The 140,947-nt window shown below is 33.2% G+C and overlaps 17 protein-coding genes, 1 non-coding gene and 5 pseudogenes across 29 annotated transcripts in view; 11 read left to right on the top strand and 12 right to left on the bottom strand.

Moving 5' to 3' along the window:
* Positions 1-1,523, top strand: part of LOC114377382 (transcription initiation factor IIA large subunit-like) — a 5,543-nt gene extending 4,020 nt beyond the window's left edge. For both annotated transcript variants that reach the window (XM_028335859.1, XM_028335860.1), the window contains exons 8-11: positions 537-600; positions 710-882; positions 1,004-1,087; positions 1,184-1,523. In XM_028335859.1, the coding sequence (XP_028191660.1) occupies positions 537-600; positions 710-882; positions 1,004-1,087; positions 1,184-1,207 (345 nt within the window). In that variant the 3' untranslated portion in view covers positions 1,208-1,523. The remainder of the gene's footprint in view (positions 1-536; positions 601-709; positions 883-1,003; positions 1,088-1,183) is intronic.
* Positions 1,524-5,402: 3,879 nt separating this feature from the next.
* LOC114374161 lies at positions 5,403-7,442 on the bottom strand. The gene is made up of 4 exons (XM_028331768.1): positions 7,345-7,442; positions 6,769-7,047; positions 5,700-6,467; positions 5,403-5,586 (listed from the first exon to the last, which is right to left on the bottom strand). Exons 1-4 carry the CDS (start codon positions 7,430-7,432, stop codon positions 5,543-5,545), a joined length of 1,179 nt encoding a protein of 392 aa, XP_028187569.1. The 5' UTR covers positions 7,433-7,442; the 3' UTR covers positions 5,403-5,542.
* A 1,387-nt stretch (positions 7,443-8,829) lies between these two features.
* On the top strand, positions 8,830-13,305 carry LOC114375918 (protein TOC75-3, chloroplastic-like). The gene is made up of 7 exons (XM_028333784.1): positions 8,830-10,103; positions 10,332-10,553; positions 10,654-10,761; positions 10,876-11,067; positions 11,175-11,423; positions 12,381-12,635; positions 12,727-13,305. The coding sequence occupies exons 1-7, from the start codon at positions 8,955-8,957 to the stop codon at positions 12,964-12,966; spliced, it is 2,415 nt and encodes an 804-aa protein (XP_028189585.1). The 5' UTR covers positions 8,830-8,954; the 3' UTR covers positions 12,967-13,305.
* A 1,689-nt stretch (positions 13,306-14,994) lies between these two features.
* Positions 14,995-18,572, bottom strand: LOC114373741 (curved DNA-binding protein-like). The gene is made up of 4 exons (XM_028331263.1): positions 18,124-18,572; positions 17,252-17,411; positions 15,770-15,864; positions 14,995-15,620 (listed from the first exon to the last, which is right to left on the bottom strand). Exons 1-4 carry the CDS (start codon positions 18,481-18,483, stop codon positions 15,393-15,395), a joined length of 843 nt encoding a protein of 280 aa, XP_028187064.1. The 5' UTR covers positions 18,484-18,572; the 3' UTR covers positions 14,995-15,392.
* A 685-nt stretch (positions 18,573-19,257) lies between these two features.
* Positions 19,258-20,279, top strand: LOC114376312. 2 transcript variants are annotated; one of them, XM_028334389.1, is made up of 3 exons: positions 19,267-19,685; positions 19,767-19,952; positions 20,128-20,279. In XM_028334389.1, the coding sequence occupies exons 1-2, from the start codon at positions 19,356-19,358 to the stop codon at positions 19,935-19,937; spliced, it is 501 nt and encodes a 166-aa protein (XP_028190190.1). In that variant the 5' UTR covers positions 19,267-19,355; the 3' UTR covers positions 19,938-19,952; positions 20,128-20,279. The 2 variants fall into 2 exon arrangements, with proteins under 2 accessions (XP_028190189.1, XP_028190190.1); XM_028334388.1 differs by having other exon boundaries at positions 19,258-19,685; positions 19,767-20,259.
* Positions 20,280-24,564: 4,285 nt separating this feature from the next.
* Positions 24,565-25,998, top strand: LOC114376311 (E3 ubiquitin-protein ligase RDUF1-like). The gene has a single exon (XM_028334387.1). The coding sequence runs from the start codon at positions 24,702-24,704 to the stop codon at positions 25,644-25,646; it is 945 nt and encodes a 314-aa protein (XP_028190188.1). The 5' UTR covers positions 24,565-24,701; the 3' UTR covers positions 25,647-25,998.
* Positions 25,999-31,379: 5,381 nt separating this feature from the next.
* Positions 31,380-33,135, top strand: LOC114374615 (zinc transporter 1-like). The gene is made up of 2 exons (XM_028332281.1): positions 31,380-32,069; positions 32,585-33,135. Exons 1-2 carry the CDS (start codon positions 31,409-31,411, stop codon positions 32,974-32,976), a joined length of 1,053 nt encoding a protein of 350 aa, XP_028188082.1. The 5' UTR covers positions 31,380-31,408; the 3' UTR covers positions 32,977-33,135.
* Positions 33,136-34,535: 1,400 nt separating this feature from the next.
* On the top strand, positions 34,536-36,739 carry LOC114373397 (annotated as a pseudogene).
* Positions 36,740-40,300: 3,561 nt separating this feature from the next.
* On the top strand, positions 40,301-41,886 carry LOC114375844 (annotated as a pseudogene).
* Positions 41,887-44,541: 2,655 nt separating this feature from the next.
* Positions 44,542-45,338, bottom strand: LOC114372879. Its single transcript, XM_028330435.1, has one exon. The coding sequence runs from the start codon at positions 45,131-45,133 to the stop codon at positions 44,837-44,839; it is 297 nt and encodes a 98-aa protein (XP_028186236.1). The 5' UTR covers positions 45,134-45,338; the 3' UTR covers positions 44,542-44,836.
* A 14,078-nt stretch (positions 45,339-59,416) lies between these two features.
* On the top strand, positions 59,417-61,907 carry LOC114377033 (uncharacterized protein C24B11.05-like). The gene is made up of 9 exons (XM_028335414.1): positions 59,417-59,583; positions 59,694-59,775; positions 59,874-59,939; positions 60,052-60,149; positions 60,268-60,305; positions 60,420-60,507; positions 60,603-60,881; positions 61,065-61,130; positions 61,530-61,907. The coding sequence occupies exons 2-9, from the start codon at positions 59,715-59,717 to the stop codon at positions 61,683-61,685; spliced, it is 852 nt and encodes a 283-aa protein (XP_028191215.1). The 5' UTR covers positions 59,417-59,583; positions 59,694-59,714; the 3' UTR covers positions 61,686-61,907.
* Positions 61,908-62,432: 525 nt separating this feature from the next.
* On the bottom strand, positions 62,433-65,316 carry LOC114377036 (annotated as a pseudogene).
* A 230-nt stretch (positions 65,317-65,546) lies between these two features.
* Positions 65,547-68,382, top strand: LOC114377034. Its single transcript, XM_028335415.1, has 5 exons — positions 65,547-65,720; positions 65,880-65,980; positions 67,325-67,406; positions 67,519-67,604; positions 67,810-68,382. Exons 1-5 carry the CDS (start codon positions 65,679-65,681, stop codon positions 68,054-68,056), a joined length of 558 nt encoding a protein of 185 aa, XP_028191216.1. The 5' UTR covers positions 65,547-65,678; the 3' UTR covers positions 68,057-68,382.
* A 775-nt stretch (positions 68,383-69,157) lies between these two features.
* LOC114377035 lies at positions 69,158-85,892 on the bottom strand (annotated as a pseudogene). Its single transcript, XR_003659033.1, has 6 exons — positions 83,407-85,892; positions 76,965-76,973; positions 76,848-76,872; positions 74,477-76,446; positions 69,664-71,656; positions 69,158-69,523 (listed from the first exon to the last, which is right to left on the bottom strand). The product of XR_003659033.1 is annotated as an uncharacterized LOC114377035 (transcript).
* A 7,292-nt stretch (positions 85,893-93,184) lies between these two features.
* LOC114374874 lies at positions 93,185-95,662 on the bottom strand (annotated as a pseudogene).
* A 1,012-nt stretch (positions 95,663-96,674) lies between these two features.
* LOC114375194 (scarecrow-like protein 14) lies at positions 96,675-99,267 on the bottom strand. Its single transcript, XM_028332961.1, has 2 exons — positions 98,920-99,267; positions 96,675-98,822 (listed from the first exon to the last, which is right to left on the bottom strand). Exon 2 carries the CDS (start codon positions 98,815-98,817, stop codon positions 96,883-96,885), a length of 1,935 nt encoding a protein of 644 aa, XP_028188762.1. The 5' UTR covers positions 98,818-98,822; positions 98,920-99,267; the 3' UTR covers positions 96,675-96,882.
* Positions 99,268-100,009: 742 nt separating this feature from the next.
* LOC114374220 (telomere repeat-binding protein 1-like) lies at positions 100,010-106,804 on the bottom strand. Of its 7 annotated transcripts, XM_028331837.1 has the most exons (12): positions 106,491-106,804; positions 105,332-105,528; positions 104,313-105,231; positions 103,993-104,208; positions 102,584-102,637; positions 102,407-102,486; positions 102,002-102,246; positions 101,553-101,635; positions 101,309-101,480; positions 101,024-101,087; positions 100,408-100,580; positions 100,010-100,295 (listed from the first exon to the last, which is right to left on the bottom strand). In XM_028331837.1, the coding sequence occupies exons 2-12, from the start codon at positions 105,410-105,412 to the stop codon at positions 100,250-100,252; spliced, it is 2,133 nt and encodes a 710-aa protein (XP_028187638.1). In that variant the 5' UTR covers positions 105,413-105,528; positions 106,491-106,804; the 3' UTR covers positions 100,010-100,249. The 7 variants fall into 7 exon arrangements, 6 of the variants coding, with proteins under 6 accessions (XP_028187638.1, XP_028187636.1, XP_028187635.1 ...); XR_003658531.1 differs by having other exon boundaries at positions 100,408-100,585; positions 101,309-101,635; XM_028331835.1 differs by having other exon boundaries at positions 101,309-101,635; positions 104,005-104,208.
* A 2,947-nt stretch (positions 106,805-109,751) lies between these two features.
* LOC114375198 (oxysterol-binding protein-related protein 3C-like) lies at positions 109,752-111,893 on the bottom strand. 2 transcript variants are annotated; one of them, XM_028332963.1, is made up of 3 exons: positions 111,404-111,893; positions 110,495-110,588; positions 109,752-110,145 (listed from the first exon to the last, which is right to left on the bottom strand). In XM_028332963.1, the coding sequence occupies exons 1-3, from the start codon at positions 111,499-111,501 to the stop codon at positions 110,005-110,007; spliced, it is 333 nt and encodes a 110-aa protein (XP_028188764.1). In that variant the 5' UTR covers positions 111,502-111,893; the 3' UTR covers positions 109,752-110,004. The 2 variants fall into 2 exon arrangements, with proteins under 2 accessions (XP_028188764.1, XP_028188766.1); XM_028332965.1 differs by having other exon boundaries at positions 109,752-110,136; positions 111,404-111,883.
* Positions 111,894-112,769: 876 nt separating this feature from the next.
* Positions 112,770-116,078, bottom strand: LOC114377415 (PGR5-like protein 1B, chloroplastic). Of its 2 annotated transcripts, XM_028335904.1 has the most exons (7): positions 115,859-116,078; positions 115,713-115,775; positions 115,549-115,635; positions 115,091-115,331; positions 113,684-113,757; positions 113,418-113,516; positions 112,770-113,249 (listed from the first exon to the last, which is right to left on the bottom strand). In XM_028335904.1, the coding sequence occupies exons 1-7, from the start codon at positions 116,054-116,056 to the stop codon at positions 113,166-113,168; spliced, it is 846 nt and encodes a 281-aa protein (XP_028191705.1). In that variant the 5' UTR covers positions 116,057-116,078; the 3' UTR covers positions 112,770-113,165. The 2 variants fall into 2 exon arrangements, with proteins under 2 accessions (XP_028191705.1, XP_028191706.1); XM_028335905.1 differs by lacking the exon at positions 115,549-115,635.
* A 122-nt stretch (positions 116,079-116,200) lies between these two features.
* Positions 116,201-116,272, bottom strand: TRNAG-UCC. The gene has a single exon. It is a non-coding gene; the product is annotated as a tRNA-Gly (tRNA).
* A 3,158-nt stretch (positions 116,273-119,430) lies between these two features.
* LOC114376516 (RHOMBOID-like protein 1) lies at positions 119,431-123,281 on the top strand. The gene is made up of 6 exons (XM_028334679.1): positions 119,431-119,969; positions 120,093-120,256; positions 120,433-120,596; positions 120,717-120,982; positions 122,594-122,720; positions 122,886-123,281. The coding sequence occupies exons 1-6, from the start codon at positions 119,638-119,640 to the stop codon at positions 123,009-123,011; spliced, it is 1,179 nt and encodes a 392-aa protein (XP_028190480.1). The 5' UTR covers positions 119,431-119,637; the 3' UTR covers positions 123,012-123,281.
* Positions 123,282-131,212: 7,931 nt separating this feature from the next.
* On the top strand, positions 131,213-132,539 carry LOC114376517 (expansin-A4-like). The gene is made up of 2 exons (XM_028334680.1): positions 131,213-131,380; positions 131,454-132,539. The coding sequence occupies exons 1-2, from the start codon at positions 131,236-131,238 to the stop codon at positions 132,080-132,082; spliced, it is 774 nt and encodes a 257-aa protein (XP_028190481.1). The 5' UTR covers positions 131,213-131,235; the 3' UTR covers positions 132,083-132,539.
* Positions 132,540-134,494: 1,955 nt separating this feature from the next.
* On the bottom strand, positions 134,495-140,231 carry LOC114374739 (factor of DNA methylation 4-like). Its single transcript, XM_028332408.1, has 8 exons — positions 140,042-140,231; positions 139,817-139,872; positions 137,251-138,307; positions 136,853-137,034; positions 136,651-136,719; positions 136,278-136,562; positions 135,396-135,611; positions 134,495-135,095 (listed from the first exon to the last, which is right to left on the bottom strand). Exons 3-8 carry the CDS (start codon positions 138,305-138,307, stop codon positions 134,865-134,867), a joined length of 2,040 nt encoding a protein of 679 aa, XP_028188209.1. The 5' UTR covers positions 139,817-139,872; positions 140,042-140,231; the 3' UTR covers positions 134,495-134,864.
* Between the last annotated feature and the right edge of the window lie 716 nt (positions 140,232-140,947).

Raw genomic sequence — 140,947 nt, 5'->3', positions numbered from 1 at the left:
ATAATTAGATATATCTGTTCAGAAGTAGATCTTTTTGGTAAGTTCTAAGTATTGAGAAAAATCAGTTTTAAGTATTCCCATTTACATATGGGTATCTGTTTAGTTTAGTGTAAGTATGAGGTCCATCTTCCCTGGTTTATCATTGATAAAACAGAATGACGTAACTGTAAAAGGAACTATATAACTCTAAAAAGAATTTAAGGGATTGAAACAAGTTTTCAAATTCTTCAAGTGGTTGCATTTTGAATTCAAGATGGATACTGTAACATACTAACATTTATATAATTTGGAACCTGAATAAGTTGCGTGTTTAATAATAGGATAGCTTTGTTATATCCAAACTTTATGATACTCCTTAATTCCAATTGACTAGATGGACTAACATTTCGCCAAAAAGAGAAGAATATTGGACTGTAAAATTCCAGTTAACTCTTCGGTTGCTAGTTTTAGTGTTTTAATTGCATTATGCTCCATTTGACACTTCCCCCACCATGTTTTGTGTTCCATCATCTTACTGGGTTTATTTCATGTGGCAGATATACAACTATGGAGAAGTGTTCAGTGAAGACTACAACATTTCTAATACACCAGCTCCTCCTGGTAAATTGAGAATGTGAATATATTAATTATATTTTTGAAGATTTTTGTGGCTTATTATATATTTTATCCATCACAATTTGCTGATTCTTTTTCCTTTATTAATTATTAGAAGTACCAGCAAGCACCCCTGCTCTCTTGGTTCAGAATGAAGTGGGTAATGATTTTGATGATGATGATGATGATGAACCTCCATTAAATGAAGAGGATGATGATGATTTAGATGACATGGAACAAGGAGAGGATCAAAATACACATCATCTTGTTTTGGCCCAGTTTGATAAGGTAACAACCTTCCTCCACTTTCTGTGAACTAGATGTCAAGTGATATAATAATATGTAGGTAGTGGTTCAGGGTTGGATAAATATTGTGGCTCTAATAGGGTTTCTCTTGCTACAAATTCAGGTGACACGTACCAAGAGCAGGTGGAAATGCACATTAAAGGATGGCATCATGCACATAAATAATAAGGACATTCTCTTCAATAAGGTTTGTTACTCTTGAAGGACAACAACTATGAATTTTTCTCTTTTTTAATTCATTGTATCAAATTGTCATGATGGATGATGTTATACATCTCTGCAGGCGACAGGAGAGTTTGAATTCTGATTTTGTTGGGGCTGGCGCTTTCGTGAAATATGATTCGGAGGTGTCATTGTGTGTTTCATGATCCCTTTCTTTGATTATAATTATTAAGTGAAAGATTGATGAAGATAGGAATATTTTTACCCTTTCGAGACTATTGTGATGTTGGCCTCTTGTACATAGAGAATGAGCAATTTTTTGCCTTTAACTGATGGTTAGAGACTCGGGCATTTCCTTTAAGCCCACCATTTGTCAAGTATGTGGTTTCTTTAGTTCTGTATACTTGAACATTTTAGTGAATTTAAGAATCCCTTGTATGATAATAATGATAGATAGGCTTGTTAGGCCTCGCGTAACTTTTTGACATTAAAAAACAGGATGATGTTTTTTTTTTCTTATTAAATTAAAAGAAACAGTTTGATAACGTTTGCGTGCTGAACTCTTGAAGTTCGGGATATTCAAAAATATGTTTTCGACAACGTTGTCATATATATGCTCTTCCGCATTAATAACTGATCTTAAGTGGTTTTCTATGTATAAGAAGGATGTTATGTGCTTGATACCGTACATCATGTCGGCTTCTGAGTTGAGGATGAGAACCCTATTGTCTATCGACTGCCATTAATTTGACCATTGCCCTTTGGGATAAGCAAGTTCGCCCTACTAAAATATATATTTTTATTTTGATTCACTAGCTCATCTTATTATAAAAGTAATTGCAATATTTTTAATGATTTGTTGATAAATGGTAGTAATGGATTTTCTGTTGCTCTTTTTTATGGGTTGAATTTTTCCCAAGTTTTACTAAACTGTTAGTTTATCCTTTGATACCCATTTTTGATAAATTTCTTGATAACTGTTTTCGATTTCTACAAATAAAATTGTTAGTTTATCCTTTATTTTGAAATAAGTTCCACATAAATTTATTTAATAAATAAGAATGTATTAGACAATGTCCTATTAGCATTTCTCTTGACTTTTTTTACATATTTTTTCCTAAAAAATTAACAACATCCTTAACCGTAGCAGAATGTATTTTTTCAAGTCTAGTTATTGTTTGTTACTATTTCAATACTTGATAAATCCGTTTTATTTTATCTCTTTCTAGTTGCAGTTGGCAGTGACTATGTTAAATGGACAGGATTTGTTTAAAACATGATTTGCAGGATTCTTCGTATCTAATTTAGTGATGCCATTTTGAAATATTGGAACAGACTATTTATTCTTCTAAAAAAAATAAAAAATAGCCACTGTCTTATTGTGTAGTCAATCAAACTTGTACAGTCAAGATTCACATAATTTATACGGCAGTGGATTTAAAAGAACAAAAACACATAAATCAACAATTTTCCAATGTTTTTGCTTAGGCCAGCTCATGGAGATGCTTACACTACTATATAATGGAAACCAACAAGAGTACAAAAAAAAAAAAAAGGTTTAATATTGCAAGGATTATAAAACAGTAATTTTTATATAAACTTTTCGCAATAGTTTTTATGATAAGAGAAACCGGAAAAAAGAAAAACGAGTAATATTATATAGGAAGAGAAAAAGAAGTCTTGTGAAAATTAATAGAAAAACACGTTGACATTGCAAATACATGTAGTTTTGGTTTTTCTTTACAGCAACAAATTAAATTACAAAATAAGAAAACACTTGAATTGAAAGATTACTGTATTGGAATTAAATGGAGTTCACTGTATAAACATTTGAATAGAAAGATTACATCTGTAATCGAACCTTTTAACATTTCTAAACAACGTTGTAATTAGTTCCCTAAAGGCGAAGGACGGGGAAGTGCACTGCAGGCGTTACCCTTCCTCCTTTTGAAACCCCCACACCGCAACACAAGACGTTTTTATTAATAACAGTGAGGTGATCGAATTTGTTTCACCGGGCATGGTTCAGAAATACGCATTGCTTTTGGAAGAAACTACACAAAGTAGATGATGGCTCGGGAAATGAAATGATAGCTGGATGTTCCCAGCCTGTGGTTGGACTCGGAGTGGAGGATGATGCACATGCAGCACTCTCATTCTTCTCTGATGTTCCAACTTGAATAGTAATGTCTGCATAAGTTGGCTGTGGAGAAAGAACGAGTGGAGATAACAATGGTATTGCCCTTGAAGCCTCCCCAAAAGGGTTTGAAGGACGATCAACAAGAACCTTATCAGTGTCAAGAGAAGCCGGTGCATGCTTCTGTAGCCTTGTAGGGCATCCTCTCCCTCTACTACTCCTCTTTATGATCATCATGTTCGCTTTGTCTTCCATTTCCATCAATAATTAATTAAACTCTATATATGTGTTCTTCCCTCTTAATCAGCTTGTTGGGTAGATAGATAATAATCATGTTTTGCAGAGATCGATTTTAAAAGGAATGGGGGAGAAGAGAAGACAGAGAAGGTGGTGAACTAATTGACTTTCCTTCCTTAGCGGTCATCGCCCGCAACGTAACTTAACAACTAAATGAGACTACGTTTGGATGGCTTGTAGCTTTTGTAGAACCACATTTCCCTTTATTCCCGCGTTCAAACCTTTTGTTTTTTAGTTTCTCGTTCAATGTTTTCTCATCTCCCGGGAAATATGGGAACTCGTGCGTGTGCATGCGTGTGTGTCATGCATATTCACGTCTCTCTCTCTCTACTCTTTCAGTCGTAGATAAGCTCCTTGTTCTGGACGATCCATATTTAGAAACATCACAGTAATTGTTAAATAGTTGTAAACGTTTTCGGGTAACTACTGCTGCTAATAATTTAGCTGTCTTATTAAGCTAAATCAAGACATTTTCGCCTATGTGTACGTACATGCATTGTCAACATGTATAATTAAGTTGCTAAAAGATATTAAACTTATTTCTTTTAGATTTACCTTGGACTTCATATGATATACATAGAAATCAAAATTTAGATATAAACTATATAAACATTATTGTATGAAAAACTTATCTTTAAATTGTTCACCCTAAATTTAAAGGGATGCTGTATTCTTTCTTATAGTAACTCTTTTACCTTTTCTTACATATAAATTTACTTACCTTAAAAAAAGCTATAATAACATCTTATAGAAATAATCAATGACTTGAAATACTGGATTGGATTATCTTATACAGGCGATCATTATACTTACGCTTGAATGGAGAAACTTATAACGAACACCGTAGGTTCTGCTTAGTGCTTACAGAAAAGATGGGAGCAGAAGCTCTGTTACTTAGAAAAGTCTTCTGATTTAGTATTGAACTACTGTCTAGTAGCAATTATACTTATTATTATAAAAAATAAAAAAACCAATTATACTTAGTGACTTGGATTCAAATGCTATTAATTGCCATTTTATTCTCATTATCAAAGTTTTGGATTCTTGATTTTCGTATATTCTTTTATATATAATTTTAGGCAACTTCCTTTGAGATTATAGACGGCACTGACTTGACTTAATTTTTGGGGAGCTTTTTGCATCAGATAATCCTCCTTTAGTTCCTTTTGTGGCTAATGACTATTTGCTTCACTATAAGTTCAAGTGGCAACTTCAACTATATATATTTACCCTGCGATCCTGTTGTACTATAATAGCCTTCGGTGAGTCTTGTCACCTTGTGTATATCTCAGAGTGGCATTTAAACAATTAGTGATGAACTGATGATTCAATTATAAGTTATTCATTAACAAAGTATTACAGACTGGTTATCGAACACGTAAACTATTACCAATGAAAAATGTTTGTTTCACATCCTTTTGGGGTTATATACTATTTGCAAACATGTGAACAAATTATATTAAAAAAAGGAAACGAGACATATAATATGTGGAATAGAAAATCGGGATTTGTTGCAAATAATTTGGGAACAAATTGCTAGTTCAACAGCTGATATACGCATAACCAATAACAAAGTGAGATATATTTTCAAAACATGAAGACATGATTTGTTTCATTTATTTGCATAACTACGCCAAAATTCAAAATGAAATTGAAGAGAGTTATCCTGTTTTGTTTAAATTGAAGTTAAATCCCAATGATTATAATATTTCACACAAGTTATAAACACAACTACATAACAGTAAATAATATATCTATTGTGTAAGTTTTTTACACTGCCATTTAAGAATAACCTATTATATGGCGACAATAATGTCTTTTCTAACGAAATCCTTCTGTATTAATTATCGAAAATGCAAACTGCACACATTTTTTGGGGATAATCATGGTACACAGTTTATTCCATACAAATTGAATTTTACAAAACATTGGAAATGATTTCCAGTCTAATTATTGGATACATACACCAAATGGCAAAAAAGAAAGTACATATTCGATACATGTAGTCATATACAAAAGTTTATAAAGGACATCTCTGGAGGATTTTCAATTTTCCTGTAGAATTCTCCTACGGTTCTCTTCCTGATCAACTGCAAAATGTGGAACGATCACATGAATTAAGTTTATTCTGTAGCACAAAATAGTTTACATGAAAAAAAAAAGATGATAGTACCAAACAGATATCATAATGAGAGTGCTTTACCTTGTTGAGTTTGCTGTGACGAAGTGCGTGTAGTAGGAGTTTTGACTCCATATTGTTGTGATGGTTCCTCATTCCCCAGCAATGAATTCACAGCTCCTCTCACCTTGTCCATCACACCTGCATTACTAGAAGTTCTCTTAGGACTCGTTGCTTCAGATATCATCACCTGAGGCTGAGACACAGTTTTTGCATCATCCCTTGGCTCAGACTTGTTCATTGAATAATCTTTAACTGAAGCACTCATTAGGCTTGTAATATTCTTATTCTCAGTCATCGAAGCAGATAAGGATGATGATTTTTGCATTGTAGGCACATTTCGGGCTCTATCACCTTGTTCACACTGGTTCATCAAATTATCTCTGAGAGAAGCACTCTTTTGGCAAGATGTATTCTTCCCACTCAGGGAAGCGGATGATGAATTTTGCATTGAAGATGATGGAAGTGATGAGGTATGTGAGGACATGTCGTTGGCTGCAGGAGCAGTTGTGGAACTAGAAACAGCTTGAATTTTGGAGGATATAGCATTAGCTGCATTTGACACTCCAACATAGACAGGTGTCAGTTTCTGAGCTGTGGTTTCAGATGTCATGTTTGGAGTTGTTGTCGTGAACCTGGCACTGACAGCACCACGTGACTTCTGTTGATCCTGCTCCGCTCCTAATTTGACAGCGTTGTGCAAAACATGCTTCTCAGAGATTACTGGATTTGCTCTTGGATGTTGCCTTGCATATTCTTTGTATTCCTCAGGTGCCAGCTCTGATTCATACACTGAAATGTAATAATGTCCACACAAGAGTTGTTATGTACATAAAAAGATGAAAAAGTAGAGAAGAAAGAACAAGTTCTAATGAATAATATAAACTAAGGGTCAAGGAGAAATTGTTCTATATATATATGTTCTGAACTATTATATGTTATGGCCAATCTGCATGTGACACCTTATTAACTCTTTTGGGTAGATTAAAAATTGTAGTAACATGTCATGTGGACATTAGATAGGACCATTATGACCATATAATAATTTCCCAAGGCAAAGGCCTTGAATGATATATGTGTATTAATTAATTACTTGGAGCTCCAAGGTATTCAGGGTCTTCTTCCTCATCCTCTTCTAAGCTAACACCCCAAGAGGGTGTGACGTTGTCGTCATCCATTCTTCTCTTGCTGAGGCTGTAGCGGAATTTCCTGGCCCTCTCCTTTACTTTGGTGAGGACTGATTTCTTCTGATAGAGGCCATGGTCTTCTTCTGGGTCTTGGTTCTTCAACTTCTCAAAGTAAGGAGAGGAAGGGGAAGACGAGGTGGGAGAGTAGGTTGGTGACTTCCTACAAGACTCCCCTCCTGGTGTAGCTGCAAACAGGAACATAGAATATGATTTTGGAAAACAATCCTTAATTAGACACCTGGGTGCTAATTGACATCTAGAGAGAAAACAATAATAAGTATTTGAGGGAGTATATGATATGTAAAAGTGTCCAATATCATCACTCAATGATTTTCCTCTGCACATTCATACCATATAATCAAACATCTGCATCTTTCCCTTAAGTTTTTTCTTTTTTGGATATCTCATTTTTCCTTGACATAGTTAAGCTTTGTCTAAAGTCTTGATATACTATTATTGTTGAGTGTTGACAAATAATTTACCTCGAAGGAATTGTTCCACGCTAATGATGGCGGTAGGACTTCTTGAAGTGTCAACATATCTGTACGTGCGTTCTGCAGGCAGAGGCATTTTCAATGACTAGTTCCCTTCCCTGTATTGCAATTTGCCTCTGCTTTTTAAAATGACTCTGGTTTTATATTTCTTCTCTCTGTGGTTAGTAAATAATAGGCAGAGTTTAACCCAAAATGAACCGTTGTAAAGCAATTGGTTCCGGAGTTCTTGCACTGTGAAATATTCTAGAGGCTAACATACTATGGAAACATACTTGAGGGCTCATTTTTTACACGTGCAGACTAACAACTTTTCTTATTACTGAACCTCACAAATAAGCACTTACCTGATATAGTAAGTTGACCAGGCCAGCATGAGAAAATTGAAACACCTTAAAATATACTAGTAACAATTAAAAAACTAAATAAGTATAATTATTTATGTATGAGGGGGAAAAAAAAAAAGAGCACGCTTTAAAGTCTCCATGAAAATGTAATACTTTTTCTATGGTTGAGGAGACAATGATAATTTCATCTATATGCATGTTATGTTGTTTGAAGTTGTCCAAAATATGTTCAATAATTTAAAGTATTTGTTCCATGATAGATTTTTCATCAACAGTTACTTTTTACTTGTGCCATTCTTGCATGTATCTTGCCTTTATTTCTCTCATTGTTCCTTTCCAGAAGTTGAGTCTTGATGAAAATAAAAAGTGCATCATTAAGTCCACTAAGAATGTGTCCAACACATATGCAGTCATTATTCTCCCATTTTCACCTTTTTGTTATTTTAGTCTTTTTTTTTTCTCTCTCTTAAGGCTTCATGGTGGTGAGAACATAAACTACCTTTCGTAAGTTGTCTCCTTCAAACCTTTGCAAAATTAATGAAGTAGTAGTACATGGTGTGAAGAACTGTAGAAATATAAATATTTAAAAATTAGGAAGAAAATAATTAAAAATATTTATACCCCATAGCCATGAAAATTATGCATTAATGAACCTTAGATTGGAAAAAGGGATTTAGCTCCTCATGGGAACATCAAAACACAGAAAAAAGTAGAAGAAAACTTAAGGTAGAATAACTTGCCATTAGAAAAATAAAAGTGACAAGAGTTTTATTATTTTTTATTCTTTTAGGATTTAGAAACTGGGTCTAATCTACTAAAATAAAAAGGTCTTTTCTGAAGCCCCAAAATACAAAAAAATAAAGTAAGGAATTGACTCCTTTCAACACATATTTTTTTATAAGGGCAAGAACAATAAATTAAATTCATGATGACATGTTAATAATCTATATATATAGTTTTAAAAAAATTGAGACACTTATTTGATTTTTTTTAGGTTTAGGAATATTTTTGTTTTGACAGAAGGTTTAGGAACTTACTAGTGTAAGGAGATATAATTTGAGAGAGTAAATTGATGATTTATTATTCTTAAAAGAGGAATAGATGTATCCTGTAGTAACTTGGGTTTTTCAGGTCGAGCTTTGTGATTGATGGGCATTAGTATTTATATTATTCTGATTTCTGAATCCATCAAAAACCAAACCCACCAAAAACCCTCCTCACTCACTCTTATCCATCAATCTGGCTCCGTCAACCATGGCATCCTTCGCTGCCCCCAACAACATTGGCAGCGCCGTGCTACCCTCTCGCCAGAGAAAACCCTCTCGACCCCCTCCCCTCAAATGCTCCCTTCTCCCTTCTTCCAACAACAACGATTCACTCTCAAACCCTTCTTCCTCTCACACTCCGCCGCTCTTCAAAGCCATCGCCATCTCCTCCGCCGCCTCCATCCTCTTGCAATGCACCCCTCTCTCCCCCTTCTTCCCTAACCCCCTCACCAAACTCGGCGGAGGCGGTAACACCGGTGGCGGCGGCGGCGGCGGAGGAGGAGATGATGGGTGGTTCGGCGGCCATGGAGGAGGCGGCGGCGGCGGAAATGGAGGGTTCTGGTCCAGAATGTTCGCCGCGGTCGCCGACGAAAACCAGCCTCAGGAGTGGGATTCACACGGTCTACCCGCCAACATCGTTGTCCAGTTGAACAAAATGAGTGGCTTCAAGAAGTACAAGGTTTCGGACATCTCCTTCTTCGATCGGAACAGGAAGACAAAAGTTGGCACCGAGGATTCGTTCTTCGAGATGGTTTCTCTTCGGCCGGGCGGGGTTTACACCAAAGCCCAGCTCCAGAAGGAGTTGGAGACTCTTGCGACTTCTGGAATGTTCGAGAAGGTTGATTTGGAAGGAAAAACAAACCCAGACGGCTCAATTGGGGTTACCATTTCCTTCAGCGAGAGCACGTGGCAATCTGCTGATGGATTTCGTTGCATCAATGTAGGGTTGATGCAACAAACAAAACCCGTTGAAATGGATGCTGATATGACCGATAAGGAGAGGCTGGAGTACTATTTGAGTCAGGAGAGGGAGTACAAGAGGAGAATCGAGAGGGCGAGACCCTGCCTCTTGCCGCGCTACGTGCACAATGAGATCCTGGACATGCTCAAGAGACATGGCATGGTCAGTGCTAGGCTGTTGCAGAGGATTCGGGACCGAGTGCAGAAATGGTATCATGATGAAGGCTATGCCTGCGCTCAGGTCGTTAATTTCGGGAACCTCAACACCAAGGAGGTTGTTTGTGAGGTTGTTGAAGGGGATATCACACAATTGGATATTCAGTTCCAGGATAAGCTTGGTAATGTTGTTGAAGGGAACACCCAAGTCCCTGTCATTCAAAGAGAGCTTCCCCGGCAGGTATATATATAGATATATATACATTTTTTGGGTTGGTTATGAATGTTTGTTATATGTGCAATTGATGTGTTTAGTATGATTAGGAGCTAGTTTACATTATTACATTTTGTGTTGGATATTGGGGTTTGTTTTCCGTGATTATACTTTCTGTTTTTTTTTTTTTAATGTGTTTTACTTGTTCATTGGTTTGTGATACTAACTTGATGGATGTTTGTATTGGATTAACAGCTGCGCTCAGGTTACACTTTCAATATTGAAGCAGGGAAGCAAGCTTTAAGAAATGTGAACTCCCTTGCTTTGTTTTCAAATATTGAGGTCAATCCGCGCCCTGATGAGACTAATGAAGGAGGTATAATTGTTGAAATTAAGCTAAAGGAGTTAGAACAGAAGTCGGCTGAAGTCAGTACTGAGTGGAGTATTGTCCCTGGACGTGGAGGGCATCCCACTCTGGTATTTATTTCTGTCAAATTGAATATCAATTCTCTTTAACAACCGAGGAATTTTTGGCCCACCCAATTAATTTGTTTACTTTCTATTTGACTTTTTGTAGGCTTCGCTCCAGCCTGGTGGCACTGTTAGTTTTGAACATCGGAATCTGCAAGGGCTGAATAGATCTATTAATGGTTCTATTACAACTAGCAACTTCTTGAATCCTCAGGTAGGTACCCTTGAGCTAGTTCCTGGAGTTCCTTCATTTGATTCTACAAATAGTTTTATGTCTTGTAATTTTGGCATTGGTATCACAACATGTCTCCCTTTGGTTCTGCCTCAGGATGATCTTGCATTTAAGCTAGAGTATGTACACCCATATCTGGATGGGGTGTACTATTCACGCAACCGTACTCTCCGTGTAAGCTGCTTCAATAGCCGAAAACTGAGTCCAGTATTCACTGGGGGGCCAGGCGTGGATGAAGTGCCTCCAATATGGGTTGATCGTACTGGTGTTAAAGCTAATATTACAGAGGTAGTTTCACAGTTCTTTTTAAGTTAAATATATGAACCTTGAGTTGGCCATTGGGCTAGTGGTATTTTTTCAATTAATTTTTTTTTTTTGCCTTGAGTGCCATGCAGAATTTCACACGTCAGAGTAAATTCACATATGGACTTGTAATGGAAGAGATAACAACGCGTGATGAAAGTAGTCATATCTGTGCAAATGGTCAAAGAGTATTACCTAGTGGAGGAATTAGTGCTGATGGACCTCCAACCACCCTCAGTGGTACTGGCATTGATCACATGGCATTTTTACAGGCAAATATTACACGAGATAACACCCGTTTTGTGAATGGAACTGTTGTTGGAGACAGAAATATGTTCCAGGTGACTCTCATTCTACACTCAGTGCCTTTGAAGTTGTACATGTGGAAGCATTACACCTTCCTATCAGTTTTGTGATTTTTGGAAACACTGAAAAAATGATTCTCATATATATTATTGGGAAGGGATCAACTTATACCACTAAAATGACACCAATTCTTACATCTTCAATGAGTTTGTTTGGAACATGATTTTTATTGATCCAACTATTAAATTATTACTATATATTACTTTGATGGTTTTTATGTTTTTCTTTGATTGATTTCACTAAATTTAGTGAGGGCGAGCCCTGGTGCAGCGGTAAAGTTGTGCCTTGGTGACTTGTTGGTCATGGGTTCGAATCCGGAAACAGCCTCTTTGCATATGCAAGGGTAAGGCTGCGTACAACATCCCTCCCCCATACCTTCGCATAGCGAAGAGCCTCTGGGCAATGGGGTACGAAGTGGATTTCACTAAATTTAGTATTTGTAATGTGTCTGGTAGTATTGTTTTCCATTGACCCTCAAGAAAATTTGTCTTGCTGGGAATGACTGAACTTATGTTATGATTCTTCATGGAGGTGGCATATAAAAGCCTTGCAATTAAGATAGCAGGGATGGGTGAAGGACGTTCCAATTTTTATTTTAAGTGTAGCTAATCTTTTGATGATAATTAATGCAATCCTTTTTAGAGGATGATACCATGGCTAGAGTTATCAGGGTATCATTCTTCTTCTGCTGTGAAAACATTCATTTTAACCAACAACCAATCCTTATCTCCTCATATATGGTATTGGATACATTGATAAATCAAATACCATTTAGTTCCATCCATAACACATTTTCAGCCACACCTCTTAGGGCAAGCCTGCAAGGTCTAACTTGCAGTGCCACCAAGATATTGGTGTTTTCTGAATTTCTGTTCTTAGAATATGCTATGTCTTTTTTCTGATAATGCATTGTTAACATATGCAAACTGCAGGTAGACCAAGGCCTTGGCATTGGCAGCCAGTTCCCGATCTTTAACCGCCACCAACTAACTCTGACACGATTTATTCAGCTGATGGCAGTGGAGGAAGGGGCTGGTAAACCACCTCCACCGGTGCTTGTCCTCCATGGCCACTATGGTGGTTGTGTAGGTGATCTCCCCAGCTATGATGCTTTTACTCTTGGGGGTCCCTATTCTGTAAGGGGCTACAACATGGGTGAGATAGGAGCAGCCAGAAATATCCTTGAGGTAGGAATGAGATTTTAGTTTAGTTAATTCTTATAATCTATATCTGTCCATTACGTGGGGATTAAGTTTAACCGTCGATTTCTTTCTACAGCTTGCAGCTGAGTTAAGGATACCTGTTAAAGGTACGCATGTGTATGCATTTGCTGAACATGGCAATGATCTAGGGAGTTCAAAGGGTGTCAAAGGTAATCCTACAGAAGTCTACAGACGAATGGGTCATGGTTCATCCTACGGTCTTGGTGTCAAGCTCGGTTTAGTGAGAGCAGAATACGCTGTTGATCACAACTCAGGAACTGGTGCATTGTTTTTCCGTTTCGGAGAGAGGTTTTGAAGTGCAAATTAGTGACATTAGTATATTGTTCACTGGGGTTTCTTCTTTTGGTTGGGGGAGGGGATTATAGATGCTTAAAAATTACATGTGCTAGACTAGCAGACTTGGTGGTGTTTTTGTTTGTTTCCCGTAAAATTGGTAGAGGGTTCTTTGGAAATATTAAGATGGTAGATAATCTTGATTTCTGTTATGAAATGGATTTAGTTTATCTTTGCGGCTAGTGATCATTGCACAGTTCATGAGAACAAATGGATCCATATAATCTTTTTAATATTTTTTTTTGTTAAATATGATTGTCAAATTATTAGAGGTTAAAAGACATCATAATGTTATAAATTATATGACGTCTTAAATATTCTTAATCTTCTCTATATTTTCTTTATCTCCTTTATTTTTAGTGGTAAAACTAAACCTATCTGATCTACCGTCTTTGTTGGGGAGTTCACAAATCTTCACGAATGTCCGAACTATTTAAAGATGAAATTTTAACATAGGTGCTATTCTAACATTTTTTTATTTATTTTATGTAATCGATTCATTTCTAGTCTTATCAAGTATGTTTATACATTCAACCTAATATTCTCATCCCATCTATGTTCTGCACATTAGTATCAAAATATATTTAATGGTATAAGTTGATCGTTATTTATAATCTATTTATAAAAGCTGAGGGTAAGTTGTAGTGGACAACATTTCAACTAGTAGTTCGATATACATCTTATCACATTAGTATTTTCTCAATTGGGTCATGTCTTAATTAATTTCTTTTCATCTTTTTGGAATTTAGTCACATTTCATTTAATTAATCATTTATCTTTCTTTTAATGTATTATTGTCTATTTTATCTTATATACATTACGGTGCTTCAATTACTCAGTGAATAAATGTTAATGACATTTTTTCTCTCCTAATTGTCGACCATTAAAATTAGATTTTTTTACTGTCTATTTGTATCCATCCAAAATAGAGGTAAAAAAATGCATAGTAAAGTTAGATAAAATTAAAGAGATTAAAGTATTATATATATATATATATATATATATATATATATATATATATTAAAATTAGGCTTAATGGTACTTTTTACCTTCAATTTTTTTTATTTTTGGCAAATTTTATCTCAAACTTTTTAATTTGATACATTTTATTTTAAATTTATAAGAAACTTACAAATTTTATTCCAACCATTTATCCATTAATAAACACAAAAATTAGGGATAAAATTTATCAAAAAATAAAAATTGGGTTTAAAATTTACAAAAAATTAAAAAAGTTAGGATATAAAATATAATTATATTAGAAGCAAAATAATAGAAGATAAAATCCACAAGTCTCTTAAAAGTTACGATAAAATTCATCAAAAATTAAAAAATTAGGGACAAAAATGCCTTAAAATTATCATTATAATGAAATTTTATTTTACATGTTACGTTGGTTTTTTTTTTCGAGAGAAAAAAAATCATATCATATCATTGATAATTACCTGAAAAATACAATTTAGAACATAATTAAAAACTTGGTCACTAGCAAAACAACTTGCTTTCCTAGCAAGAATATGAACTACAAAATTAGCTTGTCTCCTAATAAAACTCACCATTGAGCTATGATAATTTGGCTCTGCACTTGGAGAGAATAACATTGAGATCTGAAGAACTACAGGAAGGTTTTGAAAAGAAATCTACTACTGCCCAAGAAATCTACAATCTGTCTCAAAAGTTATATTTTCGAACCCTAGTTCAACTGCCCAAGAAATGGCTTGATAAGAGATGGCTTCAACTTCTGGCGATCTAACTCTGCCATGCATATCTAGTTTAAGATAATTTTAACCAAAACAAAGTTTAATAATTATAATATTAAAAGGAAAATACTTAAGCATCCACGTAATGTGCGGATAAATATCTAGTTTAATAGTATAAACTTGTAAGATCATAGTTTATAATCACATTATGAAAGATTTGTATCAGAAAGCTTCCTATAGATGGCAAAAATAAAAATAAAAAATGGGGCAAGGTAAATGGAAATTCAGAATTCACGAAGTGGACCCTTTATATTTGTTTGTAAATGCTCTCAGAAATCCAAATAATTTGTCAATGTTGCATATTCGAGTTCCGCATAAAATGTTTTACAAATCAAATAAATTATAATCCATTTACATTTCTCTTGCTTTCATCTCACCAAATACATCCATGATTTAAGTTTTAGTGTTGTTATATTTCCTCTACTCACCCAACTAACACCGAAGACAAATAAATAAAACAGTTGAATCCCTGGTGTTACACAGTCAATTTGGTGACTTTGGTTCCCAATGGCCACCAAGAGATATGCCTTCACATAATTAAAGGCCATGTCTCGTGCCAAGAATGAGAGGCAATGAATTCTGTGGCTTTTTCTCTCAACCAAATGGAGGAACCTCTAATCCTTTTATGCTATAAGCCTAGTTCCTTTTTCAACTGAGCCAGAGTGGCTTCTATTTCCTCAAGGTTATCCTCAACGCCTCTGCTTCCCTTGCCAGCTTGACCTTGACTGCTATTGCTTGGTGTCTCTGTCCCAGGAAAGTTCGATGTGTTGCCTCCCTGAGGCGTTTTATAATCATCATTTTGATCAGTAATATTGAGTTCTTTCTCAAGGAACTCCACAAATTCTTCTCCTATTTCCTGAAAGGTAAATTTTCAAATATTATGAATCCCCATTTAGGTCATGTTGGCAACTATATATCTAGATGGCTCATGTATGCATTTTTTTTTGTTGGAAAAAGGACTGGTACAGCATCAAAACGGATAAAGATGTAAGCAGGAAGTCTCACCGCCAATTCCTCCCATAGACTCTTTGGCTTTCCTTGTGAAGCAGTGTTTGCTTCCCAGTTCCTGAATTCTTGTTGAAGATCCTTAAAGAAGTCCTCTGTATAACAAAACCAACAGGTCTCAAACACTAAAAAGTAAGGAATTACAGAATTAAGTTGCAATATACTAGAGACATACATCCCTTTCCCCCTGTTGATAAATTTATATGGGATAATCAATGCCCAGCAGAATTTTTAATGAATACAGGCTAAACTTATGAGCTACATGATCACATGATGTCTACCAGAGAGTATATATCTACCAATTGTTATTTGAACATCCCTCAAAAAATTACCTGCATCATTAAGATGTTGGACCATAAGAAGATTAAAATAAAAATGAGCTAACTTTATAAAATGATAGGACAAGAAGCACATAAAAAAGTAAGGATTAAATATGTTTTAGTCTTTGCAAATAGGACAATACATGCTTTTAGGCCTTAAAAAAATAATGGCATTTTGGGTTTGGACCCCTTATTTATAGAAATGTCAGTGTGGTCAACTGGTCTCTATTTCCATATACAAGGGACCAAAATGAGATGATTTTTACGTGATACAAGGACTTGACACATTTGCAAAAATGAAGGACCAAAAAAAAAATTTCAGTATATATATATATATATTGAATCCTAAAATATAATATTATCTCTCAGACAATTAAAGGTGAAGAATTAGTAGCAGAAGAGTGTCCAAGGACAAAAAGGAAACATATAGGGCCGTCAGCTTAAGGTTTTAACTAGCATGCATCTTTTATAACCAGAAAAAAATACGGAAATTCTCAGTAGTATCTTGGTTAAAGTAAATAAAATCCAAAAGTCCAGAAAATAATCTTGATCAAATATGTATCCTGATAATATTTAACTGCACAAAATGCATGAAGACTAAAAGTTTTCCCAATATCTTTCAATTGGACTGTATCTAGGGCAGATAGATCTCTTTGGGCGAGTGCCAACAGCACTAAAACAACTTTGCAATTGTTAGAGAATATTTAAGATATATTCAAATTATCTTACAATTTCTTTTTGGATGTGTTTAAGCAAATAGTCTTATTGTTAGGTCTTGCACTGATAGTACTAGTAATCACTAATCAACCTAACTAATAGTATAAATAGGAGTATTAGATTAAGGTATGCTTCACAACATTAAATACTATCAATAATATATTTCAGTTTGGTACTTTGAGCTGTCTTTTTTCTTTTCCTTCTTCCCTAATCCTCGCCTATAATTCTTTGTCAGAGTCTAATCATTCACCTTCCCGACAGTATCTCCCTTCCGCTATTTTTAGTTTATTGAACTCGGTGGTATACTTTTCCTTTTAAAAGAATAAAAAGGTAAAAAAAGATTGCAGATGTGTAACAGCAATTATAAAAATGAAGTACATATTCAAAAGTAAAGTTCAGCAGCTAGATATTCAAACAAGAATTGTAAATGGCTATTAATCTTTACCTAGTCCATAAAACTCTTCTTCAGCTTGTACATTCCTAGTTCGGCTTCCTTGAGAAAAATCATAACCTCGACTTCCAGAATCATATTTTTTGCGGGATCTAGAATTTAGCAATGTATTGTATGCATGTTTTATCCTCATAAACTTCTCCTGTGCCTTATCCTGTGAAAAGAAACTTTAAAATACATAAGTAAGCACCACAGATTCCAATGTTCTGATAGTTAATTATTCATACATTAATTGGAAAATATAGTAAAAATGAATGTGAGATCACTAACACACAATCCAAAACAGAACAGTTACATCATTGAAGCACTTTCAGCATAGTGCATACAGCAATCTTTTACAATTTTGTCCTCGTGATCAAGTTTACATTTGTTTTTTTCTTTTCTGGTTTCTGATTTGTGTCTTTTGTAGATAAAGAGTACCGGTACTATACCTTTCCATCGGAGATAAGTCAAAGTTTTAGTTAGATTTTGCAGAACCAATGAATATTGATGGGACAATTTTGCAAAAACTTTGATTCAGAGACAATGATAAACAATAAAACACGACCTCAATCAATCCAAAGAGAAACATACAATAAAGAAGAATTGGGGTAATATGGCTGGCTGCAATTTAAAACGATTAAAATCCTAACAAAAGGATAAACCCCCTAATCATAAAAAAAATCCCCCAAATCATAATCAATATCTATGTTTTCTTTCCCCAGATAACATGGTAAAAATACTTGCTTTCGATAACTTAACTCTAACGGAATAACCCCACCAACAATTGTCAAATAACCTTAACATTTTGATAACTGACCCATAGAAATCCACACACTATTGAGAGAGAAATAATAATACTAATAAGCGTTAAACATAGTAACTACCTCTTTATTGACATCGGGATGATACTTGAGAGCAAGTTTCCGATAGGCCTTTTTTATTTGGTCGACGGTTGCGGATGGAGACACGCCCAAAACTTCATACGGAGACTCGCTACGCCTTGCTCTCACAACCATCGTTCTATTTCTGTTGCTCCATCTTTCTGTTTTTTGGTGCTTCCACTGAGAATGGTTGAAACGAATTCCATAGTTAAATTTACAAGTGGGTATGCAACAATTCGGTGGAGGGGTAAGTGGTAGAAGAGATCTTAGAGGACAAGAAAGGAATGTGTTTGTGTTTGCAGTTGCAGTGAGAGCGAGAGTTGTTATTCCATGCATCTTATCTCCAAAACTTTGTTCCCTCATCTCTTCATGTCATTCGTAGGATTCTGGTTCAGACTTCGGAACACCAACATCGCTCTCTCACCCCAAGTCCCAAACATAAATTTGGATTGAAATTTCGTTTAACTTTTTTTTAAAAAAATATTGGCTGTTAACTACCTCTTTTTCTCCTCCCCAAAAGAAAAATAACTTTATTCTCTCTCTCAGAAAATCCATAATTTTAATTAATAAAGTATTATTTTAAAAATAACTTATAAATATCACATTATAGTTAATATTTATCGAAGAAATTAGAGTATTAATTAAAATAATTTAAAACTAAAAATCTCTTTTACACAAACAAGCATATTATATTAATTTTATATAAAAGTCTACAAGTCATATTATAGAATGAAGAAAATACCTAATTGTATGGGAAAAGATTAATATAATAATAGTTTGATTTAAAAAAATAATAACATAAGAATAGATTATCATCCTCTATAAGTTATAACTTGAACGATTATCTGTTAATTTTATTCTTGTGTTATTTTTTTAAAAAATAATGTGTGAATGTTGTTCACTCAAGTAAATTTCTGTGAACACCAATCGCATGGGTTTTGCATTTTATTTTGAGGCATGGTATTTGTCAACTTTACCTATTAAAGTAACTTTTTTTTTTGTGATAAAAAAAAAATGTTGAGATTCTTGTTGCAGATGTACGGTAGAGATGACTTATGAACCTTTATGTTATTGGGCTTGTGGTAGGAACAATTGATGGGCCTAAATAAACATGGGATAGTATTAGAAGTGCATCCAAAATCTTGTTGGGAGATCAGACTCCGGAAAAGCGGTGCCACGTCAGAGAAATAAAAGTAGTTGGAAGCTGAGGCAGTGGTGAGGATTGCATTGCAGCAATGGCCACCACATTTGCATCCTCATCTCCAAGAATTGCAACCTTCCTCTCTTCTTCTTCTTCTTCTTCTTCTACTCTTAGAACTACTACCCCTCTTCCATCTCTCCAATTTACCTCCCCATCCAAAAAGTTAATCCTTTTTCACAACCCAGTACTTCAAAAACATAGCAGATTCCGACCCATTCTTCTTCCTCCTCCTCCTGCTGCTGCTGCCGAAGATGCGGTGGATGCTGCGGAGCAATTGTACAAAACCACCGATCAAGGGGTGGCCACAGTCGTATCCGCTCTTTTCTTTATTGCTTTCGTTGGCCTATCCGCTATCACTATTGGGGTATAACTGTAAAACAACTCCCTACTTAACTCTTAATATTAGTTTTATGCTGTTCTGAACTCTTAAATGTTTGTTTTGCAGGTTGTCTATCTAGCAGTGACAGATTTCCTGCAGAAGAGAGAAACAGACAAGTTTGAGAAAGAAGAAGCTGCTAAGGGCAAGAATAAGAATAAGAAGAAGAAGAAGGTGGGCAGAGCCAGGGCAGGTCCTAGAGGATTTGGCCAAAAAGTTGTTGAAGACGACGATGATTAGGATAATCCATTTCAGGTCTTTTCTTTTTTTCTTTTTTTTGTCTTTTCCGTGGTTAGCAAGTTGCTATTCCTTAGTCCTCACATTCATTCACAGTGTGATTTTGAGTTTCCAAAACAAAACATGTTTTAACGGCGGAAAGCGAGTAATTTATCTTGTTGGACTATAAATTCATTGCAACATACAATTTCAGGAAATGTTGAATGAACCTCACAATTTATCGGAACTGCCATGCCTACGCTGCCGTTATTGTTCATTATTGGGTTTTTGTTTGAATTGTGAACCATGGGCGATTCCTGGTTATACTATACATTTATTCTATGCAGCCTATTTATTTTTGTCCCATTATCTAAACAAAAAGATAGATTTCTCCATCTAGTTGGACTAAAACGAAAATTTAATTTTCAATTAATTTAAAACAAAATACTATAATTGAGTCCTTTTGGCAGTATCAGAGTATCAGTTTTATCTGTTGCCTGTAGTTAGCCATAATTACATGATTGGATGGCAAAAAAAACTTTCAAGGGATCTATCAATTGTCGGGCTGGTTCGTTTAATCTCATTGACTAAATGGATTCAATCCTTAAATTCTTCTTCTGTGTATAAACTTTAGACTAGAAAATTGCAATCGGCCACTACCCATCACACTAGCCTGGCCTCAGACTTCTCTGCAACAAATTACATGACCCAGTTGGCAAACTACATGTAGCTGATAAAAAAGGTATGCAACTACAAGATGAGGTGTACTTTTTCAATGCATTCAAATTCGTGCAAGAATTAGCTCTCGCTGTTGCTCATCACAAGCCTCCGGCACCTTTTCTAACATGGTTGCCGAATTGATCTTTCATCATTGCCTGCATAAATGAGATAACTCAATTAGACTAACATCCTACTTAAAGCTGAATTGGACATATAATTCTAAAGTCTTCAGAATAATCACTTGTTCACCAATAGATCGTTGCACTTCATCCTACCTCCTATTCACCATGTGATGATCATTACAAGTCTATTTGGATAAAAATTGGCTTTTCAAGCCTTGACTAAGCAAGCAAAATAGCCCCATTTCATTATCATCAAATCACTTTTAGCCCAACTAATATCTCTTTATAAGCCAAATTGTCTCAAAGAAAGGGGGATTTTTAGCTTTTATTGTTTATGGAGGGTGGAGATATAGGTAAAAAAATAAAACCTGAAAAAAATAAAATCTGTGGAACCAAGCATCTCATTCACAAATCACTAGTAATTGGCGTTCAGAAGGACCTCCAAAGGTCAAACACTCATCCACAACATTTGAGGCAAACTTCTGCTGACTCATTTCAACTATCTCTTAATTCCAAAAAGTTATTTTATACTTTTTATTTTTTATTGTATTATTTTTACTTATTAATATCAAGTTATAATTTAGCCCACTATTATAATTCACATCTAACATAAAAACATTGAACGAATAGTAGAATTAACTAAAATTATACAACATTTTTTTTATTGATTTTTATGTTTTTTTTACGGGAGAGCTGTACAAACATAGGACATATATTACAAATTAATCATTTGGGGTATAGGTAGGTAATTGTAATTTAATTTTTTAATAAATTATTATTTATTAAATGGTTACTGTAACATTAAAATATTATGTACGATTAAGTTTACTAATTAGACTTTAATGCTTTAACTTTTTAGATCAAAGTCAAAAAACTAATTTAATCCTTCAAAGAATAATGTGGCATTAATTTATTCTTTTAAATATTTGTGATATTAAATTTTTTAAATACTGAAAACATAAAAATAATTCTTAATTTGATTTATAATAAACTAATATATAATCATTATTTGATGTCACTTTAGTTATTTACTTCATATCACAAAAAATTTAAGCCAAAGGAATGAAATGTCTATTGCAAAAGGAATGAAATGTCTATTGCATTATGAGAGAAAAATTTTATTTAATGAAAGAATTTGTGTTCGATTTCTACCTTATGCAAAAAATTTCTTGGACTAACGAGAATCACATATCGCGACAAAGATTAATTTTTAACCTAATGAATTAAATGATAATCGTGATCTTTAACCTAAGACAAAAAATAATATCACAAAAAATTTAATACTCAATTTAACATCAAGTAAAACTTTAAAATACTAAACAATAGTAGGTTTAATATTTCTTATTTTAAGTACGTTATAAAAAATTATATTAATGTAAATAAATAATTAATTTAATGTCATTGTTAAAACTTATGTCTAATTAGTAATTTAAGAATAAAATATTGCATTTTGGCGTGTGTTGCCTGTTGGTAGATGATTCACTAAAATCTATAGTTACAGAATATATTAATGATTAATGAATGTTCAGAATTAAGAATGTATGATTTTGAAATTGTGTTAGTGTTATGAGTTCAATGAGTCCAACATATATGGCAGAACCGGGAAATGACCATCACCATGATAATATCGCTCAAAATAGTAAAATAGGAATCTAAGAAAGTGGCTGTTTAACATCCTGTGACCAAGTCCACGGGTTTAGTCCACTAATGAGCGTTGAATAGCTTACAATTACATGTAAATGTAATAACCTACTTTTGTTTTGTTTTGTTTTGATTTTATTTTTTTGGTGTACTCCTATATAATAACCTTTATAATTCTTATTCTTTTCATTTAATGTATATATGTTAAAAAGGCATTATTGTATTCGCCCTTGTAGGCAATGATCTAGAATCAAGCCTGTCTTGAAGTGGTCAATGGATTACTCAACACGTGTATGTACGTTTTGGAAATGAATTAAGATTCTCGTGCTAGTTGGAAGGAAGGAAAGATAATAAGGGGAAAAAAATTGAAAATTGAAATGAAAAAAAATGGAAAGAAAGAAGATTATTAAATTCTGTTTTTAGATGTCATTTTTTTTCTCTTTAACCAAAAAAAAAAAAAAGTTTCGTTATTCATATTTTTTCTCCAATGAAACATAGGGTTAGTGGCGGTTAAATATCAATAAAATATTATTACCAAAAGGAAAGAAAACACCTCAAATTATGCATGTTGTAGCGGATTCGAAAACGACAATGAAAAATTCAATATTATTATTATTAAGGGAAGATAGATATTTTTTTCTTTCTAAATTTTTAAATAATAAAAAATAAAAGTTAAATACAGTCAATAAAAAAATAACAGAATAAAAAAATTAATGATATAAAAGTAGTGAAAAGATAATGTAAATTAAAAGAAAATTTTAAATTTTAAAATTTAAAAAGTGATATAAAGATAAGATTTTCCATTGAATTGTGTACACCAAATTGTTTATAGAGTATTATTATTATTTGTGTCTGTGAACATGTTCTAAAAATATTAAATATAGAATTTTAAATTGTTTAAAATATACATTAAAATAGTTTTATATTTTTAATAAATATATTTAGTTTACTCTAAAAAATAAATATATTTAATTTAAACATGTTTAATTATATTGATTTGGTATAATAAATAGATATAATTGGACTATATTTAATTTTCAACAAATTCAAACATGAAGAGTTTAAATGAGATTAGGTTGACTTGATTCTCATCGTTAAATTAAACTAAAATTTAAATTATTATATTTTTAGTGTTTTTACCTAAATATTATCTTTTGTTTATATCAAATTCTGAAATCCATATTATTAAACATTATTCTTTACTCTTTTCATTTTACTTTAAAGAACAATTAAATAAAATCCATGTATTGTCATTATTTTTTATTAATATATATTTTTCTATAATTATAGCTTGTTAACATTTATTTAAATATTATAAAGAAGTTTGGTACTAAACATAACGAGAAAAAAATAATGTTAAATTATTTTTTTAATGAAATGAAAAATAGATAAGAAATCTAAATATTAAAATTAAAGTCTAGAATGCTTATGTTTAAAAAAATAAATATAAAAAATTATCAAGTTCATTTACATTTAAAATATAAAATTAAGAACCAAATCAATTAAATTTAATTTAAAGTTAAATATATCAACCAATTAACTAAGTTAATTTAAATAAATTTAATTTGAATAACTGAATTTATTGCGTCAAATTAATCCCATTAATACTTTTATTTATATTAATCGAACTCAAGTCCTTATTGTCCCACAACTACACCGGACACCCATTAAGTGAAATCATGATTGATTAGTGTAGTGCAGTAGTGGTTTAAAAGTTAATGAATAGTGCCGTGGCCATGTGTTAAGAAAAGACCCAAAAATAAAATGTGTGCATGAATGAAGGTACATCGTTAAATCAAGTTCATGATTCTGGCCCCGAGCGTGTTTGTCTCGTGTAAAGTAATAAACTAATTAATCATCAGTCTCCACATGTTTGTTTCTTTCAAATGCAAAAACCAAAATCAAAATTGGCGTCTCTGCTCTCTCGTATTACTCTACTATTTTTATTTTGGCATAAATAATCTTACATTTATAAGTAATTTTTAAAATAAGATTACATCTAATGTCTTAAATTTAATATTTACAAAAGGATTTTGGAATTATCCTTTTTGTGACTGGCTTAGGTTGGTGGCACTCAGGGTCTTGTGAGATCTGACGCCCACCTAAATAATAATTATGATTTAATTAGTTGTAATTAATCCAAGTCCAAATGGCACGAGTCAGATTTATGAATTAGCATGTATTTTCCAGCAGAGGCATGAGGCATCAGACGCGTTCCTCTGACAGAGTCTTTTAAATAGAGTGATGGCTAATTAAAATTTCATTTCATATATCCTCTCTCAGCCTAAACTTCTGGGTTGCAAAAATGAATTCGGACACGACTTCCTATTGGTGCTACAGCTGCACGCGCTTCGTTCACATACAAGAACAGAACGACGTCGTTTGCCCGCGCTGCCACGGCGGCTTCGTCGAAAAGGTCACCGCCCCCCAATCGTCAAGGCAAGGCTTCCGCCGCCGACGCCGCAACGCCGGGAACCACTCGGCGTTCAACCCGGTGATCGTGCTCCGCGGACCGGGAGAGGACGAGGAGAGCAGCTTTGAGTTATACTACGACGGCTTCGACGGCGAGGGGCTCCGCCCGCTGCCATCCACCATGTCGGAGTTCTTGCTTGGATCGGGATTCGACCGGTTGCTGGAGCAGGTTTCGCAGATCGAGATCAACGGCCTCGGGAGGGCTGAGAATCCACCGGCGTCTAAGGCGGCTATAGAGTCAATGCCGACGGTGGAAATCACCGAGTCTCACGTCGCGTCGGAGACGATCTGCGCCGTGTGCAAGGAAGCCTTCGAGCTTGGCGCGTTGGCGCGTGAGATGCCGTGCAAGCATCTCTACCACTCCGATTGCATTCTCCCGTGGCTTTCGATGCGAAACTCGTGTCCGGTGTGCCGCCACGAGTTGCCGTCGGAGCAAACCGCGCCGGAAACAAGAGTCGCCGGCCAGATCGAGGAGGAGGCTGTAGGGTTGACCATATGGAGGTTGCCGGGTGGGGGATTCGCCGTCGGGAGGTTCGCCGGAGAGAGCCACTTGCCGGTGGTTTACACGGAGATGGAGAGTGACGGGAACTCCAACGAAGGTTCTAGAAGAATCTCTCTGGCGGTTGGAAGCGGCAGAGTTAGGGAAAGTCGTGGTGGTGGATTTGGGAGAATTTTCCGCAATTTGTTTGGGAGAATTGGGGCTTTGACTAGAAGCCGTAGCCTTTCAACTTCACTCTTCAATAGAAGAAGTTCTAGAACCTGGGTTTTGGGAAATTGATTTGGATGGAGTTAGTTTTTGGAAAACAAGCTTTTTAATTTCAGTTCAGAATTGAGATTCTTATTGTAAATAGGGGCAGTTAGATTCAAAATCTCTTTGCAATTTGCGTTATATCAATAGATGTTTTTCTCCAGAAATGATCACCGAAGGGGACTCGAGAGAAAGATTGTTCTTGCTGCAGAACATACGTTCTGGGGGAAGAAGACATGCTTAATTACTTGATTTGTTTAATGTTCATATAGTATGTTTTAGCCGCAAATTCTTTGTAAGCATTGTTTTTAGTTTTATGTCCTATGTTTTCCCAATATGATGAAAGGATATATTAATGATTATTATGTTGCATTATTCCATATTCAGAAGAACAGAAGGGAATTACCGAATCTGTGTCCCATATGCGCGGCATACATTTTACTCTTGGAGCCAATTCTTTGGCTGGTGATGATGATGATGACACTTGGCATACCATCCGTTTCATCTTAATCATGAATGAATTCCTTTTTTCTTAGCTTTTGTTTTTTGTTTTTTTCTCACTCCTAATCATGGTCCTAGTTGTCAAAAGATAAAGGTTATTTTGCCTTTTCTTCACTCTAGTCCTTTGGCTATGATATACATAATATATGGCCGCTAGCTGTGGGGTGAACTAAACTCTTTGGCACTAGGCAGTGCTGTGGAATCCATAAAGGCTTGTTAACTCGCATGCCCTTTTGATTTTTTCAATTGTAGCCTTTTGAACTTTTCTAAAAGGACTCCTCGGTTAAACATTTTTCACTAATCGTACTCTGGGGATTGAATTTGACAACTGTCTCGCACTTCAACCTGAGTAGTCAATTCTAAATTTTGGCACGCCTGGCTCAGGCCTTCAGCCAACTAAAGTTGAAGCTTTCTCGATCACTATACATTGCCCTTGTTTTTGGTAAACAGTACTTTCCCATCTTTGACCGACAAAGCATAAATCTATTTTATTTTTTAAACAAAAAAAGCTTGACATATATATCTCCTCCCCTCTCTGAATTCGAGAAGCATTTAGAATGGGAATATTAACAACTTGTTACATGAACTCATGAAGGAAGATCACTTCAAACCTTCAAATCTTTCAGCACTGCCATTACGTTTGAATTTTAAATATTATAGAACTGTCAGGCTAACCCTAAACTAGTTGACTTTTAAATATTAGAAGATAGTTTATTGAATGTACCAAAAAACAAGAGGAAAAATATCCGGTATTATATTGACAAGCTGGCAAAATATTGGTTGTCCTCTGCTTCGTTGGACCAAGTCAACGTCGATGGGGGCGGCCAAGGGGAATCCTGAATTCGCTACATGGTAATAACGAGAGGGGAACGAATCTTCTAATGTGATTTTTTTTTTCTTTTACCAAAGAAATGCATATATGGACCCAAGGTGTTTGTCAATGAGTTAGCTTGGTTAGGAGAAAGTAGTTCTAACTTCTAATATCTTCCAAAACTCAAGCATACATAAAAGGAGGAATAGGTGTGCCAATTGCCTTAATTGGACCATTCGAGCTACGATTTTTATTAAGTATCCAATTATTTTGAAGAAATATATATATAAAAAAAAACTTTAGGTTTTATGAGCAATTAAAACAAACTCAAGACTATTATGAAAGTTGTAGTGTTGAAAAATTATTTGTGTGATCAAGTGTGACACATATTTGAAGTCAAAGTTACAAGTTATGAGTTAGTTTTGGTAGATTTTGTCAATTACCTAACATTCCATGCATAAAGGCATGTGTGAAATGTTTGGCTAGGGAGTTATTTGTTTTATACTACGAATTAAGTTGTTTTTTTTAACAGCTAGGTGTTAAGTTGTTAAGGAAATCTATAAATATTTAAGGATGAAAGATGAATAAATATAAAATTTTAGAGGTTAAAAGCTAACATTTTAAAAAATATTATTTTAAGTAGTGTTTTAAAAAATATTATAAAAAAATTATTTATCAAATAATTAAATAAATTTTCTAATTAATAAAAAAATCAAAAATTAATTAAAATATCTTGTCAAAATTCACTCGTTGGTTATGAGATACCCAAACTCTTTTAAAGGCTTATCAAACTGATAGTTACGACTATTGTCAGAAAAAAAAAATTAAATATATAATTCTATCATTTCTTTTATCTTTAAGACACTTGTCACTTTGTTGTGTGTTGTTAAACGATTATTCTTTTTTATTTATAGTAGGCTAATATTAAGTTCTCGTTTTAAATGAAGGCTATAAAGTGAACTCAAACCTCAAAGTGAAACTACCTAATTTTTCTATATTGATTCATTATGAAATGATTAAAAATACAAGTCACTCTATCCTAGCTCATTTTTTGGTAAGTTAATAAATAGTCAACTTGACTTGACCTATCAAAAGTTTGGTGGGTTATATAAGTTGACTTATCTAAAATTGATAAAAAAAAAAAAAAGATGAAAAAAAGCACCAAATGACAAAAAAAAGAAGAAGATAAAACCTTTCAATTTCTAGTTAAACTTTGGATAGAACTAGGGTATATGAGTTAAGGTCTGTGGATGACTTATTTAACTCATAGTCCAAACCTGAATGGACTACTAATAAGCCTAACTAGACAATTTAGTTCAACTTACTCCTTATAGCCCATAGGTTAAATGAGTTTGGTTTGCGGGCCAACAAAGTAACCCATTATAATAAATACTAAAATTTTAATCTTTGGTTATTTGCACTAACATGTCGACTCGTATGTGTAATTTTAGCTTTGAGCATCCTAAATTCTAAAATCTAAATTGTCTAGTGCCGAAATTACCTGGAGCAACGAGTGCAAGATGATTGATCTCACCAAATTTCTACTAAATTTTGGGTAGCAAACCAACATAGGGGCCTAATTTTCACATCTAATAAAATTTAGAGACTAAAATTGCTCGATTAAAATTATGAGAAATAAGATTTTACAAATATAAAAGTAAGGAATCCTAAATTTCATTTAAGGCTATATACTTTTTCTACTTATGTACTTGCTTTGCAATCCATAAATCCAAAATCCTAGATGTACATTATTATTAGTAGATGACTTTATGAACTGATAATTGTCCATCAATCCCTAGTAACATTATTCAAATATTGTGAGAATCCCACATTTTCACGAGGATGACCAATATTTTTTTAAATAACTTTCCACTTTCAACTTATTCTATTTTTTTTTACTTTTTAATTAAAATAAATTTTAAAATATTTCGAAGTATATTAAGTAGTTACCACCACATGTTAATGAGTATTCTCAGTAATAATATTCCTAGAACATCACTCTCAAGAATATAGTCTATTATGTGAAACAAACACCCTCTAAATATTTAATATCCTATACAAATATTTCAAATCTTTTTTTAGAGAAAGATCTCATTATTTATTTATTTTATCTTTTTCTAATACATAAATCTAAAAAAGTACTCTCCATAATCAAAGGTAGCAGTATTTATCACACCTTAAATGTAAAAAAAAAAAAAAACAAAACATTTCTGTATGTGCAATCATATGTTATCTCATTTTAATAACTTTTTATTTGAAAAAAATACTTAATGTTATTGTCATCGACTCTCCCGAATTCAGCAAAAAAAAAATCGAGTCTCCCGAACCGGCCACCCAGCGCTTGAAGCCGTGAGGTGAAATGGCAGATATTGACGTCGTTGGTATCTCTTACGTACCATTTTCCCAATAATTTTGTGGAGTTAATCTTCTCAATTTTCATAATCTCTTTGTTGTCACATATATTCCAATTAAAAATTCATAATGAAAGGGATAGCTGTATTTTTTTCACCGTTGGTTAATTCCTTAATTGTTAGTTTAATTAAAAATATTAGTGAAAGAGATTTAAACTCATGATTTATTCTTTCTTTTGTTTCGTCTTCAATCACTAAATCAATTTTATATTTTATTTTTGAATGATCATAATATATATAGAGTTTCACTAGTTTTATTGATGACTAATATTAGTTGAAAACTCCTGTTAGTTATAATTAATGAAATATTATCTTTTTCTAATGTGCAAGGTTTAAAACCAACATGTTATTTAAGGGGGATAAAATTTGATACTACTTGAATCAACAACCTATTAATAAAAGAATATTTGTTTCAGATCATATAATATGAAAAAAAAGAATAAAAGACAAAAAAATTTAAAAAATGTAATGAGAAGAAAACAAAAAGTGAAAAAAAGATAGAAGTGAAAGTATATATAAATTAAGGTTTTAATTTCAGTTAGTAATTTTTTTAATCACAATGGTTAAAATCAACTCTTCTAATTTTCATTTTAAAATTTAAATTTCTTCTCATTTGATATATCTCCATACATGAAAATGTTAATATTTATTCTAATTGGTGCATTCAAAACAAAAAAGTGAACTATAAAATTATTAAATATTTTATTTTTCAAATTTAATTCAAAAATGTTATCGTACTTTTTTGTTTAATTTAAAAAATAAAAAAATTCCCATACATAGGAATAGATAGGAGAGAGATTTTTTTTATAATTAAATAATAAACTTGATAAAATTACTCTTCATGACCGCGTCTATTTTAAAATAATTACACTCACGTGACGAACCATACACGAATCCTTCCTTTGTGTTTCATTGAGAAGTTGAATCGACAGTCATTGCTCTGAACATCCTATTTCTGTCTCTTTACCCATTCGTTATCAATCACAAAAGAAGTAAAATTGTTGCCACTTGTTTTCCTTGCGTTTTCGTCCACGGTGCTCTTGAACCATTTCTCCTTGGTTTGTTCACGCTTGGAGTTGCTCTGCGATTGCAAATGATATGCGCATAATAACATTTTTACTTTATTTGCCTCAATTAGAGAGTGCCGCAAGTGCAAGAAAATTGCTCTTGAAATGATTAAAAAGTGAACTTAGTAGCTTACTCATAATTTGACATATATGTAATCAATTTAATCAAATTAATAAAGCTTATTCTGAAACAATAGCAAGAACAAAACACGTATAGGAAATGAGTGACAACAAATTTTCCCTTTAGTATAAGAACAAGGAAAGTTAATTAAACCAACTGGTAATGAGAATGAGATTTCTTGTCTTGGCTGATTTTTTTCCTTTGCAGCAACAGCGCACCATGGATAGTTCCAACGCGAACAAAACCCGGAGAAAGGGTTCGTGTGTAATTGATCACGCGTTAGTGTAATTATTTTTAAATCTGAACCGTTAGTAAAATTGAATAGACGATGAAGATGGAAAATTATTTTTAGAGTAATTTGAATCCCTCCATATATATTTATTTTTTAAATGTGATGGAAAAATGTTTGAGACGTAAAAAAGTTAAGCAAAATATATTCAAGTTAAACAATTTTTAAAAGAGTTGAATAGAATGTCAGTACAAATATACGGTGAAACAGTTACAAATTATTTTTAATATAATTATGAAGATTTTTTACTGCAATATAATTATTAAGATTTTTAATATAATATTAAGATTATTATTATTATTATAAAAGTGAGTAATCTTATCTGATATTACAATGATATATATTAGGTATAAGTGGATTCTACTTGTAATAATATATTGGTTTAAGCAGAAGAGTTTTACCAAAAAAATACTAATTAAATTTTGAATACATGCACGCTGACGCCAATCGCTGTGTAGTACAAATGCTACAATACGCATCCCGAAAAAATGCAGTACAAGAGTGTAATACAATTGTTGTACCAAATCATACTTAATTTAGTTAATTAACACATACAATACAAACGAGTACTTATTGACACCATTAAAGCAACATGATAAGATTATTTGGACATCAGTATAGGAACATGGCTTCTTCCAACAAAATGAAGACCATCAAGTCAACGTTCCTCGTTTTGTGCCTCTTAGCCTCGTTCCTCTGTCCAATCAAGGCTCACGGAGGAAGTTCTCATGATGGTGTATCTGAAAGCGAAGATTTGCATTCTCGGGGTCTGATCGTGGTGAAAATATGGTGTTTGATCATCTTCCTTGTGAGCACTTTCGCTGGCGGGGTTTCTCCTTACTTCTACCGTTGGAACGAGACTTTTCTTCTTTTGGGGACACAGTTCGCTGGTGGGGTTTTCTTAGGAACCTCTCTGATGCATTTCTTGAGTGATTCTGCTGAGACCTTCGGAGACCTTACTTCAAAATCTTACCCTTTTGCTTATATGCTGGCTTCATCTGGATACCTTCTCACCATGCTTGGTGACTGTGTTATCACTTTTGTTACCAGGAATAGCAACAGGGAAGCCAAAGTGGTGGAACTGGAAGGAGGGACAACGCCCCAAGAGCATGACCTAGCCAGAGATCATTGCGCAGTGGCGGAGACAACAAACCCTGTATTATTGAAGACTTCTTCTTTGGGAGACACCATTCTACTCATCCTTGCACTGTGTTTCCATTCAGTTTTTGAGGGCATTGCAGTTGGAGTTGCAGGTTAGTTTTCTCTCCTTCACCTTAAAAACAAATCACAAGCTAGGCTCTTTCACTAGAAATTATTACATTGAATATCACATCATGAATATGGTCTTGCTAATTAATTTCTCTAGTAACACAGTCTAGTTTTTCAGTTTATAAGAAAGAATTAATTAATAAAACCTGATTATAGTCAGATAGAGATCGATTGAGTTGATGATATAATAGTATGTAATTATGTAATAATTAAAATCACGATGTTCTAAAACTATGTAATAATTTCATCATTTCATATACAAATCTTTATAATTACTTTTAAACAAGTTAGAAATAAAAACAACAAACATTTTCTCAAATCAAATAGGCCTTAATATTTCCACGTTTTGCATTTCCTGGCATATATATTCGCCAATTTGATTATTATTTATTGGGAACTCCAGTATGTTTTCCCTTTATTCTGATTATGGTTTATGATAAATCAAATTCAGATTAATAATAAGTAAACTTGTTTAATTAACTAATACTATATAATTCAGGTACTAAGGCGGACGCATGGAGGAACTTGTGGACAATATCCTTGCACAAGATATTTGCTGCTATTGCAATGGGAATAGCTTTGCTAAGGATGTTACCTAAGAGACCCTTTGTAACAACAGCAGCATATTCTTTGGCCTTTGCTGTCTCAAGCCCCATTGGTGTGGGGATTGGCATTGCCATAGATGCCACAACACAAGGAAGCACCGCAGATTGGATGTTTGCTATAACAATGGGTATTGCTTGTGGGGTCTTCATCTATGTTGCCATCAATCATTTAATTTCCAAAGGCTTCAAACCACAGAGGACAATGCGTTACGACACTCCCTTGTTTAGGTTTGTCGCCGTGCTTTCTGGTGTTGCTGTTATAGCTGTAGTCATGATCTGGGACTGATCATCATGTTTCAATTCCTGTTTTTCTTTGTTCATTAATAATTGTTCTACGAAATTGTGCGTGTGTGATAATTATGATGAATGTACCATTATATTTCGCTACAATATTAAACGTTTGTTTACTATTTTGAATGAAAATTTATAGTCATTGTTCCTACTATCAGGTGAAATTAATTCTTCAGGTTCCTTGTTCAATTATCCTCCGATGTATAATTTAAGAGATAAGGTATAAGGTAGAAGAGGCCATTGTTTTTTTTTTGTTTTTTTTATCTGATTTCAATCCTTGTATCAGTTAGCGTTTGATATATATTAAGATGGTGTTCAATGAATAGAGCGTAAACTCGATCTATTATCTAAAACAAATATATGTAATTTAATAAAAAAATATTAATAACAAATATTTTATACTTCACTTAGTAACGATTAGATTTATCTTTTACTGCAAAAGAATGAAATGACTACCATTAATTATATAAAGAAAAAGAGAACTGTGGGTTTTCAAACTTATATTACAATAGAAAAAAAATAAATAAATACAAAGATATATAAGGTAATGCTTATAAATATTATTGTTGATCATAGAAAACAATTAAGTCCGCTAAACATGATAGTTAGAGTTTAATTCTGATCATCAATTAAAAAAAATTGATAAACACATACTTATTGTATCACTATAGAATATGACTAACAATGAAATGATACACAATTAAAGTTTTAAATAGAAAACAAAAAATATAATTTCTCTGTACGTGTTAATTTGGGTTGGTACTTACACTTTGACGAATATATTTTGAACATATGTACGTGAAAATAAAGTTCACATATGCACTCATTTGAACATATCATTCGTTATGCTAAGATCTATTTTATTTTAATTGTTGATTGATCATTCAAAAATAAAAGTCAAAGAACATAAATCTTAAAATCAACTTCTAAAGGTAAAGATAAAATACTTGGAGAATTGAGAAAAGATTAACCATTTCATATCGAGGGTGTGACTAAGTTAAGTACTTTAACAATTAGCATCGATTTTAGTTGAGATTTTACTTAATACATATCTATATGACAACAACAATGTGGTACTGAAGGTTACCGATGCTTTTGGTTCTCCGTTTCGAAGTTTCGTTATTTTTAAGTAAGTTCTCAGTATACTTTGGTTGTCATTATTTTAAAAAATAGTGTATATGAGTTAATTTATTGCTAGCTAATTTATATAAAGGGTTAAAGAAAAGACTTGAGCTACCTTATGCTCCAAAATTAAATGTATAACAGAAGCTATCTCACTTTAATTGTATTTTTTTTTCATGTACAAGCATATCTTAATTAATTCATTTTAGTAATCTTTTGTTTAAAAAATACTTAATATTGTCGTCATTGACTCTCCCGAATCCACCCTGCGCTTGAAGCCGTGAAACTGCAGATATTGACGTCTTTGGTATCTCTTCCATACGTGTTTTCCCCATAATTTGGTTCAATTATAAGCTTCTCAATTGTCCTCATCTCTTTGTTGTCTCATTTTTTCCTCTAATTAAAAAATGACAATGAAAGGGGATAGACGCGATGGGATTCACCGGAACATACAATTTGATGACGTGGGCATATTTGAAACGTAAATATGTAAAGCAAAGTATATTCAAGTCGAGTCCAATTTGTAAGAATATACTGGTTTGAGTATAATAATTTTACTAATTAAACTTTGACTGAGTGCATGCTGACGCCAATCTCTGTGCAAAGTATAAATGCTGCAGTACAACGTATGCATAGATATCCCTCACAAGTGCAGTGCAAGTTTAATACAAGCTATAATGTAATTATTCTACCAAATCACATACACACATGTGTGTATTGGTGTATATATATACACACAATTGAAGCAACAAGTTCAGATTATTCAGATATCAAAATAGCAGAGGAGAATAGAAACCTCTTGTCAACGACGTTTCTCGTAGTGTGCCTCTTAGCCTCCCTCCTCTATCCAATAAAGGCTCACAGAAGATTTGTATTCTCGGGGTCTGATCGTGGTGAAACTATGGTGTTTGATCATCATGCTTGTGAGCACTTTTGCTGGTGGGGTGTCTCCTTACTTCTTCCGCTGGAACGACACTTTTCTTGTGTTGGGGACTCAGTTTGCTGGTGGGGTTTCCTTGGAACCTCTTTGATACATTTTCCTGAGCGATTCTGATGAGACTTTCCGAGACCTCACCTCAAAATCTTACCCTTTTGCCTTTATGCTCGCTTTATCCGGATACCTTCTCGCCATGCTTGGTGACTGCTTTGTGAATTTTGTCACCAGCAATAGCCAGAAGAAACCCAAAGTGGTGGAACTGGAAGGAGGGAAAGCATCCCAAGAGCAGCATCACCAAGCCAGAGATCAATGCGCAGTGGCAGAGACAACAAACCCTGTATTATTGAAGACTTCTTCCGTGGGAGACACCATTTTACTCATCCTTACACTGTGTTTCCAATCGCTTTTTGAGGGCATTGCCGTCGGAGTTGCAGGTTAATTTTCACTCCTTCACCTTCAAAACAACTCACAATGGTCTCTTTTGTGAGATCATATTATATAATCCGATATTATGAAATAGTAGGTAGCATACATATTATTATAGGAGAAGTTGATGTTAAAATGATAATATATTTAATAGAAATATAAAATATATATTTTTTCAGATTGGAATTTTTCTTAAAAAAAATTTAAATATATTTAACATGATGGATAAATGACTCAATTTTATTTAGGATTTTTTATAAAAGTTTTTGTTTTTTAAGTTTTTGATATATTAAAATTTGTATTTTTAGTTTCTGTCATTAATTAAGTAATTATATTATTATTTAACAAAAAATATAAACAATTTTTTTAATATATTAAACACTCGACATAACAAAAAAAATTAAGGACTTAAAACAAAAAAATTAATTATCATCATTTATATATTCATATAAATTATCACGGTTTAATATATAAAGTTATTTAAGCTTAATAAGTGTCTTTAATTCACATTTTAGATATTTAATTATGTTAAATATTTAAAAATAAATTTATCACTAATAATAATTCTATTTGTTGAAATAAAATTATTTCTAATAAAAAATATTTATTATTTAAGAACTAATTCATCACAAGTTTACATATATATATATATACACTAAATTAGTCTTCGGGGAATGCATAATAATTGAAGGATTAAATAAAGTATTTATTCAATTATTAATATATATGTAAACTTGTTTGACTAATATTCAGGTACGAAGGTGGAAGCACGGAGGAACTTATGGACAATATCCTTGCAAAAGATATTTGCTGCCATTGGAATGGGAATTGTTTAGCTAAGGATGTTACCTAAGAGACCCTTATTAACTACGACAGTATATATTCTTTTGGCTTTGGTGTCTCAAGCCCCATTGGCATTGCCATGCATAGACGCCACAACACAAGGAAGCACCGCAGATTGGATGTTTGCTATAACAATGGGTGTTTTAATTGCCATCAATCATTTAATATCCAAAGGCTTCAAACAGCAGGGGATCGGATGACCAGCCGTTTCGACACCCCCTGGTTTAGGTTTCTTGCTTTGCTGTTATGGCAGTAGTCATGATCTGGGACTCTTCCTCATCTTTCAATTCCTGTTTTTCTTTGTTTTTATTATTGCTCTACGAAACTGTGCGTGCGACAACTATAATGAATGTACATATATATATAATTTAGTTGTTCGAATTCTCAATGAATAATGTTTCGTGAATACTTTATGCTATAGGACATTTAGAGAGACAGAATTAAGTGAGAAAAAACATAAATATTATAAGATTTATGATATGATAGAAATAAATAGATTAAAAAATATGAAAAATATAGGTAAAGTATTTAGAATAAATAGATGTTTATGTATTATTTCTCAATATATATAATACCGTATAATTTGTGACAATGTTTTTTTTCATAAAAAAACGCATGGACGCATGAATTCTCCTTGTTCATTTTTTATTGGATAAACATGTGATTTTAAGAAATAAGTAAAATTAGAAAAATTACATGAGATTTGTGCAATATAATTTCGTAACAATCATCTTTTCTCATATTTACATTAACACTTCCAATTCTTGTAAGATAAAAATTGTCTTACAAAGGTAATCTTCTTTTAAGTATCTAAAACACTTAGCTTTAAACTTAATTTTAACTATAAAATTAATTTTATAAAATGAAAATCATTCAAAATCAAGTTTGTAAAGACTCACACTCAAACACACTATATCATTAATGGAGGACATAAAGGATGTATTGGGTAGTATAACATAATAAATGGAAATCTGAGCACTTAATGTTTCTTGTATTTAGCTTCCCTTTTCTAACACCTGGTTTTTAATGCCGTTGTCTGTAAGTAATGCAAATTCCATATTTGGCTTGAAAGGACGAATAAATGCAGACATTAATCTCTTTGGCTCGTACTGGTCAAGAGACATTTTCATATCATGCTACAACTTATGTGCAGGCATTAATTTGTACACATATATATATAGTACAACCTACAAATTGAAAACGACATCGGGGCATTTCATTTCTTGCATATAATTTTTATAATGGTGAATGACTTTTAAATGATTTGTGAATTATTGTGAACGGGAATAATATATGATGAAAGGGGATAATCAACTACTCAATAGTCAATATTATTACTAATGTTTTTTTTACAGAAGTATTATTACTAATGTTGGTACCTGTGTTTGTGAGAGGTTAATTAACCACAAGGTATTACAAAGCAGAAACGGAAATTTCCCTGTCCCTCTAGCTAATTGAATTCTGACTTCTGCACTTCATCTCTTGGCCGGTAACTGATCAATAGACATAGCTACAACGTATTACACTCATGGCAATATAAATTCAGTTGGCTAATCCAAGTTGAGTTCCGTGAAATTATGTGTAGTTAATAGATTGCTGTTAATAATATTACTTTAGAGTGTGTTTGGATAAGAGAATTTAAAATTATGAAAAATTTTAAATTCTAAGAATTTCAAATATTTTAATTGGATTTTTTTTTATTTTTAAAATTGTGTTTGGATAAAAAAAATTAAAATTATGAGGGTGAAAAAAAAAGATATGATTGATGTGCTAATTATACATATTCCTCTACGCTCACACCCGATCGATGTTCCACGAGTTAAGACGGTGTTTCTTGAAATTCTTTTATTTTTAAAATTTTGTGTTTGGATAAAAAATTAAAATTATGAGAGTGAAAAAAATGAATAAAAAAAAGAGAAGATATGATTGGTGTGCTAATTATACATGTTCCTCCATGCTCACACCCGATCGATGTTCCAAAAGCTAAGGTGGTGTGTTTCTTGAAGAAGATAATTTCAATTTTTCACCTTGGAAATTGAAATTCCAAATTTTTTAGTGGTTTAAAATTCTGTTTTAAAATTCTAAAATTTTAAAATTTTCACAAAAAACATCTTTTCTGATAAATTATTTTTTTCAATTAAAATTTTCTATCCAAACGCACTCTTAATAAATTCTGATTTAATTTGTGCTTTCTTGGCCTGATATAAGAAAAAGGTTGGTCAAATGTCCTTCTCCTTCAATTTGCATTGGTCTCACTCATTCAATAAGGTACTAGCTGTTTGGTTACGAAGGGTGCAATCACACCAACCAGGGAGTGAAGCAGATATCCAATCGATCGAGTCGTTCACTATTCCACTTGTGTCTTATTTGTGTCTTATTTATGCCTCTAAGACATAGATTATATATAATATTTAATAAAATATTATAAAAATATATTAATAACATTTATTTATATTTAATAATGTTTTTTAAATATTACGAAAAAATTTAGTAACATTTTTAATAAGGATTCAACAAAAAATATTATTAAAGATCGTATTTAATAGTGACTATTCATTATTCATAAATAATGAAATTCAAATTAAAAAAAATGTCTAGTATAGCTGGTGTACATGGGAAAGAAAGATGTGATTGTACATTTATAAATTAGGAGGAGTAAGATTTGGGGGACGTAATTGGGACTTGGGAGAGAGAACATTTAATAATTACGTTGGTGGCACTCGAAACTAATGAAATTAATACGGAAATAGTGAAGGACTCCAAACGGGAAGAAATTAGCTAGAAGCTAGAAGCTAGGTGTAGAATCGATCATTCAATTCCTCTTCTAACAGGCTTCTTTCTGAAACCTAATGAAATACCAAGATACCTAGCTAATGGACCAAATTTTCTATTTATACAAATATAAGCCAGTCTCAAATGCTATTAATTAGTTGTGAATCGATTCGGAGCAGAAGCACGTATTGTTGAAGAAGAAAATGATTAGCGCTATTCCTTCATCAGCGGCACTCTCTGTTAGTCACTAGCTTCCTTAATTTGGACCTTTCCTGAGCTCGTGCTGCCTGCTATTTCAAACCATGGACGCGTTACTAGGCATTATCAGTTCGATGTGCACATTAGCATTGCCTTACATCACTTACACGTGCACTCGCGTGTCTATATAATTTTAATTTTGTTTTCTCCTTTCAAATAATTATTACAACCGTAACTTACGCCACCACTTGGCAAATTACTTGTTTTTCTCACATTTGTTACACATGAAATGTTTTTTTTTTTTTTTGTGACTTATGCAGATAAGGCTGAAAAACGTTACTAGGCTGTGTCACACAAAGAGCATGATTACTGTAAACGGGATGTAGGAGACAGATTAGTGGTTAAGGTTAACCATGTTCCAAAGAATATCACCATCCATTGGTATGCGCATTTGATTTTCTGAACTTATTAACCTCATGTTGTGCATCTTCTAGCTTGTATATATGCGTATGTCCATGTGCATGCATGCAATGAATATTAATTTATTAATTAATTGTTTTGTCTCCCGTAATTAATTAGCATATGTCAGCATGATATGATATTGTGATTAAACAGTGGAGTATAACAACAAATGTGTATAGGCATGGAGTGAGACAAGTACGTAGTGGATGGTCGGATGGACCATCGTACATAACTAAATGCCCCATACAAAGTGGTCAGAGCTATGTGTACAACTTGAGCATGGTTGGGCAAAAGAGGAACTCTATTCTGGCACGCAAACCACTCGTGGTTAAGGGCTCCTCTGCATGGACCCCTCGTCATCCTCACGAGGCGCAACGAATCTTACCCGTTTGCCAAACCCTACAAGGAAATCGCCATCCTCTTTGGTACATGCACGAATCAATTTATAATAATATTATCAAACATTTCTAATTCTTAACAAAATCATTTGATTTTTATTTTATATATATTAATTCTACTAGCTGAAGAAAAAATGTTCCTAAAATAATTGAGTATAGGAGAGTGGTGGAATGTGGATCCGGAGGCTGTGATTGCACAAGCATTTCACACAGGGGTGGTCCTAATGTCTCTGATGCATACACCATTAACGGCCTTCCTGAGCCCCTCTACAACACAACACAGCTTTATTAATTAACTTAAACACACATTATCTAATTAATTAATTGGGTTTCACTTTCATATGCTTAATTATGCATGTACAGATACATTCGGCCTAAAGGTGAAAGCAGGGAAGTCATATCTTCTCCGTTTGATCAACGCTGCAGTGAACACTGGACTGTTTTTCAGCATAGCAAACCACATCATGACTGTTTTTGAAGCCGATGCTACTTACATTAAACCTTTCGACTCCGACATCATCCTCATTGGACAAGGACAAACTACAAACGTAGTGTTGAAGACAAAACCTGAGTATACAAACGCCACTTTCTTCATGCTAGCGAGGCCATTTTTCACTGGCAAGGGCACCTTCGAACAATTCCACATTGGCTGGCATCCTAGAATACGATGACGGTAACGATACCCCTGCTTCAAACCGTCCCATGTTGAAACCAACCCTTCCTGATATCAACGACACATCCTTTGTTTCCAATTTGAACACTAAATTTCGCAGTTTGAACAGTGCAAAGCACCCTGCGAATGTGCCCGAAACAGTTGACAAGAGTTTCTTCTTCACGATAGGTCTCGGGAGCATGCTCTGCCCAAGAAACCAAACGTGTGAAGGGCCTAATAACAGAACTAAATTCTCTGCCTCCATGAACAACATATCTTTCCCACTTCCTTCAGTGGCGATTCTTGAGAAACATTTCTCAGGGCAGGAGCAGGACAATAATGGTGTTTATTACACCACGGACTTCCCAGTTGTTTCTCTGAGAGCCTTTAACTACACGGGGACTCCCCCGAATAACACCATGGTGAAAAGTGGAACCAAGGTGGTGGTGATACCCTTTAACACGAGGGTGCAGGTGGTGTTGCAGGACACTAGGTGCAGAGAGTCATCCGTTACATCTTCATGGGTTCAACATGTTTCGTTGTGAGTCAAGGTTTTGGGAACTTTGATCCTATCAAAGACCCTGCCAAATTTAATCTGGTTGGCCCTGTTCAGAGGAACCGGTTGGGTTGCAATTCGCTTTCTCGCTGACAACCCAGGTGACATCACTTCAAACGCCAAATTAAATATTTAATCATATTATATATGTTCTTTAACTTTTAACTTTTAGTTTATTTAATTTAATTCAACCAAAATAATTTTTTAAAAAATTGTGATTTAATTATCGTTGTTTATGGAATAGGTGTTTGGCTGATGCACTGTCACATCGATGTGCACCTGAGTTGGGGGTTGAGGATGACTTGGATTGTCAACGACGGGAAGCTCTCTCATCAGAACGAAGTTGCCTCCTCCGCCAGCTGATCTCCCAAAGTGTTGAGCATTTTCCAACTTGTAGCTAGCTAGAATCACCTTATTCTCTCAACATGTCTCTCATTAATTTCTCACAATAATGATTATGTATCTTATAATTTACCTCTTGCAAACTAGCTACTCAAGGATCTTGTTAGCTCAATCTTAATGCCTAAAAAATTGTCTCATTTCCAGCTTATTTATGCATTTATTCAGTGTTAATTTTACCTTCTATTCTATTTAAGAGTGAACCAGGACTTGGCTTCTATGCACTTTTAATTATTTTCATTTTTATTGATTAGAAAAAAAGTCAAGATATTTATTATAAAAAACTTGAGTTGTGAGAGGTAAGGTGGGGGTTGTTATTCTGCATGTATAAGTTCTCGTTGTGTGTGTTCTGGCCTATTTGAGTACAAGTGGATTGACCTACTAGGTCATTATGGATTTAGAATAAGGTTCGGAGCATATTTTTATTTTTGTGATGACATTTAATTTATGTTATAAAAAAGAAAAGTGCTTAATGGCACGAATACGAAATTTGTACCCATATATTATTTTGTTTGGTTGTTTTTCACTTTTTTGTTAAGGTTTTTCCCTCTCTGTTATATTTGCTTGACATAAACCTTTTCAATTATTGTTTTTTAAGTTTCATATTGAATTATCCATATGAAATAGCATAGCTAATAGAGAAATGGGCAATAATGAATAGAATAAAAATGAAATAAAACCAATCATACACTTACATCTAAAATGTCTATGGCAGTAATTTGTTTTGTTCGTATGTATAACAATTTCCATCGATCGATCACGTTAACAAGAACCTCGGGTACGCATATGGAGTGCCATGCCCATGCCCCAGCCTGCGACAATCATTCAGTTTGGTTGTACAGATAACAGTGCCAATGGGATCGCTCACACAGCAACTGGACCTAGGACGAACAGAGCATCCCATGCATTTCTTTTACCAAATTGCTTAATTTTCCCTTTTTTCGTTTTTTAACTATTAAATAATAATTTAATTTTACTTTTTTAATAAGGGATTTTTCACTCATTCACCAAAAAAATGGGATTTTTCACACACATAATTAAGAATCAAATTCTAAAAAATATGTTTATAGAACTCAATCATCTATTTTTTTTTTTTTAAGGAGCAATCAACTATCTATTGAGTTCATTAGATTTTGGTGACTTTAGCCTCTTTTGTTAGATCAATCTTTCTCTCTCTCTCTATATATTAGTTTTGTTCAACGGATCAATTTTTTAACGGATAAAAAAATAGTTTCTTTTATTTTTTGTTTTTATTTTATATTTGTACATTGTTTTCTATTTTCATAAATTTATATAGAAAAAAGTAAAAACAAAAAATAAACATAGAAGATTCTATTTTTTCTATATAAATTTATGAAAATAAAAAATAAATTAAAATCCAACTGACTTGGCTTAGGTTGGGAAATATTTAATTTTAAATAACACACGTATATTTAATTTTAAAAAAATATCCCTTTTTTCAAACTTTTTTTTAAAGGACTTCATGTTCAAATAAAATAACTATTTTTTTTAAAAAAATCTAAGTTGAAATATGAATAAGTCAAACTTGTTGAATTAATATAGTGATTGGGCTTGAAGTCCATGATAGTCAATTCAAAGACTTATTGGTTATAGGTGTTTAGATGGAAGCATAAGTTAATATTAACATAGTAAGTAATAGTTGTTGATATTATTGTAGATAAAATAAATTATTTGACATACAAATTTAACAAGTGATTTATACAAATTAGTGGTAGAAAAATACTAATATTATAAGAAAAATAAAATATTGTAACATACACAAAAAATATTAAATTAATATTTAATTAAGCTTATTTATTTTAATTATTAAACAACTTAAAATATTTATTTAAATTTCTAATAATAAGTATCATCTTTATAAAAATAATTAGTGTTAAAAAATTAACTAAGAATAGAAAATTATAATTCTTTAAAAAAAATTCAATTGAATAAAAAGAGATGTATAAAAATTATAATGCGTGAGAAATCAGAGTCTCTAATTAAATATTTTTTTTATAAAATATTATGTATAAATATTTATTGCCAAGGATACCCGTTCACCTAAAAACGTGAGAAATGAGATTCTGTAGCTCAATTTTTTTTGAAGAGTTTCTTTCGTCATTTTGATTAATAATAAAATGTGTTATTAACATTTTTTTTCCAACAATATATTTTTCTAAACAAAATCTTTATTGTTCAATAAAATATATTAAAAATTACTAAAATTTGTAAATCTGATTTCTTTATTTAATGTATTTTACTTATAATTTTCAAACTTCTAATAAATCTGAATTAATAAAGTGTGTTGGGAAAATAAGGTAGAGAATGTGTTGAAAGGTTAAATCTTCCACTTTATTTTTTTTTTTTACAAGTTAAATCTTCCAATTGATATTATAAGACCTAATGGATGAGACGTTAATTAAGATGGGTGGGGAGAGATTGGAAAAAGAGAGATTCTTTTTTTTACAATCATACTGTCATCAAATTCACTTATGGATGGCACCTAAGCACATCGGCCTCAAAGGATATCTATTTCAGACTCCAAAATTTTCCTTTCCGAGGTGTCTTTCGCTTAATTGAATTAAAAAAAAAAAAAAGAATAAAGAAAGAACTAAGGTCTGGTAGGTTGCATATAGGGTAATAGAAGAATGAATGTAGCTTGCATTTTCAATGCAGATCCAAATACTATTATAGTGACAAGAATAATATGCTCTATCAAAAAGTAATCGCTTTCTCAGAGAACATACAGATAGAGAGAGACAGAATTAGAGACATAGGAGAAGATTTAACACATGAAAGTTTTAATTTAGCCATTCATTTTAAAAAATCATCCCAAACATTAGGTGTAAGAGAAAAAAAATCAAACTCACCTTAGTCAACTAACAATATTAATCTGGAGTCCAATTGATCATATACATATTTCCAGCAATGTGTAAATCTTATAACTTTCCTTAGTCAACTCGTAATTACAATCGAATCTATAGTATTCATTGTGGGCCAAAAAAGTATCCTCATGGATCATAAACAAAAAAATTTGTGCAAGTTGCAACTAAACCAATAAAAACTGAGCACAAGATCTGTGTGGTTCTTTCATGAATCCCCATGCTTGTGCCAGCAAACCAACATGGCAACACACCTCCTCATGATGTAAAACCGTGCTTTCTGTTCCTTAGCTAATTTGGTGCATTTGCGCCCAATGGAAGGGTTCTTCTGTGAGAAGCTCCTAGGAAGATTATTGTTATTGCATTTGGAGGAAGATGAAGAACTCTTTTGAGACAGGCTTCTAAGGAGAGGAGAGTTTGAAGTAGAGGTGCTCCTTGAGAATAATGACCTTGTGGAAGAGGAACCCGTGTCCTTCTTTGATGATGACTTTCTCTTTTCATCCATCACAAGAAACGGAGGAACTTTGAATGTGATAAGTGATAGATAGATATTCACTAACTACCACACTGAGCCTTATCCTTTGTGTGTATGAAGAAGAAGAGGAAAGGAGATTGTGATAAGAGAGAAGAAAAAAGTCACTGTGGGACTGTGTAGGTATAATAGGTATATATTTAAAGGGTTCAAAGAGATCATCAATGCTTGCTACTTACTTGCTAGTAGGTTGTGGTCAGCACTGAGTTTGTATATATATATAGCCTTATACATATCCACTCACTACACTACTGTTCATAAATACAAATAAATATAGAAATACATTTACATGTAAAATATATTAATATATAAGATCGGTTCAATAATAAACAACAGTACCAGAACATTTTAATTTAAGCAACTTTTTTTTTAATTTACACTTTGTGCCCCATTTTTCACTGTGGTGGGGCTAATACATGAAACCCTGTCCATTGAACTCGCCTCGGATATGCTATGATTCTTTTTGGAGACACATTTTGTACGGTTCCAAAATGGGCAGTCACTTATTAAAATTGCCCCTCTGTAGACAAAAATGTTAGCTGGTTCTCATGTGGAGGGTTGTGCCTGTTACTCCATTTTTTCCCCCTTTTTTTTCACTAATTTTAATTTTGGTTCTTTGATTTTCTCCACAGTTTTTGATGTGTTCAAAGAAACTGTTGCGAGCATCCTAAGTTTTTTTTTTTTTTTCTATGGACCCTCTAAGTTTGTTGAATGGCTGATGTTTAGAGTGTGCCTAATTTGCAGTTAAAGATGCTTTTCCTTCACCAGAAAAATGTGCACATGGATGACAGTACTCTGCATCTCCTTGGTAGTCCAAAAATGTGTTTAAATTATAAGTCCTGATGAGTATATTAAGAGACTAGTGTCCATGATTCACATCTTATTCGTATGAACGTGACTGTTGTTTGTCAATTGTCACTATTGAAATTAGTTTTGAATTTTGCTCGCTCTTTAAGGTTTTAAAAAAACTAAATGAAACAATATATATTCCTTTAATCATAATCTTTCTTCCCCTTTTTTTTTCAAAGTTTTGAAACCTCATTTGTGGGAAAGGAGAGGTATATTTATTTTGCTAGTGGCTGATATGGTCAATCTTATGATCATCGAAATAACACAGCACTTTACTCCTGCCTCTTGTCCATGGATTCGGTGCTAAAGCATCTTTCTTCTCCCTTTTATCGATCTAGATGTATATAATTTACAAATATAGTTTTCTATTTTTGTCCACTGCTTATTTAAAGAAAATGTAGCGCCTAATAAACCTACAAGTCGATCTTGCTAGAATTGTGACCATCACAGACACTAGTTTAAATAACACCCATATTATTGTTCTCATTAACTAATTTATTACAGGCTTGAATTCACAGGCACATGGTATTGCAACTACGTACGTAGCTAGACCAGTAGTTAGGATAGTGAAACAATATTTTCGGATTTTAAATTTTTTTATGCTGAAGTTTTTGTCTGAATACATTTAAAATTTTCAACAGGGGGGTCCTGCTTAACTTATCATGTGAGGGAATTGATTTGTTATTCATTTTGTATTAATACTTTAATAGATCTCGCCGCTCTTAGTACTGCAGTTTACACAGTGCATGAGTTAAAATATATCGTATTTCTTAAATTGACAAGTAAAGAAAAGGAAGATGAAATTTCAAAAGAAAGGATATGAAATGGCCATCGAGAAGGAATCTAATGATTTGGATACAAACTTTTCTTTTTTGAGGATTATTTGACTGGTCAAAAAAAACTTTGCAATCACATGCATGTAAGTATCATTATCATTGGTAAACAAAATTAGTGTGTAAAAGGTACATACAGCATTTTTTCGGTTGGGCATATGTAGGTCTATATTGAGTCAATGTGAACCAAGTATTTTCCTTCTTTTTGAGATGGCTTGACTGGCACGTACGCATAAAATTCGAGCCTGTGATGTTTTCTGAGGACCCTGTCCCTCTCTGTACAGCACAAATTCAGTGTTGTTGTAAAATTTTGAGGTGCCCAGAAATGCAGTCAATTAATTATTAAAAGCTAAGATACACAGCACCGCAATCAAGTTATAAGCAGTTGTAATTACTAATTAGTGTTGGTCAAAACATGACGTGGATGGTCAAACATCATGTCACGTGGGGTGCTGTGGTTGGTGTAAAATACATATCTACTCATTTATTTTAACAAAGTAAACAAGTATTTTGTTCTTCCAAATATATTATTAATGATCATTGCTATTTAGTACATAGTTTTTTTTTTAAAGAATTAGGAACTGACCAACTTTTTTTTTTTCAAATTTAGCTTGCAAAGGTATAATATTCCTTCCACCAACGGTTACTATATACTAATAGAATTTCCTAAAAAAATTCAAATATTTGATTAATTATAACTTTATTTTATTTTAAAAAATATTATTATTGAAGTTTGTTAATTATGTAATGTTATCAACCTAAACTTTTACTCTAAAACATCAATCTTGTTTTCTGTTGTTGACAAAAGTAGGGGTAGGCATGGAGTAAAAATTGAAAAAAGAAAATTGATGCTAAATTACAATAAATTAACAGGAATTTTAACTTTGAGTGAAGTATGCCAAAAACTAGACGGGTTTGGCTAAAGCCCTAAAGGCCCTAAACTCTAAAGGAATTAATAAAAATAAAATAAAATAAATCAATCAGGTAGATTGATTTGGGTTGAGTCTATAAAATCAAAAATAAAAAATTCAAATTAAAATGATTAAATTCACAGTTTTTAATTCGAACTAAATCAATGATATGAATCAATCCAATTTTTTTTAATTCGAACTATCGAATTGATCTAAACCTATGATCATTCCTACATAAAAAATGTAAGATACAGTTTTTTTTTATCGAAGAACTAATATGAGAATAATTAAATTAAAAATAAAAAGAGTAAATAATCTATGTACCTTATACTAATAGTATATATATATATATATAAAGGAGTAATTTTATTTAATTAAAATAGGAGTAGAGATTTTTAATGTTTGACGGGAATACTAGGTGTGTATATCTCCAGTTTCACATTGAAAACGCAGCAAAAGTGGAAAACAAGAACTTGGGAATTTTTAATTGGAATTTTTTATGAGGTTTTTAGAGTTTTCAAAATGGTTTTGCTGGCCATGTCGGGCGGGGAGAATATGAGGAATGGGGAGTCCCACATGCAGGCATGTGAGCTGCACAAGGCATGGTCAGGTGGGGGAGGTGCTACCATGCATATACTATATCTATAATAATTACCTCTCTCTCTCTATATATATACCCTTTTTATTCACTCTCAAGGCATTAATCTTGTCAATTTCAATTTGGCTTTGGCACCAAAATCATCAGGGCCAAAGTGACGTGTACTATACTATTTTTTTTATCCCTTGCTGTTAATTACTTGTGTTTCTGTTTATTTGTGGCCAAGACTATGTATAAGATAACATGCAGCGTTAAGGTTCATCGTAACTTACCACTTAGCGGGAGCGTATTAGACAATAATATAATTATATGGGACTGGGACGGGCAGATTCTGCAGGAACGACGTTTGAATTTCGGAGATGTTCTTTGACCAATCACAACAGGTGTTGTACACCGAAACCAGAAAATTTTGCGTGAATTAGCTTATATTTTTACATTTTCTAATGCATGAGTTTATTTACTTTATGTTCAATTTCAAATCTGTACTTAACGATCGGATGTCCCCATAGAAACAATTTGTAATTAAAAACGATGATGATGAAAAAATCAATTTTGGATATTTAATAACAGAGTATACTATGACCTTTGGTGAAAATAATTATATATATGTCTAGGACCAACATCTTAGCACAATAAGTTGCCAAATTGCAACCCAAAATGAGAGCGATAATTGACCGGTTAAATCAGCTGAAAACTTGCTAATTTGTAGTCGTTTGCTAAATTCTGTGAAATCGGCAGACGTCTGAAGAGAGGCCCGGCCCAACAAGTCCCTTCTGACTTGCTCTTGGAGTGAAAACAAAATGAATTATATTCTCTATCATTGTTTCACACATGGTGAAGGTCGATCTTCAATTTATCATTTATCATAGTTATTAAATTAAAGTATTTGCCTTTAAAAAAAAGTTACTAAATTAAAACCACAAAAAAAGAAGAAGCAATGACCAGTCTGGGCTCTATTGATTGCCGAATCGGGCTCTAGCTTGCATGTGGTTTGTTTGAGGTCTTTTCATCAGTTGCATTTTTTCTCCTCTTATCAATTAATTATTTTTTATTAGAGTATATATATATATATATATATATATATATATATATTAAACACTTTAGTTGTGATCTACTAACCATGCCAAAAGGCGAAAACAATAAAAGAAAACTAATACAAATTTCATAACCCTCATTATGATCTTCTTCTTCTTCCTTGCAGTGCAAGACATGCATATTTACAGGTGCATGATGTATTTCCAAAATTGGAAATAGATTTATATACCTTCTCAGGTTAATATCACAACGAAAGTGGACTCCCTGCACTCAGAGTGTATATGTGTGTCTGTGAAAGTATAATTTTTACCATTTATTTTGTTTTAAAACTTAACAAAAATAATTAAATATAAGTAAAAAAAATTTGAGCCGCGGGATCATGATGATTGGCTGCATAAAATTAATTTGAATGTAGAGAATTTAGGTATAATGACAATTAATGTCTACTTTTGTTAGTGGGAACTGGGTAGCATGAATAGTTTAGGTACTACAAAGATTCTGTTAAATGGAGAATCTGAGGTTTATTAATTGTCATCCAAGCTAATTCTCCAACAACATCGGAAGTCACTTAATATCACAAGGTACAGTTTAATTATATATAAAATGAAAATCAATAATAATTATTGATTATTTTTTAACTATTATTATTTCACATTTTATCTTTTAAAATGATCCTGTATTTAAACGACTCAAATCTCTTAAATACAAGAAATGGTTGGGAGAGAGAGAGAGGACTTTGTAACAAAAGAAAGCATAACAATTTTGTACCACATTAGGCTCATGAGAGCTCGAACGTGATAGTAATTGACCTCCACAACCTGGTAGTGTAGTGGGTGCATGTCCTGGACAACAGTTATCAGGTCACGTCCAAGTTTGGCCCTGCTACTTATATAGGAGGAGACACCAAAAGAAGGTAAGTAGCATTCTATCCCTCTTGACTCACATACTGATTTAATCTTTAGGGTCCCTTTTTAGGTGCTCAATCCATCATCAGTAACGGAGTTCATATGCTCAAAGAGGAGGAGGAGAAAGATAGGATCAAGTCGGGAGACACTAAAACTAGTAAGAACAAATGGGGTTTTTTTTATAAAAATTTTCAGCTTCTGTTCTGTTCACCTAAATAATTAAAATCAAAACTAAGTTAGACTTAAAAAAATAGGACTCCAACGTTCAACTTAATTAAAATCTAGCTATATTTTATTTAGGCTGAGGGACCAATATATATGTGGTTTAATATTTTTTTGATTCTGTGATCTTTTTATATTCCGCATATGATGTTTAATATGCTACTCAAATCAAAGCATTCCTTACATGGTGCTTGCTATATTAAGCAAATAATCTTAATTACCTACTCACGCAACGGGTTATAAAATAAAATATTTAGCGCGTGGTTATAGGGGCTTAATTACTGTCTTTTAAGATCTCATTGTTATCCACGTTCTTTAGTTCGAATAGAATTGATCTTGAATTTCTTAGGTAACATTTAGAGATTAAGTATTGTGATAAAAAACTTTAGTTAAAAAAAGAGGTCCTACAAAAATAACCTACAAAAAGTAACCAATCAAGTTTTTGAAGATTAGTCATAAATAAAATTATTCAATATTTTTTATAATGTCACAGTAAAAAAAGCAAACTCATATAAGTGTTATAATCACAGCTTAAACTTTCTATCTCATATACTATCAGTATGGTATACTTACTAATCTGGCCGGGCGTTAAAATATTTTTGTAAGAACTGACACATTTGCTCCCTTGTTGGACCAGTATCATCACCATCGTTCTCAATTCAACCTAAATTAGAACTTATAGACTTAGCTAGATTAAGTATGTTCTTATATCATTTCGATTTGGAAAATCGATGTAGAAATGCTCTCCAAACAAATGTAAAAAGCTGTTTTTTAGTAGTGTTAGATCAGCAAAATTTATTTTTAATACCAAATTAAATTTGCCGTAGTATACCTACTATTACTCTTTTTTTTCGGAATAAGTGAGACTATGCTTGATTCTTTAAATAAAATTTTAGTACCGTAAGTTGATCAAATTAAATTTATAAACACTAGTAACTTAGTAAGTCACAACACAAATGGATTAGGAGATTGTTTCTGATCCTAATTAATTGAGGGAAACCTCACTCTGAACAAGTCTTTATATTATCAATTAATTTATAATAAAAAAATATTTGTACTCACTATATACCTTTCATTTAGCAGCTTTACTACTATTTCAACTGAAAAAGGATTTAATTATTAACATCATAAAAGTGAAGTAAATTAACCTTGATACATAATTTAGCTTGCTTTGGCTATCGAATCTAAATAGTTATTTCGACACATAAATAAAAATAGGTATCTAATATTCGAGTATCAACTGTGAGGAATAGTCTTATGTTAAGATCATACTTATATTAGATAAACCTTTCAATAAACTAGTGCTTATAGGATGAAGAAATAAGAAAGTAAAAAAAATTTTAAAAAATTATAATTAAAATTAATTTATGCATTAAGTTAATTTTTTTTTGGAAAAATTAAATGAATGAGTTTTCGCAAAAGCTGAAATGCTTAAATTGACTTTAACTTATTCGAAAAAATAATTCATTTTATCTTGTTGTTTTGTTTTTCTTTGGATCCCCGATAGAGTGAAATAATAATAATAATAATGAATAGAGATAAAAAAAATTAGAATTAAAATAGAAAATAAAAATGTGAATTTCATATTATTATTTTTTTACTCTCTCTTAACTCAAATGAATGAATCTTGAGTGTTTATTGAAAAATTTATCCAAATAGAAATCTAAATAAAAACGAACAAGTTTAACAACAAAAACATATATGCCTAACATCTTAAAGGTTTTAAGTTAGACATGGGGTCTTTTGTTTGTGTGATTCATAATTACTTGATCAGTTGATGAAAATTTCCGTAGGGTTTTAGTTTTAGCTCCCTCTCCCCACCCACTCCTTACTTCCAACATTCTCGTATTAGCGTTTATGCACCCAAAGGAAATAGTGCATGCTAAACAGACTTTATTCTGATATCAACTCTTCTAAACATAGTTCTCCTTACCCATCCTTTCAAATTTAAATATAGCAATAATTTGTCTTCCACATGAAGAAGCCAACTTTGATGATCAGCTCAACTTTCTAAATTCCCTCCATATGTTTCTCTTTAGGTGAATTAATTAAAGAGGGCTGACATGACACCATCTTTCTGACTCGAAGACCCAAAGAGGGTACGGTGTTCCAACAATAATTTAATTATACATTATGGGGTATGCGTAATCTAGATAATACAGTCTTTTAAAGATTATATCTTTTCTCTTCGTTAAAATATCTAGATTGAGTTTCCCGACGAACATCTTCGTGATTTTTAAGTACCCTTTTCATACCTAGCTTAGGCCTTTCTATATACAGAAAGATAGATAGATTGAGTAACTTAATTCATGCCTGAAAGAAGCTAAGACAAATAAAAGATCAATCGTTACCCAACACAAAAAAAATACTTGCAATATCAGATGCCACGCCCATTTTCTAGGGAGAAAAAAAAAAAACACACACACACACACACACTAGTTTTTCAGATTAAAAGGAAAATAACATAATATATACAAAGAGAATAGACACGACACTCATAATGGGATTCATGAATTTTTTTTTATTTTTTATTTCGTTTCTTTGTCAGTAAGTGGACAAGTATCTTGTTGAAATCTTCTTGTAAACATACACTAAAAAAAAGCATGCAGAATGAAAGGACAAATTACATGCATGAATAACATATGCAACAATACTGATAGATATAATATAAATCAAAATGTTTTCACCTGAATTGATTTCCTCATTTGCATGCTTCCTTCGATCTGAACTGGAAATTCGAGTCATGTATTTGCTGATGCAGCATCATCAAGATTCCCACATCTAAAATAGAACTTTATTCATTCCACACTCGTCCACAAAGAGCCAACGTACATGTATATATATATATGTATGTATAAGCGTGTACAGTCATGAAGTCCTAGCTGATTAGGCAGTGTGAATCTTGATGCCGCTGCACCTGCAGATACTGACTGTGTTCTGCAACTCTTTCTCCCAAAGTTTGAAGATAATTAACTAGATGTCACCCTGAGAGACAACAAGTGTATATATATGTTACAAACAAGGAGAAGATATATAGGTAGGAGGAATAATAAACAATTGAATAACAAAACTCAATAATAAGGTTACTATTAATCTGCCCACCGTACGTATTGAAATCATAGACTTGATTATCCATCCCGGGTGACAAGGCTTTTTAAGCCGCACCGAAAGTAGATTAAAAAGCCTAATTAAGATTAATTTGAGAATATATATATTAATTGGGATCGGAGCTGCAGGGGCAAAAATTAAAGTGCTATAAATAAACATGAAGGAAAGAGTTAGTATAAATTAAAGTAAACTATAAATCTAATCGGTGACCTTAGTATTCGATCCAAAGAAGCAGCACCTGAGAGTGAGAGGCTCAGAGATGAGATCTTTGCAACAAGTAGCTAGCTAACCGTAGCAGAGTATTTAATTAAGTTTAGGAATAATGGTGGTGAAAGATATGATTATGAATAGGAAGGAAAACACTGCAGTAGAAAAATTCCCACACATTGCCAAGCTAGTGCGTAATGTGACATCAGGTGATGAAAGAAGAAGGGTCTTGCGCCAAAGCTCAAAAGGAAAAGAAAGATATGAAAAATGGGTCAAACTTCGTCCTAAGAAATACATTTTTTTTTTAAAAGAAATACATTTCTGTGGCATCTACAAATAAGAATGGAAATAACCTACCTACATCGTTTGGAATCTTGTGACTCAGGTTACATCAAGCTCGAATTAATTAGACCTATTTGATAAATATGTGTAGATAGGGCTTATTTTAAAATTTATTAAATTTAACAGACTAAGTTGAATTCTTTTGAGGGCTAGATTTGGTTTAATTACTTTTAGTTCCTAAATTTAGGATGTGTTTTTTTTTAATTCCTAAAATGTAAAATTATTTTTTTAGTCTCTAAATTTTAATAAATTATTTTTTTAGTTTTTGACATAATAAATTGATATTTATGACAGTTTATAATACGGTTTTAAAATAGAAATTCAATTTGCTAAAAATAAAAATTAATTTATGATAGCTTAAAATTGACACAAAGTATTAATTTATTATTTTAAAGATTAAAAAGAACAATTTGTCAAAATTCGAGAAAAAAACAATTTTAAATTTTAGAAATTAAAAGAATCACATATCCAAAATCCAAATACTAATAATTAAGCCTTGTTTAAAATTAATTTTGATACCAAAAATTAATCTTTATTCTTATTTTAAAAGTTTTTAAAATCAGTTTGACAAAAAAAATGGATTGATTTTATAAATTAAATCATAATTTTATTTCATTTTCAATTTATATTTTAAAATTATAACAAAATGTTAAAAAAAAACATCACAAAGTATTAAAAATCGACATAAAGTGTGAATTTATTATTTATTATGCGACAATGTCAAAACCAAGAAAGAAAAAAAATTAATTTTAGAGAAAAAAATACACTTTTTAAATTCAGACTCAGATTTTATTATAACGGGAACATATCTCCACTCCTATATGGCTATATCCATAAGTCAGAGGCTACTTTAGACTAGTATGGTATACGTTTTCTTATTAAGTTGAATTAGTTAACAATTAATTTTTACACATAAATAATAAATTTATCATTTATTTATTTATTAAATTGTAATTTTCATCTTTTATAATTAAATTCATAATTTTAGTCTTCTTATTTATAAATTGAGATATTTAATCTTCTTATTTTTCAGAATAAGTAAAATTAGTACTGACATGAAATTTATATAGACAGATGACATATTATTTATGTGAAAATAAATTAAATAAAGTAAAAAAAAACATGTTAAAAGAAATTGAATATATAACTCTTTTATTTATAAACAAGATAGTAAACTACTTTAACACTTTGTTTAGTTAACTAAATTAACATTATTTTTTAAGTATTATTAGTTAAAAGTTATTTTTTAAAATATAAAAATTTATAAATTAAAAAATATTTAATTTATAATTTATTTTATTTTATTTTATATCATTTTATATATTTTTGTTTTGAATAGTTAACATAAATGTTTTGAAAATAATTATATTAAAAATAAAAGTATGTAAATTATAGGGGGAATAAATATCTTAATTTAGAAATAGAAAGAATAAAATTTTGGATTTAAAATTATAGGAGAATTAAGATTATAATTTAACTTCATTTATTTAGAAACTTAGAGAAAACGATTCAGTTATTTATTAATTCATTTAAGTTAATTATAATTTTAAGTCACTGGGGATTATCAAGAATATATCCATTTTTATTATTTTGGCGTGATGGTTAACTATGATCTTTATTTTCATACCGTTTCAAGACCTATTTTGCACGATTGAATTCTTATACGCTAGACACATCGTGGCCCAGTCATAGACCGTTTTAGTTATATGCCATTTTCATTACATTTGGATTAATAATGTCAAAATAAATTAACCTAGCTTTTCTTAGATGATAAATAAATTAACCCGAACACATTTGTTGTTGTTGTATAATGTATATATCTAATCATGATGATCATTTATATGTAGTAGTTTTATCTGAACTAAAATATATGTAAAGTGGATGTACCTCTTTCTTGTTTTAAATAGTGGTATAGTCCAAAAAACTACCTAGTTATCATCAGGAGGGAAGGGAGACACCCTGACCTTATCAAGTATTAATTAGACTATCGTTCGGGATACAATTTGCAAATTTTAAAGTTAAACATATGCTAATCTCTATCCCTGTGGCAAATCATTTAAATTAAGGCCACTACGTGCGGGATGACATATAAAGGCCGAGACACGTCATAAAGTAGCTAGCTGCCTGCATTGCTTTTCTTCTTTTGGTCAGTGTGTAATATTTTATCTTCACAATTAAGAAATCAAATTGGTAATATCATTTGGATATGCTGTTATAGAGTTGTAGAGATGAGAACGATTGGCCAGAAAAAAATATTTTCTCACGTCCCAACTGTTTAATAGATATGACAAATGATAGGCAATAAAAAGGATAAATTAAAAATTTCAATTGGTATAAAATAAAATAAAATAAAAATACAAGCATTTATTGATTTTAATGCTACAAATTTCAATTCCAACGGGCTGAAGCTAACGCGGCCCGCGCCCAAGTTTGTAATGGGTCCATCAGAGTTTACTCCTAGAATAAGTCCAAAATTCTCGACAGTCTAACGATTTTTATTTGCAGACATCTTCATGCGCTAAATATGACACCCTAATGAGGACACAATTAAGGGCAAGGACCATGAAGTACTTGAAGGGTTCATGACTAGAGACAGATTTAAGCAGGTCCAATACAGTGATTAGGACACAACTAAGGGCAAGGACCATGAAGCACTTAAAGGACCCATGACCAGAGGCAGACTTAAACAGGCTCAACACGTCATAGAAACAAGACTAGTCATTTGTATAATTGCCATTGATGACGATTGAAGGCCCAAGTGGAAAAAGATGAAGACCCAGAGGCAGATGCACTACCAAGACTATTAATTGTTGCTGAAGGCCCAAGTTAAATATATTTTTAATTATAATTTTTATTTATTGTAATTTTGGCCCAAACTGTTTAGAAGACTCATGTCTATTTTTATCTTTTTGTTCAGATACACTATAAGTATTGATTTTTGTTTTCAATAAAAAAAAATTGGCATTTGATAAAATTTGGTGAGAGTTTCTCCCTGGGTTCCTTGTTAAACCAATTATCAGACTTATCAAGGTAATTCTTGTGGCGTCTATCCTGACTTATCTTCCCTCTTTGGAAGTGACGTCATCCAGAACTCCATAGTCTGTATCAAACGTTCCGCCCCGTAAGATTCACATCACACCCTCTCCACCAAAATTACGAGGAGTAGTTCGTCATTTTGTATTTTTTAAAGAAACAAAATTATCCCATACCTTTGATCAAATCCGAAATTCATTTAAAAAAGAAACTTTAAATTAAATTCTTCTTGCACACCACACAAGGAAGGGATTTGATTTGAAGAATTAGGTTGTTGTGCATGTGATCTTGTAAGAGGATCGAGTAGTAACAGAGAAATACTAGAAGGCAACTAGAAGGAAAAGAATTATATTTATATATACCATGGATCACAAGGTTTGAAAAAGAGAAGAAAGTTATGACTTATGAGTTATGAGAGAGAAGAGTATATCGTTTATCTTCATCGTGCAAAAAGCAACAAGGGAAGACGCTGGGGGTTTGATTTTGTTTTGTGGTTCTAGAATTGACAGATGTCAATACTCCATGATACGTGGCGCCAATAAATGACTCATGTGCCTTTTCATTATTTTTCCTTTTTTAACATGCGATAAGATGTGTTTGTTAAGAAAGAAGAACAAAAATAATAATAGTGAGCAATAAGATAGGGTATGTATGGTTTTAAACTGCTACTCATTTCGTCTGAAAAATTAATACATGTGGAATTCATATCTATTTTTTCTCTCGTCGTATTTTACCTCAAACAAAGACACTCGAGCATGGAGGACTCCATACATAATCAATCGTGTGCCTATAGACCCACAACTTCAAGTCTCTTCACATATGAGGTTGGAGAACTTTGTACCCGATGGGTCTTGTGCCAATTAATCCACAACTTCTCTTACATAGCCTGATCAATAGTTTCTAACTAGCCTACCAATAACGATAATAACTCATATAACTCCCTCTCAATTTGGGAGTTGTAATGATTGCCACATAAATGATGTTAGAAAATATTCATAATAACAATTTATGAGGAGTTTTGGATGAAGAGAAGGATTATTAAATAGGAGAAAAAGTCGTGTAAATATGACCCCTCGCTAAAACAACATATTATAGTTGTCTTAGTTAAATATTCTTGGATTAGGTTTGTGAAACTCGTGCAATCAAATTATAAAATTTTAGTTAAATACAACAATTAATTATTTTTCCAAAATCAATTAATTTGCATCAAATTAATAAGATTGCAAAGTTAGCCGGCAAGATTTAATTCACTTGGTTAATAAAATATGTAAGTATTATAAAGTCTTGATATTGTATTTAATTTTTAAAGATAAAAAATTAATAAGATTGCAAAAGTTAGAATAATGATTCCGAAAACATGCATCTAATCATCTTAAACTCACTTTCACGAGCAGATCTGGCTCACGCGAAATAGCGTCATCTTTAAAGGAAGGGATGCTGAATTCATGGATATTATACAAAGGGGGAGTTAAATCTGGTCTTCATTTCTCTTGTTGGTGGTTTAACCAGTTGACTGTTTGCAAATGTGATCTCCAACTACTTTTTAAATCAAAAAAATGCACCGACAAATCTAAAATTGGTCTTGCGGTTGCAAGTAACTTCGCTGTTGATTTTATGCTTAATTCTAAAAATACTTTTTTATTTATCTCAGCTCACTAAATGGAAATTGATCCCATATAATTTAATTTACTAATTATTATTTTTAATTTAACTATTTGAATTTTTAATCTTAAAATGAGACGTTGAATATTAATAAATAACATTGAATATTGATAAAATTATGATACGTGACAACAACCTAACTGTTAACCTTTAATTTCAGAATTAGAGACTTAAATAGTTAGATTGAAAAAAAATATGAAAAACTCAATTAATTGATAAATTAAATTATATAAAAAATCAATTTAAAGAGTTGAAATAAATACGACAATTATTTTTGAAATTAAGCCTTGTTTTTATGATGATGCGTTTGCAGTTAGCAGCTTGACCTTCACGTGGGTTACCGTCTAAAAGCGAAAAATAAAACAAAATAATTTCCCACTGCTTTTATGATTCTTTCTCATTTCCTTTATTTTATTAACTTGAGAGCAGAGCCAAAAGTTGAAACCTTGCAACTACTTCAATTGTCGTTGCCGCGTAAAAAGATAGTAAAGGCCAAAGGGTGCATGCTAAAACTTGAAGCCAGGAACGTGTCAAGATTGGAGTGGACAACGTGGTACAAGTAAAAAATATCAGCTTTTAAGTTTCTCTTTCTTTTCTAGTTCTACACAATCACCATCATTCACCTCACAATCGCTTTCACTCGACGCCATTCTATATATTTCTCTTCCCCCCTCCATTCTCTACGATCTGCTTCTTCTTGGTAACAGTTTGCAGTACGGTAAGTGAATGTGATGATCCATATGATACCGCATTCTATATTTTCTTCACTTTTCAGTTTACCTTTAACATTAATTAACATTCTGCAATGGTTCCTTCTTTTGCGTGTAGTTGAGCATACCAGAGTCTGAGATGGAAAACGGGGATCAGTTCCAGGAAATTTCAAAGGGGAAATATGATTGTCTTTTATTTGGTAAGCCTAAACGATTCATGGTGACTTTCTCACTCTTACATTCTAGCTTCATTATTCTGCCAATGGGATATTAATAACTTGTTTTTTGATATTTTCAGATCTTGATGACACCCTTTATCCTTTGAGTTCTGGATTGGCTGAGCAAGTGAAAAAAAATATTCAGGGTAATGACTTCAGCGAATTGAAGACATAGTAATATGTCATTACTCGAATAGAATGTATGTGGTTTTCTCTGAATTTATTTATTAATTAATTTTTAATGGATGCATTGCACAGAGTACATGCTTCAAAAGCTTTGGATATCAGAGGCTAAAGTTCCTGAGTTGTGCTTTTCATTATACAAGACTTACGGGACAACCATGGCCGGTCTCAAGGTAGTATAAATAATTAATTGAACTTTCATTATATTTTAAAAGGCCCAATTTTGTTTGTTTATTTAGATGTGACGGTGAACGAATCAATCTCAATCATTGTCTCTTTCCCTCTCACCAGGCTATTGGCTATGACTTTGACTATGATGACTTTCATGGGTAATTGTCTTTACATATTTGAGATTTGTTCTATTTTTTTTCCATTTATTTTAATCGTTAGAAATCATGTTAAATATAATGGAATCCAAAAAGTATTTAGTGTGTGTTGAGCAGCTTTGTTCATGGGAGATTGCCATATGATATGCTGAAACCTGACCCTGTTCTCAGGGGAATTTTGCTAAGCTTGCCTGTTCGAAAAGTTGTAAGTTCCTTTTTTCTTGTTTAATGACCAAAAATAGGACCTAATTCATAAATATTCTCTTCAGCATAATGTTTGTGTCATGTTTTTTCCCCCAGGTTTTTACAAACTCTGACAAGGCTCATGCAAGCAGAGTGCTTCATAGGCTTGGATTGGAGGATTGCTTCGAAAGAGTTATAAGCTTTGAGACCCTTAATTCCTCCAATGAAGATGGCAGTGAATATAAACAAAGTTCCACAGAGATTTTTGATTTTTATGAGTACATTGGCAGGCCTGATTCTGATATCGTGCTTCCAAGGACCCCGGTTGTGTGCAAACCCTTTCAAGATGCATATGAAAAGGTTTTCAATATGGCAGATATTGACCCTCAAAGAACAGTAAGATCACTAATCCTTCTTTGGCCATGGGTTTTCCCTTCTTTCTCAAATTCTAATTAGCCTGTCATGATGATCTTGCATATTGTCTTTTTCTAACAATGAATACCAATTATCAGTTTTTTTCCTTCTGATTATGTGCCTTTTTGTGACGAATTAAATTATTTATTTGTTTTGCTTTTCCAGTTATTCTTTGATGACAGTCTCCGCAATTTACAAACGGGAAAATCCTTGGGCCTCCACACTGTCTTGGTAAGTCACAAAAAACTAGTCATAAGAACTTTATTTTAGTTTTTTCTTTTCTTTCTCGTGGTAATGATGTCAAACGGCGTATCGTAACCTTAACCTCACAAAATCATCATGAATGGGCATAAAAGAAAGCATATAGAACTAGTCATAAGAACTACTTTTAGTTTTTTACGTTTGAATCTTTCTCATAGTTAAGTTGAATGGAACTTCCAAGTATACATTTGTGGAACCTTGACAATTATATGCATGCACATGTTCTTATTACTATTTTATGGCTGTATTAGCTTTAAGAAGGTATAATTAGAAATTTCCTTATTTGACCGAAATGCATCACATCTCAATTAAAATAATATATGATGAAATTTGAATTTAAATGTGAAATCGAATGTGGGACGCATGCAGGTGGGTACATCCGTTCGAACTACGGGAGTGGATCATGCCTTAGAGAGCATCCATAATATGAAGGAGGCATTTCCAGAACTATGGGAAGCCAATGAAAAGCCTGAAAGTGTCGAGTGCTCTAGAAAGGTTTCAATTGAAACATCAGTAATAGCCTAACTTATTAGTCCAAGTTCTGAGACATTTGGTGTCTAGTACTGTATTGGCAAATGATGTTGATTAATGCAGTTGGAAGAATTTGGTATATTCATAAATAAGTTTATATTCGCCATTTTCCCCGTCCTTCTGAAAATGTGTAAAGATTCAAGTTATTCAACTCGAGGCAAAGGCAGTACGTTTAGAAAACAGACATTGAAAACTTCTTGTGTAGCATGCCTAAAAGTACCCTGCCTGAAATCCACACGCGAATTTTTTTTTTCACAAGTTAAAATAAACTTATAAACCTCAGCTTTTAGAGAGTAGAAAAGTTAGATGAGAGTTTCATAGAAGTTAATGCCTTGGTTGATTATTATCCCCACCCACGGCTGTTTTATACAAATTCCGTTCAACTGTTGAAACAAAAGGCTGGGCAGAATAGACTCATAATATAATGGTTGAAAAGCGAATTCTTCAGAGTTAGCAATTCTAATTCTAAGGGCCATAAACTCACCTTAACATGCGAATTCTTCACAAGAAGAAAGTGGGCATGATTATTAGCGTACGTACCTAATGAATGCGCCATAAACTCACTTTAACATTTCACCTGTAACCACGATACATTTTAATAACAAACTATATTTAATAGCTAAGAGACCAACAGTTTCATAAAATACAATATATAACTATACACAAAAACTCTACGAGGCTTTTGTTTAGCCCTTTAACCTAAAAGTATTCAATCTAGATCAGCAGGTCGAATCCTGAACCTTAACAAGAAATTGTGAAGGTCTTTATACCAATGGAGAGAGCATCGTACAAAAGATTAAAGGAATGATTTGCAATTGCAACAAGATAATAATTGACTTCTAGAGAATTGCAAAGTCCACACTAACTGCCAGTGGCAGGAAGCAGGGTAGTATTGCTGACAAGATAACACTGAAACAGAGACAATAAATCAAACAAGACTTCAATCATCCTCTTGAAAACTATACATGATCTTGCAATTGCAATCTTGGACTAAGGTATTCCTTGGACTGTCAAATGCGATAAATTTTTGTTTCATGAGGTAACATAAAAAAAAAAAAACAAGGATATGCAAGAGTGGAATATGGATTAAGATCTAACCAATGTTGTCTCAACTAATATTCCGTAAATCAAAAGAAAACAACACAAAAGTAGCCCAACAAGGATCAACTTTTTAATGAATACTTCTTTCCCGTGAAAGCTTTGAATTTTGGCTCTTGTTCCTTCTGAGATTTCTCTTTACAGGTGTTTTCTTGAGAAACCTAAAAAAAACAAAGAAAAATTGGTTATTGATGGTCTTACGTAAAGCAAATGCATGTTAAAATCATATTAATGAATCATAGATTTAGGGCATTTCTCTGTCTCTCTAGAAGATTACTACTAGTAAGAACTACCTTAGGTGTTGTTTGAATGTCAGATGTAGTAGCATTTGACCCAAACACAAGCTTTCCTGAATGTCTACGAGACACGGTATTTGATGACTTAGAATCAGAACCCTTGATTTCTTTGTCAGTTTGTTTCTGTTTTAGCTCTGAAGAGGATGCTTGTTCGACTGATTGTGCTGAGGGTTTACCATCCAAATGTCTTCCAGAACCAGTGAATGGAGTCAACCGGGCAATCTTTGCTGGCGGCTCATCCTCAACTGAAATACAAAGAATATAGTCATAAACTGCTAATGAATTTTTTACTAAATAAATCTGAGAAAATTCATAAAAGCATCTATCAACATATGATAAAAGAATGACAACCTTCTGGTTGTTTCCTGTCAAATACAACAGGTTTTGCTTGTTTCTCAGGTTCTTTATAATCAAGAGGTGGAGCAAAATCAACTTCGCAGTCTGTTTCAATTATACTGACTGCAGGAGATGGTATAGTTTCAACTATGTCGATGTAATACTTCTTGTTGTTATAAGGAACCATTATAGTGTCACCGGCTGTTAAACATGAGTAGCTCCTAAGTGTAGTCTCTAAGCTGCAAATAATCAAGAGAATGAAAGAAAATATCAATTGACACTGTCAAAGGTGTAACTAGATATTATAGAAGAAATACTAACATGGCTTTTGGATTGGAGATATCCAAAAAAATCCTTTGTGTGAGGCTGCAGCTTCACATACGTTCCTTTTGCAAGTGTGGCAATTTTCACTTTTACAATGTCTCCCTCTTGGAGAAGCATATTTTCCATCATCTGACAACCAAAACAGAGGAACATCATAAACAGTAAATAAAGGAAGGAAAATTCATTAAGGAAAAAAAGTTCAGAAAATAAGAGAAACAAAGAAGAGGAAACGGCATACCCATTATGGTGTATATATATGGTCCCTTCATCAGATACGAATTCTAGCACCCCGCAGTGAGTAACTCTTTCAGCAGAAGGATTTTTAATTTGAAATAACATGGGGTACTCTATGTGCAAAGACGCTGAAAAACATAACTAGTAAAAATCTTGATAGATGTTTAGATGAATAAACCTAGTCTGTTTCAATTGTTGCAACTAGACAAATAATGACTTACCAAGGCGATCAAGGGCTGAGGGAGGCATGATAACTAAAGGCAACAAAAATTGTCATAAGAAATTCTATAGGCAAAAACAAGATATCAAAGTTTCATAAATGTTTTGAATCAGAGAAGTAAAATGTAAGCTGTTGGTACATACTTTTATCACCTTTTTCCAGATCTGGCTGCATAATCAAGAGGACAAGGAATCAGTTTAAGAATAATCACGTGCAGATGTAAACATTTTTCTTTTTTTAAAGAGAGTGCTGAGCCCAAATTTGTATGCATGTAAAGGATGCTGCAATGTCACTCATAAACCAGTATAGTCAGCGATCTATAGCCAGTGACCACAGATCAAACCCCTTGATCAATGGATGCTTAACACATGTGCAAATATAAATCCCAAGGAATATGTTGACTTTGTGAATAGAAAATTTTTATGACATGTTTGGATGACAGGAAAGAAAATAAGGAGAATAGAAGAGAATTCTTTTCTCTAAAATTCAAATTTCAAAATTCTCTCACCTTTTCTTTTGTTTCCTCTGAAAGAAACTGAGGATTAGCAAAGGAAGTTATTATAAATATTATAGGCATCAGGATAAATCAGTGTTCGTACCTTCTCAATGAAGGAAACAGGGTAACAACGATAAAACTGTTCAAAGGTTTGCATATTGAGCATCTCTGTAATACGCCTGAATTTTTTTTAAAGCAAAAAGGGAAAAAATGTTAACAGAAAAACTAGGAGCAATAAAATTATCACGATCAAAAGAAAAAAATTGTCTAACACTTGGACAGTTACGTTCCAAGGCATGGTCGGATACTCTATCAAGCCAATCAGTGACACTGATCAAGTTTGGATTAAAACGAACCAAGTCCCAATCCATTTAAATTTAGAATTGTTCTTATTATTATTGTTTGAAGAATTAAAATTATAGCAAAAAAAATTCAAAAGTAGCAGGTCAACATACCATAGTTATCAGAAGACTAGAAAGATGACTGATGGTCTGCGTGTGCCTGAAAAAAAAAGGATAAACAAAATAAATGTGAGCAGATGAGAAATTTTGTGTAACGTTTCGACAACCTTAGACTTAATGATGAAAAGCTGCGTTGGAAACCACGAGAGTCACCACACCACACCGCTTACATGCTTCGGAAGAACACACGGTTACAGCTTTTATAGGTTAGGACTGTGATCGTTTTCATGTTTTCTGTGTGCAATCTCTCTCTTTCATGGGCTGGATTAAACCAAAGATATTATTGGGCCGGCCCGTTTATAACGCGTGTGCATGGCTCATTATTTTGTTTTTCTTTTCAAGGTTATGTTGGTCATTTCGATAGTTTTCTTTTTTTTAAAGTCTTCAGTTGAGACAAACAAAACAAAATAAAATCACCTTAACGAAATCAGAGGACCTAGGTTAAGGTTGCGGTGCTGGTGGTCGAGTTCACAGGAAGAGGAAGAGATAAAATTTGAAAGAGGAAGTTGAATTGAAGGTATAATGGCGAGGCGAGAGCTTTCAAGCACGTTGAAGAACTTAAAGGTAAATAAAAGGGAACGCTACCGTTCCTCTTTGTGGTTATCGTTGAGTTTTCATTGCTTGTTTGTGATATTTTAACCTAGAAATTGTTTGATTCAAGATTAGAGGTGAAAATATCGGGACTAATGATGTTGTTCCTGGTTCTCTTTCGATGTTGGACAGTTCATGCAAAGGGCAGCTCTGAGGGAGGAGAGAACCAAGAAAGAAGAAGAGGTTAAGCCTGATGTCAGTGTTGGCACATCCACTGCGGTTACTAGAAAGTGGTATTTTTCTTTGCTAAATTCAAAAATAATTTATAGGGATTTTAGTTTTTACCACACATGGGTCTGAGTTCTGAGTCTTCTTGTCTTTGAGGCTGCTATATTGATTGTATACTTGCCTTTGTTTGTTATGACTGATACATTTTAGAAGTGAAATTGAAATCATGGCGGTTGGTAGTTGTGAAGTTAGGCATTTGTATCTCTGCCAATAGCCATTTACCGAGTGTTTTCTATTCAAATCTCTTGGGATTTTAGTGAAACAATTAATGGTTTTGGAAGTTGAGATTCCTCGTAGCAATCATTTGTGATGTAACATCATGCAGTATTACTGTAGTTGTAGGCTAGCAACCCAAGGTTGATACTGAAAATTTTCTATATTTTATTTATGATTGTGTTGTGGAATGAGTTTATCTTGGTTTTTGCTAATGGAAAGAGCGGTAATAACAAATAAGGCGTTAAAAAACTGTTGTTTTTAAATTGTGAGCTGGTATGCAGTAATTACTGGTGGAATATACATGTCCGTTATATTAAGTAACAGTGTCGTACCCAAATCCGATGCTGTAACGCTTATGATATGCCTAGATACGCATTCAAGGAGTATCCTCCAATATGTTACTTTTCTTAATATTTTATTGACTGATAATACATTTGGACTACAACTCTAGTCTCTTTCTCTATATCCTTGAGGCTGTAGTCAATATATAGAGCAGACTTCTTTTGAATAGACTAGGGTTGGGGAAAATATGTAATTTTGTGACATGGTCATTGGGAGAAGAGAATTTCTGATAATGGGCATGGGAAAGGTATGTAACTATAGTCTTTTGTTATGATTAGTTGATTACAACTATTTTTGTTTTTTTTTCAATTGTGATCACCATGCACTGATGTAGTTATGCATTAATTTGAGTCTCCTTATAAAGCATTTTTGTATCATGTGAATTTTTAAAAACTCATATCGTATGTGCTTTAATCTTGACTATTTATGATAAGATCTAATATTCAATATTTATTCTTACTTGTATAAAAACTAAAAAGGCACTCTAACTATATATAAGCTGTAATGTAACTTGAAATTTTAATAATATTCTGTATCCCCGTAACTGTGTTGTATTGTACTCACATTGGATTAAGTATCTGGGCATCTAGTGTTGCTTCACATAGAGCCCTTACAATTTAGACAAACCTTTCTGTATCTTACCCTGTAAAACAGCAAAGTTAAATAAAAAAATGTGTCTGCCAAAATTTTCTTTTCAACTTTGGTGTATAATTTCTGCAGTTACTTGCTTCATCCTGCTCAGTTATTTATATTTCTATTTTTATTTTTTTTGACTTTCTGCACATATGTAGTGTGGTTATAATGGAAGGTGATCCCCATCCTGGAGCAGCTAAAGGTCGAATGTCATTTCAAAGTTTCAATCCTTTAGTTGATGTGAGTTTGAAGATCAAGAATTTCAAAGCTGTTTCTTTACTCTCCTACTTGATCTAGATCTCATACTCTGTCTTTTGATTCTTTTCTAATGCCAAAAGCCTTACCATTTTAGAAATTAAATGAGGAAGAAGCAAGACTACATCAGCCAGCAGCTGAAACTACCATGTCTAGAAATCAAAATGCAAATGCCAATATCAGGTGGGTTTCTTTGCCTAAACTTCCATGTGAACATTTGATTTTGTTTCTCTTTTCCTCATCAAGGGTCTGAAGGTTCTCTGTCTATGGTTTTACTTTCTAATGTTCCTCGTGGCCTTCTTCTTAAAAATTTAATGGGCAACTATTATAAAAATTTCCTCTGATTATGACTCTGATTTTTAATTTGATTCTGTTTATGTTGTTTCAGAGAAAATAGCTCTCCAGTAGAAGGTCCAGAATGTGGCAACATGGACAAAAAGATTGTGGAGGTTAACGGCAATGCTAAAAGGAAACAATCTGATTATGAAGCACAATATCCTAACAAATCACCGAAGAACGATCATGATGATAAACATTCATCGCCAAGCAATAGTTTGGGCTCTTTTAAAAAACCGAGTGGAGATAAGCTGGACTGGAAAGTTCTTAGACCATCTAGTGTTAAACAAAGTAGATGATGACTTTATTGATTATTTGATAGCGTAAAAATTATGCCAGGTTTGGTTCTGTTTCAGGCCTTGGGCATTTATATCGGTAGTCGTGGTTTTGTTAGGCTGTTTATCCATTGGTATAAAGACCTTCACAATTTCTTGTTAAAATTCAGGATTTAACCTGCTGATCTAGATTGAATACTTTTAGATTAAAGGGCTAAACCAAAAGCCTCGTGAGTGTTTTTTTTTTTATCATCATATATTGTACTTTATGAAACTGCCGGTCTTTGGAAATTTGCTTTTAGCTATTATATACAATTTGATATTGAAATGTATCGTGGTTGCAAGTGAAATATTTAGTGTGTTTATGGACACTTCATTGCATACGTACGCTAATATCACGTCTACTTTCTTGTTTACTGTTGCTTCTTTGGAATACAAGACTGACGCCGAAACAAAAAACTCCGTAAGTATGTTTTTGATGTAGCTTACAATAAGTGTGTTGTCAAAAATCAGGTTAAAATATCTATAAGAAAACGTTGAAGCTTTTACCTTTTGATTCACTTCACAAGTGATCAAATGAGATTTATAGGAAACCAAACACGCTGTAATTCATTTCCGCAAACCCCTATAATTTTGAGCTTCTCTCTTCGTTCTTTTGTCTTTGCTATTTTGGTCTCAGAAAGGCTTGGTCAACCACTTGCCCCAAAATATGAATGGTGTGTTGTGTACATATATGGGCAAGAATTTGAGTTAGCTCTAAATGATGATTCAGTCTTGAGAGTTGAGACCATTGGATACATCGTGGAGAAATACGGGGACAAGTCAAACTCAAGTTGAAAGCAATGCTCAATCAAAGTCCGCAAGGGTGGACTCTCTCTTGTCATTAGGAGGCAATAGTTAAATACTAAAGAAAAATTGTAACTTGGCATTTGATTTTAAAATAAAATATTGTATTTTAAAATATTAAGCATAAGTTAAAAAATTGGGGCTCATATTATATTTATACAAATCCAAAACTAGGGGTGACCGTGGTCCCCTTGGGCCACCCCAGTCCCCTCGCCCCTGACTAGGCTCACTACTCATTTGTGGAAACCCCAAAACACTTATATGGGCCTTTTGAAATGGTTCGAATCAATGATAAATTAACTTAACAAGGAATCTCTGATTACAACAAATAAGCAAAACAGACATTACTGTTTATTGTGCAGTTTATTTGCTGATAAAATAAAACTGTTTATGGTGTGCAGATTGTCAAGGCTAATGACTGATTTCTCACAGAAGACATTGCAATACGTGGAACATTATTGAAGATGCCCCTATCTAATTCTAATCCGTAATTGAGAGAGTATTGTCAGCTACTTTTAGTCAGATGTAGCTGCTGTTTTTCTGTTTGATTTGCTCCTATGATTTACTACATCTAGTCTTCCATTGTGGTGCCCTTTTTTCTTATTTTTGCTTCTGCCATTCCTTACCATCAGTAGTAAATTTGTGCTTCATGAAAAAAAAAAAGAAGGAAATGTGTCATGCCATACCAGCTAGGAAGTGAATTGAACAGCAATATCTAAAAATGTGGAAACAAATGGAGAAAGAAAAATAGTAAATAGTAGTTTATTGCATTTTCATTAACCGACCTAAGAGTAGATTACTAGTTACAAGACACTTTCTGGACATTGCTTAAGCAGGAGTCCAAGCAGAAATGGCATTCAGAATACGCCCTTTCCACCCCAGCCAAACCCACTTGCCATCCTCAGCCACCACAAAATCTTTTTGATATTCCTTCTTCACCATTTCTTTTTCATCATTCACCAATTGAGGATCAAATCGGACTTGCTTGAACCCAGCTCTCTGGTTCCTAACCTGCCACTGCTTATAGGTCTCAGGTCTCTCAACCCTCTCAGCCCCTTCACACGCTATAACATTGATGGCATCTCTTCCAAACAACCCATTCTCAAGCATCACTCTTTCCGGGTCTTCACGAGGCACATTAGCTTCAAACATATCAAACAGTGATGAGAAGTGGTAGAGTGCCTCCCTAAACCGAGTCAGGAAAAAGGGTGCATTGTAAGTGCCATTGACCACCCCATGGATGAACATGTTTGGATTGATCCTCCTTATCAACTTCAACACGGCATCTCTTGGAGACTTCACATCCACAGTTTCATCAGGCAAGTTCTTCAGCCGGTAGAAGCAGCTAACAACAGTTACTTCATTCCTGTCTATCTTGAGATCTGCAAGTTTTATAGTTTCCCATTTCTGTGCAAGACAATTGTATTCAAAAGGTACCTTGAACTTCTTGCAGTAGTTTGCCAAACGCCGCCCGGTCTCCTCGACCCTTTCTGCAGGCCGAAATCCCGGCTGAGGAAGTTCGATTCCTGTTATACGAAGCCTCGGAGGACCACCATGCCTTTCTGACAGCTTCTTGATAAGGCAAGGCCACTGAAAACCATAGCAAATGCCAAAATCAATAATATGAACACTGCCCTCATTTCCCACAAGACTAACAATTGTCTTGGTTGCCAAATAATTTGTCAACCTCTGCAAAGGAGAGGATGTAACATAAAGTTTGTAAGCTTTCAACATATCGGCGGAAGTTGTTCCTTCTAGGGGCGTGTATGATGGAGTCCCAGCAGCCAACCTTATCTGAAGGCCATTGGCAAAGTAATGAGCCAAACGCTGAAGTCCATCCCCAAAAGCTGAAGAGTGTTGCCTAATCTGGCTGAGTAAGTCATTTGCGTTCCTTTGGTCAAAGCTTGCCACGGCCTGTGCACATTGAGTTAGAAGGGTCCATAAATCTACAGCTGTACCGGCTTTGGCAGACACTTTCTTTGAACGTGATCGTGTCGCCTTTCCATTGGACCCTCCTAAATCAACACTTTGTGATGGTTCAGTAGCAGCACAAAGGAGGGCTTGGCTTCTTCCAGATTGACAAAGCAGCACCTCATCTAAGATCTCTGGTGACTCTGACTCGTCCGAAAAGACGGCTGAAACCTTGCTGCCTCTTCTCCCTTCCTGTTCATGAGAAGCATAATCATCCATCCCATGGCTTCTCTTTTCTCTTGGTGCTGAAGCTGAAGAACCCTCTTCCACCATCAGTGGCTTGGTCTGAGACTGAGACTGGAAGAGATTCCAGGTTCCGTCATGAAAATAGCCAGCAGCTTGTGACTCCCCAAATGGATCATGAACCAGAGGGGTTTGTAGTTGTAAGAAAGAAGAATCAAATTCACCAACACCGTTGACCAATTCAGACTCACATGAATTATCAGTGGTGCAGCTCTCAAAGCTAACAGTGCGACCATAATTTTCATCAGAGAAACAAGAAGAAGGGTTTTGATGGAGAAGGGCATCATGGAAGGATTTTTCAGCAGCCTGGAGTCTCAAACATTCCTGCAACATGCAGGGTTTGCGCTCCAAGTCGTCTTCCTCGTCCATGAGTATGTCGCTTATGTATCTGAGGATTGGGTTGGAATATTTGGTTACCTCTGTGGATTCTCCACCTGAGCTTGTGCCGGAAGAAGGGGAAGATGAATCATCAAACTCAAAGTCAAACCCCTTCTCTACTTGGTCCTGATTTGAAAATACTGAGATAGGACCACCAAAGTTTTGCACAAGAGAGTTCATGTTGAACTCGACCAAGAAATTAGAAGACATGTACCTCAAGAGGTGAAAATTGTTTCTATGAAGTCAACAATAATTGACTAGGAATGTCAATGAAACTTTGCACGGAACCAACGACAGAGCAAGAAACAGAAAAAGGAACTGGATCAGATGACCGAAAAGAGATCAATACAATATTAATAGCAGGCAAGATTCAGAAATCGAAATATCTGCCTCTAGTGATGATAATCATTTTATACAACATAAGAAAAGAATGAAGGTGAATCAATTAGAGCATATAACTATGGAACCTGATGATGAATCTAACCAGGGCAAACCAAACCAAGTAGTAACTCGTAGACTCAGACAATCTCCAACTGATCCAAGTGTAACCAACACTCTTGGATGATAAGGGGTCGCACCTTTGTTATATAGAATTTATAAAATGATCCATTTTTTATTTTTAACTAAGGAAGGTTCTGGGAAGGAGAGTCAAAGCCGCCAAGCCACTTTTAAGACTATATTTTAATGTAGATTAGCATACTCTTATATCTTTCCAGCATTACAACATAGAGATAATACAATTTTTTTATCCCTAAACAAAAGATTTAATTATATTATATCTATTTAAATATTTAATAAACACTCTTTTTCTTTCTTTCTTTTCCTCTCACCATGATATTTGTGTGAAATAGCTAGTAAAAAAAGTATGTATTAAGTTATATTAATTAAAATTTATTTAAATGTGTAATAATTTTTTTTTATCATTGATAATGATATGAAATATTTAATAATTAATCTAATCTTTGAGTAAAGACTTTTTCAATCATGTTTTTTTATCCACGATATAAAACACAATCATCAGACCTTATTTGAAAGATATAAGTTCAATATTATCTAGAATAATAACATATTGTATAATCAAAATTAATTTTTGATATTTTAAAAATTAAATTTCCCACATAATTTACAACTTAAATGATGCAAATATGATTTTATTTGGTAATACATTTGACATGTTTTTTTTAAGGATACGTTTGACATACTTATACATATTATACATATGAACATTGAATAGTTATTTTTATTGATAGTTCAGTATATACGATATTTATGAATTTATAGTTTATTTTTTAATATTTAAATTTTAATAGTTTTTGCTATTTTATTAAAAAAACTATCAACCTGTAAAATAATTCAACTTTAATCAAACATTTAAAATTATCTAATATATATAATATTCACTCATAAAATATATTATCAATTAATCATTCAGAATTTAAATTAAATAAATACTATAAAAAATTCATTTGAATATGTAACATTAATTATTAAAATTGGAGATAATAAACATTATAAATATCATGCTATAATGAAAGTCATATGAACTATTTAAAGAATGTTGTAGTTTAAAAAAAAACATTTAGCATGTATGCATATAATTTTTATTGTTTTATTATTAATTTAATATTTTTTCAAAATAAAATGATAAAAAGATTTTAAAAAAATATTGTACCTAATATGTTTAATTAGAATAAAAAAAACTATTGTACTTTATATATATTTGACTAAACTTCCACGTGATTGTGAATATTTGATTTTGTTTCTTTTTCCCTCATCAAGGGTCTGAAGTCTGAAGGTTCTCTATTTATGGTTTTACTGTCTAAATGTTCCTCATGGCTTGGTCTTTTTTTAAGGACAACTATTGTAAAATTTCCTCAGACGATGACTTTCTGAAAGTGAATTTTAATTCGATTCTGTTTGCATTGTTTCAGAGAAAATAGCTTTTCTGTGGAAGGTCCAGAATGTGCCAACATGTGCAAAAGGTGTGGAGGTTTGGAGGAGGCCACGATCCACACGATTCTAAATTGGATATATCAGTGTTTTACCTGCTGGTTTAGATTGAATGCTTTGAGATTAAAGGGCTAAAACAAAGCCTGGTGACTTTGCTTTTTTATCATTATATGTTGTATTTTGTGAAACTGTTGGTTTTTGGAAATTTGCTTTTATCTATCAAATATGTTATGATATTAAAATGTAACGTGGTTACAAGTGAAATATTAATTCATTTCTGTAAACCCTATAATTTTGAACCTCTCTTTTCGTACTTTTTTATTTGCTATTTTGATCTCAGAAAGGATTCATCAGCCAATTATCCCTTGATGCGAAATTGTGTGTTGCGTACATCAATGGACAAGATTTGAGTTGGCTTCCAAATGACGATTCAGACTTGAGACCTTTTTGTAAAACTTGTAGAGAAATAGGGATACCATACCAGTCAAACTGAAGTTGAAATTAAAGTAATGCTGCATGCAATCAAAGCTAGCAAGGGTGGATTTGTGCATTCGCTAGATTGGACTAGTTTGTGGAAACCCCACAACTTTTATTGAAAGCCTTTTGAAATGGTGCGAGTCATTGATAAATTAACTTAACTGGGAAAGCTCTTATTATTTACAACAAACAAGCAAAACAGACAATACAGTTTGTAGTGCAGAATTGAGGAGCAGATTGTGAAGGCTGACTTATTTCTCACAGAAGACAGTGCAAAACGTGGCTCATTAATGAATATGTCCTTATCTAATTCATAATCGAGACAGTATTGTATGCTACTTTTAGTCAAATGTAGCTGCTGTTTGATTTGTTCCTATGATTTACTAGATTTGGTCTCCTATGTGGTGTCTTTTTTTTTTTTTCTTTTTTTCTTCTTCTGCCTTTCCTTACAATACGACTCATACAAGCCAGGAAGTAAATAGAACAGCAATATCAAAAATGCGAAATCAAATGGAGAAAAAGAAATAGCAGAGAGAAGATTATTGCATTTCCAGTTACAAGACACTTTCTGGACAATGCTTAATCAGGAGTCCATGCAGAAATGGCATTCAGAATACGCCCTTTCCGCCCCAGAAAAACCCACTTGTCATTCTCAGCCACTACAAAATCTTCGTGATATTCCCTCTTCACAATATCCGTAGCATCAACCACTAACTGAGGATCCAAAGGGACTTGCTCGAAACCAGCTCTCTGATTCCTAACCTGCCACTGCTTATAGGTCTCCGGTCTCTCAACCCTCTCAGCCCCTTCACACGCTATAACATTGATGGCATCCCTTCCAAACAACCTTTTCTCCAGCATCACTCTTTGCGTGTCTTCACGAGGCACATTAGCCTCATACACATCAAACAGTGATGAGAAGTGGTGAAGTGCTTCCCTGAACCTAGTAAGGAAAAAGGGTGCACTATAGGTACCATTGACCACCCCATGGATGAACATGTTTGGATTGATCCTCCTTATCAACCTCAACACAGCATCTCTTGGACACTTCACATCCACAGTCTCATCAGGCAAGTTCTTCAGCCGGTAGAAGCAGCTAAACAGTTACTTCATTCCTTTCTATCTTGAGATCTGCAAGTCTTATTGTTTCCCTTTTTGTGCAAGGCAATTGTATTCAAAAGAGACATTGAACTTCTTGCAGAAGTTTACCAAACGCCGCCCGGTCTCCTCGACCCTTTCTTTAGGCCGAAAACCCGGCTGAGGAAGATCAATTCCTGTTATACGAAGCCTTGGACGATCACCAAGCCTATCTGAGAGCTTCTTGATAAGGCACGGCCACTGAAAACCATAGCAAATACCAAAGTCAATAATATGGACGCTGCTCTCATTTTTCACAAGACTAATGATTGACTTGGTTGTCAAATAGTTTGTCAACCTCTGCAAAGGAGAGGATGTAACAAATAGTTTGTAAGCTTTCAACATATCAGCAGCAGTTGCCACTTCTAGAGGCATATATGATGGGGTCCCAGCAGCCAATCTTATCTGAAGTCCATTGGAAAAATAATGAGCCAAACGCTGAAGTCCATTCCCATAAGGTGAAGAGTGTTGCCTAATCTGGCTGAGTAATTCATTTGCATTTCTTTGGTCATAGTTTGCCACTGCTTGTGCACATTGAGTCAGAAGGGTCCATAAATCTATAGCTGTCTCAGTATTGGAGGACACTTCCTTTGAACGTGCACGTGCTTCCTTTCCACTGGACCTTCCTAAATCAACCCTTTGAGTTTGTGATGGCTCAGTAGGAGAACTATAGAGTGGTTGACTTCTTCCGGTTTGATAAAGCAGCACCTCATCTAAGATCTCTGGTGGCTCTGACTCGTCATAAAAGACAGCTGAAACCTTGCTGCCTTTTCTTGCTTCCTGTTCATGAGACTCATAATCATCCATCTGATGGTTTCTCTTTTCTCTTAGTGCTGAAGCTGAAGAACCCTTTTCTACCATCTTTGTATGAGACTGAAAGAGATTCCAGGTTCCATCAAGAAAATAACCAATAGGACGTGACTCCCCAAATGGAGGATCAGGAACTGCATCTGGGGAATCAACTAGAGGGGTTTCTAGTTGTAGGAAAGAAGAATTAAATTCACTCACACCGTTGACCAAGTTAGACTCACATGAATTATCAGTGGTGCAGCTGCCATTGCTCTAAAAACTTGGAGTGCGACCAAAAATTTCATCAGAATGTATGATGCCAACGCTTTCATCACGGAAAGGAGAAGGCTTTTGATGGAGAAGGACATCATGGAAGGATTTTTCAGCAGCCTGGAGTCTCAAACAATCCTGCAACATGCAGGGTCTGCGCTCCAAGTCATCTTCCTCATCCATGAGGATGTCGCTTATGTATCTGAGGATGGGATTTGAATACTTAGTAAACTCCATGGATTCTCCACTTGAGCTTGTGCCGGAAGAAGGGGAAGATGAATCAACAAACTCAAACCCCTTCGCTACTTGGTTCTGATTTGAAAACACAGAGATAGTACCACCGAAATGTTGCACTCAAGAAGAATGTTTATAAGAAGAGATGTTGAACACTAACAAGAATATCAGAAAAATGTTTCTAAGAAGTCAACAGTATGTGACTAGGATTGTCAATCAAACTTGAAACGGAACCAAAGACAGAACATGAAACAAGAATGGGAATTAATGAACAAGGTAAGAAAAATAATCTAGGAATCAATAATATAGCAGGGTAGATTCAGAAATTTAAATAGCTAGCTAGATGCCTCTAGTGATGATAATCATTATATTCATCATAAGAAAGGAATAAAAGAAAATCTATTAGAGTAAAAACATGATATAGACCCTGATGAATGAAACTAACTAGGGACAAACCAAGTACAAGTTTTGTTGCAGAGTATCTCGTAAACTCTCAGAAAATCTCCAACTGAAGTGTAACCGACACGGTTCGGTGATATGCGGTCCTACCTTTTCTTATAAAATGATGCATTGTTTTTGTATTAAGGAAGGACAGTCAAAGCCGCCAAGCTCCATTTGGTACTACTTTAACGTAGACAAAGCATATCTTATGTGCATTATGAGATAAAATCCCTAAATACATAAAATAATGTTTACATATCCTTTGGAGAGGTTCTTATAGGATCTGATTCAGCCATAACTGCCACTTTTCCTCCTAATTTCTAGTTTGGGCTTTTAGCCAAATACGCACCAAAAAAACAACTTTAATTTCTGCACCAAATACACACGAAAAATTATTTTTAAATATTATATGTTTGACTTTAAAATAATGATATTGTACCAAAAAAAAATACATACATGATAGAAAAAGTATGTAACAAATTATGTTAATTATATCTTTATCGAAATGTCCCATAAACAATTTTTTTTACATGTATTTAACTATTTGCACTTCTAAAATCATGTGTATATAATCAAAATTATTTTTTTGAATGATTTTGCCAAGTTAATTAGCTTTTGTAATGCATTGCCCACACACAATTTTCAACTTAAATAACGCAAATGTGATTTTATTTTACAATGCATATGAATAATCATTTTTAAATGTTATAACTATTTTTAATTAAAAACTGTTAATGCTTACTAAATAACATGGTCAAAATCCATATCCATACTATAAAAAACTAAAGTTGAGAAAAATATTTTTTATATACAGCATTAAAATTCACGTGTCACCCACAAATTGCACAATTTCTTTAATTCAGCATAGGTTGCTGATAAAAGGAAAATGATGGTCGGGCATGGCTAGTAGTAGTCACTGTCACCCACACGGGAGATATAAGTGCTAAGTGTTATGTTATCCAGTCTCCATTCCATGAATATAAGTTGTAAATTAAAATAATAAATAAACAAAGAATTCCTAGTCACCAAACCATGCGAAGCAGTCAAAAGTACACATGTGGCGACATGCAGGATTGCAGGTGAATCCTTGACCTCTAGTCATTCAACACATCCCTTTCCTAAAGAGATTTTTATTTATATATTTTTTTATAAATAAAAGAAAAAGAGAAAAAAAGATAATTGTTAGCATACTCTAGTGAGAACATAAAAACAACAAATAATAATCATCTTATTAAGATTAAACATAAAAGATAATTAAAATTAAAATATTTAAAATTTTAAATTAAAATCATCAAATATCTAAAAGATTAACAAAAAAAGCAAATAAATCTATAAAGATATTAATCATCATTCTCTAAAATATCTCAATTAATTTATCATCATCATGATTGTCATTGACGGCACTACCACAACCTTGGTTGTCTCTCGCTGTCACCATCATTGTCATCAACTATCATCACCTCCACCACCATAATCATCAGTGTAACTGTCGTCACCACCATTATGACCACCGTTGCAGTCATCACACGGTTATCGCTACCACCATCATTATTATCAATTGTCACCACCATCATTGCAAACCACGACGACGACAACGATGGTGACAATGACGACGATTATGACAACAAAAGTGATAGTAGTCATGATGATGAATTAACGATAATTAAGATATTTTAAAAATTGATTTATTTGATGAATCTTTTAGAAATTCAATGGTTATATTAGATTTTAATTTTAATTTTTAAATATTTTAATCTTAACTATTTATTATTTTTAATCATAATATAATAATTATTATTAATTGTTCTCATATTTTTTATAAGTGTTTTAACTGAGTCGTATTATATATATATAACTCTTTTGTATGAGTTTGCATTCGTATTAGAGTATTAAACTAATATTTTTCAATGTGAACGCGCTCGAATTAATATTCTATGTTTTCTTGCGTCCCATGATTCCACCCCATGGTGTAGTAATCGACTTGTCCTCAACATCTCAGGCAAAAGAAAAGGCATTGGTTGACAACGTATCTTATAGAAAAAGGGAACATTCAAAGCAAAGTTTTTCTTATTATTGTTTTTCTATGCATAATAACATAATGATTTTGACGCGGTTCATGTTATATGACGTCCCTTTGAAACTTCAACTATGTCCTACTATGCTTTAATAAAGTGTAAGATAAATCCAGATACAGCCCCCTTGATCTGTGTTGACTTTCTCTTTGTTTTGTTTCTCCTTTTATATGGATGCCAAAATCAATTAATAATTTCTGCATCATGAGAAAACATTCAACCAACACACTAGCTTTACCACTAGTGTTTTATTTTTCCATATCTAAAAAAAGATAGCTACAATTTTGTCCGATTACAACGGTGACTGTAATGAAATAAAATAGAAGCTTCTATGAATAATTTTGTGAAAATGAGCAACAATATTTACACTCTCATTTTTTTTAACACCTAATTAAGTACTCATCATTTTTCTCCATCTCTTTTATTTTTATCACATTATATTAACATTTATATTTTTCTGATTTTTTATTCGGTGTCTAATAACATACATATCGAGTTTCTATGAATAATTTTCCTAATCAAGAGGATATTTCACATATCAACTTATGTTCACTTAGGAGAATTAATTCTAACTTAAAAGTTTGAACTCTACGAGCTGAGGTAAGGCAAGGAACGCATCTTTAATACCAACGGGTCAATCTGGAGAACCTCATCACTAATCTGCCTGCATACTGATTATATCAATAATTTGAAATTTTTATGAGATTATAAATACTTTTACGAAAGAGAATCTTATTCGAGTTTTCGAGTTAATAAAAATTACTAAATAGTAAAAAATATCGTATACCTCCAAGATAGCAGTTTCCTTTTTGCAACGAATCGAATCTACATTTTTTAGACAAATGAAATATCGAATCTACATTAGAATTAGAATATATGGCTATAATTTATCTTGAGGGATGGATGAAGCGATTATTCCCTAACTAACGTCCACAATGCATCTCATGATGAGACTGCCTACCTGAAAACACTCCAAGCAGTCACTTCGGTCCTTGATTGAATGATTGATTCAAATGCTATAACCTAAGAACCTGGACAAGAAGTCGATCTTGACTGTTCTTTTTTATTCTTAAAATAAAGTGATCATTTGGTTGAATGAGACAAGGACAAGAAATTTTAAACTAAGAACTCTCATAAATGTGCCCTTGAATATGAGTTTCCAACATGGATTGCACCTAACAGCACTTAGTGTAATAATTAAGAAATTAGATCAAATCAAATTACCCACACTGCCATGCTTAATCCTTTTCACGACAGATGCATGCCCCCATGACCATGAGATCAAAATGTGTCGTCCAGCACTAACAACAACAAAGTGGAAAGAAAATATCAATCATAACAATCATGGGACGGGGGAAAGCTACGTTCAAGAAAGCCAATCCATCACGAGCAACAAAAAACACACACACACACACACACACACACATATATATATATATATATAAGAGCCACGCACTCAAGGAATTTAGGAAATATATATCTCGATCTAGAGAATACGTCCTATGTATGCGTTAGCAAGACCATGATTTTGGATAGGATTTGAATTCTCTATAGTAGATTATTTGATACAAACAATTTTAATCAGTAGTTGATATTTTATCATATGCATGATTTATTATCCATGTGCATGTGCATATAATATTGATTGTTGATTTGTTCATTAGTAATTGAAAAAAACTTTATTTTTAAAGTAAGATGCTGAGCAGATTTTTTTAGATAGGAGTAATAGAATTATAGAATCAATTATTAAAATTGATTCTTCATATTTTCTCAGGAACATTAACAAAAATCAATAAAGATTGACTCAGAGGATAAGAAACACATTCATATTTCAAAAAAACATAGATTCGATTCTCACTGTGGAAATAAAAATTTTATTGGTAGATAATTTAGTATTTTTATAAATATTGTTTGAGTCTTGGGAGCTTTTCTAGTCTAGTGAGCCATCCGAATCTAATTTATTTGAATTTTGATGAAAATGAATAATAATTTTATAAAATTAACTTTATTAAATAAATAAAAATAACATTATTATTAGATTCAAAAACTAAATTAATATTTATTAGAAGTATTTATAAAAAAAATTAATTAATGTTATATTAAAAAATGAGATGTGTCACTTATTTTAAAACAACTTTTTTTTTCGAGATGTGGCATTTATTTTAGGATGGAAGTGATATTATTAAAAAACAAACAGCCTCATCATCATCAATAAAAGAAAAGTAAAGAAGAAAAGCAATTGCTGGCCATCCTAAATTCCTTGAAATTGAAAGCACACAACTGTCTTGCTAAAACTTTTCACGTTGAAATTGAAAATAAACTGTCTTTAGATTCCCGTTGTTATGAAAATCGCCTTGTCTTTGTGTCAAATGTAGAAGCTTCTCTTACAGCGTATTTGGAAACACGTCCTAAAACCATGTCTATTTTGAAAAAACATGGAAACTAACATATGGAGCGTGGAAATTTACGTCTGCAACCAAACATGCATTGGTTGCAAAGGGGTGTGCATGGATTGAATTTTTAAGAATCTAATCCATGTTTAGTTTAATGAATTGGATTTTAAATTTATATTCATATTTTTCTAAAAACAATTTAAATTTAAAATCCAATTTCTTTAAGTGAATATGGATTTGGTCATATTTGATCTATATCTACTTAAATGTTATAAAGATTTTTTTACTAATTTTAATAATTAAACGTTAAAAAATGAAAACTTAATACATGTTTAGTTGAACTTGATGAGAATTACTTCAAACACCAAATCTTGGTAACTAAACGCTTATAATTTATCATATACTCTTTTTAATTTATTTCTATATTTGTATCTATATTTATAATCTATAATATATATAAATTAGAGAACTTTTTCAAAGTTAAATAATAAATTATTGATCAACAACAATTGACATAAGTGATAATGACTTACATTATTTAATTATGGTCCAGATTCAAAATTAATCTGTCCTTAAGTATGAAATAAATTAAATTGAAAGAGAAATACTCACCTAACATACACCACAAAGATTTATCATGACTTTCGATTGGACTATTTCACACTAACATCATGGTTAGTAAAAAAAAATATTACCACTTAAAAATACACTTTTAATGAAAAGTAAATTATAAATTATTTTATTAGTAGCAATTATTGGTAAGATCAATCGTCAACACGGGTGGCAATTTTTTTTAAAAAAATCTTACTATACTTTTTGGACTAAATTCAAGGAATTGTTATTTGATAAAAATGCAAAAGTATTTACAAACTCAAAGAGAGAGAGTTTTAGAGAGATGGTGTCACTATTAGATTAAGAGAGGGAAAGAATTTTTCTTTTAAAAGAAAGAGAGGGGAAGAGATGAAGAGTTAGAATTTAGAAAAATATTTATTGATTTATAGGACCAAAGAAGAGTTGTTGTTTTTTGATTCAAAATTAAAAGAATTAAATGAGTTAATGAGATTTTTTTTTAATTTCCAAATAGGGGTGGGAATAGGCTGAAAGGCTTGAGCCTAGCCTACAATGAATCTTTGAGACCTGAGTCTCGCCTATAGCCTATCAAATGCTTTTATTTTGACTCGGTCTAACCTTTTTAAAAGTCTGGTCTGACCTGATAGACTTTTTAAAAGTCTTTTTCACACTAAATATTTAATATTTTATGAAAACGTACTAGGAAAATTAAAGAAAAAGAAAAGTCGATCAAAATAATGAGGAATATAAAAGAGCATATGACTCACACCTAAATTGTAATTAGAGTCTTACTTGATTGTAAGAATAGAAATTATGGAACAGTAATGTGTAATCAAAGTCTGATAGTTTCAAAAAAAAATTAATTGTATCCAAAAAATAATATAAGTATATATATATATTAAAAAATCTGAGTCTAACCTTTTAATTTATCATATACGCTTATAATTTATCATATACTCTTTTCATTTATAGTGTTGCCACGGTTAATAATAACCTCACGCATAATAGCACACAGTGTTACCACTCAGTTGCAGCATTTGATGGCACATATACTTAATATATGTATATTAATAACAAAAAAATAATTTGATAGGTCCTTATTTCAAATCAATCAAATCAGTAGCTAATGATACAAGATATTATGAAAAAACCTTTTAACCAATTTACTAAGTACTTCTTAGGATCCTGAAGTGCCTATAGTACATGCCGGTTAGAGAGTGAAAAGAAAAGGAAAAGCATCGTAAATAACAATTTTGACTCCTAATGTTCGCGTCCATGTCATTGTAGGATTTAATGCTAATCTGGGAAAAATTCTGGCACTATTATACAGGGTCACTTGGTGCAAACCTGGGAAGAATATTCATCACAGTTCACAACAGCTGAAGGTGACCTGAAACCATCCAAAGAACACAATTAGCTTTTTATTGTTACATAATACATGATGTTCTAGTAACGGCCAAGCATTGCTAGGATTATAACCCAAAACTAAACCAGGATGAATTATAAAAGTGAAAATATTAGATATCTACAGTGATCCTTAGAATCATACCTTCCATCCAGTATGAATTCTGAAACAAGAGTTGAGTCACACACATCATTATGCTGGCACCCAACAAGTTGAAGCATACAAAATGCGACCCTTCCAACCTTGAAGCATCCAGTTTCCATCTTCATCAAAGACAAAATCCCTGTGGTACCATTCCCTTAATTTGCCCCTAAATTTGGTCATTATCTCCTTATCCAGTGGGAGCTGCTTAAAACCAGCTCTAGTATTCCTAGCCTGCCATTGTTTGTATGTCTCAGGCCTCTCAACCCTCTCAAGAGCTTCACATGCTACCACATTCATTATCTCCCGGCCCAAAAATTCTCTCTCAAGCATCAACCTCCATTCATTTTCACGGGATATGAGAGTATCAAACATATCGTAAATTGAAGAATAATGGAACAGTGCCTCCCTGAAGCGTGTGAGAAAGAAAGGAGCATTATAAGATCCATTTACTACGCTGTGAACAAAAATATCTGGTTTCATCTTCCTGATTAAATTCAGAACAGCATTTCTGGGACTGTTCACTTCAATTGACTCGTCAAGCAAATTCTTAAACCTTACCAGACAGTTCACAGCAAGCAGCTCATTGCGCTCAATTTTGAGGTCTTCAATTTGAATGGTTTCCCAGTTTCGCGATGCTATGGCCTTGTACTCAAAGGGAACATTGAAACGCTTGCAATACTTAGCTAGACGACGACCAGTCTCCTCAATTCTTTCAGTCGGACGAAAGCCAGGTTGGGGATACTCTATTCCTGTGATGCGCAGCTTGGGGGGGCCTCCAGGTCTGCGTGATAAAAACTTTATGAGAATTGGCCACTGGAAACCATAGAGGATACCAAAGTCAATAATATGAAGCGTTTCTGCCCCATCAGCTGTTTTCATAATCATCTTATTTGCAAAGAAATGTGCAAATTTCTTGAAAGGGCAAGCAGATATGAAAACTTGGTAAGCTCTCAGGAAATCAGTAGTAGTGAACTTCTTGTAGCTCATATAAAATATTTGGGTGGCAGTTCCATCACCAACTAAGCGAGCCTCGAGAGCATTGGCCACATAATGAGCCAACCTCTGCGAGGCATCACCCAAAGCAGAAGAATGCTGCCTAATCTGCTTCAACAGTTCATTAGCAGTCCTGTTGTCACTGGAAGACACAGCTTGTGCACACAAAATCAAAAGGGTCCTCAAATCCACCGTCTCCTTCTTCCTCCCTTGCCTCTTGGATCGAACCTTCCCTCCATCAGACAAATTCGATTTCTCAGCTTGTGCCACTGATCCATTCTTTTCAGCACACAGTGGCACATTTTCAACACTAAGCAACACCCTGTCAAATATTTCAGATATTTCACTCTCCTCCTCAACACAAACCGCAGACACAGCAGACTGCTTGTTGCTTCTTTCTTCTTCTTCTTCTTCATCTTGGCGCGCATGATTCTTTCTACTCCTCACCCCAATTGAATTCTCCATCTTCAGAGCTACACCTTTTCCCTTTGGCTCTGCAGACACTGCGGTGCTCTCCAACCCAGTGAAAAGCTGAGGCCTCCGAGGAAGAAACTTACTAGCCTCCTCCAACCCTCTTTTAAACTGCAACATAGAGTCAGTATCACTGAAAATATTTTCAGCCAAGAGCTTGGTTACGGAAGAATCCAAATCCACGGTTCCATCATTAATTTTATTCAGAGCATGGGGTGGAACAACAAAAGAGGGCGCGTGGGAAGAAGAATGCAAAGCATCAGAAACAGGTGTATTGGGTGAAGAAGGCTTCAAATCATGAGAATTGGCGGAATCAGAAATGGAATTAGAAGAATTCCCATCAGGGCTCTCAAGCGGGTGCTGATTAGGGGAAAGAGGAAGTGATGGTTCCAATTCCAGAGCCTCATAGAATGATTTCTCAGTGTGTTGCAAGGTCAGAGGGTCATAACACATACACGGTTTCTGCTCAAAGTTCTCTTCCAAGAGAATTTGACTTATGAACTTGAAGGTTTCTGAGAAATCAGTGTCTTCTTCGGGTGAAGGATCAGCCAAAGTCGCCGTGGTAGCGGCGGGGTCGGTGGCGGCGGAAGCAGAGGATGAAACAAAGGGCTCCGAGTTCAAAATTGCATTCTGAGAAAGACCAAGTGGGCCCACATCGGAAAAAGCATCATTGAGAAGGTTGGCGTAGTGTCCGTTAAGATCCCAGTGGTTTGATTCATCAAAGTCGTAGCCGCTAATGATAAAGTTTGGATCCATAGAGGCAAGGGAAATATGAAACAAAACAAGTGCGTATGGAGAAAAGAGAAAACTAACATGTAAGACGAACTGGGGCCATGGAAAACAAAATAAAGAGAGAAATTGAATCCAAACCAAATGGAAGGAAACAAGTGTTGATTAGGAGTGAGCGTTGCAAGTAAAGTGTTTGGGGGAAGTCCAGAAAGAAAGACAAGAGAGGGGAAAACACAAAAGGGAGATAAATAAAAAAGGTCGCATAGTAATTGGTCAAGCCGTGCTGAGAGTTATATAGGGATGGAGCTTCTGCAGACTCCAGCTATTTTCTTATCATTCACATTCATTTTGTGACACGCGAATCTTCGTCCAAGGAATGGAAATCAGGCAATATTATTATTTCTCCCTCTATTTTTATTTATAAGAGATAAGTTTAAAATAATGATTATATTTTTTTAAGATTTATTTTATAATATTTTTAATTTTCAAAGTGTGTACATATATTAAAAAATGAGTTCTGTAAAACAAATAAATTATGATTAAAAAAGATTTAAACAAATAATTTTCCATTATTATTTAATCACATTTCATCCTATGACTTTTAAGATAATTATAATAAAAATTAATAATATTATCATATATGAATCTCTTTAGACAAACTTCTCTATAAGAAATTTTAAGAAAAAAATAAAACTAAAAAAAATCTCTAAGTTAAAATTAACTTTTTTATTAATTAATTTATAAAAGTTCTCCTTTAGAAAAACTATATAACATGTGAAAATATAATTTTTTTCTCAGCATATAATATAATTATTTTTTAATTTGGCACAAATAATTAATGTGTTAGAATTGAAATTAAATAAGATTTTTATAAAAAAATAATTATTTATTATACTTTATTTACTTTCCAATCCAACTTGGCTAAAAAAAAATTCTTAATATATCCGTATAACTTGTTAGTGCATAGTTTTATAAAATAATATTTTTAAAACTGTACAGTTTCTGTCCACTTGTTACATTTTTAAAATTATATTCTGACATGTTTTTTAATATAAAATTTAGTTTTACTAGTCAAACTATACAAAAATGAGTAGTTAAAATCACGACAATTCCTTATTAAAATATTATATGTTGAAATGACAATAAAGTTATAAAACAATTAGCTAATAAAATATAAATATATGACTTTAATTTCACCGGCTACCGACAACTGGGAAAAGAGAAATTAGGACATTTGACTAGCGATTATATTTTAATTAATAATTAAGGTAAAACTAGGAGAGTAATAAGATAAGGAAAAATGTTTTAATTTTAATTTTCGTATATAGTCAATTTGAATATTTGTATAGTATTAATGAAAACTTATTATACATTTTTTTAAATCATTATTATAAAAATCAGTATTTGTATAATATATTATAATTGATAACTAATATAATATAAATATCCAATCTCTTTTAATAAACTCTTATTATTTTTAATTTTTAAAAAATAAAAGACAAAATTAAATCCCTTGGACATCTTCTGCCACAGATAAATTTGGAGTGGTCTCTATTTTGTCTTTTCCTTTGGTCTTTCTAATTGATAAGGAATAATAATAAACAATTTATTAAAATAAGTTTTTTATAATTCAATAGTTGGGGTCCTTAAGAAACTTATTTATCTAATTAATTTTCATTTAATATTGTGGTATCTATTTGGAGTGGTATCTATTTATGTAAGAAATCCAATCATTTACCAATAGATTAATTTGAATTGTTATCTATTTTTTTTAATACTGTGCATGAAATTCGTAAACAACTTATTCATCTAATTAATTTTCGTTTAATGAATTTTTATACTTTATTAAAATAATTTAAAAAACTATTATATTGAATTTATTAAAAATATTAAAATAAGTTAAAAATTACGTGGAGATCATAATTTTTTTTATAAAACTAAATAAACTAAATAAAAATTTTAAAATATTTTTTAAGTGTGTCTTTAGGTAAAAAATATTTACAAATTTAATTTAAATTAAATTAATTATTTAAAAAATCAGCTAAAAGAAAAATTTAATATAGTTTTTTTAAACTTAATAAATTACATAAGAGTTACTCCCTTTGGTATTAATGTTTAATATTAATGTAGACATCTTAAGAAATATTTAATACTGATCATGAATTACATATTTAGTCTAAAGTGCCCTTATTTAATATTTATGATGAGAGTAATTGTGAAGTATATCATAATTATCTATGCCATGTTAAATAATAAATAATATACATGGAAGAAAATAATTAATTAAACTTAAAAATATATAAAACATCAATAATTTTAGGAAAAAAAAGTTAAACATCAATTACTTTTTATTAAAATCACATTAGTAATTTGTTTTATTATGTTATAGGTATAAACTATTCATTTATTTTTTTTAAGAATAATTTTTGTTAGAAAAATTGAGAGATCACTTTTAACAAAGTCTCCTTTTTTTTTTTTCATTTATGAGATTTAAACTCAATATCTTATTTAAAATATTTTACCCAATTTTACTCAAATTGACACTTTTTTCATCTATCATTCATCACATTAAAATAATGGTCATATATTTTTCCAAACATGAGTGTAAATGGAAACATTTTGTTACACATTGTTTGAATATAAAAATGAAAAAAGAAAAATAAAAGGAATGATAAAAATTAAAAATAGAGAAAATGAATAAAATATACATATTATTTGGTTTGATTGAAAATAGAGAAAAAGAGAAAAGTAGAAAAAATAATTTTTTATACTTATTTATTTAGATAAAAAAAATATGAAGCATAAATCCATTTTACAAATAACTAGTGTTAATATAAAAGAAAAGTAACAATTAAGACAATTTATAAATTTTAATGAAAATTTGGTTTTGTCTTAGTTTTCCTTGTTGGGGTGAAATAAAAGTTTTTTTAGTTGGTTCTCGTGACTTCTTTTGTTTCTTTGCCTTTTCTAAATTGCAACCAAAAGATTGATTTTTTTTTTCTACAGTGTGAACTTAGCACCAAACACATCCTAAATTAAAAAAAAATAGTTATAGGCATAGTATGTACACGATACATGATACAAAGTATTTTAAAATTTAAATATAAAATTACAAATATAAATCAACATAAATAATTAAAAATACATTTTTACTTACTGCTGACATAAAAAATCAGATTTAGTTTAGAAAAAAAAAAAGCAATTCTAAGTAGCATTAGTATCAAAAGAGTCCACTTCAACTCATTGAATAATGTGCGCAAAATTATATATATATTCAGTCCCCCATGAATGTTTGTGTTAATCAAATGTGGCTAAAGGATGATAATTTTCATTATACTTATATTATACCCTAGTTAATCGGGTTATACAACGTATCTTATATGTGACTATCATATCGGAAAGGAATCTCAACATCCTATCCGGAATTCTATTCGGAAGCTACTGGTTCCTAATCCTACCAAGCTAAAGACATTTGTTTGCCAAAATACGCACAGAAAGGTTAAAATGACAAAATCATCAAAAAGAGAAATTATTACACGGTCTATATTATTATGGTTTCGACCAATATTTATATAATTAAATTTTTAATTATATATTATGTAAAAATTAGTCAAAAGCATGTATTAAATGCTTGTCTTAATCAATACTATTTTTTTGTTAATTTTTTTTAAGACTATCGACATGTAGTGATCTTGAATATATAATAAGTCTTCTCTGAAATGAGAAAATCATATTTTAGAAAATAAAATACATTTACATTTATCAATTATAAAACTAACAAGTAAATTTTTAATAATATAATTTATTATAATGTACATATGTTTTATCACTATTTTAACTGTTAATTTTTTTAGTAAAATGTTTGTATAAATAATTGCATCTCATTCTTAGTCAATGTCATGTCCTGATATGTGTTTGACAAGTTATTTTGGTACTTAATTAAAAATGTGAGTGTAATATTTAATTGGGAAAAAGAAAGTGATATCTCAATATGCTTAACTATTTTAAAAGTTTCAGGGAAAAAAAAAAGGCATCTTATAAGTTGAAACAGGGTTTTAAAACAGTTAAAGCAGCACTTGGTTCCACAAAAACAGAGGCGTGCGCAAAATATACAGTGACATAACATACTAAGATAAATATTGAAATTTCATATTCAACATTCTTCGCTAATAAACTCATACTAATTTCAATTAAACATGTGTAGGATAAACTATAAAGAGTTGATCGAATTACTATTGTTTTATTTGAATATCATCATCAAACAGTGTATAGGGTGGTGACTCTACACTTTACAGGCTACCGGAGAGCGACCGGATTGTTCGTATTACTTGGCTGCCAAGCCTACACAAACTTTCTTAATCCGTACGTAAACAAAAGGTAAACCTTGACAAGGAAACCAGTCAGTCTTCATTTCGGATCAGACCAGACATGTTTGAAATTTCGAAGACTTTTCAAAGACAAATGCTAAATGTTAACAGACATTTTCACCGCAGGTGTCACGCACGCTCGCGTAACATTGATGCGGAGGCAAAGCACATTCATGCACACACGTACACATGTTATGCTCGGGCATTTGAATAAGGAGCACAAACAATATAATGGGGTTGGATTTGCTTGGCGTATTGGGTGATTGTGGAATTAATGCAATTTCCTGGCAATAAATTACTAAGCAGGAAAACATGCAGCGAAGAAATGACATTTGGATTAGGCGCACCTCAGAATTGAATTTAATTAAGGTCGTGGGAAGTCACATTTATCCACCTATGCTAATTGGAGCTAATTTTATATCTTTATCAAGTTAGGACTCTCACTTTAAGAAACAAGGGTTATTTTCAAACTTGAGAAATGTTAGAAAAACACACTCTAGGAGCATCTGCAATATGGATTAAAAAAGGAAAAAGTTACATGTGGTATCAGCAATATGGGGTCTGGTCTCCCCCTAAGGCAATTTTTGCTAAAGTGAATTGTGATGGAGCATGTTCCTATCAGCAAAATATAGCGTCAGCTGGTGTTATCATCAGGGATAGTAATGGGCAATTTATTGCTTCGTTCTCTACTCAATTGGGAGAATGGTCGGTGGTCATAACTCAGCAGAACTCCGGGCAATCTATTTGATTTGATAGTGTAGTTAGTAGCTTATCAAGAGGGCTTCAAAACCTTGAGGTGGAGAGTGATTCTCAAGTGGCAATTCATCTCATAAATATTACATGTCAGCTAATATGAGTTATTTTTATATTAAAAATATTTATTTAGTAGTTATTTTTTGACTTAAAGGTTAAGAATTAATATTTTTCTTATTTATAACTTGCAGATATGAAAATGAAGAATTAAAAACAAAAAAGATCCAAAAAATATCAAAAATATGAATAAGGAAGATTTTTGACATCATGCTCAAGTCCACACTAACAACATAAAAAAGGGTCAAGCTAAGGAGAAAATAGAACCACCCCAGAGACTTAGAGTTCTATAATGAATACATCTTAAGCGTGAGTATATCCAGGAGGAGAAATCCGGACAATCTATTTGATTTGATAGTGTAGTTAGTAGCTTATCAAGATGGCTTCAAAACCTTGAGGTGGAGAGTGATTCTCAAGTGGCAATTCATCTCATAAATATTACATGTCAGCTAATATGAGTTATTTTTATATTAAAAATATTTATTTAGCAGTTATTTTTTGACTTAAAGGTTAAGAATTAATATTTTTCTTATTTATGACTTGCAGATATGAAAATGAGGAATTAAAAACGAAAAAGATCCAAAAAAATATCAAAAATATGAATAAGGAAGATTTTTGATATCATGCCCAAATCCACACCAACAACATAAAAAAGGATCAAGCTAAGGAGAAAATAGAACCACCCCGGAGACTCAGAGTTCTATAATGAATACATCCTAAGCGTGAGTATATCCAAGAGGGGAAATCTTTCTTTATATATTCTTTTTCCATCCCTTCTCTTCTATCAGTTTCTAAACTCATTTTCAAGTGTAAGACTGCTTATGACTATGAGAGGCTAAATTCTTAGTTAGAGCCTCACAGGCCTAAAAAGCCAGATGTATTATACACTTTATATTTATCAATGTAAACATGTGTTTTTTTTTCTATTATTCTTTCTTATTTTAATTTATGTATCATTCATCATTGTATCATCTCTAGGGATTAGGGATTAGGTGCTCGACACAGGATAATTCTTAATAGAAATATAAGGAAGGTCTTATATACATTAGTTTTAGGGATTAATCATTTGACAGAGGGTAATTTCTAATATAACTAAAATGAATGGGGGATCTTAATAAAATAATTGTTAGATATAAAGTGATTGCATTATGCACATGCATCAAAGCAAACATCTAAAATTAAAACTTCATGCATTTTATCTATTGAGTCTTTGCAAAAACATTCGGGAGATTGATGGGTAAAATAGGCTTATCACCGTGAGACATATTCCAATAGATGTGGGTAGTAAAAAAATCACCAAATTGTTAGAGAAAAATCTAAAATAATATACCTTAGACAAATAAGACAGACTAGGTCTCAACATTATCACTATGAATTTATCTTTCTTTATCTTTATCTTAATATTTTTGTTTTTTAAATCTTTTACTTTTTTTTTCTCTTTTATTTTTATCTTTATCTTTATCGTTTTTTAATTTACATGTTTTATTTTTTCTCTTCTATTTTTATCTTTAAATCTTTATCTTATCTCTTATTTTAAATTTATTATCTCTTGTTTGTAAATTGAGTTTACATTAATCTAAGTACAATTAAAGTCCCTTTGGATTCCATACTCGAACTTTTGAGTACTTTAGTATTTGTTACAAAATTTAGTACACTTGCAAACTAGTTAACACCGTGATGCTCCAATGTTTGGAAAGAGGTTAGCTAATTCACTTCACAAGTTTGGCTTATCCTTTTAGATCAGCGCATGAAGACCATAGAGGATGAAGCTACGAAGACCATAGAGGATGATGCTAGAACTGTTATTAGGCGTTAGTTGTTTTGAGCGTTGGGCCCTCTTTCAGTTTTTCTTGAACAAAACAGAGAGAAAACTTGCACGAACGTGTACCTACGATACTTGATCAAATTATAGTTTATCCCTTCTAATATCACTTTTAGAATTCATTCCCTTCAATATTGTTTATGTCATTTAATCTTTCTTTTTTTAACTATAGACTAGACTAAAATCGTTAACTTATTCATCATGGTTAACAGTGATTTCATGAAATCCTTAGTTTAGGTGCAAAACTGTACTGTATTTTTTTTAATTTTCTTAGATAAAAAAGGAATGAAGCTAAGCATTTCCATCTTGGTAGATTGAAAGGTTGAGCTTTTTTCTCTAGACAGAAAGACTGATTCTTTAACTTCAGTTAAATCAAAGATAAAATTTAATGCTCTGAGGTCTACTTCTGCATATATTCCTTTTTCAAGCGGTTGCCTATGTCGTGGATGAGGAGAACCAGCACTGCTAAGGATATGTTAGCCAAAAGTCACATCCAGGAAAAAAGTAGTGTCTAATTGAGGTATATAAGTACATTATTTGTTCTTTGTTGTTTGTGGTATATATCTGTTAATAATGTACTGACATTAAGTTTACGGCTGTCAGTTAGATATGTAAGTACTAAACAAACTACACATAGAAAGAAACTAACTATCACTTTGGTTTTTTCTTATCGTAAAAAACAACAAATGAGCTAGGGAGATTGAAGGAGACGTACTAATAGTTGTGTGTAGGACTAGATTTTTGTAATTTGGAATAAATAATGTTCAAGGCCTATGCTATGCAGGTACCCAACAAGAGGAAGCATATAGAATTCGACCCTTCCAACCTTGTAGCACCCAGTCGCCATCCACCTCAAGCAAGAAATTATTGTTGTACGCATCATCTCTCAACCTACCCTTTAATTGTCAATGATTCGATGATTCAGAGGAAGCGTTCTAAACCCATTTCTCATGTTCCGAAGCTGCCATTGCTTGTATGTTTGTGCTCTCTCAACGCTCTCAAAACCTTCACAAGCTATGATGTTCACTATCTCCCGTCCAAACAACTCCTTCTCAAACATCAACCTCATGGGATCTTGCGAGCAACGTTGGTGTCAAGCATGTCAAACAATGCAGTGTAATGAAAGAGAGCCTCCCGGAACCATGACACAAAGAATGGTACATCATAGGATCCGTTGACAATGCCATGCACAAATATGTCAGGATTTGCATTCTTAATCAATCTCAAAACAGCATCCCTGGGATTATTCAACACCACAGTCTCGTCTAGCAGATGCTCAAACTGAAACATGCAGTTCACAGCCACAAATTCATTCCTTTGTATCTTGAGGTCGTCCACTTTGATGGTGTCCCATCTCTGTGCCATAGCATTGAACTCAAATGGAACATTGAAACGCTTGCAATAATTTGCGAGCCTACGCCCTGTCTCGAGCACCCTCTGTCGTGGCCTTAAACCAGGTTGTGGCAAATCTATCCCCGTGATTCGAAGCTTGGGTGGTCCACCAGCACGTCTTGATAGATGGCCGATAAGTCCAGGCCCCTTGAAGCCATAGCGGATACCAAACTCTATGATGTGAATTGTTTCAGCTTCCTCGGTTAGATTCCTAATATAATTGTTGGCAAACATGACTGCTATCTTTTCAAATGGGCACACTGAAGCATATACATGGTAAGCTTTTATCATGTCTTTGACAAAAGTTCTTTTGGAGGATAGAACACTATAAACCTGGTAGCCTGTTCCATCCAAACGTGCTTCAAGGGCGTTTCCAAAGTAATGTGCAAGCCTTTGAGTCTCATCCCCGATTGGAGAAGAATTCTGCTTAATTTGCTTTACTAATTGCTTAGCAAATGAAGGACTACTAGCAGAAGCAACAGCTTGTGCACATAGCATCAGCAGTGTCCTAAGATCCACAACTTCCCCATCACTTTTCCTAACATCTCCACCAAACATATTTGTTAATATTGTTTCATGGGTTGTGTTAGGAGGCACCCCTTTTCCTAAGCCAGTGCCTATGAGTACTTTATCAAATAATTCAGACAGCTCACTGTCATCCATGTATGGTGCTGATTGCTTCCTGCTTCTCTCATCTGCTTCATTCTCTTCCCGCTCCCGAATTTTCCTTCCTCCTGACACGGTCCGAAAATGGTCTCCTTCTTCTGCTTCTGTCTTAATTACCAGATGAGGAGCCTTTGTGAAAGAAGGGGCAATAATGAATGGAGTATGTTTAGGAAGGAACTGGGTACCTTGGTCTACACCTCTCTGGAATTTCTGTAGAAATGTAGAATCAAGAAACCCAGCCTGCAGGGAATCGTTGAAGAATCCAAATCCAGTATTCATGTTGGTGGTTGAATTAGAGTGGAAAACAAAGCTATCAGGAATATGGTCAAGGTTTCTCCACTGAGACTCAGCGGAGCTGCTAGTGCTGCAACTAAGAGTACTACTGCTATTATTATTATTATTATTATGACTGGAGTTACCAAGAGAGACTTTGGTCAGGGCTCTCCACGCTGAGGTAGTTGTGAACATGATGGTGGGTGGAAGAAGAAGGGTAGTTGTGATTGTGAGTGATAACCTCATAAAATGATCTCTGGGTGTCTTGGAGAGCTAAGGAATCATGGAACATACTGTAGTTCTCCTCTGTGTTGTCTTCCATGAGCATTTGTTTAATGTAGCCAAGGACAGCGGAGACATCACTCTCATCTTCTTTACTAATATTGATGGAGGAGACTCTTATCCATCTTACAAGGAGGAATAATAAGAATTCATTCTTGGGGTATGTATGCATATATTATATTAACGATTTCATACCAAAATTGTTGTTTAAGAAGAGGAAAACAGGTTTTTGGGAATCTAAAATTATTAAATTAAAGCCATGGAGTGTGTGGATGAAATAAAATTGAAAAAGTTTGCATACCAAAGCAAGGAAGGAGCAGTAGCACGGCAGGAGGTGGTTGAGATCTCTGAAATTATATAACTCGATGCAACTCCAAATTCAACGCTGCAGATTTACAAACAAACGATTCCAGCATGTCAAATAAATCATCAATCTTATTTCTAAACTATTACTTTTATTTTTCAAAATAGTTCTTAAATTAGGTAAATTATCTAAGTCATTCTGCAGGTGCTAATTTTTTTTATTAAATTTCAAATAAATATTAGTCACAAAAGGCTTATTTAATAAATTGATTGTGTAGGACCGCTAAGCAGTGTACCTCACTTTGCCACGTCCCTTTCCACTTCGTAACTTTTAAAATCCGTGGTTCACGTGATGACATTGATAAAGATCAGTAAAACTTATTTGACTTGAGGTTGAGGATAACTATTAGTAATAATCACATTAATTAAAATTTTAAGATATATAAATATAAAAATACTTCTTTCCGTTCTTATAAACAAATGATAATATATTTAAACTATTATTTGTTTCTTATAAAAACAGACAAGAGAGTACATAACAAGACTTCTTTTAATTACAAAAGTATTTTTAACAGAATATAAAATATTAAAAAAATCAATATAAATTTTTTATATGTACTTGTAATATTGATTATTAAATGTTAATAATATTTTATTACAACATTGATTGTTGAACATAATTTATAATTAAAATATTTTATTTTAAAATTAATAAAAGAAAAAGAATAAAAAAAATAAAATATTGAATTAATGCTTGTTTAATTTTCTTCTTATAGTATATCTTATCTATAATTTTACACATAAAATTAGTAATAAACATTTTTGTCAAACTCAATCTTTATTAAAAGGAATTAAGCTACCCATCGTCATCTTGGAATATTGAAAGGTTGAGATTTTTTTTTTCCTAAGAGTGATTCTTTAACTCAATCAATTATGGGGATCTAAATAGGTTAGATAAGCAAAGTGTGTGAGTTTTGTAAACTCACTCATACGTATTGATAAAAAAAAATTCTACTTAATCATAGACAAGATTTAATGCTCTTAGGTCTAGTTCTGTATAAATTTCCTTTTCAAGCGGTTGCGTATATCGCGGATTTGGAGAACCAGCACTGCTAAGGACATGTTGGTCAAGATCAGTATTATGTGTGTTATTGAGGTAAGTTCATTAATAACTCTGTTATTTATTTGTTCAGAATGTACCGACATTAACGATATTCTTTGCGGCTCTCAATTGTATTTGCTGAATTTGTTAGATATGTAAGTACTAAACAAACTACACATTGAAAGAAACTAACTATAACTTTGGTTTTTCCTTATCATAAAAAACAACAAATGAGCTAGGGAGATTGAAGGAGACGTACTAATAGTTGTGTGTAAGACTAGATTTTTGTAATCTGGAATAAATAATGTTCAAGGCCTATGCTATGCAGGTACCCAACAAGAGGAGGCATATAGAATTCGACCCTTCCAACCTTGTAGCACCCAGTCGCCATCAACCTCAAGCAAGAAATTATTGTTGTGCGCATCATCTCTCAACCTATCCTTTAATTTGCCAATGATTCGATGATCCAGAGGAAGCAGCCTAAACCCATTTCTCATGTTCCGAAGCTGCCATTGCTTGTATGTTTGTGGTCTCTCAACCCTCTCAAAACCTTCGCAAGCTATGATGTTCACTATCTCCCGTCCAAACAACTCCTTCTCAAACATCAACCTCATGGGATCTTGACGAGCAACGTTGGTGTCAAGCATGTCAAACAATGCAGTGTAATGAAAGAGAGCCTCCCGGAACCGTGACACAAAGAATGGTACATCATAGGATCCGTTGACAATGCCATGCACAAATATGTCTGGATTTGCATTCTTAATCAACCTCAGAACAGCATCCCTGGAATTATTCAACACCACTGTCTCGTCAAGCAGATGCTCAAACTGAAACAAGCAGTTCACAGCTACAAATTCGTTTGGCTCTATCTTGAGGTCTTCAACTCTGATGGTGTCCCATCTCTGTGCAATAGCATTGAACTCAAATGGAACATTGAAACGCTTGCAAAAATTTGCAAGTCTACGCCCTGTCTCGAGCACCCTCTCTTGTGGCCTTAAACCAGGTTGTGGCACATCTATCCCCGTGATTCGTAGCTTGGGTGGCCCACCAGAACGTCTTGATAGACGGCTGATAAGTGCAGGCCATTTGAAGCCATAGCGGATGCCAAAGTCTATGATGTGAATTGCTTTTGCATCCACACTTGGATTCCAAATTGAATTGTTGGCAAAAATGATTGCTAGCTTTTCAAAGGGGCACACTGAAGCGTATACATGGTAAGCTTTTATCATGTCTTTGGCAGAGGTTCTTTTGGATGATAGAGCACTACAAACCTTGTAGCCTGTTCCATCCAAGCGTGCTTCAAGTGCATTTCCAAAGTAATGTGCAAGCCTCTGAGTCTCATTGCATGTTGGAGAAGAATGCTGCATAATCTGTTTTACCAACTGCTTAGCAGATGAAGGATTATCAGAAGCAATGGCTTGTGCACATAGCATCAACAGTGTCCTCAGATCCACAACTTGGTCATCATTTTCCCAGACATCTCCACCATACAACATGTTTGTTAATATTGTTGTTTTATGGGTTGTGTTAGGAGGTACCCGTTTTCTTAAGTCAGTGCCTAGAACCACTTTATCAAACAATTCGGATAGCTCACTCTCGTCCATATGTGCTGCTGATTGCTTCCTGCTTCTCCCATCTGCAGCTTCATACTCTTCCCGCTCCCTTTGTTTCCTTCCTGTCAGAAAATGATCTCCTTCTTCTGCTTCTGTCTTAATTACAACATGAGGAACCTTTGTGAAAGAAGAGGAAAAAGGTGTGTTGGCAGGAAGGAACAGAGTACCTAGGTCTACACGTCTCTCAAAAATTTCAGCGAGGGGATTGTCGAAGAATCCAAAGGGAGTATTGATGGTAGATTGGGTGGAATTTGAGTGGAAAACAAATTCATCAGTAGTGTCAGGAAGTAGAGGGTAAAGGCTTCTCAAGGGAAACTCAGAGGAGCTGGTAGTATTGTTACTAGCGCAACTACTGGAAGCGCTAAAAGTAATGTTATCAGCGGAGCAAGCAGAGAGACATGGCTCAGGGCTCTCCACGCTGGGGTAGTTGTCAAGATGATAGTGTGTGGAAGAAGAATAAGAAGGAGAAGGATAGTTGTGATTGATAGCCTCCAAAAATGATCTCTCAGTGTGTTGGAGGGCTAAGGAATCATGGAACATACTGTACCTCTCCTCGGTGTCGTCTTCCATCAGCATTTGCTTTATGTAGCTCAGGACACTCTTGTCCAAGCAAGACTCTTCATCATTAGTAGCATTCATCATTGAATCTGCAAATTAGAGACAACTTCAAAAAATTAATAAGCTATAATCACATTTTTCTGTAACACTTTGATAGGCTAGGATTTATTTTTTTGGTAGATGCACCAGTGGGAGGAAGGGAGGGTCAGAATAATCATTGCGACTTCAAATGTGGACTGACTGAATACTGATCGAGCTGGGAACTGAATTAATATGTTGAAGAAGCTAGCAAGCCGCAAGTCGCAACATTGCCACCGGCCACCGGCCACCGGCCACCGGCTAGCTAATTCGTTTAACACATGTCATGTCTTTCGGCCATAGTTCATGGTTGACGGATTTACTAACTAACTTAATTCCCTTGCTAGCTGCTGCTTGCACTTTCAAGAATCAAATATCTCCTTCAACGTCGGAGGAGGTCAAATGTTGATGTTGCCCCTCTTCCTCACTAGATTATGCTCCTTTCTCCTTCCAACAAAAAACACACTCCTACCTACCATAGTGCACGTGTGTATTAAAATAGAAAATAGCTTGTTAACTTAAATATTATTAAAAAAATAAATTTTATTATAACGAGACTAATGTTTTAGTTTTTTTTCCACAAACATGTTGATAATGGATAAAATAAATTTTGTTTGGACAATATCAATCAAAGGTATATATTTTTACTTTATGTTTCTATTTTAAATATATAAACCAAACTCGGTTTGTCTCAAAGTAGGTTATAGAATTAATTTTAGGAAAAAAAAAACATTTTGATCATAACCAGAATACTACCATATCCAGAAGCATCCAAATTTTTCAAAGAGTTGTTGTCAACATTAATTTTGATCATACCATCAAGTGGAGGTGACCACGCTACCCTCTTTGCTCGACTTATTTAAATTAAAATTAATTTGGTCTGTGTGAATTTTTCTTTTCTAAACCCCTCATTTTCATTTTATAATCAAAATCTTTACGGTTTGAAATGTTTTAAACCTCTTACTCAAAATTCACTAACTCAAACATCAAATTCACCGGAAAAAAAGAGAAGAAATTCAAACATTTTTATGTAAAATCAGAATTTGAAGATTTTAGATAGAAAAACTAATAGAAGGACCAAATTCACTTGATTTTAAAATAAAGAGCTTAATTGGTTAAAAAAATTTGAGACATGACTAAATTAAGAGAATGAAAAATGCAACTGTTAAAAGAAAGTAAAATTTCTTATCTCAACTACTTTAAGTATGCCAATATGTGTATTACTATTATTCATTTAATATTATCATTTAGACTTATACAGCGATTAGCTCATGGATAAGCTCTAGCTACACTCATTAACATTATTAGCTCCTGTGGGTCCATAATGGAATTTGCAGATAAACTTCTATCATCAACACGTGCCCCTCCTCTCCAGTTACACACCGAACCTTGACTTTAGAGTTAACAACCAACTTGTGACGCAAATTCTCTATAGGCATCACCTTGTTCTAATTTTAACATGATAGATAAAGTGTGACATAGTACTGAAAATCAAAGTGATAAACACACTTTGTCATAAATACAGGAAGAAAAAAATGATAAATGACACTTTTAACAAGCTATCTATGAAGGCACGTGGTGGTGTCAAGTCCTTACTAAAGGAGAAGGCAAGGTTTTGTTGAGTGGTGCTTGAGCTGTTGCTTAGTCTGTTGCTGGGACCAATATGCGTGAGCAGTTAGGACCCTGTCCAAAAGTTCTTGGGGAACAGGCTCTCCCCTCCTTTGCTGAGCTGATATTCTTGCTGTGTGCACCAGTGTTTTCCATTTATCCTGCACTATTCCATACCCAAATCATATATGCTCATGCCTTTTTTCTATACTAATGAAAGTGACCTTGTTCTTTTCTTTAGGATCCAATCACTATCTTTCTTTACAACAACAAAAAAGGATATATAAAGTATGATAATTAAATTTTCATAGATCAAATTCTGTATCAAGTAGATAAATCCTCTTGAATGTCGTGTATGGCCGGTTAATATTGGAACCAAAGCAAGAGATCATTAGATCATTAATGAAGCAATAAATAGTTTACCTAATATGCAAGCAATTACTTGCCTTGAAACAACTACTAATTGGTTTTAAATTAAAGTTAATGGACGATGAATTGAAGAAGCAAGCGTGCCACCCAACAACCTGAGGTGTGACAGCCACGTTCTTTTGCAAGAATAATATCCAATACTATGCTTATGCATATGGGTCACAAAAGGTTTTACCTTCAAATCCACGTATGTCCGATGCTTTGCATTGTCAAATGCACGAAGTTTAACATCGCGCCACCTGATTTCCACACCCAAAAGGAAACTATATAAAGGGATTGTCAAAAAGGAAATGCAAAATAAATAAATCTCCCAATACTCAAGTAAGGCAAAAACACGATCGAAAGCCAAAAGCTAAAGACAAGGTCATACACGTACTTTTTGAGCCATGCACGAAACTGACCCAATACTATGACTTTCAGTCATTAAGTTGGGTCAAACAAAGGCCAAAGTAAATCTTACCTTCCAGTTCCAAGTTTCTCAACTGCTTGAACCAGTGCTTCCACTTCAGTAACAGAAAAAGGCCTACGAATTCGGCGCTGTGCGATCTCAGTTCGTTTTGACTTCTGATGCACAGGTAGCACAGCTAGTGCCTCCATACCCATTTCAGGAACAGTAATTAGTTCTTTTGAATCTGACAAATATTTTTCACCGGATGTGTTGATAGGAGAAGGTGCTGAATCATGATCACTTTCAACAAGGTTACCTGAACTGGTTGCTTGATGCTTGGCTAACATGTTAGAAAAGCCCTGAATCCTCTGATGAATTACAGCAGGACTTGAAGGGTACCTGAATATTAATGATCCTTTTTAGATAAAAACTGGAATGCCAATTATAGAAAAAAGACATTTAATGCAGTATATGAAAATGACCAAATGAGTTATGTTAGATGTACATATTCTGCAACTCACTCACATAATTCATATAAAGTGAAGTGGGCCATCAATTTTGATAAAGAAACAAGGAGAGAGAAAGGAAAGTTGTTAATTGACGGATGGAGTTATGTGAGGAAATTCTTATTTGCAAGTAACATTTCCATAAAAACAAAACATCTCCAAGGAAAAGAGAAATGTCAACAAAAATGCAGAGGCAGTGAAACCCAAAGCATTAATCCAAGTAACGCGTTAATGCACTCAATTGAAAGTTGAGCATTACCCTATTAAAGGCTGAGGCATATCTGCACTAGGAATGTGGAGAGAATCTGTTGTAGCACATGCAGATGGTCGGTTTCGTGAACAATTAGGCTCCAAGGCGAAGCCCAAAGCATCCAGGTGGTTATCATGAGAAATTCCAGTCTGAAGTAGAGTTTTACTGTCATCTCTAACCTTCTTTCCATGGAGAATCACACCCACACGCAATCCGCCTCCAAGTACAGCAGTCACTGCCTCCATCACTGTCCTCTGCAGAGCAAACGACTTATGTGAAATATGCAATAATGATCACACCACATGATGCAGCATGCCACGAACTCACAGATACAGAAACAGACGCCACCCATCATTAACATCTGAATATGGGAGAGGATGCTTGTGTGTATGGCAGAATAGAATTTTATCATACCTTCAAGGACCCAACGGTTGCAGTTTCTGGAATCTCGATAAAAAGCTCGGGCACTCTAAATGATTTGATCCTAAGCTTCACTGGATAAAAGAAAGACATCTCCATGTAAGAACCCCTTTGAAGACATCAGTCAAATCAAAGAGTACATAAAGAATCATTCCCTCAATCTTCCCATACCGTAAGAATCTCTAGATCGTAATGCAGAGTGTCCCAAGGATGATGTTCCATGATCTGCATTGATAACTGCTAAATAAATGTGCTTTTGATAATGAAAAATAAAGTGAAATTGTCTTTAAAAATAATTATTTAACAGTTATTTGTGCTTAATTGTTAGGAATTGATGTTTTTCCAAATTATGGCTTGCAGATATAAAAACTGGAGGGATTAAAAGCAAAAAGCTACAGAAATTATGAAGAGAAAAATTGAGGATTTAGCCTCAGGCTCAGCCCAAGGCGCGCTCAGCGCGCTGCCCACGCTAAGTGCACAAGCAAGCACTTGCGCTAAGCACACAGCACTCGCTAAGCGCGAAAACATGCACACAGCACTCGCTAAGCGCGAAAACATGCACCTGCGCTGAGCGAGCAGAGCGTGCTAAGCGCGAGTACGAAGATCCAAATCCACTTCAGCAACTATAAAAAGAGAGTCGAGCCAAGGAGAAAGGACAGACTGAGTCTCAGAATACTCTCATACCTACCTAAAGCTGAGAACTCTCCCCTAGGGAATCCTCTCTTCTCTCTCGTCATTTTCTCTATTCCTTTTTCCATCCATTCTCCTTCACCAATTCTTGTACCCCTATTTCAGTGTAAGGTCCTCATGGCCATGAGAGGCTAAACCCCTAGTTAGGGTTTGACAGACCTAAAAAGTCAAAGAGATGTATGATGTACTCCATATTTATCAATGCACAGGTGTTTTATATCCTATTGTTTTTTCTTATTTATATTTTCATGCATTACTCATCTTTACATTATATTAGGGGTTAGATGCTCGACAGAGGGTAACTCTTAATAAAAATATAAAGAAAATATGCATGCATTAGTTTAGGGGTTAGGCGCTCGACAGAGGATAACTTCTAATAGAACTAAAAAAAAAGATATCATAATGAAATCATTGCTAGATATAGGATGATAACTTTATGCCTATGCATTAAAACACACATCTAAAACCAAAGCTTCATGGGTTTTATCTATTCAATCTTTGCAAAGGCATTTGGGAGATAAGTAGGTATAATAGGTTTGTCATCGTAAGACATCAGGGGCAAGTAATCGAATAGATGTGAGTAGGATAAATTCACCTAATTGATAAAGAAAAATTCAAAAATCATACATCCTAGGCAAACAAGACATGCTAGGTCCTAACATTCTCATTCTATTGAATTCTCTAATTAATTCTCTTGCTCTCTATTATTTATAATTATGGAAATCGACACTCGGACTTCTGAGTTTTACTACTTGGATATTTGGTACACTTGCCAAACTGATAACATGCATCAAAGATTTGAAATTTATTTAGCAACTGGTTCCAGAAACAATTGAATCAGGTGGTCCATAAAATCAATTTTAATGGAAGGAAGTCATTTAGAGTAAAACCTTGGCTCATTCCAGAAGATGAACAAGAAACACTTTGGTTCGTGTCATTCTTGGGTGAATAACAAGTGTCATCACTTCTGATATATCCGTTAGAATTTGTATCAGAGCTGCAGTTAAAAAGCTTCCTCTTTTTGAAAGGAATATTCATTTGAGATCTTTGGCTTTTATAATAGTTCTTCCTACTGCTGTAAACTGACTTCAAATTTCCATCCAAAACTAACATGTTTTCAATTGACAAACAGATTAGTGAACAAGCAAAGAAGCATAATGAGTGAAGAAACAAGAAAGCCGGAAATTTCATATGATAAGCATGAACTCACCACTGTTAGATAGTATATCATGCTTGGATTCTTGAGAAACTTTATGATGTTTAGAAGCCAATCTTTTCTTTGTTTTTCTATCATCTATACAAGTAATTGGCCTAAAGGACTTTATTTTGGTACTGGGGTGAGCACACCCAGAAAAGTTTTCGTCATCATCTCTACTATCTACCAGTACATTGTCACAACCTTTGGACCATGAGCTCTGAGGCATGCTGTCATCATACCCGGACATCTTGGCATTGCCACATGAACTGATCAGTGCTAGAGGTTTTTCATCCAAGGTATCCTCAAAACAGCACAACCCAGTCCCAGTATCAATGGGAACCTTCCCAAACTTATCGTCTTTTACTTTACTAACATCACCATCTAACTTGCAACCCCTACTCTCTAGATATCCACAGGAACCTAATTCAACTTTGCTAGCTAATTTTTCCATCCCATTGTGGCCTTTTCCATCCACCAGTGTCTCAGCAACAATCTTCTCTGAGCAACTAGAACTTGTTACTATAGAAGCAATGCATAAATGACCATCAATTTCATGTTCGGGGAGTTCCTTCGAACAACAATTTTGATTGTAGACTTGTGAAGAAATATTAGAGAAACATTTTCTGTCACTAATTCCTTCATCCGAAAGCTCAACTTTGAATGGTTTATTTGCATTTGAGCTTCCTTCTTTAACAAATTCAAGCTGACATTTTCTGTCACAACTTGCTTCATCAGAAAGCTCAGTTTTGAATGGTTTATTTGCATCCTGGCGTTCCTCTTTAGGAAATCCATCCCCATCCTTTTCCGATGATCTATCACTGGATGTGGTTGGATTCTGTTTCTCTTGCAACAAATTGTCAGCTACAGTGGCCAATAAGTCAAATGCACACATCTGATTGTCTTCCAACCTTCTTTGAAATGTAACCCTCCTCTAGGAAATATTTAAAAAATAATACAAGGATTGGTTTCAACCCAGTAACTAAATAGATAATTCTATTAATTAGCCCCAAATGAGAAGTAAACTTATTTACCTTAGCTAATCGGGTAGCTCGGCGCTTGGTTGGCACCTGATAGCCATAAAAGCTATAGTCTAACCTCTTCTGCAACACCATATCTCAGGAACCATGCCAATATAAGGATTGATTGAACATGGAACATCAGTAATCCAATACTCATAAATAAACTTGAATTCTGGATGTTTTGACCCCACCGGTTTCGATTGGAAAGCCTGACAGTAAAGTATATCACATAATTACTAGTATAAAAGACTCACATACATCTTTCCATCCCAAAGTTTTTAATAATTACTAGTATATCAAACCAATGGAAGCCAGGAACATATCAATATTTCAGAAGAAAACAAGTGTATTTTTCAACTTACAAATTCAATCTTTCACGGTTAAAAAATTGTCATGCAACAAACTCCAACTAGTATGTATCAAATATTTTGACGATAAAGGCCGTTGATTAGATATGTACATATATGTATACATGGATATTAATATTACCAAATGGGAAAATAGGTGCCTAAAACTAAAAAAACAAAAACCTTTGCACAGAGAAGTAAACAGTGAAAATAGATTCAGATGAAGATACAATAAGTAAGCTGGGAGTAAGATACAATTTGCAAAATAAATCCCACGAAGCATCATTTTTGAAAAGTTCAAACGTGAAATGAAAAAACAGAGGATGGAAGAAAAAAATTGAGACATAAAAGTTAAACGAGAGCACACACCAAGAAAGGGATTTCAAAATGAGGCTATACTCCAGACACGTTCGCAAGAAGAGAACTAAACTAAATTCAGACCAAAAGAGATCTAAAATCACGGAAGAAGATCGACGTCAGAAAACAACCAATTTAACAACCAAAAGCCATCACGTGCATCCCAAAAAGGAGATCAAATCATCACAAGCTCGAACTAATGAAAGGGAAACACGACATAAAAACAACTCATGAATAATGAAAATATCAGAGGAAACTCTGGTCGTTAGGAACTGAAAATTCATGTCTCAGAACCACAACACAGTCCCCACATAAAATCATACGTCAAACTTCCAACTTTATCTTCCAGAACCACCAAAATCATACGTCAAACCCAGGGATAAACTCGATATAGTTCAGAAGGGAAAAAAAAACACGGCATATTTTCGAGACAGAAACTTTTACTCCCAAAGCTCAACAATGATCACCTCTTAGCACAGATTGTCGTTCAAAGACGAAACTTTTACTCCCAAAGAATGGAAATTTCGGCAAATTTTCGGAATTTCGAGATGAGGAATTGTGAGATAGAATTCAGAGTAAAAATGATTCCACCCCAGAAAAGGAAAAAAGAATCTCAGTTATGCAGGAAATGATGGTTTGAGAGGGTGGCCATTTTGGAAATTGTATTGTTCTCTCATTCTAAATCTGAAATCTGAATTGTGAATCTCAAACGGATTATGATAATGTGTCGTTGTGAATCGCTAAAAGTAAAACCCTGTGAAAACCAAAACCACCAAAGCTATGGCTTAAACCCCAAGAGTTTATAACATTGACCGTGTGTCAGTGTCACCGGAGCTATCGGTGATTGCAGGGAAGGGCACCGGATATAATAGGTGGATCATAAGGCACCTAAAGACCGGTTCCACGCAATTGGATGGGTTTATGGGTCACCAGATGCCGACACGTGGCACACGTTTGGATCCTGTGGTTGCTTCTGGTCCGCACGATCGTGAAAGACGCTCGCTCCTCACATTTTCTTCTTTTACTTTGCTCCCTCGCGCTATAATTAATTAGAGTTTGAAACAGTATTCATTTCATTTGTGTTATTTGTTGTCACTCGTTATTTCTTGATTAGACATGTGAACAAAACCTGTATTCTTGGATATACCTGTTTAAATGGTTTTGATTTTAATAGATAATATCTGAGTTAACTGCGTATAAATTTGAATTTGAATTTAAATTTTCTTGATAATCAAAAATTGAGTACGAATATGAGATTATTACATCCGTCCGACCCTAAATCTAGACTCATTCCATCACTTATTATTTTTAGAATTTTTGTATAATTTAATGAAAAGACTTAGAATTTTTATTACTAGTTAATTTTATTTTAAAATTTTTACATAATTTAATATTTTTTTCTTAATAATTTTTGTAAATATATGTATTATAATAAATTTATTGATATATAAGTAATTAAAAATAAATGTTTAACAATTGTGAAAATCTTTCATATTATTTGTGTATGTATTATTTATTTATTGTAATTCTTTTTTATTTTATTAATTTAATTTAGGTTTGTATTTGAAATTTTAGATTTTTATTTGATTAATTTTTCTAAATTTGATTTATGTTTTATTTAACTCTCTATTTTTATTTAATTTTTTTTATTGATTTTTAGTCAAAATTCTCCCTAATTTAATTCCAATGAAAATTATTATCGGTAGCAGAGACAATGGTATGGCATTTGATGATAGTTTTACGGTGATTATTAGATGCTTAAAATGGAGAATAAAGTAAGGATACGTGGCTAAACAGAAACATTTAAGTAACCATGGAAGCTTTTATATTATCTATTTGAAAGTTTTAGGTGATAGTTTGATACTGAGATATAAAGAATCAGAAAAAAGAACTTCCAAAATGATGTTATTTAAGGAACTTTTGTTAAATTAGGAGACAAAATAACGTAAAGAAAAAATATTAGTAACATAAAAAAAACTTAAAACGACTAGTGTGAATTGATAAAAAGTTGGCATGAAAAATACTTGAACTTTTAAATAAAAAGGTAACTAAATAGAACTGAAAGTTAAATTAAATTATGTATCAAAGAAGAAAGTTAAATTAAATTGAGAAGGAGAAAATTATAATTTTATCCGTATTATAATTAGTGAATAGCACATGTCATCTAATCACGAATTTGTATATAAAATAAATTAGATGATTTTAACCATAATCATTTTAAAAGTTATCTCTAACACAGTTTGTGTTGATTAATAGAGTAAAATTAGAATATTTTTAGACGCGGGTGATCACTTTTTTGGAGAAATGAAGGAAGGGGACGAATAGAAGTAAAAACCACGAGAGAAAGAGATTACAGAAGCATCATCGCAGACCCTCAACGAAGCAAAAGAGGAGAGGCAGAGTAAAAAATAACTAAACTAAAAACTCTAAGACTAGCTTTGTGAAGAATATATAAATTGAACAATAGAATTAATAGAAGCACACTCATGAGTTGGGGTGCACCCTTTAAGGATATATAAGGTTAATGGCCTCCAACTAGTCAGATTCACCAGAGGAATTCAGAGCCTCACTGCTCCCATGCACACAACCCTTATTTATACTTACTTTTTATACCTATGTGTTTAATTTGACTCATTTTTTTACTTAAAAAAGTATATTGAAACTAAAATTTAGGGTTTTAAAAATAAAGTAAAATTATTTAGAAATTTTGTTTAAAAGAATGGAAAATGCTGAAAGTTGCAAAATTGTTTTCGTCAAAAGCACACAAACGTGTATTTTCTTAAATTCCTTTAAATAAGAAAATTCAAGCTTCATATTTTAAATAAGTAGAGATGAAGCTTTTAATTTAGCAATTGGCCCCTTTAATTATCTTGTTTAAACAAATAAATCAAACCTGAACATTTTTTTTAAAAATAAAACTTAACTTCAAACATTCAACTCATTTAGACATCTAAATACTTGCATTCCATTTTAAGTGCACGTAATTGTAATTAACAAGGAATTGAATCTTAATCAGTATTTTTTTTTACCGAATGAGTATTGTTAACAGAGTGAATCTCCGTCGTGCTATTTTGGATTAACTTTAAAACACTATACCAGAAAATGAAAAAATGTTAACTGAATCTAATCATCGGAAAACTTCAGCCATATAGACTGAATCTTTGTATGGTTTTACAAAACAATCTTTTTAGCAACAGACTAGTCTTTGACTTACATCACTTCTTCAATTTTTAAAATTCACTTCTTGAAAATAGTAGAAAAAAAGATACCTATCTTACACGCACACTGCTAAGTATGTAGAAGCATAGTTGATGACTGCCCTTGCATTAAAATGAGCAGTTATATTAGATTGTCTCCGCACAAACTTCACAGAAAAGTTCGGAAAAGAAGAAAGAAGAGCCTTACATTCAATCACCAAGGCTCCGATTTCAGAAAAATCAATCCTATGACCCTGAATTCTATCTACAACTCCTTTATAACCAATCTTAAAAATGACATGTGACATGTCCATAGCTGCTACCAACTGGGGTGTGCAGCTGATCATCACGAGTAACTGGGGTTTGGATGCCTATTACTTTCGTGATTCTTTGCATGCATACTTTAGTAGAAAAAATGTCGATGTAATAGTAAGAATGTAGGATATAAATGTCCTTACCTTCATATATTAAAAAAAACAAGACCATTGTGGGGACATAGACCAAACCCAAGGCAAAGAACCCACTGTAGAATCTCACAAAAAAAAACCTTAAGTAGAATTACCATGAGAAGTTAATTTTATCTGCACATATATTCTCCTCAGGAAAAATGTGATTAATAAGTTGATTTTTGTTTTCCTCCTCTCATTAAAAAATCTCCTAAACAAAAATATAAAAAATATACTTATAACATCTCCCCGATCATATGGGTATCACTCATTACATTCCATACTTTTCTCTCTATCTTTCATTATGTGTCGAATTTATTATACAAATAACAAATATCTCAAGAAATGTACCTGTTCTGCAAGAAATGTAATTCCACCATGGTTAGCCATCTCATAAGTCTCTCCAAGGATAGGGTTAAAAGGCTTCCTGGTTCGTTGATATGCAAAGTACACAGATATAGCCCATGGCGCTGCAATAACTAAATAAGTTATAATAGTATGAATTATGAAATAATCAGAAAGTACATGCACAAAGCTAACAAATACTTCAATGTAATTAGAAGAACAAGAACTAACACATGCATCAAGTATGTGCTGAAGAAGAGAAGTAGAAAATAAAGTAAAACCAAAAAAAAAAATGGGTGGCAACCTTATGATCAACAATAAATAAAACTAAAAAGCAACACAAATAGATAACTTAAGGGAGACAGAGGAATGACAACCATGAGCATTTTCAATGTCTAAACAGGAAGTAAGAAAATAAGATACTACTGAAAAAGTTGGAATTACAAAAATAACATTAACAAAATAAACAAGCAAAATAAACACCTCTGGTTTCCATCTTCCTCTTTGAGCTTCCTCCTCTGCATCCTCTTTACTACCCTCCGGATTTATGACTTCTACCCCTTCATGTCCCAGCATCCTGGAATCAAAGGAGAACATGTGTAACCTTGCATTCCCCAGTGATGAAACTAAAATGGATAGGGGTGTAATAAAATGATGTCCAAGGACCAAAAAGCTTGGAATAAAATTGCCATAAGCTTTCTACATTTCTTGAGAATATCAGTGATTAAAGATATTCCACTTCCATAAACAGATATTTATCTTTAATAATTACTTGTAGCTCACATCCTTGATGTATAAAACTGTTGAACATTACCCTGGAAAGCAAATCCTTGATGGAACCCTTTCCAATAAGTCTTGCCAGTATGGTGTTGAGAGCTCAGAACTAAGAACAAGTACATGGAGAAAAAATTCTCTTTTCCAGCCATTTTAGTATTTTGAAAAGACAATAACACTATAATAGCAACATGCCTTTGCCGTACCCAATACTTTGTAATAATTAAAATCTTATGTCTTCCTCAAAAGATATGATCATCTGTGCGCTTGAGATGAATACAATCTCAGGTTAAGCATACCATACAGACAAATAATTGCAGTTATAAAAGTAACCGGGAAATACAAGTTGCTTGCTTGTTACACAAGTCGAAGCACACAGGTAAACCTAGGTTGTAAAATTCAAGTACTAAAACTATAAAATCCAACAAATACTACATAATCATGTGATGTTGTCAATGGCACTTTAAATTATAAGTTAAGAATTAAACAACACGCGCGCGCGCACATAGTTATACACATGAGTGTAGATACGATGTATGATGACACAACGCAGATGAATTATGATAATATAGACATGAATTAGAATAGGAATAGAAGAAACTTTGTTGGTAAAAATACCCGTTGACAGATCGGTGCATGGCGCTGCTGAACATGGAGAAGCCGGAAGTCATGGTGGCGAAAAAGCCCTTATTTTCATTCTTCTCGGGGCTACCCATCTCTCTGTAAAACACTGATTCAGAAGATCAGACAGAAGGGAAACAAATCGACGATGGCTCCTCGACGCTGAAGCAAATCGAATTGGCAAAAAAAGTGTTTGTTTGAAAAGAAAATTAAAATAATAATAATTAGGAGAGAAAGGAGTGGATGTTAGAAAGAGAAAAAAAGGAAGAGTGATTTGAGGGATGGAATTGAGTATTGAAATGTTGAGAAAGAAGAGAACAGAGAATTTGGTTTGGATTGCGTAGGTGGAGGTTCTGTTTGGTGTGTTGGAATCCGAAGGAAGTGTGGATGAAGACAACATTCAAGTTAAGCAGTGACTGTCGCGTATTATTTTTCATTCTCATCGTTAATCTTCTTAATATCTAATGATTTATGTGAGAATTCTAAAGTGGATCATCTCCCTTCCTCTGAATATTAATGTTATCATCACAAGTTACACTCTAATTTATTGCTATTACTGATTACTAATAACTCCGTATTTATATTTTTTTTAATTTAAAAGCCTCATTAACATATCTAGGAACCAGTAATGTACAACCCACTAGAGTCTATGGGAAATTAAATTTCATCTTTATTATCGTTATTTACACCAAAAATACATATAGTAATATTAAATTTGAAAATAAATTTATACTTATTTTTTAATATTATTCATCATTTTACTCTTTTTATCTAATTTAATTAATTAATATGTTGTTAGTCATCTTTCTTAATCTTCGTAAAAGACATAGAGTTTATCTTATTAAATTAGTACCATTTATTGTTTATACACTTAAAATTTGTAAAATAATTAAGAATATTTTAATAAAAAAAATAATTTGAAAATGATCTTATAAAAAAAAGAGAAGTAAAATCTTCAAAAGGATATTATATATATGAACAATTATTATCATTATTATAGGTAGAGCTTGGTATAAAAGTTGTGTTACAGAGATAGTCCACGCTTTAGGGTTTTTTTTTTTGTTTTGTTTTTACTGAAACGTATAGGTTGTGAGTCTTATAAAGTGAGGCTCATTTAGAATATGAGTTCGGTTTAATTTGCGTAACCTGCGAGTTTAATGAGTTCAATTTGCATAATTAGTTTTCTCTCGATGTAGTTTGATTTGAAAATAATAAGAAAGATGAATTCTCTTTCTCAAATAGCAGCATTATCTTTCTTAGTTGTTTTTTTCACTCCCTTGATGTGTTATTTTTTAAATAAAAGCATACAAAAAAGAAGCATATAAAGGAGACAAATCCAGTGATGCTAAACTTCCAAACGTAATTGACATTTTAATGATTTTGTGATTTGATATTGGACCATAGTTGTCTGAAGTCGAGGAAAAAAAATAGCAGCGGTACTGTACTTGTAGTCTTCTATTGAAGACGTTCTGATGTTGCATATTGGTTTACACTTAAGTATTTAACCATTCATAACTAAAACTAAAATTACATTTAACATCTATAGCAGCTTCAAAAAATAAAATCGTTAACTCTAACTCTCCATCAAATCAAAGAAACCATTGACACGTCAATTATTTCCTTTATGAAAGTGTTACAAGATGGCTTCTTAGTTCTACCAAAACTGTTTTGTACTAAGAAGATCTGAACAGAATTTGGTTTTATCCATTCCTTACTAGCTACTATTCACAATCATATAAGCCCCAGATGCGATGAAAATTTACGGTTCTCTTTGGCGTCTGGATCTGCGAACAAGGTAAATACGCCCATAAACCCATTGTCTCCCTAATCTTAAAGCCGATTGCTGCAAAATAATAACATCATCTGTCATGCAAACAGCAAAATAGCTGCAACTCTTGCTTTACATTGTTATGTTTTTATTCTCTACTCATAAAATGAGAATAAAATAGATGTCTAATCTTATGACCTGCATTAGCCCTTATGCAGTAGCAAAAAAATATTATATTATTACCTCAACTTCGGTGCGAAATTCCAATAAGCATTCACACACATGACAATCTGCTCTATGGGGAGAGTTGTTAGCCTTGTCCGTTCTCACAAATGCAAATACCTGAAAGAAAAGGAATTAAATTCCGTGAGGTCGATTTAAGAGAAGTTTAACATTAAATGTGTGCTTCTCTATCTGAACAAATAGGAAGGACCAGTCACTGGAGCAACAAGTTGGAAAAGAAACCAGAGGCCTATATGACAGTTTGTGTATATAACTTAATGACTGACCTCTTCTCCACAATTTGGACAAGAACCCTTTAGTGCCGCTAAATCATTCCTCCACAAACCTTGAAGTACCTTAACTGTGAAAATGTGCAGTTAATATAATATAAATAAGAGTAAATTACACGCGTTCCTCCTGAAGTTAGTGTTTATTACACTTACACCTCCTCTCTAAAATCACATTTCTTTTGTTTCTCATGAACATTCATTGTTACTAACGATGTTAATTTCTTTGAAATGTGTAAAAATTTCCTATTACTCTCATGCAAGTCTGCTTTCAACTCAAGTTCCCCTACAAAATTAAACACCGTCAACTGGCTCCTCACCTCCCTCGCAACTTCGTTGCCTTCACCAACCACAACAACTTCACTGTTCCTGCTTTCTCTGACGCCATCTATGGACTCTTCCAATGTTGCAACAACTTTACCAACGATTAGTGCTCTTGCTGCGTGTCGCATGCGGTCACCAAACTCAGCAACCTCTGCTTCACCTCCTGTGATAGTGCGTTGCAGCTCAACAGTTTTTTCGTCAAGTACAACAATGTCACCTTCATCAGGGTCGAAGACGTGACGACAACGCCACTAGATCCTCACTTCTTTTTTCTTTTTCTCATTATCTTTGACAGCATTAGTGGATTAGGGGTCACAGTGTAATAGATGATAAAAATAACAAAAGAGTCTTGTGTATGATAAAAAAAAAGAGGAGTGGGCTTGAATATAATAAGTGTTAACCTCATAAGGTGCAAGTGTAATTTGCTCTATAAATAAATATAATAGTAATAGTAGACATGTTGAAATGAATGATTGGATATTTTTTTGGAGTTACCAAAAGGACAAAATTTATATGTAGTTTCTAATTTATTTTAAAAGTTTATTTGATTGTTTGGTAAGCAAATATTTTTTTAAATAGTTTTTGATGTTTTTTAAAACATTAGTTTTAGCTTCTAGATTTTTATATTTTCTTTCATTTTTATTTTCGATATATTTATTCATTTTTCTTGTTACCTTTTTTAAATAAATCATGATTTTATTAATTTTTTGTTATTTTATACTTTTAAGCTACTATAACAGATAATTTTACTCAACACTTCTAATTTTATAAGCTAGTTTCCAGTTACATACTTTCAACTACTAGCTTTCAATTTTTAACTTCCAATTAACTTTTTTAACTAATGTTGTCAAACATAACTTAAGTATTTTTCATGTTATTCTCTAAATAGAATTGGAGTTTCACCTCAATAATCCCCAAAATAAATGTTTACATTAAATATTAACATAAGTTTTCGAGGGCGAGACACTAAATCTGACCGGAGAACAACACTAAAAATACACAAGGAATCATTTCTAAGTTTTGTCCTTATCAAAATTGAACTAAATAAAAGGGCTTATCATTAAATTTGAAAATAATTTTTACCTGAAGCTGAAGCAACTGGGTAGCCAATGACGAAACCCAGTGCCATGAAGATAATGCTATTGACGACAAAAAGAAGCCCTAGTCCCGATGAAGATGGGCTACCGTATGATAATCCTGAGTCGAATGCTCTGTGATAAGCCGTGCTAACAGTGTAGAATATGGGCGAAACACACGCTGAACAGCCAAGTGCGAGAAATAGGGACCATAAGCTTGCTAATGCAATAGCCATTGACAGATCTTCCTGCCCTACATCCACACCACTCAATATTCAAGTGAAGAAACCAAGAGAACAGAAAAAGGAGGCAGAGGAACCTGGATATTTTAACTGCATAAACTAAGGACATTCAATAGACTTACATCACCCGACACATAAAATGTAACTTTGGGATGCATTCTTAACAATACTGTATTGATTAATATTTGAAAGCAAAAATTGATAATTGACGAAGAAAAATTACGTCAGCATCAGCATATGTTGAATGCCTTCTGATACTGCATCTGGGATACTTGACAACTGACTTAGAACCATACCACTTAAGCTTCAACTGTTTTTCCATAAGATGAGTGAATAGATGAGTGGTGAAATGAAGAAAGATATGGATAGATAGACATAGATAGATACCTCTAGTCTATCAAACATGTCATCAAGAATCAAAGGCTCTCCGCTGTAATATGCATCCCGTGCCTGCTTAATTAAGAAAAATTAAGAGCAGCTAGGGAAACAAATGTATCGTAGAAGGGTAATTAAGTTAAATTGATTGAGCTGACCTGAGAGTAAAGAGCTTCGAGGGTCTCTTGGGTTGCGGAGTGGAGGGGGCCAACGTAGATGCAGGAAGGTCCATGAGGGAGATCATGGCAGGCTCGAACGGAGAACAAAGAAACGCTGCTGCTTCTTCTCATTTTGGCTACCACGCTCAACCCGTTGCTGCTGCTGCTGCTCGCGACTCTCATCACCTTCACTTTCATTCTTTAGAAAATAGAAATTACAATACAAAGAACCCGACCACGTAGATAAATAGAGACCACAATTGATTGGATTGGTTTCGCCGTTTGGCTCCTTGTCTTTTCTGTGTAGCCAAAAAAACTAAAATAATATCATAAAAGAGGAATTGCGTTTGCCGGGAGTCGAACCCGGGTCTATTGCTTGGAAGGCAATTATCCTAACCGTTGGACTACAAACGCCTTGTTGATCATTTCATCAACATTACATTTAAAATCAAATTTATAATAACAACATTTATTTGTCGTCGCCCATCAAAAGCAATTAGGGATGATTGATTTTTTTTACTCGAGTTTGATTTTTTGTTTTTTTTACATATACATACGGGATAAAAGACAACAAAGAACAAAAAAAATCAGGCTTTAAAATCTTTAGCATTAAAAACATATTTATACGAATGATAATGACAATAAATTTTTTATATAAATATTATCGAGAAATACTTAATACTCATACTTAATGCCAGAATCTTATTATTTTAATATATATATTTCTTCTACTTAATAATTTATAATTTTATGTAGAGAATAATACCTAGTTTTCATACTTTACTGTATTTATCTTCCTAATTCTGTTTGATTTTTTTAATGTAAAATGCCCATTAATATATAAACTTAATAATTTTTAAAACCAAAACAACGGAAGGAAAAATAATCAAAATAAGTCGAGTTTAAATTTGATGTTGGTAAACAAGTTAAAATGTTAAATTTTAAACTCAACATCGGGTATTGCTTGGAAGACAATTCAGGAATTGCTTTATAAATTAGAATAATGGAGACTGGGCATTGTAATCCCAGGAGAGGATGCCTATAAGGAACATCGTAATCCCTTTTCCGTAACGTAACTATAAACATGTATGTAAGCATTTTAAGCAAAAGTATCCGTGTTCTATCATCTATGCATCATAAAAACTTGATAGTTGGATTTCATTCAATCAAACACAACATTTTTTTTTTGTTAAAGTCCGTTCCGGATCAGCCGTTTCAGAGATACACTTGGGAACGTAACAACAAACTTTAAAACAGAAATACAAAAATATAAATAATATGCGTGATAAAAATATAGGACTTTATCTAATTATGATATTGAAATGTTAACGTATAATCTCATCCAAACATGTTTGCAAACACAATTTCCTTTTTATTGAAAAAATCGTGTATGTAAGGACGAATTCAGTTTTTTTAATTTTTTTTTATGTGATTTAAATAAAATCGTACATTCATTCACGATTTTAACTTACTTTTTTAATAGTAAACTAAAATCATCTTAGCAGGACCGATTTTATTTTCATGAATTTATAATAATTTTTAAAAAAAAATGCATAAAATTAGGGTATTTAAATTAAAATATGAAAATTATTTTAAATTATGATCATAAAAAAAATTTGGATAATTCAAAAGCACTTAAAATTGGCCATAATTTTATAATAAAAATATAATTAATATCTTACATATATGGAAGAAAAAAAATTATTTGTGGGAGAATATTTTACATGTAGGTCTTATGGTGTGTTGTCGTGATCTTTCTTCCGTTTGTTGTTAAATAGGTTCTGGTTGTTTCCCCCTTTATCTACAACCACATTAAATTGGTTATATTCCCCTTCTTCTATCACCACATCTACCAATCTATTGTTTTTCTCATATTTTTTTAATTTAGAAATTCCTTAATCATTTATATTTTAAGCTAACATAAAACCCACTATAAATTCATGATTTAAAAAAAAAAAACAAAAGTCACTGCTAAGACGACTTTAGTTTAATATTAAAAATTAAGTTGAAATCATCAATGGACGTACGATTTCACTTAAATCACATAATTTAAAACAAAAACAGAAATGATCAATGTATTTGAAAAGGAAAGTTCTGTTTGCAAGCACCATTTCTTTGTATTTGAAATCGTGTTTCTAATGACAATTTATTCCTTTCATAAATAATTCAAAAGGTATTAATTTTGGTAATTTTTGAAAAAAATTACACCATTAACGTAAAAAAAAGCCTAAATTTAGTGTCTTATTAATGAGTGTTATTAGGTTATGTTTAATAAAACATTTTAATTAATTTTTAGTTTTTTAATTATTTGAAAAATTTGTTTAACAGTTCGGTAAACATATGTTTTTTTAAGTAACTTCTATTGTTTTTTAAAACATTAAATAACAGTTTTTTTAAATAATAATTTTTAATTTTTTATATTTTCTTTCACTTTTATTCTTAATATATTTATTCATTTTTCTTGTTATTTTTCTTAACTAGATGATAATTTTATTATTTTTTATGTCATTTTAAATAAATCATGATTTTTAATAAGGTAATTGTTAAGCTTTCAATCATCAAGTACCTTCTTAGCTTTCAATTAGCTTATTATATCACAAGTGTTCGGTAAAATAGTTATTGAAGTAACTAAAAAATATAAAATAATAAATTTAAAAAAGATAATAAGAAAATTGAATAAATATTTTAAGGATAAAAATTGAATAAAATATGATAATCTAGAAGCTAAAAATTAGCATTTTTAAAAATGTTATAAGTTATGTTGGACAAAATTATCTAAAAAATTAACTCAAAGCTAAAAAGTTAGCTAAAAGTGAGAAAAGCTAGATAGTTGACCAAACTGGAAAATAAGCTAAAAGTTGAAAAGTTAATTGATAGCTAAAAGCTGCAAGCTTAGAATTGAAAAATTAATTTATTAAAGTACACGTGTTTAGTAAAATTAGTTATTGAAGTAATTGAAAAATATAAAATGATAAAAAATAATAAAATTATGATTTATTTTAAAAAAAATAATAAAAAAATAAAAAATATATTGACAATAAAAATAAAATAAAATATAAAAAATTAAAAATTAACGTTTTAAAACATATTACTCCAAGTAATATTTAAAAAATCGCTAGAAGCTAATAAAGTTTTTTTTATCAAAACAATTAAACAAACTTTTCAACTAGCAAAAAAAATTTAAAATTGACTTCAATTTTTTATTGTAAAAAAACGTAGAAATTATTTTAAAAAATTATTTATTAAACAATTAAATAAAATTTTAGTCAATCAAAAAATTAAAAATTAATTAAAATAACTTGTCAAGACATAACCTTAAAGTATTAACTAACAAATCGAAAAAAAAATATTTAGCTTAAGAATGATAGAAGAATAAAAAAAGATTATCTACCACACAATTTTCCGTCATAAATAAAACATTTTTATTTTAAATTTCTTCACCGTCACTCAAAACATTTCCCATAAATTTATATTATACTCTAGGCAAAAATTAATAATTAATAATAATAATTGAAAAAAAGAAGAAGTAAAAGAAGAAGAATTTGAGAAGAAATAAGTAAGTGAGAGCTAATGGTAGGTGCCATTGGTTAGAAGATTAGTCTGTAAGGAAGGCAAAGAAACAAAGAAGCGAGACATGCCAAACAAGATCAACCAACCATTTCCTAACTTTGCTCCCTCGTCTTTGTTGGATTCCGTTTTCCAACTCTCAATTCCCCAAATCTTAATTGCTGCAATGCGTTAGCAAAGTTTCAATCTTTGCCAAAGGGACGAGAAGAATCATGGGGAGGGACCCATCTTCTGCCACCGTCGAGGTGCAGATTCATCCGCGCTGCGACACCACCACCGTCCACCCCGGACGGGGGCGGAGGCACTCTCCGTCGCCGCCGAGTCCCCCTGCCGTGCACGATCGCGACTTCAGCCTCTTCAAGCGCTGGTTCCCATGGCTGGTCCCCACCTTCGTGGTGGCCAACATTGTCGTCTTCATCGTCACAATGTATATAAATGATTGTCCTAACCATTCCTTTTACGGTTCCTGCGTCGCCTCTTTTCTCGGAAGATTCTCGTTTCAACCTCTCAAAGAGAACCCTCTCTTAGGTCCTTCTTCCTCCACGTGAGTTCTTCGTCTCTCATCGCCCAAAAACACAACTTTATTTCATTCATGTGTCATACATTGTTGCAATGAATAATGGATTGTACCAATACTGAAATTTTTTTTATTTTTATATTTATTTAGATTAGAGAAGATGGGTGCTCTTGAAGTTGGTAAAGTGATTCATGGACACCAGGTTTGGCGGCTCTTCTCTTGTATATGGTTGCACGGTGGGGTTGTTCACGTGCTTGCCAACATGTTGAGTCTCGTTTTTATTGGAATTCGCCTTGAGCAAGAATTTGGATTTGGTATGGTGCTGGTAATTATCCTTGCATTGTCAAGTATACGTATATCATTCATTCATTTCCCTTTTCACATTATTAAGGGTTTACTGCATAAATATTCTGGAAGAAACTGAGCAGACTTTAGCTGCAACTATCTCAGTTTCTGATTGTAATTTCTACGTTGGCTTGCCCTTTGGCAGTTCGAATTGGATTCCTGTATGTGATATCCGGTTTTGGAGGGAGTTTGCTGTCTGCTCTATTCATACGAGAAGGAATCTCCGTGGGTGCTTCTGGTGCATTATTTGGCTTACTAGGAGGCATGCTATCGGAGCTCTTGATAAATTGGACAATATATGCCAATAAGGTAAGTGAATCAACAAATCTGTTCCATGCAATGGTGCCTGCTTCCTAATAAATGATCCGCTCTGCCTTTGTGCAACAGACATTTATTTTTTTTCCATTCTATGTTTGTATTGTTTTGCAGTTTGCAGCGTTATTGACTCTTATAGTCATCGTTGTAATCAATTTAGCCATTGGAGTTCTTCCACATGTGGACAATTTTGCTCATATTGGAGGATTTGTCTCTGGCTTTTTTCTTGGGTTTATCTTTCTGATTCGCCCCCAGTTCAAATGGGTTAGTAGTAGACACAGGAATTCTCACTCTACAGCTGCTGCACCTTCGGTGAAATATAAACACAAACCTTATCAGTATGCTCTGTGGGTCATATCCTTCATACTACTCATTGCCGGGTAAGTTCTCTTTTTGTTTATTTTCTTCCTTTCTGTTTTGAACATTACCTTGTATTTTATTGGGGATCCAATTGCATTGTTTTCTACAATAGGGTATTTACACAAGATTAGGACTTTGATGCTTGTTTCCTAAATACACTGATTTAATACTAAAGAACAAGGTTATCAAATTGGGATTCAAATTGTGAATTGCCAAGCTAATTTTAGAATTGTTAATCATAAAGTGTATCAAATCATAAGATTCAAAAGCACAATGTAAAAAAATTGACATATACTACTTAAGCAATATTATATAAGTGATGTGTAATGTTTGATGTAATAATTTTAAACTATAACAGATAAAATCATAAAACCACTTACGCATGAATCTACCAAAACAAATCATAATTATGTGTGAAACCTATGTTTCAAGTGATTAAAAGTTGAGAATGGAACAACCAAATGGAATGCATAGGATGAGATAGTGGTGGTATTAGAACATTAGAATAATCAAATAGAATGCATGCAACAGTGCTCCTTCAATTCCTTTCAATTTAACAATTTAAGCTTATCATACTTTTCAAATTCTTTTATGAGACTTGGTGAAAGAATAGTATAAAATAACAAATTGATAAATCAAGTGATTTGTGTTGGTGATACAGAATTGTACCGCCTTATCCATGTATCACAAGATTCAAAGTCATCTACAATTCATCACATGATACAAGTTGTATCAAATTGTGCTATTTGAATCACAATTCTTAAGATTCTAACAACTATGTTAAAGAAATTTGTTGGCATGGTATTTAAGCTGCTGAGTGTCTGTTTATGGGCTTCACAAAGTCATCTAAAACATAGGACACGGGACACCACATACACACATACACACACACATATACAATCAGCATGACAAAAATGTAAATTGATAATTAAGATTTATATCAAGAAAAACAAAGGGTGTTCCAGAAACACATGAAATGAGAGGAAAATTAGTGAAAAGAAAAACAAGACGAAGTGACAAACAAAGGGACCACAAATGTGAAATCAGCCAAGCATGACAACCAGACACAATGACAAATGAAAAATAACCAGTGGCACCAGCATACTCGAGAATGTGAGTGGATGTTGTCATGCAAAAGGGGCAAACCACAAATGTGTTTGATGTGTCCATATAAGTGTCCATTGTGTGTTCAGAGAGGTGTCCGTTGCGCGTCCAGTTGTTTGAAGAAGTGTCTGCAGTGTGTTCAAGCCCAAAAATAAAAAAATTGGACACTGCCAAAATGTTTCTGACATGGTGTCCGAGGAGTGTCGGTGTCAGACACGTGTCCGACAAGTGGACACGGCACTCTTCAGAAGTGTCTGTGCTTCTAAGAGTCTTGGGTTTTGTTTTTCCTGTTTTTTCTGTTTCAGGATGGTTCCTGATCCTCCTTGCTCTGAGTTCTTTGAATATTATTGCCTATGTTTTTCTTCCACAGCAAGATTTATAAAGTCATGCTACAATAATATATTTATTGAATCTTATGGCCTGTGAAGTACTATTTTTCTTATTATTACCTTTGTGATTTTATCTCTATTGGGTGCTTTGCTTTATCACACTAGGCCCCCAAATCTGAAAGTTGTATATTTTGACAGGTTGGTTACTGGGCTGGTTTTGCTCCTTCGAGGTGTTAACTTGAATGATCGTTGCTCATGGTGTCATTACTTAAGTTGCGTTCCTACCTCAAAATGGAGCTGCAAATCACAACAACTTTATTGTGAGGTGAGTGGTCTTTCATTTCATCGTGTACTTTCCATCCTTGCAGGCTGTGATGAAAAGAATTGTATGATTTTGTTGCCAAATCTGTAGATGATTTAAGGAGATTGTTACACAATGTTTTTTCTATATCATCTAAGATGGTTTTAATATTGATATTTTCTGGTGCAGTCAACCCAAATACGAAACCAACTTAACATAACATGCTTGAGCAATGGGAGAAGTCACATGTTTCCTCTTTCAGATATTAGCTCATTGGAGGCTCAACAACAGCTATGCTCTCGACTTTGCAGTTGATAGATACAGATGCAGCATTCCTTAATGCAAATATTATTCAACTACCTGTGCATATGATCATACTTGATACTACAGAGAAATTATTTCTTCTATTGTTGTCACTGCTTTTCCTTTCTTAGTTGTGTATTACAATGTGCTATTATTCTTTTGTAACTGGAGCAGAGAGCAAAGAGGAAGTTGTAATTGATTAAAGAAGCAAAATACTTCTCAAATATAGTAAATGTTGTCAAATGATTGATTGTAGGAAAATATCACGCTTTGGATTTTTTAGCTTTGGATCGATCTTGTTTCGGGTCAATTCTTTTTGCTAAACAATGTATGTTTTGGTAAAAGAGAAAATGAAATATATATATTCTTCTTTCTTCTTATTTGGTAGTGTAATAAGTGAAAGGAAAAAAAATGTATATAAAAATATAATTGGTCAGATAAAATCGATGTGATATAAATAAGGTATTTTTTTTTTAACCCACATAAAACTTCACTCCCTCCCCTTTCCTTTCAAAATTGGACATAACATTTTTAGGTGAGATCCATACAAATACATTCTCTCCTTTGTGCCTTGTACCATTCTAAACAAGAGAAGGATTGTCATATACCATATTTCCCTTCGATCCCAATCATTTTGTAGCTTTTCTACAAAAGTAAACAAAACTTTAGGCCTTGTTTTGCAGAGAAGAGAGAAATAGAGTAAATGTAAATAAAAAATGAGAGAAAATATATGGGAAATAAAATAAAAATTAAAGGTGTTTGATTAAAGAAAAATAAAAAATAAATGAGTAGAGAGATGAGAGAAAATACGTGAGAAATAATATAAAAGTTATATTATTATAGAATAGATCATAAATATTTTCTATCCAATGTAAATCAAAGTCTCTTAAGCCCCGACTGATTTTATCATAGAGACCAACGATAAACAATAATTCTCCTTGAACACAACTCACAACTTTCATTATAATGTATTCTCTAAAAAACAACTCTTCTCAAAATCTCAAAAGGTACTGAGTTGAAATCCCATTCTAACTAAGGATTCTTGTGATTCAGATTATTTTTCCTCCTCCAAATATCCCAAATTATTCTTTCATCCTTCCCCTTAATTCCTTACCTACCAAATAAGACATTAAGGAAAAAGAAGGGAAAATGAAGCGGAAAAAATAGCATGTAGAAGTATGAGTATAAACTCCATTGCTTTACTTCACTACTGGATTAGCCTGGTTGCACGGTTCTTGTATGATGCCTTGAATAAATGAAGTGATATGATTGTTTCAATGGCTTGCTGAAACAAAGTTAAAAATCACAGAACCATTGATGCTGTGTAGGGTAGATGGTAAATGCTTTCTCCTGCACCTATCACCTCAAATTTCTATTCCTAATTCTGTGGGTCCCCTTTAGCATCTTGTAACAAGTAGTTAAAAAAGATGGTATGGTAGTTGGTACTTGGTAATTCTTCATATGCTACACAATGGTAGTTAGGGATACGGAGAAGACCATAAAGAAGGAAGTTAGTTGCTCCATAATCTTAGGAACCCCAAAAAGAGAAATAAAGAAAAAGGTAGAGACAATGTGACTTGTTGCTCCAATTGGATTAGAACAAGAAGCTTTTATGCTATGGCAATTCGCTTAAAAGAAAACTTAGCTTTTCAGTGAAGTTAAAGTTGTCTATTGATTTGAGGGCATGCTGAATCCCCGGTTCATTGATGCAATAAAACGGTCCAACGTTGAATGCTGGGAAAGGTTTTATGAATATGATTACTACATTTGCATGCATGCCAAATTCAGTACATCTACTCTACGGCATCATCATTGTTCCTCATAATACAATTTCAACCTTTCATCTTGCTTATTTTTTCAATATAAATTCATTTTTCAAACAATCCTCTGGCAAAGTTAGCAGGGCAACAAAGTGCTAGGCATAAATTGTTTCTTACCTGAAGCGGAATTAAAAAGGGATGTGTTTGAAACACCATGGCATTTTTTTATCTATGCAAGTCCCAATTATAATTGTTGGATGGAAATTGCCATAGCACCTCTTAGCTGATATTTTCGGTTATACCACATTAGGGGGCAGGCTTGTATCTCAAAACCAACAAGGTTTGTTGCTAGGGGGGGTCAGACATGACAAGATTTTATGTCCACCGTGACCCAAATTTAGAAGCCAAGTTACACGAATCTAAAATCAATAGCGGTATCATTTTTATGGATGAGTACAGAGCTCTTTAACAAATTGCACTACTCCCTTTTTGTTTTATTTTTAGTTTAAATTAAGTAAATTACTAGACAGTCTGAGTTATTAAAAATTATATATTTCGCAATAATTTTTTACTTTTATTAAAATGCTAAAAGTAATTTCTTTTATTAACACAAAAAAAAAGCTAGAAAAATATTTTAATTTAACATTTTTTTAAAGAAAAACTACAAATAAATTTGAAGAGAAGGTTGTGATCGATTGTTTTAATTTTTTTTAGTTTTCAAAAACAAATTTATAAAATAGTTATAGAACTAGTTTTTAGATAGCAGTAGTGGGGGAAGGTGAGATAATGAAAGGAAGAGCAAGAGTAACAAAAAATCGAAAGTAAAAAATCAAAATACATTTCAATATAATCTTTAATTTACCTCAATACAACGGTTTATAAGTCAAACGTAACACTAACACATTTATCCTGTAGGAAAGAAAAATGGTCATTACTTAGTTGAAGGTGTAATGAATGAGCTTGTCCATTTGACTGACAATGTTGTCTCCTCTTTTTGTGAAACTGGTATTGATCCCCTCTATCTGTTGTCTATCCCTCCCCTTTACTGTACATATATTCATTCCAAGTGCAGGAAATCATTCGAGAAGAATCAGGTAATAGGGTCTTGTAAACTAAAGCAACAACAAGCCTATAATTAATGTGGTGTTATATATATGTAGTATTTTTCACTATGGCCTTCCCTCAACCGAATATAAAAGTCCATTAACCTTACCGCAAGCCCCGCAGAAAGAGGAAGTAATTAACAACCACAGAGGCATGTTTCTTCTTGCAAATTGCCATCGTGGGTAGGAAAATCCTCATACCAATGGAATAGAAGAGACAAGTGTTTGATTTAACGAAAAATCGTGGCCTTTGGGTGAATGTAAAACAAAGGGACAGAATCTGGTGTCAATATAAATTGATCTCATCTTTGTATACTATGTGGGTATATGCCAGAGCCTGTAAAGTTGGAAATTTACTGAACTCAACTAAAAAAATTGGTTGGTAACACATTAATTGACGGAATTTAGCTCTTTTAAAGTAATACATTACTGTATTATTCTTGGGTCATAGCCAGCCCCAAATTGTGACAAATAGGATGCGTTCATAGCTTTATATTAAATATCACATGGAAGCAAGATCATTTGATAAGGATATGGAAATGGATAAACTTAGTAACTCGATATTTAATTTGCAACTTGGTGGGGCATCCCCATCTTCTCTACGTTAGTGAACAGTGTGGTTTTGTGTCTATTTTTTTATCACACCAAACACCACATGCAATCTTCGGACTATCTTTGTCACAAAGAGCATGTGCAAGACAATAGGGTTGCATTCCAAGTCGCATCCACACCATTGCAAGGCAAATATAGAGTACGTGGAAGTTGAATTACGCGACCCTTGGGGTCTTAATTTAAGAAATCTTTGGTGTTTTCAGCTAATGACAGATCAAGATGGTGGAGACTTGTTGACTAACTTTATTCCTAGTAATTAAATAAAGTCATATTTTAGTTAAAGAGAATGCAACCACTATGACTGCATTTGGTCATCAATGACCCAATAAATCAAAAGCATGCACGGTGTATTATGCCTCCAACAATTAAGCCTAAAATGGTGCCACCAAATGCCCCCGTTCTCTAGTTTCTGCTCCGTATTGTACGGTGAGAACTTTGGTGGTTGTTGAAAGCGAAGGCCAAGAAAAAGAAAATCATCAAACGTGAAAAATACTCGACGTTCAAAAAGTGCAAAAAGAAATTAAATTAAGTCTACAAATAAAAGTGGTCAGGCACCATATAATCCCTATTTCCAACCTAATAAGTCGTAGTAGTAGTATTTAAAAACAACCCTAAGGCATTCAGTGATCAAGGACTCATTTGTTACTTCTTTCTTTTTCAACATTAATATATCTAGCTAACTCCTGCTCTATGACTACATGGTAATTTAATTTGATTTGAATTTTGGATATACATCTATATCAATATATAGGAGACTAATATCAGTTAACTCTACATCGGTATGAAGTTATAAGATTGGTTGGTAAAAAAAGAAAAAAATGATTGGTTCAATTTTTTCATTAAAAAATTAATAATCAATAATTAATATTTGTTAATAATAATAATAAAAAACTCTACATTGGTATGTATGCTTTATAGTCTAAATCATTTACTACATCCATATTCGAGTAACCCTGTGTTCTCATGTTGGTCAATATATTATTATGCTACGAAGTTTGCCTTCCATTTAATATGCAAAAAGTTTTGTCCTAATGCATGTACTAACCATACGGGATAAGAATCAGAGACACAAGATGAAACAAGTTTTACTCTCTTGGCTTAAAAGTCGGACTGATTACACGGTTATCAAGTTATACAAGAAAACCCAGCAAGTTAAAACAAATATACTATTAATCATGGATTCAAATGCTCGAGATTGATAGCGTCCAATGAGAAACATTCCAAAAGCATATTTATTTACTTAACCAAGCGATTCCCGTCGTACATAGCTTCATACGGAATGATAATTTTATTTAATTCATAAGAAATTGCATTGGGACATTAAATTAAGTAAAATATAGCATGATATTATTGACAAATATAATACAAACAAAAAGAAGGGAATAACGAGAAGATCTCAGATTACTAAGGTCAACGTTCATTGTAATTTGTTTAGTTCATATGGACATATATATTTGTTTACGATTTTTTTTTTAAGTACGAAACCTATTTTGTATTCATGCTAAACTGTATGATATATATTGCACGCGTTAACCAGTGGTAATTAACTAATCCAAAAAGTAGTGTACATGTCCCGTAGTATGTGTTTTAGGTTGGTTATATATATATATATATATGAGTGTTTGTTTAATCCAATTTGGTAGGGGGGGAAAATTAGGCAAGCTAAGCTTAAAAAGAAAGAAAACACTTTAAAAACAAAAAATGAATTGGTAATTTGATATTGGGATGGATCATAATCACAACAACGTGAATTTAGCACCGCACCATGATGATTGACATAACACAAGTCATCTGGTTGGTCCCACATGCACCAAATCCCACAAGCTGCCACACTAGATAGTCTAGGGGTGGTAGTTAGTCACTATTTGTTTCCACCTTCAGTTAATTACCTCGTAATCATATTTCCAATGACCAAACACGATTATCATCTAATACAATTTGAATTTAAGTACGTGCATGCATGTTTTTTCTCCAAAATTATTATTAGTAACAAACAATTGACTGTTAACTAATTAACCAATTGAAAAGAGAAAAAGTCATACAAATCTATCCCTGTTGGCAATGCTTGGATTCCCTTTTGACGCCAAAAGGGTAACCCATTTTTGTTATTAACAACGTAACGCTACAGAGTAAAAATTATATATATGGTATCAGTTTCTGTCATCAGTCATGGAATTCAATTTCTACTAACTCATCAAACTGGAGCATTTTCCATTTAATTTGAGCCTTACTTTGAATTTGCTTGTTTTGCTCAGTACAAAATTTTCCTCCTTTTCAATATGTTTTATACATTTTGACAACATGAGAATGTTCCAAAAAGAGGAATCAAATGATGAACTAACAAAATATAGGAGATAAACAGTAAACTGCTTATCATCAATCATCTTTTGATATTTGGGGTATCCAATGCTACTAACTATCCAATTTCTTTAGTTAACGATAAAAAAATAAATGGCTATATATTTTAAACACCTCCTGGCCTATTTTGATATAGCTGCTAATGCAAGTAAAAAATTATTGCATAGCTCATAATAGTTTTCTTCGAAAGTAGAAAAGGCTCAAGGACCAAACAACAGTTCTCGTGACATGGAAAGCTAGCTGATTGTAAATACTATAAAACAAGAGATGTGCGTAACTTGCAATTAGATGGTTTTGGTATAAAATAAACTTTATGATTAAACTTAACAAAAAAGAGTGCACTTATAGATTAGTTAAACAATTATCTATAAACTCTTATCATAACTTACTAAGGAAACCGTGAAGAATTAGGCTATGATTAAAATAAATAAATAAATAAAATATATGATAAAATAAATGATGTAATAAGAATAAAGAAATATATGATAAAAAAGAATAAAAACACTTCCTATGTTTCTTTTTTAAGTGTTGATCTTTTTTAAAAAAATATTTATTCATCCTTTTCAAAGTTCAGTATAACATTAATTATTCTTTTATCAATTACATTCTTAATTTTTACCTAATTTTAAATAATTTAAAAATTTATCATGAAAGCGAAAATGAAAAAAATGCATTTATTGTAGGGTAACAATTTAAAAATAATAAAATAAAAAACTTCATAACTATTATAATAGGATAAAAAATATTGTATTTCTTAATTTACACATAAAAAAACATATTTAGCCTTAAAAATATACCATAGTCAAAATTATTACATATTTTAATTCAAATTAATGTTTTATATTTTCAGTGATGTTAAAAGAATTAAATTATTTACGTCTATTAGGTGGCCCACTTACAGTTAAAGGCCGATGATTAAGGGAGGAGAGGGCCCAGCACCCACGCTGGATTTTTAAACCCCTTCGGCCTCTTTCTTGTACTGCGTTCATAGATTTGGTTGAATGCCCTCACCATTCACACTACACTACGTTTGAATTGAGTGACCTGAGAAGGAGAAAAAATGGAAGAATATGTCTGAAAGACAAATAGAAACAAGAAAGTAGCTCAATTTTGTGTACCATTAAGAATTCTTTTGCTCAACGTATTTATCACACATTAAATTTTTTTGTTAGCTGACATAATACGAAAGTGTATATCGTATTTTCGCCATTCTTCGTTGACGCCTACCATTTATTTCATAAATTATGTCGTTGGGAGATTCACCCACTCTAATCAAATCCGCACATCACGCCAGGTAAAGCTAGACACTAATCTCTGGTCGTTTCTTTTGACACTATGATGATGGTTTATTATTATTATTATTATCAAAAGGAATGAAAGCTACCCTATTTCAAAGCCATTGAGCTCGAAACATAACATAGAGTGGTTACTACATTTATTTAAGTTCCAATTAAAGCTTCGTAATTACTACAATTTGATTATACCAACTAATATTAACGTGACAAACTCAAACTGTTCATTACTGAAAATTACATGTTTTTCTTAGTATTAAAGCCTCGGATTGGTTTCTTTCTGATGACCCATTCATCACCATTAGGTTGATTCCAGTTAATCAGTTATGCTTTTGTGTTCTGTCCATCGAGATTGAATTCCCCAAAGATTTGGTTCGTTTATTTGTCCTTTTCACATTGTCTGTTGGAGGATCATGTCCCACCTTTACCACCTTCACTGCAAAATAAAATTGAAAAATAAAATGCAAAAAGACCAAAATCCGAAAATGTGTACAGTACTCTCCCAACATATCGTGGTTATTATATTGGGTGGACCCACAAGTATATGTGGGAATAGAATTTGGGAAGTATCACCTACGGACTCAGAGTGCAGTTGAGCATCGATGAAAAAATAAACATTATTTGGTTTTACAATTACATATAAGGATAAAATATACTAATTTTCTTCTTTAATCTTAATTTTTTGGTTTAAATTTAGTGTTTAAGTTAAATTTTTTTTAACTTTAAAGTGCTATTAAACAAAAACATTTGAGCATTGATATCTTTCACAATTTATCATGGGTCAGCAAAGTGAATTATTTTTTTTAAGAAAAAATAGTCGAGCAAATTAAAATTGAAAACAAAATGTCAAGATAAAAGAGCAGTTATTTATCCTAGTCTATACATAAAGGAGGCATTTAATTAATTCTAAGAAGAAAAAAAGAGTGACAGGACATTGAATAAAGATAGAGTTTGAGAATTCCAAATGTGGCCCCCGCAGTGAAGAGCTTCCCCACCACAACCTCAAGAAAGCCTTGTCCATAAGTACTCCACCCCCCACGGGCTTCTCACTCATTCATTCCCATCTCTCTCTCTCTCTGCTAAACTGAATAAAGCAGAGAAGAATAAGAAAATGGGTGTGTTCAGTACAGTGCTGCTGTGCCTTATGTCCCTAATGTGGATGGTGGATGCTCGAATTCCAGGCGTATACTCTGGCGGCGCTTGGCAAAATGCTCACGCTACGTTCTACGGAGGATCCGATGCTTCCGGCACCATGGGTATGTACTTGTGTAGTACTATGTTATGTAACAAGTAGAAAGAAAAACTGAGACTTTGTTTTGTTGTGTTCAGGTGGAGCATGTGGGTACGGGAACCTGTACAGCCAAGGGTACGGAGTGAACACTGCAGCGTTGAGCACGGCGCTCTTCAACAGCGGGCTGAGCTGCGGAGCGTGCTTCGAGATCAAATGCGCAAACGACAAGCAGTGGTGTCACTCCGGCAGCCCTTCCATCTTCATCACCGCCACCAACTTCTGTCCCCCTAACTACGCTCTTCCAAACGACAATGGCGGCTGGTGCAACCCTCCTCGCCCTCACTTCGACCTCGCCATGCCCATGTTCCTTAAAATCGCCGAATACCGCGCCGGCATCGTGCCTGTCGCCTTCCGCAGGGTGGCATGTAGGAAGCATGGTGGGATCAGGTTCACAATAAACGGTTTCCGTTACTTTAACCTGGTTTTGATCAGCAACGTAGCGGGTGCAGGGGATATCGTGCACGCCTACGTTAAGGGATCACGAACGGGGTGGATGCCAATGAGCAGAAACTGGGGACAGAACTGGCAGTCAAACGCCGTTTTGGTGGGTCAGGCTTTGTCCTTCAGAGTCACCGCCAGTGACCGTCGCTCTTCCACCTCTTGGAACATTGTTCCATCAAATTGGCAATTTGGTCAAACTTTCACTGGAAAGAACTTCCGTGTCTGAACACCCCCTTTACTTTCTTAAGATATATAAAATACAAGTTTATTTTCTTTTTCTTTGGGTTCCCACCATTTATCTATTTCCTGATCTTTTTTACTGCAGAGGAAGAAACAAAAAAATAGTCAGTGACAAGTTTTTTTACTTTTGCTTCTCATTGGTGGGTTTCATTTTTTTAATTAATGTATAATTGATGATTCCCGGGTGAAGTTTTGCGTTCCGATTAGTGTAGGAAATGCTGAAGCGGCTAAGCAAAAAGGGTAGCCCGCGGCTAAATTTTACAGAATGATGCTATTGTATTAACTAATATATATTGTTCCGTCATGGATCTAGGAAGCGTGCTTTACTTTACGCAAAAGCTCAGATGGGAACAGTATTTGGTTTGTTTGGGTGGGGTGTATAATGTTTGTCGGAAAAACCCAGCTGCAGACTTGTCTGGGATTTAATGCGTGTTTGTCAAAAATTAATTCTTTCATGGTGTTTATTGTTTATGGTTCTAAGGAACATCTAGCACCACAAGCATCTCATTCTCACTTCTAATGAAGAAGCTAGCATATAATAATAACTTGTGATTTTCACATCTTGGACGAGAAATAGCAGAATTAAACACGGGCAAAGTAACTTTCACGTCCATGTGTTAAGACGTGGATTTGACGACGCTACTAGTAGATGATCAAAATAGTAATCGCATCCCATCCCGTTTACTACACACTACACATAATAAATAAAATGCTTAAATTTCAAACACCGAGATTCATCCAACTAGTTATTAGTAGACTCAGGGAAAGAAATCAAGTAGATTTGTGACAGAGTGTGTTTGAGATCTCCCGTAAGTAGGACAATCCTCATTTTATGTACTACTTGTTTTTTGAGATTAAGTCTAAATCTAAAGTGGATCAGCTATTGATGTCTAATACTGTAAATTGTAAATTTGAAATATTCAATCTTCAATATGAGAATGGTGCATCGGAGATTTCACATTAATTATCAACATAACCAAAATATATATAATTGAAAAACAATTCTTATCTTATAAACTATCTTTTAAGACTATGTTCAAACCCAAATTATACGACAGTGATAAAGATCCACTAAAATGAACCTAATTGAAAGTTCCGCGGGTCTACAACGAAGAAGAGCTTGAATTTGATAAAAGATCCTCTTGCGATGAGTTTAATTTCGTGTTTATCTTTAGATTGTAACAAGGTTTCTTTATTATATAAGTATTAAATTGGTGGGTTTAATGAAAAATTGTGAATATTAATGAAAATATATTTTTGTAATTTTATTTTATTAAAAGAGTCTTAAAAGAAAGTGTTAGAGAGAGTCCAAATTAGAAAGGAAAAAAAAACTCATGGATTTGATGTGTGTTTGAATTATATTCATGATAGAAAAATTAATTAAATTTTTATGAAGGCAAAATAACAAATAATTATTTCTACTTTTTTATGGTGTTATCATAATTTTTGTAGATTAAAATTGATTCTTGTGTATTATCTAAAACTAGTCTCGCAGGTATTGTTGATTCTTGATTGTTTATAATGTTTCATAGATTTTCTAAAGTTCTTTGTAGAATTAATCTAAAGATTCTTCACAATTCACTTTGAATGTAACGCTTATCAAAATTACTACCGCGTTTAAAAGTGTATGGAATCTAAAGACGAATGCTTTTGGTACTTAGAAAAATACCTTAACTAACGGAGAGATATATGCAATTTGGACACCGGTTGCAGTAGTTGAAGAATTTTCGGGGGAGAAAATATAAAGTCAGGCCAACCAAAATTTTCAGCAATACTAAAGTAAATACTCCTTTGATTAAAATCATTTCACACAAGCTGCATTGATATATTTTGGAAAAAGAAATTAGTACTTATACCTTTCGTCAAGCGTAATCAAAGTACTATTATCAATAAATTAACATATAGATTAAGAAATACTGCATTTAATAGAAGTAGACATTAAAATATCAATTATTTTGAAGAAAAAAAAAAGCTAAAACAACTTAAAAAAAATGGGAAGGAGGTAATAACATTTATTAAGCATTAAAATTATGATTTACATTAAAGATACTCTTTTTTTTTTTTTTGAAGTGGACAATAAAGTTACTTTAGTCTCTAAAGAATATGGATTTTTTTTTTATGTAAAGGGTGGCCGAAGCCATATTATACCAAAACTCTGCGTGGGAACATGATGCCCACAAAATCAGACCATAGTAAATATTTACATTCCTTTGAAGGGTGATAAAAAGATGGAGTCCCCAAGGAAAACAATGACCATAATTAGCTAACCAATCCACTACTGCATTCCCCTCCCTGTATGTGTGGGAAATTTTAACCTCCCAATCTCTATTAACAAACTGTTTTATAAACCTGATAACAGACCCATAATGATGGGTATACTGCACCGAACCCGTAATAAGAGAATAACTGACGGCAGAGTCAGTTTCAATTCAACCCACAATTTTCTGACATTGTTGAATAGTACAGTATATTTATAAATAGCAGTGTTAACTAAAAATATAAATCTAAACAACATAATATGCCACTTCAATTTCAAGCAAGGTCTGATATAACTTCAAATAGATTCTAAACAAAAATGTCCCAAGGCAATAAAAGAAACCTCTATCACACGGGAAAAAAGTACATTATATGATATCAGTATTGCATGTAACATACTATAACCAACCTTTGGCACTAGAGTTGAACTAAATCAATTTCACCATGATGTTGACGATGACAACAGTAGGTTTGATGGAATAAGAACCGAAAATGTAAGTTCCGCATCAGTCCTACTTCTTTCGCTGCTTTAATGCTTTCCATTGCCTGATTATAAAAGAACAACCCTCCTTTAACAAGGCTTTCCTTCCTTCCTTAGAATGCCATAACTCCGGTAACGGGTATCTACCACTAGGGTTGTACTCATTCAACTCCTTCAGAGCTGTAACCACTGCTTGAAAGACATCGTCACCAAACTCATCCTTTAAAGTTCTCAGTTTTTCATCTTCTTCATCTAACACTTCCTGCATAATATATCCAACATATATTAGATCATGATCCATGCACCAAACATCAGGGGAAATGGTGCCAACAAAGTGCTCAAAATATGAGTAGCACCTTACCCTGCCAAATCTTTGAACAATATCTACAGCATACCATGGTTTTAACTATTATGAAATGATGCAATGACTTTTTAAAGTATTATACTATTATTACAAGCTTGGATAATGAGGCAATCCGCAATTAAAATGACCATATGAACAAATCCTAGGGATAAAAAAGATGACTTCTATTTGAACAAGTAATTCTGGAAGTGATTGTACCTTGGCCTTCCCTTCCTTATCTATTAAAACTTTAAATGGAAACCAGGTTGGGTCTCTAAGATAAGCCTCGTATTGTGAGCACAACTCCACTGCTTTCAGATTCACTTCATCACCAGAATATTTTCTCTTTGCTGCACTCAAAAAGGGTTTTTCATCAAGCTCCCCCATTCTTTTGACACCAATAAACGCCCGACTACTGTTTGTCTTCCTCAGCCACTGTGAACAAGTAAATTATATTACTTAAACAAAATACATACAAAACCATCGGAGCAGCAGTAACACAACATACAAGCTGAACTATAGAGCATATTTGCTACAAGCTTAAGCATTATACCAGTTTTATAGACAATAGACCTGACCTAATTCTACCACTTTTTACCAAAAATTTTAAACCATGTAGATTTAAATCATCTCCTTTAGACACCAACAAATATATAGCCATTTGACAAAGGAAAGGCAAGCAACCACATTATTTCACAAGATGATACCATTGAAAAACTGCAATTCTCAAATATGGAGACAAGAGTTAAAACACAGCATGTGTAGCATGCGCATTGCAAAAATATGCAAAACAGATGAGTTCAAGTTATTGCAGCTAATCAACAATGTTATATTCGGAATATGATTCCAGTTAATGTTAACAAGCATACTAGTAAACATGAAACACTCTGCTGTGATTAGTATATAACAAGTTGTATGTCAATTAAAAAAATCAAGACAAACCTGACATTTCTGCAGAACTTTACCAGGTAATTTATACAAATAAAAAGCCCTCAATCCCAGTTAATAAAAAGATTACTTGGAGAAGACCTTTCAGTTGAAAACCTAGAGTTGTAATAATATCAAACAGATTTACATTTACGGTTGGTAATAGACACATACACGTATTAACTCCTTGCGGGCATCTTGCAACTCATCATTGGTTTTACGTTCCTTGACAACGAGAGCTTGTTGAAGTGCTTCCAGATCTTCTAATTCCTCCTCCTTATCTTCTAGTTCCGTTTTAATTGCATCCAATTTATTTTTCTCCTCCTCGTCATCCTCTCCTATTTGATTCCTTACTTGAAGATTTCCTTTCAATTGTTGAATCTCCAATTCCAATTTTTGTTTGGCATCAAGTTCATTTTGTAGTTCAAGAATTTTTTTGTGCATTTTCTCCTTTTCTTTCTGCATTTCAAACCAAAAAAGAATGACTAAGTAAAAAACTTTATGATTACACACAAAGGAATTGGAAAGAAGAATATGGAATTTGTGCCTTGTGTTCTTCGGCCAAATGCATCACTTTCTCATCGGCTTTGTTTTGCTCCATTATTGCCATCTCATTCTGCAAACAGAAAGATGAAGAACAAAGTTCATCACTATTCAAATTATTTAAATTCAAATAAATGGAGCATTATTCCCAATCTGACACAAAGAAACTGGGATATCCAAAAATTTAAGCAGCCAAAAAAGATTACATTTTTCCTTTCAAGGTACAGTTTTTTTCTCTCATTCTCATTCTGCACTTGATTTCTCTGCAGATCCTTCTCACGGCTCTCTAGTTTTTTCCTCTGCGCATGTAGTTTCAATCCGGCCTTTTCACGATCCCTATAAAACTCCTCCCAATATTTCCGGGTAATTTGATGCATCTTTTTTATTTCTAATCGAACAAGGTGAAACACGAAGTAAGCCACCAAGAAAAGGTTAGAAAACTTTCACTAGAAAGTAAAACAAACCATAGGCTATCTGGAATGGAAAGATATAATCACAACCAGATTGTTTCACCTTTCAACACAGAAACACCCAATAAGCTATGCCGAAAGAAAGAAAAGAAACCAACATGAATTCAAACAACTCACTTCAAGCTTCAACATACCATTATTATATGATTCAATCATTGCTTCTTTCTCATCCATAACTCTGTTCAGGGACACACTAATATCATCATATTTGCTGCATACCTGCTCCAATTTCTCATTTCTCACTTTCAAGGTTTTAGCTAAATCTGAGACAAGCAGCGTTGTTTTCCTTTTTTCCTCTGCTTGTTTTCCAGAAACAGATTGCAAATCCCCCGTCTTCCGAAGGTGATCACCAATTATACTCTTGGAGTGGTAATCATCATCACGAGCTACCCATCCATACAGTCTACCTCCTCGGTCTCTTAAATTGTCGTAGTCCCTCTTAGCACAATGTTCTGCCTCAAAACTTCTTTCAAAGTTCATTGCATTGGTGAAACCATCCCAGTCTTTGGAGAATTCTACAATGGCAAAGCCTGAATGTCCATAACGGTTCCATAATGGTTGAACTTTCAAAGGATGAAATCCTTTCAAAGTAAACTCATCCCTTAGTTTGGAACCACTGTCTCCAATACGCATTCCGTTTTTAAATTCAGTGGCAATGTTTGCAACAATGCCCACCCAAGGCCAGACAAATAGTTGATCTTTGCCAACTTTTTCTGATCTATCATTGGCAATGACAACATTTCTTGGTCTATCATTCACAACTTTTCCAAATCTATCACTGTAAACATTTCCGGATCCATCATTGACAACTTTTCCGGATCTATCACGGACCACTTTTCCGGGTCTATCATGAACAACACTTCCTGCTTTATCATGGACAACACTTCCTACTTTATCATGGACAACACTTCCTACTTTATCATAGACATCAAGATACTTTTTAATGTACAATTGAAGAGCAGAGTGCTTGGCTAAATCTTTTATCTTCATGCTCCGTGAGTCCCTTTCAAATCTTACTGCATGCTTTGAAAGCTCATTCAATGAGTATTCCCCCTTGTCCTGGCAAAAGGGACACTTATATGATGACTTGGAGATTTTGAGCTTATAGTAACCACTCTTCAAGTCTTCATAATACACGCGTTCATAGTATTCAAAGTCAGACTCCCAGACTCGTTCTCGTCTACCAGACATCTGCAAATGAGAGATTTAAGATTAGTTGCAAGCTTCTGTTTTTAATCGGCCAATAAAAGATATATATTGATGACAGTACAAGAAGTACCCCTGCCCTGTTACAAAAGGTTCCCTACAGAATATTCCACACAGTTTAATGAGCCAAAATACATGAAGGAAACATATAAAAACAGAAATAGTAATGCTGTATGGTGTTTCCCAGCACAACTGAAGTTAAGATAAACAATATTATATGTTTCCTAAATTTGGACAATGCAAGAAACTACCCCAACATGTTCCTTGTGAATTCATTCCCTTTTGCTTCATCTCCCAAAAATTCCAACCAACCAACAAATGACAACTTTCTGAAATTTATCTTGTAAAGCCAACCACCCCAATATTTCGCCCAGGTAGCAATATATCATCTCAGTTGAGTCATTCCCTCTAAATACCGAAACAGAATTCTTTATGATGTTGCTGGACATGAATATCGAATTTGTCCTATTACCATGGACTATGCTGCCAGTATTGACATGTAACTTCCTTCCATCACAGAGAACAAAAGGAAGCCTTGTTGTGCAAGGCTCTGCTGCTGCTTCAGTCTTGATATCACTGTAACCATGAACTGCTACTTGAATTTTCATTGAGCCACCTACAAACCTTTCAAAGGGATTGTTGACCATTCATAGAACGACAAGTTAAAGTCCTTTGTTTTCCTTGACAACCATGACCACAAATGGACTTCAAACATCTCCCATACCTGTTCACCATCAATGTTTCCATCCTTAAAAAACAGAAATTTTCTGTGACCATAGAGACCACACCACTGTGCACCATACCACCATCCATTTCACCACCAACTTCTTTCATAAGATCCCACACGAATGTTGCCTTGGGTGCATTTTTGTTGGGCAGTATGTATCCCCAACCAAGCATAATACTTATTCCAGATGTCGATGAAAATGTACAGCTGAACATCAAATGCTCCATAGATTCCTCCTCTAGATTGCAAAAGGGACACCCATAGTCTGCTGACTGTAATTAGATATTTATCCTCCTCAAATTCCATTATGTTTGTATCCTATCCTGCACAACCCTCGGCACAAAAGCAGATACATTCAAAGGAATTCGTGTTTCCCATACACTCTTAAACACATCAACATCTTCACACAGAATATTACATTGTGTATACAAAATCATTAACAGCATAAAGATATATACAATCAGTTGCAGGCTATATATAAAAGTCGATCCACACATTGGTCGTCAAACGTCCACAAACAAAGGAATATTAAAATTAAAATCATGACTATATGTATAAAAAACGTAAAAAAAAAAAAAACTAAGATGATTATCCTGCGCAATGATATTTACAGTTTGTCAATCATCAACAGATTCTCCATTTTACATGTAGCTAAGCTGACTCATAGAGTGTGAAAAACGCTACTGTCACAGTTTTATATACGCCTTCACTCACTCACAAAGCTTAAGAAAATTTTCCGAAGAAGAAGAAAACCTATATTGTAATACCTTGCGCTGGAAGAATGGCGACACGATGATGATGACGAGTTCGGACGTCGATCAACCTGAAGAGCAGGGGAGAAAATCAAGAGATGATGTTAGAAAAGGAATGCAGAAATAGACGAAAAAAACCTAAACCCTTTCTCAACACTAAAACTATATTTTAGTGAGAGTAGAAGTCCAGAAATCAGCAATCGTGAATCAACACTGTAGAAGCTGAAACGTTGTTGTTACCTTTGTCTTGACTACGAGCACGAAAATGGTAGAGTTCCTACTTTGAATTGGAAGCTAGAGAGGTTTTGGTTGAAAGTTGTTGCAGTACAAGGTGCTGCTATGCCAATGCGCACACAAATATTTGATTACAATTTGTAATGATAAAAATATTTTTATTTTGTATAGAAAAGAACTTCAAAAAATAATTGTATAGAAAACGAACTCTCATTTTTAACTCGGTTAACATTAGATACGATCTTCAATTTGGGGAGAAATACAAGAAAATAAGCTGACTTCATCCGCGGCCACATTTGAAATCAAATATTATTGCTTTATGTAATAAAAAAAATTATGGCTTTAAATTTTTTTCACCTTTTGTTTCTTTAATCAATTTTTTTAATGGGAAAACAACTAAAATCATTTTAATTTAATATTCCAAATTATTTACACTTCCTCTTTTTTTTTTATTAACAACTGTAATCCGAAGATCGAATCCAGTTCTTGCATCATATTCACATGAATCGTGAATTGCACTGACAAATGTAAATACATTAGGCGGGTAGTCGCCATCATCCCCCACGCCATTGCCAAATTTGTAATAACAGCATAAGTATACTTAATATATATATATATATATATATATATATATATATATATATATATATATATATATATATATATATATATATATATATATAATGCAAACAATACGAATATGAATATGAATACTCAGGCATGCATAGCTGAATCTGAAGATCGTGTACAATATAGTATATCAACAAGGTGTTGGAGGCAGACGAAAAATAGTAAAATACCAAGAAATAATATTTTAATTTTCTTACTACACATTAATTGATAAGAGTATATATAGCGTAGTCGTTTATGTAGTAGTATTATTATAGTTAGGGTACTGGGTACGTGACCACG

The sequence above is a fragment of the Glycine soja genome, chromosome 11 (assembly GCF_004193775.1).
Source record: "Glycine soja cultivar W05 chromosome 11, ASM419377v2, whole genome shotgun sequence".
NCBI lineage: Eukaryota > Viridiplantae > Streptophyta > Magnoliopsida > Fabales > Fabaceae > Glycine > Glycine soja.
This window is presented reverse-complemented; position numbering and strand designations above follow the sequence as displayed.

Bases quoted from the DNA above. Each gene is read 5' to 3' on its own strand.
- LOC114375918 (XM_028333784.1), top strand. From the start codon at position 8,955: ATGGCATCCTTCGCTGCCCCCAACAACATTGGCAGCGCCGTGCTACCC. The intron at 11,068-11,174 runs GTAGTTTCACAG...AGTGCCATGCAG, and splicing joins TTAAAGCTAATATTACAGAG to AATTTCACACGTCAGAGTAA. The intron at 12,636-12,726 runs GTAGGAATGAGA...TTCTTTCTACAG, and splicing joins CAGCCAGAAATATCCTTGAG to CTTGCAGCTGAGTTAAGGAT.
- LOC114376312 (XM_028334389.1), top strand. From the start codon at position 19,356: ATGGCCACCACATTTGCATCCTCATCTCCAAGAATTGCAACCTTCCTC. The intron at 19,686-19,766 runs GTATAACTGTAA...TTTGTTTTGCAG, and splicing joins TATCCGCTATCACTATTGGG to GTTGTCTATCTAGCAGTGAC.
- LOC114375194 (XM_028332961.1), bottom strand. From the start codon at position 98,817: ATGATGAATGCTACTAATGATGAAGAGTCTTGCTTGGACAAGAGTGTC.
- LOC114377034 (XM_028335415.1), top strand. From the start codon at position 65,679: ATGGCGAGGCGAGAGCTTTCAAGCACGTTGAAGAACTTAAAG. The intron at 65,721-65,879 runs GTAAATAAAAGG...GATGTTGGACAG, and splicing joins GCACGTTGAAGAACTTAAAG to TTCATGCAAAGGGCAGCTCT. The intron at 65,981-67,324 runs GTATTTTTCTTT...GCACATATGTAG, and splicing joins ACTGCGGTTACTAGAAAGTG to TGTGGTTATAATGGAAGGTG.
- LOC114372879 (XM_028330435.1), bottom strand. From the start codon at position 45,133: ATGGATGAAAAGAGAAAGTCATCATCAAAGAAGGACACGGGTTCCTCT.
- LOC114377033 (XM_028335414.1), top strand. From the start codon at position 59,715: ATGGAAAACGGGGATCAGTTCCAGGAAATTTCAAAGGGGAAATATGAT. The intron at 60,508-60,602 runs GTAAGTTCCTTT...TTTTTCCCCCAG, and splicing joins GCTTGCCTGTTCGAAAAGTT to GTTTTTACAAACTCTGACAA. The intron at 60,882-61,064 runs GTAAGATCACTA...TTGCTTTTCCAG, and splicing joins ATATTGACCCTCAAAGAACA to TTATTCTTTGATGACAGTCT.
- LOC114376311 (XM_028334387.1), top strand. From the start codon at position 24,702: ATGAATTCGGACACGACTTCCTATTGGTGCTACAGCTGCACGCGCTTC.
- LOC114374739 (XM_028332408.1), bottom strand. From the start codon at position 138,307: ATGTCTGGTAGACGAGAACGAGTCTGGGAGTCTGACTTTGAATACTAT. The intron at 136,720-136,852 runs GTAATCTTTTTT...TTCTGTTTGCAG, and splicing joins TGTACCTTGAAAGGAAAAAT to AATGAGATGGCAATAATGGA. The intron at 135,612-136,277 runs GTATGTGTCTAT...ACTTGTTCACAG, and splicing joins CCCGCAAGGAGTTAATACGT to TGGCTGAGGAAGACAAACAG.
- LOC114377415 (XM_028335904.1), bottom strand. From the start codon at position 116,056: ATGAAAGTGAAGGTGATGAGAGTCGCGAGCAGCAGCAGCAGCAACGGG. The intron at 115,332-115,548 runs GTAATTTTTCTT...GATGTAGGGCAG, and splicing joins CAACATATGCTGATGCTGAC to GAAGATCTGTCAATGGCTAT. The intron at 113,517-113,683 runs GTCAGTCATTAA...CTTTTCTTTCAG, and splicing joins GTCCAAATTGTGGAGAAGAG to GTATTTGCATTTGTGAGAAC.
- LOC114376517 (XM_028334680.1), top strand. From the start codon at position 131,236: ATGGGTGTGTTCAGTACAGTGCTGCTGTGCCTTATGTCCCTAATGTGG. The intron at 131,381-131,453 runs GTATGTACTTGT...TGTTGTGTTCAG, and splicing joins CGATGCTTCCGGCACCATGG to GTGGAGCATGTGGGTACGGG.
- LOC114375198 (XM_028332963.1), bottom strand. From the start codon at position 111,501: ATGGGTAGCCCCGAGAAGAATGAAAATAAGGGCTTTTTCGCCACCATG. The intron at 110,589-111,403 runs GTATTTTTACCA...CTTTGATTCCAG, and splicing joins ATGCACCGATCTGTCAACGG to GATGCTGGGACATGAAGGGG. The intron at 110,146-110,494 runs GTGTTTATTTTG...TAACTTATTTAG, and splicing joins GAGGAAGATGGAAACCAGAG to TTATTGCAGCGCCATGGGCT.
- LOC114374220 (XM_028331834.1), bottom strand. From the start codon at position 105,412: ATGGTGTTGCAGAAGAGGTTAGACTATAGCTTTTATGGCTATCAGGTG. The intron at 101,088-101,308 runs GTAAGATTTACT...TGTGGAAATCAG, and splicing joins GAGAAACTTGGAACTGGAAG to GTGGCGCGATGTTAAACTTC. The intron at 100,296-100,407 runs GTAAGGACTTGA...TTTGATTTTCAG, and splicing joins AAACCTTGCCTTCTCCTTTA to TACTATGTCACACTTTATCT.
- LOC114376516 (XM_028334679.1), top strand. From the start codon at position 119,638: ATGGGGAGGGACCCATCTTCTGCCACCGTCGAGGTGCAGATTCATCCG. The intron at 120,983-122,593 runs GTAAGTTCTCTT...ATATTTTGACAG, and splicing joins TTCATACTACTCATTGCCGG to GTTGGTTACTGGGCTGGTTT. The intron at 122,721-122,885 runs GTGAGTGGTCTT...TTTCTGGTGCAG, and splicing joins CACAACAACTTTATTGTGAG to TCAACCCAAATACGAAACCA.
- LOC114374161 (XM_028331768.1), bottom strand. From the start codon at position 7,432: ATGCCTCTGCCTGCAGAACGCACGTACAGATATGTTGACACTTCAAGA. The intron at 7,048-7,344 runs GTAAATTATTTG...TCCTGTTTGCAG, and splicing joins CGTGGAACAATTCCTTCGAG to CTACACCAGGAGGGGAGTCT. The intron at 5,587-5,699 runs GTAAAGCACTCT...CACATTTTGCAG, and splicing joins GTCACAGCAAACTCAACAAG to TTGATCAGGAAGAGAACCGT.
- LOC114373741 (XM_028331263.1), bottom strand. From the start codon at position 18,483: ATGAGGGAACAAAGTTTTGGAGATAAGATGCATGGAATAACAACTCTC. The intron at 15,865-17,251 runs GTAAAGATTAAT...TTTGTTATACAG, and splicing joins AGAAGAGTTTTATGGACTAG to AGGACTTCTTTAAGGATCTT. The intron at 15,621-15,769 runs GTGAGACTTCCT...TTTACCTTTCAG, and splicing joins GTCTATGGGAGGAATTGGCG to GAAATAGGAGAAGAATTTGT.
- LOC114374615 (XM_028332281.1), top strand. From the start codon at position 31,409: ATGATAAGATTATTTGGACATCAGTATAGGAACATGGCTTCTTCCAAC. The intron at 32,070-32,584 runs GTTAGTTTTCTC...TATATAATTCAG, and splicing joins CATTGCAGTTGGAGTTGCAG to GTACTAAGGCGGACGCATGG.